The sequence below is a fragment of the Carassius carassius genome, chromosome 25 (assembly GCF_963082965.1).
Source record: "Carassius carassius chromosome 25, fCarCar2.1, whole genome shotgun sequence".
Lineage (NCBI taxonomy): Eukaryota > Metazoa > Chordata > Actinopteri > Cypriniformes > Cyprinidae > Carassius > Carassius carassius.
Window position 1 is genome coordinate 8838197 of NC_081779.1, and position 139120 is coordinate 8977316.

Here is a 139120-nt window from a genome sequence, read left to right on the forward strand (position 1 = left end):
ATGTAAAAGGTCTGCAAAGGTTTACAGATCAAATTGCATGACAAATAAATTTTTGTTTCGTAAAAGTAATAAAACCGATTCTGAACTACTGTGCTGAAATGAGTGTCAGAAACTCCAATCTCACTTTGTTACCAGTTACCTGTTAGGTTTGTTTGCATAATGCCAGCCTATGGACGTCATCGGCTGTCCTTCAAACGTCTACTACTCTAATCTGCCCTCAATCACTGTAGTTGTAGCTGAGGCCAAACAGAGTACAGTAGGCTGTAGCAAAATGGCAGGGTTTAAGGATGTATTGTGTGTCATTAAGAAATTTTCAATTTTGAGGGAGTTGAAATGTGATTTTTATGATTTTTCTAGTAATTATGTTTGCTTACATTGCTAAATTTCAGATGCTGGGCAGTGAGCTGTTCATATATGTAATGTTCCTGGTTTGCAAGTTTGCTCCACAAAAGAAATTGGTCAGGAAATATACAGTACAGACCAAATGTTTGGACACACCTTCTCATTCAAAGAGTTTTCTTTATTTTCATGACTATGAATGAAGATTGTAGATTCACACTGAAGGCATCAAAACTATGAATTAACACATGTGGAATTATATATGGAATTATATACATAACAAAAAAGTGTGAAACAACTGAAAATATGTCATATTCTAGGTTCTTCAAAGTAGCCACCTTTTGCTTTGATTACTGCTTTGCACACTCTTGGCATTCTCTTGATGAGCTTCAAGAGGTAGTCACCTGAAATGGTCTTCCAACAGTCTTGAAGGAGTTCCCCGAGAGATGCTTAGCACTTGTTGGCCCTTTTGCCTTCAGTCTGCGGTCCAGCTCATTCCCCAAACCATCTCGATTGGGTTCAGGTCCGGTGACTGTGGAGGCCAGGTCATCTGGCGCAGCACCCCATCACTCTCCTTCTTGGTCAAATAGCCCTTGATGCCTTCAGTGTGACTCTACAATTTTCATAGACATAAAAATAAAGAAAACTCTTTGAATGAGGTGTGTCCAAACTTTTGGTCTGTACTGTATGAAAATGAGGATGTTCATGATTCAATGTCCAAAACTAAAGACTTCAGGTAAAATAATGTTTTTATTTTTATATTTTTACTTATTTTTTCATAATCATCAGTGTAAATTGAAACCAGACTCTTTATGCATTTCAAATGCAGGAAGACGTTGCAAACACTTCTGGAGACTTTGAGAAACTGGCTTTGAGAAGATATCTTGCAAGGCGACCTAGGGCCTGGTTTAAAGGGAGCACGTTCAAACTACAGCAGTTTAATGATGCACCTACCTTTTGCAGCGAAATCTTCCTGTGTATTATCTTCCTGTGTATTGTACATGCATTTAAGTCACTGGATTTGTTTGTAATTGTAATTGTTTAAAAAAAGGAAAGAAGTCATAATTATACTTGATTATTTTATTGTAATATTAGACCTGTAAACTGATTATTTCCAATCAACATTTCATTTTGTTCTTACACAAATCATCTGTACAACAGACATTGATTGAAACAACATTTACAGCACAATATATATATATATATATATATATATATATATATATATATATATGAATATAAATAAAAAACAATTTGGTTATTTTTAGAATTACAGGGCTTAATTTCTCTGCAACAGCCTATGAGAACATTAAGTGGTTTCACATAGATTGACACCCGGAACTTTTGAAATCACATTTATGTATCACCAAGTCAACTCAGGACTTCTCTCACAATTCAGATGGCAATTGTTATTCATATGAACATATGGAAAGAATTATTTACATGACACCTCAGTGATAACTCATGGATTTGATGATTTATTCACAGTGGAGAAGATAGATGTGTGAACCTAGGAACGCACTGCAGACATGGCCAGTTGCATGGTTGTCTGCTCTAAATAAAATGTCATACTTTTGGAATAATAGATTTAAATGTAATAATATAATATAATATTTATTTAAATCTCTGGTTTAAAAGGAAAATAGTAGGGGTGTAACGATTCACTCGTTTTCTCGATGCATCGATTACAAAACCTGTCGATTCATATGCATCGATCTTGAAACATGATTTTTGAATCGTGAATCACCGATCTTGGACAGTAATCGATTCAAAATGCTAAGAATCGAATGAATCGCGATTTCTATAGCGATTCAATGCTTTCAAAATGTATACTCATTAAATTGCTACACGCACGAATTAATGGAGACCTTGAAGAGTGTTCGTGAATCATGCCTCTTATCTGTCCTTCACGCGCTCCACTGTTTACCGACTGACGGTCACAGGATTGCGCTCGCACTCCGTTCGTCTCTGACGCAGCTGACGTGTGATCTATAGGACTCGTGGCCAGTAATGCTAACGTGAAGTAGTTTTACTTTTCTATAGTTTGTCAATGGCTCTCTGCATCTTACCGAGTTACCGGAGCCGTCGACAGCTGTATTTATTGCATGGACGGAGCAGAAATGTAAGTGTCTAAATCATACGCACAGATCCATTGAATGATAAATGTTTTTAAACAATGCGGATGAACCGAATATACGAAGGAAACTTTTAAAATGAACCACAGCATTAACAAAGACCTTGAAATAAGAACGCGAGATTTATCTGATAATCAGATGCATGAAAGTAGCGTTTGTTTCATTAGCAAACAGACATCTGGCACGTTTTCTCTCAGAATCATTCGCTGATGGAGAGGAAAAGTTAAATAGAGATGAAGGCGTTTTCACACTGAAAGAGAAGCGATCTCGCTCTCATAGACGTGCCAGGCTATATCTGCAGCTAAACTGAATAAAAGCAGAATGAACTGATGAAACTAAAAAAAACCCACAAACAATTTATGAATGATGCAGTGCTAATTGACATTTATTACAGTACAGAAACTATAAAGTATATTTTCTACCTTATTCTGTGCAGAAAATTTAAATAATTGCTAATTAAATGTAGCCTAGTATATAAAACAATCATAAAATTGCCATTAGGAAAAAAATATCGATTACAAATGATTGATTATTGTCCAGCAGTGTATTTGATTTATTACAGCTAATTAAAAGTAATTAAAAAAAGAAGATAATTCCTTGTAAAAAAAAAAATAATAATAATAATTATTATTATTATATAGGCTACATACATAAAAATGATTGTATTTGACATTTCTGTCACTTCTGAAATTATGGCTACACCCCTAAAATGTTAGCTTATACATAATACTCTTTAAGCTCTTTTTTAAAAACTTGGCTTACATACATTTTTACGTATGCCATGTCGCATCATTAAACTAGCATTTAACAATTGACAAAAGGTTTTTTTTTTTTACCTATGGTTCTCTAACCATAAATGCTACTGTAATTTGCCCCCTGACTAAGCATTTAAAGAATTTAGTAGAAGCATTTAAATAATCCCGTGAATGCACTTAAAGAATGCAGAATCGAATCGAATCGAATTTAATTGTGAATCGAATCGAATTGAATCGTTCTAAATTTGCAAAAATCGTTCTTGAATCGAATCGAAAACCTATGAATCGTAATCGAATCGAAGCCTTGCCAAAGATTCACAGCCCTAGAAAATAGACAATATAACTGAAACGGTTTTCTTAAATTTTATCTCTCAAAATGATGGGTGTCATTAAAAATGTGGAGATTAGCATTAATAAGTAAATGCAACCTCTTATTTACACGAAGCAAACAAAGCTACTTGGTTTTCATTTTTAAGTATGTAATTGTAGGCCTATAAATATTGTGTTGCATACCTGTTAGTGCCATAATAATGACCCATTTCAAATGTTTATGTGCTTTTCTGGTCTTTTTGTTCTTAATAAGCATCCAATCACTGTGATGGAGCATTTCTGAAATAGTATTCTTGTAAACATTTTAGTATTTCATCATATATATATATATATATATATATATATATATATATTTATTTTTATTTTTTTTGTAATATGCATGCAAAGTACAACAGTTAGTATATGGTGTTAAACAGTGGTGAAAACGGTTTTAAATTGTTAATTTTGAAATGATTTAATCTCAGAGATGTGGATTTGGACAGCAATTAAATTAACACATGACCTTGGGATTCGGCCGGAGATTTTCATGGGGATTGTGGGAGAAAAAACAATGACATTCTGGATTCAGATGGCAATAAAATCACAGACTAATCCCTGTAAATGTTGATAATCGCTAACGTCCCCATGAGAACCAATTACCCTTCGAATACCCTTGGCTATTATGTGCTTTTATCACGTGGAACCAAACACACACCATTTTTCATTCATCTCCATTTTTGCACCATTTTGCACTCAGCAGCATCAGATGCCTTGTTAGTGTTAGTTCCTTTGATTTGTCCTGTTTTTGCCAGCTCCTCCAGGTAACTGGAAAACAAAATAAAAGATCATTAAATAATACAGAAATTGTCTATTGATTCATAAATGTAATGATTTAAAAAAAACTGATTACTCTTAAAAATATGAATATCACGTACTCCTGCCCTGAGAGCAGCTCATAGTTCAGTAAAAATAACAGTAGTATGAATATAGAGTACTCCTACGCTGAGAGCAGCTCATAGAACAGTAAAAATAACTAATATGAATATTGAGTACTCCTGCCTTGAGAGCAGTGCATCGTTTATTATAATAACAGTAATATGAATACTGAGTATTCCTGCCCTGAGAGCAGCACATAGATAAGTAACAATAACAGTAATATGAATATTGAGTACTCCTACCCTGAGAGCAGCATGTTACACTAAACATAACACTAATATGAATATTGAGTACTTCTGCCCTGAGAGCAGCACATAATACACTAAAAATAACAGTAATATGAATAGTGATTACTCCTGCCCTGAAAGCAGCACAGTTAATAAAATAATAGTAATATGAATATAGAGTACTCCTGCCCTGAGAGCAGCACATAGTTTAGTAAAATAACAGTAATATGAATATTGAGTACTTCTGCCCCAGAGCAGCATATAATGCACTAAAAATAACAGTAGTATGAATCTAGAGTACTCCTACGTGGAGAGCAGCTCATAGAACAGTAAAAATAACTGTAATATGAATATTGAGTACTCCTGCCCTGAGATCAGTAAAAATAACTGTAATATGAATATTGAGTACTCCTGCCCTGTGAGCAGTGGATCGTTTATTAAAATAACAGTAATATGAATACTGAGTATTCCTGCCCTGAGAGCAGCACATAGATCAGTAAAAATAACAGTAATATGAATATTGAGTACTCCTGCCATGAGATCAGTAAAAATAACTGTAATATGAATATTGAGTACTCCTGCCCTGTGAGCAGCGGATCGTTTATTAAAATAACAGTAATATGAATACTGAGTATTCTTGCCCTGAGAGCAGCACATAGAACAGTAAAAATAACAGTAATATGAATATTGAGTACTCCTACCCTGAGATCAGTAAAAATAACTGTAATATGAATATTGAGTACTCCTGCCCTGTGAGCAGCGGATCGTTTATTAAAATAACAGTAATATGAATACTGAGTATTCCTGCCCTGAGAGCAGCACATAGATCAGTAAAAATAACAGTAAAATTAATATTGAGTATTCCTACCCTGAGAGCAGTATGTTACACTAAACATAACAGTAATATGAATATTGTGTACTCGTGCCCTGAGAGCAGCACTTATTTTAGTAAAATAATAGTAATATGAATATTGAGTACTTCTGCCCAGAGAGCAGCACATAGTTTAGTAAAATAACAGTAATATGAATATTGAGTACTTCTGCCCTGAGAGCAGCACATAATACACTAAAAATAACAGTAATATGAATATTGAGTACTTCTGCCCTGAGAGCAGCACATAATGCACTAAAAATAACAGTAATATGAATACTGAGTATTCCTGACCTGAGAGCAGCACATAGATCAGTAAAAATAACAGTAAAATTAATAGAGTATTCCTACCCTGAGAGCAGTATGTTACACTAAACATAACAGTAATATGAATATTGTGTACTCGTGCCCTGAGAGCAGCACATATTTTAGTAAAATAATAGTAATATGAATATTGAGTACTTCTGCCCTGAGAGCAGCACATAATACACTAAAAATAACAGTAATATGAATATTGAGTACTCCTGCCCTGAAAGCAGCACATAGTTTAGTAAAATAACAGTAATATGAATATTGAGTACTCCTGCCCTGAAAGCAGCACATAGTTTAGTAAAATAATAGTAATATGAATATTGAGTACTCCTGCCCTGAAAGCAGCACATAGTTCATTAAAAATAACAGTTATATCGAGTACCCCTGCCCTGAGAACAGTGCTAATGCTTATGCTAACGTTAACTGACTGATGTAATGTCAAGGAGATATGAATGAGTACTTTTTCGCTCATTTCGGTTTCACAGACAGCGTGGAAACATTGGAAAAGCATGTTTTACTCCAGTTACCTCATAACCAGCTTTGCTGCAATTAACTTATGAAGCAGTCAAGTGAAAATGCATGATTATTTGTTCTGTGTATCTTTGTTCACTAATTATCTTTTATGTTAATAATGCTGTCTAATTATCTAAAATGTTAGAGATTTTCATTTTTTTCATGAGAATACATGGTAAATTAACTTACCTTGCAATAAATGCCTCCCACGAAGCGTCAGTAACGTAACTCTCTGAAGTATTCCTTCCACACGTTCAAATTTCCTGACTCCGCCTCTGCTTCAAATTCATTGGTTGAATCTGTAAACCAATCACTTTCCTTTCTGCCCTCAGAACATGTTTGAGTAAGTAAAACTCCCATCTGCATTTATTTTACCGTCTATGATTACTACTAGCAGAGCAGAACCTATAGAATATTGCGCATGCACGACTGAACGAATCACCTCCTGAGACATCTCGTTCTTCACTTAATGTCAGTCACATTAAAAATTCGTTCAAAATGAACGAATCGTTCAAGAACGACACATCACTAATTCACTGTCAGAGTCAATGGTTCGCGCTTGGTAATGATGGCTGCGGCTGCAGTAAACAAAATGTTCGCTGTCACTGTTCAAAGTCATATGGGTTCGGGCACCATAATACATCTAAAAAATTCATTAAAAAAAAGCTCGACACCGCTTTAATTTAGCACGAAGTTCTGGAAAAACTGTGCCCAGATCTTTTCCCATCCCTTCTCCCATCTAGTCTAAAACCGTGACCGTGTCGACTGTCACTTTATGTTCGAAAATCTATTGCACGGATCGACTGGACCAACCAACACAAGTTTCGAAAACGAAAATCGGAAATCGATTTTAACGGCCTTCTCTCCGAGCGCGTCCAGGTTACTTTTTTTTTTTTGGAACACGCGTCACACAGCAACTGCAGCTTCGGACACACACGCATAACAGCAAATAATAATTCTGCAGTGTTTTTCTTTTTACAACAGAAATGTAAATTCTGCCGGTATTCAGTCTCATGCATACGGATACAGATTCGGGCTAGAATCGGCTACGTATGCAATTTTTTGTTGTTGTTGAAATTTCTAATCGTAAACACAGCCTGCAGTAAATGTTTTGCATTGTTATGGCAGTCCACTCTGCTTATTATTTGTCGAGAATGTTGCACTCCTGTTTGTCATTGTGCATGTAACTTTGAGCCAATAAATCATCAGAAATATTGGTCTTTACCAATATATTGAATCTCTACATTCGTCCTGCCTGTTGTCCGTGGATTTACCTATATTTGGTGTTATTTGCTGTATAAAATACATCTAGACACGCAAAATCGATTTTACAATCGATTCAATGAACACTTGTCTCTCAAATCAAACAGGATTTTTTTCACAAAAGTGACAACCCAAGTAAGCGGTCTCTCATTTGTAGGTTGCATTGACACCTAGCGGTGGATGCAAGTAAAACAGTACCTCATTTTTTTTTTCTCACCTGAAATTCATGCAATAAACATGGTTTTGACAAAGATTTCAATTTGTTTGTGGTCTATATAGCCTGCATCAAAATGAGGTTTGCAATGATGCGCCCGAAGGCACGGGTTGAAGACCCAGTCAGTGACGTCACAAAATGCTAATTTGCTTAAATTCATACCTATGTAAATCACCATCACCAAAATTGTACTTTTTTTTTTTTTTTTTTTTTACAATGAAACTTGAAAAAATAATATAGACCTAACTACCGACCCTTTTTTTTTTATTATTTACTGTTACTGCAAACCAAAATATTTTTAAGGATGGCCTCATGTGTAATATTTTCATTATATTGTCAAAGATCCTACTGACATGCCAAGGTAAAACATGTTTCTAAGCAAAATAAAACTGTAAGGCTTCTGATCAGATGTTATGTTTTAATAGCAATAGGAAAAAAGCAGAAACCATTCAAATTACATATTTTGCATGGGTTTATCAAATATTTAATCAGTTATGCACAGAGCAGAAGGGGGGAAAGATCATTAGCAAGCTATGTGTGAATTTCTGAGGTACCACACAACATTGCTGTAATTTGGTAGTGAATGTCTCAGCAACTCCATATGCATCTAAAACTGCTTTTATAAGGACTTTTGATGGCCACTTTTTGAAGGAACTCATTTCCCATGTCTTCAAATCACAATCAGTCACAGAACACCTGAATTTATTTCTTCTTCTCATTATCTTTTTTCCTCTCTTGTTTGTTACCACTCTGAGATGAAATGGAGCCCATGGCATTGCGGATGGCCTCATTGTTGGGATCAACACCAGGTAGATTCTCCAGCACACTTTGGAGGAATTCTGGGTCCTGCATTACATCATAATCATCCTCTTCCTGTAGAATCAGTTAAAAAGTGCAAGAGAAAAGACAAGTCATCAGGGAGTATAAGGTGTTCTGCCACAAGGAAAAGACATAGGGGTATATACACATATATATATATAAAATGAAAAGAAAAAACAAATACCCTGCTCAGCAATTTGAAACGTACAAAATACAAACAAATTTGAAGTGTTGAAGCCCAACAGACAATATTTTTAATTACCTTAGTTTCCGCAGTGTCCATTGGAGCTGCTGTATCCATTGATTCTCCAAATTCTGACACAAGAGATATTGGTCAATATCGCATTCAGTGTCAAGTACAGAGCATATTCTAAGACTAAGAAGGTACGAGAGGGAGGCACAAACCTCCACCTGCCAGGGACATCTGCATGGCATAGGCTATCTGCTCCTCCTCTGACATGCTGCTGAAGTCCGGCAGTGCTGCCACACCAATCTCAGGCTGAGAGGTAGACATCTTTAGAAGAGCTTCCTCTGATTCTGAAGGGAAGAAGAAAAGTGGCACAGAAAATCAGGACTTTGTCTTGCAATGGGAATCAACTATAATGTTAAGAATCCAAAGTATGGAGATGAAGACTGAAAATCTATTTGAAAATTAAAAAGCAAGCATCAGTGCAATTTTACTACTTAAAAAATGAACAGGCTGCACAAAATGAATCAATAACTGAAAATGTTATTAAGAATTAGGACCATGTTGAAGTCACCATGGAAGGCTATAAAGGTGAAAGATGCTTGTTGCTGCCTGGTGGTGTAGTACCCGCATCTACCAGCAGGGGCTTTGGTACATTTTGAAACCTGCAATCTGCCCAGTAATAGCCCAGAGCCACTATGCCCACCATCCCTCACTATTTAAACATTCAAGCACATCATTACCGTCAACGGTTGAGGTGGGAATGCCAGCCTCAGCTGCTGATTGGGCAGCCACCCTACGAGCATCCTCTTCCTGCCTCTGCCTTTGTTCCTCCATAGACACACGCAGAGCCTGTGGATCAAGAGCAACTTAAATAAATGTCTTCCCTTTCAATGTCATAAGAATTGATCAAGTGAGACTGAACTAAAAATGCAAAAAAAATGTAGCTGAATTAATAAAGTTGCTGGTAAACAAAAAAAGTTAAAGCATCACAGAGCTTCAGTGTTCACACTTTGAGGGAATTAACCTATAAATGTTTTACTCATAGGTGTTTCTGCATAATAAACATATGTATAAGAAGTTTCTGTTATTTAAAAGTGAAACATTTCACCTGTAATGCTATGGATTCATTCTTCAGTTCAGTTATACAAGAGTTAAATTTGTATCTTACCAGGGCCAGTTCTGGGTCCGCACTGGGGTCCACTCCAAACTCAAAGTCACTTGCCCCCAGGCCCATCATGGAACCACCCTCACCAACCAGGATGGGAGAGGACAGCAGGGCATCAGCCAGGCTAGGCCCAGGGGGCACAGTGACCAGATGAGAACCTGTGCCCTCCTTTCCATTCAGAGTGTTCACAAATGCAGTTAGTTTCTCTGTGTTCACCTCCTGAACAGATTGATTAAAAGAGATCAAATGAAAAATCAAAACAAGAAAATCTGAAAGATTTTAAAGTGATCAAAAGAAAGGTGACAGTTACCTCTTCTCCAAAATTTATCACATCAACATTGACCTTTTCTTTTTTCAATCGCTTCGCCAACTTCACCAGCTTAAAAGTATTTAGTGAAAAAAAAATTACATAAAATATTCACTTTGACCAACAATGAAAGATGAAAAGCATTTTGTCATTCATTAATAAACAACAAAAAACATACATCTTTTTCGTTGTCCTCTACTGGGCTTCCCACAAAAGCAATAATCCTCATCTTGTGGTTCTTGCCTTGTCTATGCTTTAGTGCCAACTAGATGCGGATATACACAAATTAAAATACTACTTTCACTCTTTTAAAAAGATAATTGCCCAAAACTTATTTAATTTTTGAGAGAACTATCACTATAAGCATCTATGAATACATACGTGTGCCACTCGTATGCTGGTGCAGAATGAGATTATTCCAAGTGGCTGAATCGCATGGAGCTTTGAGAGAATGCGACCAGTGTCTGATGTTAAAGTGGTTAGGACTTCACAATTACTGAAGCGAACCAAAAGAGTTATTAAATGTAAACAGCACTACTGACAAATCATATATACATACAGTACAGACCAAAAGTTTGGACACAACTTCTCATTCAAAGAGTTTTCTTTATTTTCATGACTTTGAAAATTGTAGATTCACACTGAAGGCATCAAAACTATCAATTAACACATGTGGAATTATATACATAACAAAAAAAGTGTGAAACAACTGAAAATATGTCATATTCTAGGTTCTTCAAAGTAGCCACCTTTTGCTTTGATTACTGCTTTGCACACTCTTGGCATTCTTTTGATGAGCTTCAAGAGGTAGTCACCTGAAACAGTCTTGAAGGAGTTCCCCGAGAGATGCTTAGCACTTGTTGGCCCTTTTGCCTTCTGTCTGTGGTCCAGCTCACCCCTAAACCATCTCGATTGGGTTCAGGTCCGGTGACTGTGGAGGCCAGGTCCTCTGGTGCAGCACCCCATCACTCTCCTTCTTGGTCAAATAGCCCTTAAACAGCCTGGAGGTGTGTTTGGGGTCATTGTTGAAAAATAAATGATGGTCAAGCTAAACGCTAACCGGATGGAATAGCATGCGCTGCAAGATGCTGTGGTAACCAAGCTGGTTCAGTATGCCTTCAATTTTGAATAAATCCCCAACAGTGTCACCAGCAAAGCACCCCCACGTGAGCATGTGAGCCAGTTTCTTTGTAGCGCTTGATGGTTTTTGTGACTGCACTTGGGGACACTTTCAAAGTTTTCCCAATTTTTCGGACTGACTGACCTTCATTTCTTAAAGTAATGATGGCCACTCGTTTTCCTGTGCTTAGATGCTTTTTTCTTGCCATAATACAAATTCTAACAGTCTATTCAGTAGGACTATCAGCTGTGTATCAACCTGACTTCTGCACAACACAACTAATGGTCCCAACCCCATTTATAAGGCAAGAAATCACACTTATTAAACCTGACAGGGCACACCTGTGAAGTGAAAACCATTTCAGGTGACTACCTCTTGAAGCTCATCAAGAGAATGCCAAGAGTGTGCAAAGCAGTAATCAAAGCAAAAGGTGGCTACTTTGAAGAACCTACAATGTTACATATTTTCAGTTTCACACTTTTTTGTTATGTATATAATTCCACATGTGTTAATTCATAGTTTTGATGCCTTCAGTGTGAATCTACAGTTTTCATAGTCATGAAAATAAAGAAAACTCTTTGAATGAGAAGGTGTGTCCAAACTTTTGGTCTGTAGTGTATGTATATATATATATATATATATATATATATATATATATATATATATATATATATATATATATATATATATGAAATAAAATACAGCACTGACAGACTTACTTTGCCATTGTGATTAGGCCCACGTTGTTCTCTGGGTTACTACGGGTCTTTGTGTGACAGACAATGTTGACAGCATCCTGCTGAGCCTGTAATCTAGTGGGCAGGAAATCGCCATTCCTCATGTATTCACTGTTATCTACACTGTAACACATATGAATACATTCAGCTATTTTCATCCAACTTATACAAGTATGAGAGCATAAACTGAGTGCTGACATTTGCAAACGATAAAAAAAATCAAAAACTGGCACTTGGTGGTCCTGTTTTTATTTTTATTTTACATAGCATCCAAAGTAAGTAAATTGTATTCCAGCAGTGGAAACCCGCTTTAGAATAATATCTGTGATCAAGCTGAGCTGCCTATCTAGACATCTTTTGAGAGCGTTATATCAACAATTCATCTCACTACACACTAAACGGTCCAAAACACAACCAGTATCGCTTTATGACAATTCTAGTGTTTTTGTGTCAGTGGTCTGTTTCTTTATTGCAGAGCAAACGTTAAGTGCTGAATAATGACTCAGGAGAATGTCATTCTAAACAGAAACCGACTATTGAATTATCTTGTTCTTAACTAAGGGCTCAAAAGTGTGTCAGAAGGAAAACCCTATGTATTTACAATAAGTTTGAGGAGTATTAACTATGTAATAAGAGCAATTGTATCTACAACAAAGCGTTTGTTTATATCTTACCAGACCATAGTACTTTCGAGCACCATCTTGGAAGTCCGTTTCCCAAAGTCCGAGCGTCGCTGATTGGCTTACAGATGTAGAACAATGACGAGATCTGTAACAGCAAAGCTGATTGGCTGACAGTTCCGTGGCCCTTCTGAAACAGGACACGGTGCAGAAATATCCTGAGAAGTTCGTACTACTCAGTGTTGCCAGAAGTACGATAATTATCGTATTTGTACGATAATTTTTTACCTTTGTACGATCAATAATGAAAAAATCCCGTGATGTACGATAATTGCAAAATTTAATGAAAATTGAAATGATGGTAGTTGCAGTAATAGGGCTTCTTTACTCATACACGAAATCGGCTTATTACAGACACTTTAAATGCGTTTGTGTGCACCTCAGGATGTGTTAAGAATGCAGGAGAGTGCTCTACTTTAAAGCCAACGAGCACTAGTTGCGGTCCATGACAGCAAGAACCCCTTCAACATCTGGCAACACGCAGTCTTCCGATGACAGCGGCTCAGATGTTAACTGCACCTCTAATCTGGACGCCACAAAGCAAGTGTTAAAATAATTTTAATATGTTTTAATATGTGCCGCGATGCAGACAGTCACTGAAAATAATAGGATAGTATTTTGTCGCATTGCTTCCGTCCAACCATACGCCAACTTTTTTTTTTTTAATTAATGCTTAAAACAATACACAAGCAATAACAGATACCATTCGCCTACCTATTGTGGTAATTTGCAGGTCGTGTTAAAATGTAGTTGGTTTAGAATAGATAAATAAATCTTTTGACTCGTGTACGAGAATTTTCTTCCAAATACGATAATTTTGAACTTCTGGTACGATACTTGTACATTTCCAATCTGGCAACACTGTTCGTACGAGTTGACAAGTCGTAATTACGACGTCGGGTGCGTTCAAGCAGAGAATGTCTAATATGGTTCAAGTCAGTTTAGTCGGCAGAAGACTGCGGTGAACCTTCTTTTAATAAATTACAAGGAAATTCAACAGGGTTTGTCAACTATGCTTGTAGAAAATGAAGAGCAAAGAATCCGCATCAGGTGTGTTTTGCGTTAAATAATTTATGAAGCCACTTTAATCTGCATCGCATAAAAACTTATGACAGTGTCACTGCTTAATAATACATGTAAGTACAATCCTTGGGGCTTAAATCAAACACAAATTGATTTGATTTTGACGCTATATTTACACTGAAGCTCGAAGAGGGCTATGCTATGGCCATGACCATAGACTGTATGGGCCATGACATTTCCCAACCAGGAGCCTGTGGTGCCAATCACAACACACTGGCCCAGCTAACCAATCACAGCACATTTTGTATTTCAGAAGGCGCGCCTTCATTTGATAAAGGAACTATTCGAGTTAGACTGAGGAGAGAGCTGTTGTAATAATGTAAAATATGTAAAAATGTGTTTTTCCAACATCCTAGAATGAGAGCCTGTTCTAGTTCACACCCAAAACAAAATAAAGACTTTGTATAATAGAATAATAGGACCCCTTTAAGTGCAGATGTAAACCATGAAACACTGTGCCTTTAACATTAACATCGGTTAGTAAAACTTGACACAGGAAGTTCTACTTTTCAGTGTTTTTTATTTCATTCATTTGCATACAGCATGAAATGTTGCAATATTTTCCACTCCAAAAGTCTTAATATCCTCTGAAAGAGAGCAGAAATGAATGTCATTGTAAGAGTTAAGAATATTTTCATAAAGATACCACATATGACCATTCTCAGTTTGATAGACAACAAGAATGAAGGCAGCATTTTCAGAGTAAACCATAATTGCACAGGAATCCCCGATCGTAAGTGTACAGTAAAAAAAAAAAAAATCACCTTCCCAAACAAATGGCCACCGGGAATCAGACACTTAGGAAGTTGAGATAAAGAAATAAATTACATGCAAACATACAAATAAATATGACTTTTTACAGGAATGTTTCTTTTGTTTAGAAAAATTGTCACAGAAAAAGATCCAGCAACTTTCTCTTAGTCCAACCATACTCATCTTCATACCAATATATCTGTATTCAGACAGACTGATTAGCATGAACATATGTAATAATAATAATAATAAAAAAAAAAAGATTTGGTTTAGGATTAAGTTTAGTTTGATTTCAATTCTCTTCACAAAACCAAAGACCTTAAGAGAAGTTTCTATTCTACCCAGTTTATGTAGACATACAAAAATACTGAAGGATGTTCAGATACTATATATATATATTTTTATTTTACAGTAGTTAGTCTGCCAAATATGAAGTATTATTGTGTGCTAAAAAACAACCATTTTTAAAATGTGTCCCGCAAGCCAAAATATTGAATTTGGGCTTTTATATATATGGTATACAATATTTCTTCCATTGTTACAAAAGTGATCTTTTTACCCTGTTTCTCCTTAAATTTTTTCTTGCATGTTTTTCCTAACAATGTAAAGCAAAGAAAACTGGCCAAAGCATTTTCTTGGAAAGCTCCAAATATATATTTTAAAATAATTGTATTTTAACAATCAAACATGACCGACTGATTTTGTTTTTGCCACTCACATGCACAGTGAAAAGCTTCCTGTTTATGACAAGGCTAAATAACTTGTGATTAAGGCACATTTAAATATCCAATACAAGATCACAGTACTGCAATCAAATCGATTCATAAAACGATTTACAGATTATATCAATTCAGATTTGAAAAAGTGTCTTATGTGATTGTCCAGGCAACCTGAACTGGCTTGACTTATTCTACATTTGTTGTTGTTAATAATCAAGCCATATTCCTAAAATGTCTTTAAAATAGGCAATAAAAACAAAACAAAAAATCCACCAGACTTCTTTTCTTCCCTTAGAAATAACATGACCCCTGCAGATTGGTCTCCTTGGCAAATTTAAAAAAAGGTGCATGGTCAAATGAAGTCCACTAGAAAACTCTCACCAAGGTACTCAAAAGACCTGTTTGTTCCCCAGAAGTGGGTCATATGATGCAAAGTTTTCATCACTTTACTTCTGCTGTGAACATTCTCGGGTTCAAAAAGTTCTTGTAAATATGGCACTGTTTGAGAACAGTGATATCACACTGTTGAGGTACTACAGTGGCATCTTTCTTTTGGTTCCATTTCATAGCAGCAATATTGGACGCCATTCTGTTGACATCCCAAAAAAAATAAAAATACATAAAAAGGTGGGGGGGGGCATCTTTGTCTTTACGTCTTTACTGTTTTATGAACGTGCTCTTCTCTCTTTTGTTATCCAGATTCTCTGGTTTCCAGTTCTCCAGGTGTTACAGCAAGATAATCATACTTTAATGTTTTTCTTTTTCTTCCTGTACTGATGACCTTAAAAGAGAACAAATCATTGTCCTTGAGGGCTTTATTTTGTTCTGTTCATCCAAAGGCTTTCACTGCAACAGCAAGAGAAAACATAATTGACGCTACTGTAGAACAGAGTTGAATGACTAAGACAAAAAAAACAGCAATGCTTGCTTTGTAAAAAGCAGCTCTCATTTCATTTTGCAAAGAACACATTGCAAACAATGATCCGTAAATGTGCATGCACTCTGATGATAAAGAGAACCCTTCATTTCACAATCTGTTATGTTGGCACGATAGAGCAGAATTTCTCAAATTATTTCAGATTTTATTTTAGATATCAAGTGGTGACCCAATAAGGTAGCTAAACGCTAACAAAAATGTCTTCAAAACAAATATTAAAATGTATTCATATTACCATGCCTAGCCTGAACAATATGTAAATGTATTAATATGACAGGCTGAAAAAGACTAAACAATTTTGCAACAATTTCACAATTGTAGCCCACTAGTTTGGAACCATCTAAAACACTCCTAAAATATGAAGTGTAACTGTTTTTAGTCTGAAACAGATTGCAGCCCAGGACAAAATGTCTCTTACTTCTGATGTGCTTGATCTCACTGAGTGAAACTGGCTTCCACATACAAGATTTCCATGGATGATTGGGCAGCTATACTGCTATGACTGGGAATGAAATGAACTTGAATCAATAGACATGTCTGTATACATTTATTATGTGAGAAAAGAGTGAGAGTGCATCAGCGAATGATAGAATCAATGAATAGTATTATAAGTAGTTGACTAATCTTTGGTCAAGGTCATCCAAATCTTTTTAACCATCACATACCTCTGAGCTGGAGTGTTTGAGTGCTGAGAGCTTTCAGGGGAGGCTGCTGACAGAGTCGTATCAGCTGAGCTACTTGTGATCTCATCTTCATTAAGCTGTTGTGGGAGCAGGTCAGGACGAGTAATCTGCACACCTGAGGAGAGAAAAAAAGAGCAAATAAAGATTTAGTGGGGTTGATGGGGAAAGGGGAAAAATTGAACTACAAAACTGCTTTCGCCTCTAGATGATAATCAATAACAATCTATGGCTCTAAACTGTCAGATGATTCAAATGCATAAACCTCAGAGAGAACTGATGGTTTTATGAGAACAATGCTGACACTGTCCATGCATGTGCTGTAGGGGGCAGACATTTACAGCTTTTCTATCAGCACAAAAGTGTATCTGACTATTAATCTATACAAAGTTATCATGCAATCTCTGCTAGTATCGAAAACGTACTCGGCCATTGGTTCGTGCAGTGTTATTAAAACAAACCAGTGGTGCTGCACGAACCTATGGCAGCGAAGCCCGCCAAAGATCGCCAAAATGGGCAGGGAATCTGGCTATATATTTGCCGCTTCGCCACAGGAATTCAGGTTATTTCAACTGAAGCGACGACTGAGTCGTGCAGCCTTTTAGCATGGCAAGGAACGCAGTACTCGTTCCCGTATTTCAGGGAACCGAGGTTACGTTAGTAACAGAGTACGTTCCCTTTCAATACTTCCCTCGTACTGCGTCGAAGACGCTTATGGGAACCCAGTTCAATCACGCCATGCTAAGAAGGGGGGACGACCAACGCAATCATACTTGATCTGTGATACCAAGATATGACAATAGCAACTAGGAGCAGAATAAGCTCAATGAGGTTACGTCTGGCCTAGCCTGATCATCCCGTGTTCGTATCGCCTCAGTACCAAAGGGACCGAGTGCATACGAGCAGAGTTTGAGTCTTGGGCAAAGAATGGCCAAGACCATGCAAATGAGGAACAAAGCAGTGACCTTTACACAGAAAGTACCCTAGCATGAAGTGCCGGGACGTCTAGATTATAAAATCTAGCAAATGTGGACGACGAGTTCCAACCAGCCGCCGCACAAATTTCTGCGATAGTCACACCACTAGACCATGCCCAGAACGAAGACACTGCTCTCGTCGAATGGGCTCTTACTCCAATTGGGCTTTGCAGGCCCAAAGAAGAGTAGGCTAGCTGGATTGCATCCACAATCCACTTTGAAAGCCTTTGCTTTGAGACCGGTAACCCTCTGGCGCGGTTTTCAAAGCATATGAAGAGCTGCTCTGATCACCTTATTGGCGCAGAACGCTCTATGTAGACTTTTAGAGCCCTCACTGGGCAAAGCAGATTCAGCTCTCGATCATCCTCTGTGTTTTGTAATGCAGAGAGAGTGACCACTTGTGCTCTGAAAGGTGTGGAGAGCACCTTTGGTACATAGCCATGCCTTGGTTTCAGGACGACCTTCGAGTCGTTAGGCCCGAATTCTAGGCAATTAGGGCTTATTGAAAGTGCTTGCAAATCGCCCACACGCTTAACAGACGCTAGTGCCAACAGCAGAGCGGTCTTTAGCAAAAGGGCCTTAAGGCCTATGGACTGTAGCGGTTCAAAGGGGGCCCCCTTTAGGGCTCTCAGTACCGAGGGCAGGTCCCATGAACGGACAGTGGGAGGGCAAGGCGGATGAAGCCTTCTGGCACCTCTCATAAATCGGACGACTAAGTCGTTTCTGCCCACCGACTGGCCTGCTATAAGGGCGTATGACGCCGCTATAGTCGCTACGTAGACCTTGAGCGTGGAGGGGGATCGTCCCTTCTCCAAGAGCTCTTGTAAAAATGACAGTATCACTGATACGTCACAAGAGGTCGGGTTTTCACCATGGTCTGAGCACCATGTGGAGAACACAGACCATTTGGAGGCATAAAGGCGTCGTGTAGACGGAGCTCTAGCCTGTGAAATTGTGTCTAGCACACGCTCAGGGAGTCCCGTGGGTTCCCGTCAAGAGACCAAAGGTGCAGAGACCACATCTCTGGGTGCAGATGCCAAATCATTCCGTCCGCCTGAGAAAGGAGGTCCTGTCTCAGAGGAACGGGCCATGGGCCCGCAGTCAGCATCTGTGACAGGTCGGCTATCCAGTGCTGATTTTCCCAGAGTGGGGCTACAAGAAGAACCCTGCATCTCTGGTCCCTGACACGCCTGATTGCTTGGGGAATCAGAGGAACCGGAGGACAAGTGTAAAGAAGACGGCTGGGCCAGTCCTGGGACAATGCGTCCTCGATCTTGGAAAAATATGTTGGGCAATGAGAGTTGTCTTTTGAGGCAAAGAGGTCTATTTCCGCTTTGCCAAAGACGTCCCATATCTTCTGAACTGTCTGTGGGTGGAGCCTCCACTCTTCTGAGGAGACTCCGCTTCTTGACAGCATATCCGCGCCCTTGTTCAGTTTGCCCGGTAGATGCACTGCTCTCAGGGACCCCAAGTTGCTCTGGGTCCATTCCAGTAGTCGTGACGTTAGTCTGAAGAGACGCGTCGATGACAGCCCCCTTGGTGATTTATGTAAGAGACTGACCAGCACGTGGTGGCTCCTTAGGTCTGACAGGAAGCTCTGGCAGGCTCATTGAATTGCAATCATCTCGCGGCAGCTGATGTGAAGCGTGCTCTCTTCTTTCGGCCGAAAGCGGGTTTCCCTTCACACAGCGCACCCCAACCTTTGTTGGACGCGTCTGTGGAGATCACTTTCCTTCTGCAAACCATACCAAGCGGAGCACCCCGTTCCATCCATTGCATATTCCTCCAAGGGGTCAGGGCCGAAATGCAGTCCTGACTCACCTTGATATTCAGGTGGAACACGCGGTTTCAGCCAATATTGGAGGGGGCGCATACATAGCAGCCCGAGCTCCAGCACCGGCGATGCTGCTGCCATAAGACCCAGCAACTTCTGGAATGTTTTTAGGGGTCGAGAAGCACCTATTTTGAAAGAGGCCGCGAGTTGCTGTAGAGCCGCGGCGCGCTCCTTCACCATTGTTGCCCTCATCGTAACTGAGTCTAACACTGTTCCCAGAAACGATATCCGTTGGCTGGGGGACAGCGAACTCTTGGCAAAATTCACCCTGAGCCCCAGGCATTCCAGATGGCTGAGGAGCAAAGTTCTGTAACCCAATGCCTCCCCCTCTGACTGAGCTAGAACTAGCCAGTTGTCGAGGTAATTGAGAATGCGGATTCCCTTTTGCCTGAGAGGGGAGAGAGCCACATCCATGCACTTTGTAAACGTGCGAGGCGCCAGAAACAGCCCAAAGGGTAGGACCTTGTATTAGTAAGCCACACCCTCGAAGGCAAATCTCAAGAACGGCCTGTGACGGGGGGCTATCTGGATGTGAAAGTAAGCGTCTTTCAGATCCAGCGAAAAGAACCAATCCCCCTGAGCGTATTTGTGAGAGGTTTTGTTTCAACGTGATCATTCTGAAGCGCCGTCTCATGAGGGCACGGTTCAGATGTCTTCTGTTCTGACGTCGTGCAAACTGAAGGGAATAGCCGACGAGCGCCGACGTCATACGGCAGGGTTTGGACGGATGGTTGGCCTTGGCTTTCCATCCAATAGCCGTGGGCGGGCAGAGATGCACGGCCACAGACTAGATCAGCAGCAGCAATCGCTTGTATCCTCTCTCTTCAGCGCCGTCAATTGAGGTGAGCGTGGATGAAGATGAAGTACGCAAGCGCGCCGAGTAGGGGGCGTGCCACGATTTTGTAAGCTCGTCGTGGACCTCCGGGAAGAACGGGGCGGTTCGCTGACGAGGGGCTTGCTGGCGCCCCGGCAGAAACCATTCATCCAGACGGCTACGGGCTGGTTCCTCTGGAGGAGACCATTCCAGACCAAGCTCATCCATTGCCCTGGAGAGAACGCGGATAAGTTCGGCGTCCATCCTGAGTTTCAGGCAGCTGGGTTCAGATAACACCGAGGGGGCGGGGTCCGGTGAGCCCGACAGCTCCTCAGCATCTGAAGCAGCTAGAGACATGCTGTCCTCTAGCAGTTCTTCCTCAGTCCCTCCAAACAAGACCAGATCACTCGCGGCAGCAGAGGGACATTGGTCTGGCTGAATAAAGAGCTCGCTTTCATCCTGTTGCTTTAATCCTCAACCCCGCCTTTTCTTCCTTGCCGGCTTGTGGGAGGAAGGAAAGAGAGGCTCTGCACGAACTGCAATGACAAGACGGCATTTGAAACAACGCCGTAGAAAAGGCTCTTTTAGAGAAATTAGCTCTTTCAATCTCTATCTTGCCGGATGGCTGCGGGGAAGCGATGTATCTGCAGCGTGGACCGACAGTTGCGTTCCAGTGCGAGGCGTGTCAACGGCGAGCAGTTCAGCAGAGATCAGCGAAGCGATGTGACGTCGTCGCTGAAGGAGAAGAAATCTGAATTCCTGTGGCGAAGCGGCCAATATATAGACAGATTCCCCGCCCATTTTGCCGGGCTTTGGCGGGCTTCGCTGCCAATGGCCGTGCAGTTTCACTGCGTGATTGAATAAGGCTTCAGTTCAGGAGAAAAAAGGAGTTTTTCCCATAAGCGTCTTCGACGCAGTACAGGGGAAGTAATGAAAGGGAACAAAGCATAGCATGAACAATGCTTTCCATACTGTCAAGGACAAGTTAAGCCATACAGTTGAGACCATCAAGTAGCTTGAATGCTAAAAACCTAAGCTTTGCATAGAGGAAATGGTCATTCAAACAATTTATTCTAAATGACAACAGATCAGATAGTTTATACGTCTACCAAAATAGCAAAGAATTAAAGATGTACAATACACCAGTGTCACATTATTTAGGGCAATATTGGACATATTCTATCAATATATCAATATCAGTTGCTATTCAACTTTAAAATGAAATGCAAAGGACCTTTTATTCCATGTTTGGACATATCGGAGTGTAAAAAAAATAAATAAAAAAAAATTATAAAAATGGGGTAGGGCATATTATGATGTTTTGATATATATATTTATTTATTTTTTCATCCTGTTCATAAATTGTTTGATACCTAAACTCACTTGGATAATTTAAAATGGTCCAGTTTTCAGTGTTTGAGTTTTTGATGTTTTATTTTGAATCTACTCAGAAAACACCATAGAATTTTTGTATTTACACCCCAACTCTGAACCACCAAGGAAACACAACAAAGAAGATTTCCTTGAGCAATATCAACCAGACTAGAAACATGGCTAATGATTGACATTTAAGACATTTAGAAGACATTCTTATCACGAGAGAATGATACTGGAAACCACAAGCATTTAAAGCCTCATTTTACTGCTATCTTGTCCGTCTATCCTTCCCATTTTCTCCTATCTCTCAATGTTTTCTCATACCTCTGTCTCCTTGAGTGTCTGGGCTGAGGGACACAGCTCCACTGCTGGACAGCTGCGTTGTAGTCTGTTGTGGCTGCGTTTGTTCTGCTGCTACAGGAAGGGATTGTTGTGATTGTCCAGATACTGCAATGTTTGACTTCTTCCCACAAGACGCAGTTCCTCCTCGACTTTTCTTTGTGGTTGGCATTTTCACTAACAGAAGAATTGAAATAGACTTTAATGTATTAGCCTTTTAATGCATCCATTGCAGATATTTCAATGTGACTATCAAACTTACAAGGAGGTTTTTTGAAGACTGTACTGCACATAAATTTCTGGAAACGATCTGCGTAAAAACTCGGCCGATGAACAGATACAGTGTCCTGCAGAGGAAAACATCAAAAAAACAAAATAAATACACAAAATACATCTGTAAAATAAGTCTTCATACAATGTTTGACGTGAAGTATGAGACATACCCCATCATGCAGGAAAGCCTTCCACGAGTGCTCCAACTTCTTTACAAGCCTACCATACACAGTTATTAGCAAATTATAGGAATGTGTTATGGAGAAAATGCAAAAATATGGAAATATAGTTTACCTATAAGACTGAAGGATATCAATGATGCCGATGAAAACCAGTAATCTTTCTCCTTTCGAATTAAATGCTGGAATTCCTCCCATGCTGCAAATAAAGAACAAATATCGCACATTAACAACTGTGTTGGCACAAGTAATCATTTCACAGTAATAATATTAAGAGAAAAATTGCAGTTCTAAATAAAGTATGGCACAATACTTTAAAATTCACTGTAAAAAGGTTCTATAGCTTTACACATTTAGTCTCAAGATGCCAGCCAAAGGTGGATCACTAACCTTTCGTAGGGCTGTGGTGAAGTATTGCCCTTGGACTCCCCTTGAATAGACTCAATGGCTGTACAGTACAGGGGCTTCTGGCCTGGTGCCTTTTTCTGGGTATCAGGCACTGCAGATGATGCCTCTTCACCGGCCCGGTCCAAGTTGTGGATACCCACCAGCAGACTATAGTCCATGATTTTAAAACTTTGTAGTACCTAAACAGGAATACAGAGAGGCACATGTAGCAGATGCAAACTGCAGAGTGATTCAATCAAACCGTTATTTTAAAAGAATGGATTAAGCTACCATGAATATGCATTTATTGCATATGTATTTACAACCAAGCATCTCGAGTGCAGAAAATATAGCTGGCAAAGGCAAAGATGTATCCTAAAGCTATACTAAGTCCAGTTCTGGGATACCACCGTTCTGATTATTTTCTATGTCTCTGTTATTTAACGCACCTGATTCAGAACCAAGAGCATCAGATAAAAGAGACATACAAAATTTGCAGAGCAGTGGTAACCCAGGACGGGAATTGAAAACCACTGACTTAGACAATTAAACTTTTGTTGCACCATTTTGTTGCAACATTCTTCCTTACATTTCTTTCCTCTTGCAATGTCAACTTCTGTCTCCAACACACACACACACTCTCTCTCTCACCCGACAGACACACACACACACACACACACTCTCTCTCTCACCCGACAGTCCCTCTGAATGGTCTTGCAGAGGGCACTGTAGTGGTCACTCTCCAGTAATATGCCCTCAGGCATGTCCTGCATGAAATCTAGGTCTTTGCACGTGGGCAAATCCTTGGCTTTCTCTTTCGGCGAAGCACGCCGCTTGCACGTTGAGCCCTTCAGGTCAAATTTAAGGTGCATGGGTACAGCGCGTGGCAGCAGGTTGTTCATCACTACAATTCGGATGTTCTTCCCCTCAGCCTGAACACAGTAGAGGCCGTAGAACTTGGGAAGCAGCGTACGCATGTTCTGGTTCAGATTCTAGAAGATGTAAGGTCAATTATATGGAGGAAATAACATATCATATAATAATGAAATAATTATCAAATAATAATAAAATGAACAAGATATGTTGAGATAAATAATACAGACATAAACGCTTACCATGAAGTAACCTGGCAGGAGTGTTTGCAAGAATTCTGCCTCTTTGTGTTGTACCGTCTTGATGATAAATTCATCATCACCAGAAACGTAGAAGAGAGACCCGCTCGCTCCAGGATTAGACAGCTCAATAAGGGGTTCATTGCAAAGAGAGTACTGCAGAAAACACACAGACACACACACACAGCATTTACTATAGGACTGGAGTGTTGCAGGTGTCTGTTTAATTAAATGCAATGTCACTGAGAAGCACTTTTGTTCAAGTCATAAAAGGAAGGCATAAGGCAAAAAAAGAATCTGGATGGAACAAACCAAAAACAGAGATGCAATATGAACATGAATCAATTACTTTCCATAACTTTTCATGGCTTTTCCAGTTATTACTTTGATTCAGAATTGTGTGACAATGAATCATTTGAACCACTTTGTAAACCTCTTTGATAAATTCACTGAAAAAGACCTATCGCAAGTAAGTTTAAATCTACAGTACTCAAGCTCTATTCAACAGCAATTTCTAGTTGATTAAAATATTTTAGACCAGTCAAAAAAATTTATATTCACAAAGACTTCCCTAAAAGATTGCCATGACTTTTCCAGAACTACAAACAATTATAAAGCTCCCTGATATTTCCAGGAAACTGTGGTAATGCGGTTTTAGTGAACAAACAGGATAGTACCAGATAGTCATCGGGTCGGATCCCAAACATCTCTCTGAAGTAGCGGAAAGCAATGGGAGCATAAGTTTTAAACTTGAAGTCACCATGGTGATGACCTGGAGTTGAGTTACTGCCTTGACTGTGAGTGAGAAAAAACAAACAAAACAAGCACTTTTAAGTACACAAAATGACCACTTATGAAAAAGGTTCTTTGTGGTTACTTCCACCCAGACACACACAAAAACCTACCTGGGAAAGAAGAGGCTTTCTACCACTTCAAAGTCCTGCATGAGCACGTCTCTCTCTGGCTTCTGGCTCAAGCTTCCCACACTGTGTGTGATGCCCAGCTGAATGGCACCTTTCAGAGCAGATGATGTTGTCTGAAGAAGGGTTCCAGTGGAGGGCACACGATGACCAGAATAACAACATGATGTGCCAATCAGAAAAATAGCAAGAAAATTCTTCTGGAACTACTCCAGGCTAATTTTAACAGTAAATATAACACTGATACATGCATCTTGTTTGAAGGCCTACAAAAGACATGCGATTTAATAAGGCTATAAGGGAGAAGCAATAACTCAAGACCTGCTAGTCTTATCTGTATGCACCTGCCCATACCATTTAATGGGCTTTATCTCCTTCATGGTGCCACACAAAGAACAGATAACACAACAATAATCTAAGAGTTGTAAGCAGATCCGACAGATTCAGGAATGTGCATCATGACACTGAGATTTGAAATTGAACTGCCGATAAGTTTGATCTGCTCCCATCTCTAGCAAATTTCTATTTTTAAATATTTACACTGTTAGCAGTACACAAAATGAGGACATAAAATCTGTATATAAACAGCTCGCACCTTTTTATATGTGGTTTCCCCAGTGGGGTCAATTCCTCGGTGGCCCATGGTTTTTTTGTTAGTCTGGGATGAACCAGAGATGCTAAGGAGCTGAAATAGATATGATTGCTCAGTAAACATATCAGGCAGGTATTTAAGCCATTCATAATGCATTTATGACAAAGAAACATTTTCAGCAAATGTGAATTAATTATACGCTGTTGCCTAATACATTTAAGCATCACTGATTTCACTAGGGGATTTTTCTGTACAATGCTGAGAGACATGAAGTCTTAATATTTAAAAAAAATGTATTGATAATTGTGATTTTATTCAAGCCCCCCCCCCCAAAAAAAACCTTAACCTCAAAAATACAGTAACACAATTAGTGCAGATGTTATACAGGTTATATGGTAAACGCATTAATGGATGTAAATCAAGAGCTGTGCCGATTCACAAGAAATAAATGGAAAAAGAAGGGGGAAGAGAGTCCCATTCACATTATAGACAAAGGTGAGACATCTGCTAGCACTGTTTAGAAAGAAAAAAAGCACCAGTATGGAGTCGATATGATATAAAAAGTGAATGTGAAAGTATTATTAAAGTAGAAGTGACAATAATAACCTCTGAAGAAGCCATCTTTCGATTTCCATGAGTACCTATGGAGTACAAAAAACAAAAAGATAAATGTTTCAACCAAATGTTAGAAATTCATGAAAATTAATTGTGGAAAAAGCCATTAGGATTTATGGTGCCCTGTGATTTATTTATGGATTGTAGCTAGCTTTATTACAATGAAGTAAAAGATTAAAAACACCACAACAATCCACAAGTAATCCACATACCTCCAGTGTAAATGTTAATCCCCTGTCCTCTGACATCAAAATCCAAGTTAAAAATGTCTGGATGGATTTGTTTATTACAAACATGCAGCTTTTAATTTCACAAGACATTAATTGATGGACTGGACTCATGTTGTCGATTATTGTGATGTTTTTATCAGCTGTTTGAATTCTGATGGCACAAATTCATTAGAGAGGATCCACTGGTGAGCAAGTTACATCTTTGATGGCTTAAGGGTGTGTACATTTTCAGCATTTTTTCATGTTTGGGTGAACTAACCATTTATTGTTTTCACATATTCTATCTTTCCAGTGCACACTGAAACAAAACCTGACAGTGAAGTGAGCGTAACTTGCTTGTGGAAGAAAAACTATACCACAAATAAAATGCTACTACAAAAGAAAGCAGTTCACACTGAGATGAGATATGTCGTTAACCTCAACTGTGTGTAAAGGCAATATACTCAAAATAATAAAGAAGAGCACAAGCCAGGCAGTGACAGGCCTACTACAGACAGTATACAACACTGACATTCAAATCAAGATCATATGAAAACACAGGCACACATGTGCTTACGTGCATATACCTTTCTGCCGGAATAACCTCCAAAATAAAGACATCTGAAGAGTGACAACAGTGATTAAAAAAAGATTTTTTTTTTTTAATATCCCATGGCAGAAACAGGCTCCCATACTAATGACATACTTAAAGTAAAAACCTTTATTTGATCCACTTTTATATGTTATTTTGTTAGAAAGCAAACATCACCTGTCTGAGCATTATAATAATGTTACACCCAGCGTCACTACCCCCTCCTACCCTTGCGAAATTCGTGCCCTGGCCCCGTTGCTTAAAACAAATCAATAGAGTAAAATATTGCGCTGCACTGGAATGGCTTGTGGAAAAGCTTGTGGGCGATTCCCGTTCACATCTTAAAGCAGATGTACAAACTCAAAGTTGGACTCAAAGATGTACAAAGTCCGAACACCACTGGCCACGAGCTTTGGGCTTTGCTCTCACAGAGCATATTTATTTATACAGCATATTTTATTTTAGATCAACTAGAAACAATGGTTTAATTTATAGTTTTATTTTAATATTTAAATCAATAACAATTGGCTGTAGTAGAGCCAATGGTAAAAAAAAATTGCCCCGCCTCATTTTGGAGGTTCTGCCCAATTTTTTTTTTTAAGTGTATGCCACATTTTGGAGATCTCCGGTCTGCAGTTATACCGACTTGCCCCAGAAAGTCCCTGGTCGTGAGGTAGGACTTTTTCAACGGTCCAGAACTATTGGGGGAAGAACTTCGGCGTCAAACATGCTGATTAGTTGAGTTCATGCAGCATTGTATTTCAATCACCATTTATTTGCATTTGCACTTTTTGTATCATGAAATGTAGTTTCAGGCGAGAATATAGTTGTTTAAAACGAAATCTAACAGCTAATCTTTGCTCTTTATTCTATTAATCTATTAAAAGGCACAATATGTAAGATTTGTTTTATTAAAATATCCAAAACTACTGGAACGGTGTTATATAATTTGCTGACTTGTGTACTTTATCCCAAATGTTTCGAAGAATGTTTAAATCCAGAGAAATAAGCCATTTTAACTAGTGACATGAACCGTGTCCATAGTGTCATTGTGTCGCCTGCCAATGACATCACATCCCCTCAATTTCTGGTGTTTTTTTGTATAAAACATGGAAACACCAAAGATGCTTTAATACGTTGTGGCTATTAATATGTTTAAATGAAAACGAAAGGCTGCAGTGGTGTTTGAAATCATATTTCATCTTATTGTAAATACATAGAGGGAAACTGCAGAAGCCAAGGCTGCAGAATTACCGGACTTGTGTCGTCCTGTCCGCGGAGTTCACACTCCCGAGTCGAATTCGCGAAGTCCAGACTACCGAGGATGCAAGTCAGAAACTTCCGTATTACGTATAACGTACTACTACCTACGTTGCCTAATCTTCCCGGCACTTGAGACCGCGATGGAAGAGCAGACAGCAACATGACTGGGGTGAAAAGTTCCTTGGACAAATTGTCCCAGGTAGTTTCGGTGGAAGAGCGGCTTATGAGTAACATCATAATGAATTACGTCCTACCAGCAAACTTCAAAATCTCCACTAAGTGAACAATAAAATAAATTGCTCTGTGTACTATTGTGACTGTTTCCACATGGCCTCATTAAGCAGCTATTTATCTATTCATTCATTTCTTACTGTAAAACACAAGATTTATTTGCATGAGATTAATTTTTTGAAGCCAGAGAACAATAACTTTATTCACCTTATACTAACGTGTCATAAACACCAAGTGGAAATGAAAAGATCTCTTACTGGAGCTCGCTCCATCCGTGGAAACTGCTGCCGGCGTAGCCATTTTCTGACGGAAGTTTCATATGGTCCTGCTTGTTTTCACTTGTGGTTTATGCCCCACAGCCCTGGAAGACGGACAAGTCCAAATAAAGTCTGTTTTAGGGAACTTACTGATGGACGATTGCAAAAGTTATTTAACTTAGTGTGGCAAGTCTTCGTTGACTTGTAACGTTACTAGAGAAGCGGGGTAGTAAGTTTCACACTACTTTAACCTGTCGTACTTTTACTTTCTCAAAACAACTGCAAAATATAAAAACGGTTAGCTTGCTTGCTTGCATACCAATGGGTTAATGGCTAGAGACCCACTATACAAGTAAAAGCGCTTGCCTCAAATTATTCACTTCGCTTTTTACTCAAAGTTCAAAAACAGTGTCTGTTTACGCTCACAGAAAGACTCGATACCTCGTGCGAAACTTTGAAGTACGCAAAATTGTATTACTTTACCGGGTCCATCCGAAGTAAACAATCAGCTGAAACGCACGGAAGCGTCCTCGTTCCTCAAACCTCCCAAACAAGCGGAAGTGACGTTGTTGCGCCACACTGTCCTGCTGGGTGCGGTGGTCGTTGAGCTCAAACCAGTATGTTAGAATAATGGTTTATTTCCTGGACAAACTGGATTTCTACTCGACCGATACAGAATAGTCCAAATTTAACTATTGAATGTTTCGTTTAAATCGTTTTATTTTTTTTCCTTCGGCTCAATGAAGACATTGCTCATTCATAAACTTAAACCGTAGGAGTTAAATTGAAGCGATTAATCACGAGATACCTGTAACACAACCTCTTTTTTTTATTTTTTTTATTTCATGAAACGGTGACAACAGCTAGCTTGTTATAAAAGACATGAATGGTCAATAAATAACTAAACATAACTATACACAAATAATATTAGGATACATTAATATCATAAGAATATAGCTCGTTAAGAATTCAGATCATTAACCGAAACTTTTACCAAACAACATGAAATTGTTGGCATATTAATATGGAATCATTTGTGCCTCAGCCAGTCTGATTTTAGAGCCAAAACTAGGAACTAGAACTGATCTTAGATATTCTATCGAAAATATACACGATGAACCATTTAAAAGTGTCTTGTGATGCAGCTGCTAATTATTTTAAGTAAACCTAAACAAAATCACATCCAGCATCAATCTTAGGTAACTACTGAGCTGAAAATACATCTGCGTGCAAACAATGTGACATGAGATCTTAGTTGCAAATGTTATTTTCTCAAAGTAAAAATCTAATGTTCCTAGAATGCACACATATCTATAAGATGTCTGTTAAAGATCACTTCATATGGAAAGCATCCGCTGTGTGCAAAGATCTGATAGATGTTTGTAAGATATCAGTTTTATATACATTCTAAATCATAAACATCTTAAAGATGTCTATTTGTGATCGTGATCCTTGGATCAGACTCGGCAAGGTGTGTCAGCAGTATAACAAATCTACCCAGATATTTGGATCTTTGAGAACATATCGGTGCACAGAAAAAATCAATGGCAACAAGAAAAGCAGCCGAGATGGAAGAGATAAAGGCTTCCTTAAAGTTTATGGCAGATGAGATCAGCAAAGTTGCTACTCAACAACAAAGCATCCTGGCCCTCATGGAGGAAATACGTAACATAAGAGAAATGTTAAATTTGAGAGACATAAAGATTGACAAACCTGAACAAAGGATTGACGCATTGGAACAACAAACTTGAGACAAAGCTTCGCAGATATGCTAGAGCAGCAGCTGGAGCAAATGAAGGCGAGGATGCCCCATCAGAAGAATTGCAGACATTGGAAAAACAGATTTTGCTGTACCTAAGCAGTAAACACAACGATCTGGACGAGATATCTCTTTGCTGCTATGCAATCCCAAACAAGGATCGCAAAGAGAAGCCATCCATAGTTCGTTTCACAAAAGCACAAGATTGCGCTACTGCGACAGACCAGAAAATTAAAAGTTACTGGAGTCTACTTAAACGAGCATTTAACAACAACAAAAAAAAATGCTGAAATAGCAAAATGGATACTCAGGAAGCAAGACAAAATACAAGCAACATGAACAAGGAATTGGAAAATTGTAAAAGTGAAAAAGTGAAAGTGAAGTGACATTCAGCCAAGTATGGTGACCCATACTCAGAATTTGTGCTCTGCATTTAACCCATCCGAAGTGCACACACACAGAGCAGTGAACACACACACACACACTGTGAGCACACACCCGGAGCAGTGGGCAGCCATTTATGCTGCGGCGCCCGGGGAGCAGTTGGGGGTTCGATGCCTTGCTCAAGGGCACCTAAGTCATGGTATTGAGGGTGGAGAGAGAACTGTACATGCACTCCCCCCACCACAATTCCTGCCGGCCCGAGACTCGAACTCACAACCATTCGATTGTGAGTCCGATTCGCTAACCACTAGGCCACAACTTCCCCGAAAAAATGTTTCATTCAGCATAGACAATGTTCTGGACTGTGTAACAGTGGAAATTGAAGTAGAACGTTTCAGAAATATAATTATTAGCTGTGTACAGACCACCAGAAACAAGTTTATCAATATTTAATGAAATTTTTGCTTAACAACATGAGTACTGACAAAGTACAAATTGTGAGACTTCAACATTGATATACTTAATCAACATGTCCTCAAAGGTACTTCTGAGTTTATAAATATAATGTTTAGCAATCATTTATGTCCACTCATTGACAAGCCAAGTAGAATTACAACAGAAACCCTAATATATCATATTTTTACCAATAGATTTGAGGAAAAAGTTGTTGGGGGCTTATTTACTAGGGATGTTAGTGATCATTTGCCAGTGTTTGCAATATTTCCAAATTTTTACACAAGTAAACAAGTCTCAAACCATTAATAAATTCATAAGAAGCTGCACGGCAAAAAATATTGAAGATTTCAAAAAAGAGCTTAAAGTAACCAAAACTGGGGCGATGTTTACACCGAAAGTGATGCAAATGTGGCTTATGATACTTTCCTGTATAGATTTACTGAGCTGTATAATATCAATTGTCCCATGAAGGCATTGAAAATGCATGCAAAAAGAAGAATACACTGTATGCGAAATTTGTACAAAACAGGACTGAGTTGGAAGAAAAAATAAATAAATAAATAAATTAGAAATAGTAAAAAGCAGTATGGTCTTAGGGGCCGTGCTTACTCATGGTTAGAAAGCTATCTTGACAGTAGATACCAGTATGTACATTTTAATGATCATCAATCAGAAATGCGTGAATTAACTTGTGGGGTGCCCCAGGGTTCTTTGATTGGTCCTAAGTTGTTTATTTAAATATTAGTGACATCTGTAAGGTATCCGATTTGTTAAATTGTGTTTTATTTGCAGATGACAACACTGTATTTATCTGGGGATAATCTTCATCATCTAATTACTGATGTGACCAGAGAACTATCCAGAATCAAGCAATGGTTTGGCCGAAATAAACTATCTTTTAACCTAAGTAAAACTAAATATATTATATTCAGTAATCGACAAATTAAAACCAACATGAGCTTAAAGATTGATGATGTGGTACTAGAAAGGGTGAATGAAAACAAATTTCTTGGAATAATATTAGACCATAAATTATCCTGGAAACCACACATTGCTCATGTTCAATCAAAACTGTCCAAAACAATAGCTATATTACATAAAACCAAATATTTTTTAAATACATCCTCTCTGTATATTCTGTATCGTTCTCTTATTGTTCCATACATTTCTTATTGTGTTGAAATATGGGGGCATGCCTACACCACAAACACAAAACCCATTTTTATTTTACAAAAAAAAGCCATAAGGATAGTCAATCATTCACTGTATAATAAACTGACAAACTCAATATTATGCAAATTTAAAGCAATAACATTTTCCGATCTAGTCAGTCTGAATACCGGTGTCTTTATGTTCAAAGTCAATAGGAAATTATTGCCTGAAAATATATTATATTTGTTTGAAAACAGGGAACAGAAATATAACCTGAGAGGAGAGAACATGTTTAAAAAACAAATGGTCAGAACAAACTTTAAAATGAACTCCATTTCGGTAAAAGGGGTCGACTTGTGGAATGGTCTCACCGATGATCTTAAGAGGAGCAATTCCATTTATTATTTTAAAAAACAGTTTAAAATCCAATTTTTTGACAAATACATGGATGCCAAAGAAAAATTGTCTAAGATAAGTTTATGTATAATTGTTGTGCATAAATTGAAACAACACAAGCAACAAACAAACATTATATATGTATATGAGTGTATATACAGTATGTATATACATGTATGTGTGTATGTATATGTGTATATGTTTATACATGTATATTGTTTATGTTTAATTTCTGATGGGTAGATTTTTTGTAAATAAGGTAGGCGTAATAAGCCATCGGCTTCAGCCTACACTTTTTCAGTTACCCTCTTTGTTTGTATTGTAGTTGCTGTACATAAATTTTGTCCTAAGTTTTGTAACGGGATAAACCTTCATTCATTCATTCATTTGACATCTGATGGGAAACATCTTATAAAAGTATTGTAGATAAGCAGACACCCTAAAAAATACATCTTGCCGATGTAAAAACGTCAAATAAACAATCTAAAAAATTCTTTAAATCCTTTTGCCACTTTGGAAATAAACTGAGACTTTACTCTGAACTTCAAATGCTATGAGCACATTTTATTTTGCATATTTTTTTAAGGCATGAAATAATACAAGTGAAAATACATGTATTGATAGACAGGGATATATTCCAGTTCTTATAGTACACTGAGAATGTTTAATTTACATGAAAAGCATGCTACATTATGCTTGTGATTCACATTTGATTAACTGATACAGGTTGTGTGCTGCTAAATGAAATACAAAACATATCGCAGTAAGACATTTAACAGGTGTTGGGGTCCCAGGTGAAAATCCTGTCAGGTGGGGCAGTGTAACCACACATGGGTTGGTAGGAAGGGTTAGGAGCCTGCCTGTCAAAGCAGTTCCACCGTTCTTCTCCCTTCTTCTCACAGCACTCATGGACCAAGGTCTTGATGGAGTATTCCTCAATACAGAAATAGGTCAAGGTGTTTTTCCACTGCAAACACAAACAAAAGACATCATTATATTTCGGTTCAGCAGTGCTACAGTAAAATAACTTCTGTTTGGGCATGTTTCTCAATCTGTGTACGCACCGCCTGTTCCGCACAGCAAGGGATCTGTCCATTACCATGGGACAAACCTCCATAGCAGCACTGATCAAACCAGGACTCCAGCCTGTTGACTGCCTTTACAGCCCGACGAGCGTAAGCGTGACTGGAGGGAGGGAAATAGCTGGCAGGATATCTGGGACGACCATTGCCATAAAGACAGATCGCATTGATATTGGTTAACGAAGGTCTGGCTGGAGGAAAGCATGATTTCAGCATTACATCAGGGTCGATGCTCTGTCCCCCTAATTGGAATAAATACATGGAAAAAAATTATACCTTATTATACCAAAATATTACTACAAGAAAGTTAGAGAATAAAACACAAACATGAATGCAATGCGCGAGTACCACAATAGACATTATTAGAGAAATATATCCATTTATGTTTACATTTATTCATTTAAAAAAGATGCTCCAAAATTAATAGACAATAAAAAGAATAAAGTTTTGTAAATAAAGCACATACCTTCAAATGAAATTAGATGAAGAATCAAAGTAGTTAGAAGTGTGCTTTTCCAAACCATGACTGCCTATTTTTCGAAGTTAAAGAAGAGGTACTTCTTTCCTTTTTGCAAACTGGCTCTCTTTTCTTCAGTCTTGATGGGTGCTTTAAAATACTGCAAGGCCGTGTCTGTATTTAAAGGGATGGAAGGGGAATGAGAGGAGGGGTCAAAGCTTGTGGGTCAAGTAGAACTTGAAGATTGGAGATAAGGGCCTAATGTTATCTGTCTTTATTTTATATAAACTCCCCCATGATACTAATTCAAATGTCAAAACAGAAGATAGTCAAAACAGGAATGGCTATGTCAACAAAGTTTACTAAAGTTACATTGAACGGAATAAACAGTGATATCAATGTCATGCCACACATTTTCTCAGAAATGTCGATTGCTTCATTGTACAAAGGGGTATCTATTACAAATATAAAAAGGAAATGTGTCCGAGATTTGAATAGCATCGCAAGCAATGCTGAACATGGTTCCTTGGTTAGATTTGAACCAGATTAGATCTGATAATATGGAAAAACTAATGTGGTTATGCAGTTTAAAAGTCCTTCTCTGACATTTTGCCAGGATTCATCATGTTTCCCAAATGGGTGAGGTGTTTAGGGAGGATATGAGGCTGACAAAGTGAAGCGTAGCTTAAAGATGTGTGCGGTTAAGCTGTGCACAGCACAGAAAGGTATCATATCAGCTATGAGAAACCTATTATTCTGACCATTTTGTTCATAGCAATTTGTGGCCAAGAAATACGTAAACAGATCATGATTCACAGAACACAAATTGTGCTTATCTTCAACCCGATTCCAAAACATTGTGCTTATTCACACATTTTTATCTAATTAAAATGGCTTGCTCAAGCGCGAGAGAGAAATACTCCCATGGCGTCTTGTAAACCAGCCAGTTGTGCTGAAAATAAGGTGATGTGTTATGCTTGAGGAACTGCATTGAGAAAAGCATAAAATATCTTCACATCCCACTGTTGGCAGGTAAACAAAGCAAGACAAATTTCAGTGTCAGCATGGAGTTCTGAGAAATTCTTTGAAGTGTATGGTATCAAAACTACTAAACTCCCTCCAGTGCAGACTTACCAGCTGCCTACCAGTTTGTGAAATCCCATTTGGTTATTTCCCAATAATGCAATTGTGAACAATCAAGCTATGAAAGAAATACCCAATAATCTGTTTTTCTTTCTTTCTTTCTTTCTTTCTTTCTTTCTTTTTCTTTACATTTCAGATATTTGACTATACTATATAGTGGGCAATATTTAAATTGGTATGTAGAAGCAATTTTAGTTATTATAAATTGATTTGAAATAAATAACTTTTTAAATTATATATAGTAATCTCATTGAAGTTTATCATTAATATACTGTATATTTGGTCGTATTTAAAAAAAATTCAACGCTATATGGAAAATTCCAAATAAAAATTCAACTATATAGAAGCAATTCTAATTATTATAAATTCATTTTAAAATAAATACAACATTTTATAATTATACATAGTAATTGCATTACAGTTAAACATTAATATATATTTGTTCTTATTAAAAAATACAAATTCAAGCCCCGATGCAACAAAAGTCATTACACCTTTCATAACTGAGATTCAAGTCTTTTATTTTTTTATCTTGTCATTATATCATACTTGATGGTATATCAACAGGGATTCATGCTGCCATCTATAAATGTAAGCAAGGGGAATAGAGTGCTGGTTATTCACTTCCCCACCAACAATTCATGCTGGACCTGAGACTCAAACCCTCAGCCTTCGGGTTACAAGTTCGACTCTCTAACCATTAGGCCACAACTGCCCCACTATTATTTAAAATGTAAGTAAATAAGAAACAATACATTAATACATTTATCAAACATCTTAAAAGTAAAATGAACAGAAAAGAAATTTATAGTGTTACAAAAGATTTATAATTCAAATACATGCTGTTCTTTTGAACTTTCTATTCATTAAAGAATTCTGAAAAAAAAGTATCATAATTTTCACAAAAATATTAGGCAACATAAACATCAAACTGAGCATCAATAATATATTATTATAACCAAGCAACAATTCAGCATAGCATATTAGAATGATTTCTGAAGGATCATGTGACACTGAAGACTGGAGTAATGATGCTGAAAATACAGCTTTGCCATTAAAAGGAAAAAAAAAACTACATTTTTAAATATATTAAAATAGAAACTGTTCTTTTAAATTTTAATAATATTTCACAATTTGTTTTTGTTGTTTTTGATTAAATACATTCAGCCTTAGTGACCAAAAGAGACTTCTCTAAAAGCATTTAAAACATCTAAATCATTCCAAATCTTAAATTTCACTAATGCTTCTCTTTGAAACCTAGTTGTTTGAGTATATGGTAAATTTTGTCATGTTTTTGTTGGTGATTGTCTGATGTATGGTAGGCTACATCTTACACACGTACGCATAATATAATCAGATTTCACTTTCTCAGCATAATTATTATTAAGATTCTTCAACAAGTTACAATAATTACATCACACAAAGAACTGTATGTTCAAGTGTGTGAACAAAGTGTTGAGTTACTATGAAGATGATATGTGCTTAACCTAGTCAGCACTAGATCAAAAACATTGTTAAGATATACTGATCACAGAAATTAACCATATCAGCTCTAGGAAACTTTTTTTTTTTTTCTTGTAGAAAACCCAACAAAATCCATTAACAGATCAGGGTTATCTTCGGTGATACACGCATATTCCAAAACATAGTGCTTGCTCATAAATGATATTTTTTAAAAATGCTGAATACTGGGAAAATATAGATTTAAAAATGTCTTGTCACATAATCCATGGCCTGCTTGTGCATCAAAGAAATAAATATATCTATATTGACAGTTTTTTTCCAGCCTAGGTTAATAAGAATATAAGATGTTCACTTGCTTAAGTCTTACATGTTTTGAAAATATTTAATTAAACTGTATTATTTATAGTATTGAAATAGCATTCTTATTTATTAAGTGGAAAAACTACAGAACATGCATGCATTTTTAAACTAGACTTTGTAGCTTCTTGAATAGATGGATGGATGGATTGATTGGTGGGTTAGGGTAACTTGCTTTGGTTGGTGTGATTCATGTGTCCTCTAGTGGTGCAATATTGTGCTGGTAATTTTTAGGTTGGGTTGCAACCAGACAATAAGAGCATTCACTTTAGTATTTGTAATCTGTGGCTCAATTCATTTCTGTGTTGCATAGCTTGGTTTAATACAGATGTGCTAGGCTATAACATTAAATAATACTTAATGCTATACATTGCCAGAACAAATTTAACAGTATTTTCTTAAAAGGTCCTGTTCACACATTATTTTCCCTGAGCATGTCTTAGCTGCTGTTGGGGCAGCTGTGGCCTAATGGTTAGAGAATTGGACTTGTAACCCAAAGGTCACAGATTTGAGTCTAAGTGCCATGGCTGACATGCCCTTGAGCAAGGCACTGAACCCCCAATTGCTCCCTGGGTGCTGGAACAAATAGTTGCCCACTGCTGTGTGTGTGTAACTTGGATGGTTTAAATGCAGAGCACCAATTCCAAGTATGGGTTACCATATTTGTCAAATGTCAAGACTTTCATTTGAATATATAGCTTGGAAGACCAGAATAGTACAAGTGACATCAGATACCTGTTTTCCACTCCCCCTTGCATACACACAGCCACAGTTGTTCTCACTATGTAAATATTTGCCACTGCAGTTTGAGGAAGAACAAGGGTTTTCACAACAGCTTGCATTCATCAGTTCAAAAGACTTTAATAGTACAAAAAGGCTGGGAATAAACTGTTCTAGGGAGCAAAAATCAATCATAGGACATGATGAATCTCCGTTAGACCCTGCAAAATTAAAAATATTATTATTAATAATAATGATCATACATAGCAATAAAAAAGTAAAAGAAAAAAACAGCAAGCCATGGTTATGGTCAGTCGTCTTTCCTGATGGCAGTGATAATTGTTTCATGACGCCTGCGATTAGATAGGGAAGGATAATTTGTAGTTTTGGTATTTTGGGGGGGATTTTTTGCCAGGAAGGTCTCATTCAATGTTATATATGATTATTACCAGTCCACTGGTGCATGTTATATGTTTGTGAGTCTCTCTGTGTGTGTAAACAGGGGGTAGGAGGACAGGTTTTTGTTACCTTTCTATGCCTTTTTTATATAATGTATGTTGACAACAGTTATGCTTGAGCAGTACTGATGGCACTTATTGGATGATCTTTGATGTGCATTTATTTATTGGTATTTAATTGATACTGATGGATACTTACATTTCTGATATGTACTGAATTTGTGCATGTTAGGTGGTCGCATTAACTCATTTTAAATATATATATATATTTTTATATATTATATATATATTGAAATTAGTTAATGTGACCACCCAACATGCAGGTTAACATATTCAGCACAGGGTCAGCTGTGGCCTAATGCTTAGAGAGCCAGACTAGTTACCAGAATGTTGCTGGTTTGAGTCTCGGTGCTGGCAGGAGTTGTAGGTGGGAGGGAGTTAATGAACAGCGCTCTCTTCCACCCTCAATACCCATAGCTGAAGTGCCCTTAGGCAAGGCATTGAACCCCCAGTTGCTCCCCGGGTGCTGGAAATATAGCTGCCCACTGCTCTGGGTGTGTGTTCACTTCTCACTGCTGTGTGTGTGCACTTAGATGGGTTCAATGCAGAGCACCAATTCAGAGTATGGGTAACCATACTTGAGTGTTTTTGTCAAGTATAGAGAACATCAACTTTTCTTTTAATCCTACATGATTTTATGTGTGTATATATATATATATATATATATATATATATATATATATATATATATATATATATATACAATTAAATTACATTTATTTATTTAGCATTCAGGCTATCAATTTCTACCTATCATGTGTTCCCGGGGAATCGAACCCCCACAACCTTGCGCTTGATAATACAATGCTCTACCAATTGAGCTACAGGAACACTATATATACATACCTCTTTTAATGGGTATATCAATTAGCCTATCATTGGAATGAGAACGTAAAAAAAACAATGTAACAATAGAACAACAGAAGCAAAACTTCTTGTTTAACTGGTCAGACTGGTCATATGTGAAAGGCTGAGAAGGAAAAGAAACGATTACGGAAGTAGGCTATGAGAGCATTTTGGTCTGTTTGCTATTATGCTTCTTATGCGATACTGTGTGCAGTGGCAGTTTTAATATTTATCCACTCCGAACCAACCCTTATTTGTGATAGCAAAGATACTCTCGGCCCCTGGCAGAGGTGAGTTTTATTATTTTAGCATAGTCATCTGAATTTAATAGCCTATGCTTTTTTATATTTCGTGCTGAAATTTGTAAGAAGCCTCTGCTATGTTGATATATTTGTCAACAATAGCGTGCACAGACGGGCAAGGAAAGGAAATCGCGTTCACTCGTTTAGGAGACTCCATCGTGAAATCGGGTTTGGATTGAAGGGGCACTTCAATAAGACATATAGGACAGCGATTAAATATCTATAGCCTATAATATACATATATTTTATTTTACAATGTTATGTTATATTGCTAAAACAAAAAGATCGGTTTCTTAAGAATTCTACCCCATTCCGTAATTTGTGTAAAATATAGGCCTAACATTAAAAATAATTTATTTGATGGATTGCAATTGCACCATAACTGAAAAAAATATTTCTAAATATTAATTCTTAATCTTATTTAGTTCTGGCCAGAAGTAGTCTTTCAAATGACTTCATGACCAAATACATGAGAGATATATTTTCACTCGCTGAACACTAACTGAGCGCTTCAGAGGTTCGCTCTCCATCAAGCGATGTGTACTTTTTCAATTAATCTCAATGGACGCACAGCGCACCTGTTTTTGACGCTCTGTGAACTCTGTGAAGCACGACTCACCGTCGCTTTGCTGATAGCGCTGTTTCCTCACACATGCAAAGACAGAGAGCGAGAGTCTTACAACGCTGAATCGACGCGCTACATGTAAACTATATTCTTTGTTGTATTTTCCTGTCAAAATAATGGAGTTCATTTAGAATTATTATTTTTTTTAGAACAAGCAGAAGATATGCAGGTTTCTCCTTTAGTGGGCGGAGCTAATGCGCAAATGGCAGTTTCATTGGCTGGTGCTCATCTATTAACGTCCCTGTTTTGATTTCAGCAAATCAATTCGACCGAACGCAGACAACGTGATCAATATTCATGAACCCACCAGCTCATCAATCAGTAGTGCATAGTATATTGTTAGTATGGTAGTAGAATTAATAGTAGTATTATCTTTTATTACAAAGTAATATGATCTATTACTATTACTTTTTTTTTTACAGAAACCCTGAATGACCAACAATTTCTTAAGCATCACCACCAGTATTAAGTTCAGTTAAAATGACAAATATGCATTCATACATGGTTACCAAGTTTTAATCACTAAAGTAAAATTAAATAGTGCTTAATACCATAATATAATGCTTGACTGATTAAGAATCTAAGATTTAAGAAGCTGTGCCATTTTACAAAGATAAGCTGATTGGAATCATGTGTGTGTGTGTGTGTGTGTGTGTGTGTGTGTGTGTGTGTGTGTGTGTGTAAACTGAAAAATTTACTATCCAGTGGCGATTATATTGCCAAGGTGTGCACTTGCACTCTTTTTATGTTTAATAACGCAATACTGCTAATATTTGTCAAAAACATCCTTTATTGCTGTAAAAATACCATGAGTTGCATACAAAACACATACAGAAAATATATCATCATAATTATGTCTATTTACTTTCATATTTCATGTGTAGAAAAGAGTGAACCCACTTTGACTCTTACCCGGGATAGCTACTCTTCTTCTGTGATTGTTTACACTGGTTTCCAAACAGCACCACCACTCTTGCCTTTTTGTGCAACAGCAGCTGATGCTGTCACGTAATCTTACATTTACATTCATGCATTTAGCAGATGCTTTTATCCAAAGCGACTTACAGTGCATTCTAGACTTCTGTTTTCTGAAGATCTGATTGGTATGTGTAATGTGTGGGGTGTGAGACTGGGCTTTTCAAACCATCAGTAAAATGTTGTTTAACAGTCGGTTGTTAATTCTCCACAGACTGTGGGGGTGCTATCATGTACTTGATCTTCCTCAGACCAGTCTCTACTGACACTGGGTTGTTGGCTGAAAATCTGGTTTTTCAGCTTTTCAGAGTAGTTTTTTTGCCACTCTGATCTCCTTTGTTAGGGTCAGGATCATGGACTTTTAGTTTGTTTTGTTTCCCTCATGTTTCACTTGACCTAGTTTCTGTCATCCTTTGATTAGTTCATATAGTTCACCTGTGTTAGTTAATTAACCTCATTTGGTCTGTGAATTTAAGTTCATCTGTTACTCCTTTAGTATGTCCAGTATTGATGTTGTTTTTCTGTGTTCCCGTTATGGATTATCTTCTTCTTGGATTCTTTTAAACTCTTGTGTAGATGACCGTTGTCTTTGTGTGCCTTTCCTCTTCACGTTGTGTGACAGTTGGTCTGTTTCTGGCCTGGTTATCCAAGATTTTATTCTCACCTCTGTAAGCATCCTTCTTGGCATGACAAAGCTGCTTATGAGTTTCCCAGTAAACCGTGTTTTATGATTATTGAATGATAGGAATATCCTGGTTGGAATGCACATATCCTCACAGAAACTGATTTATGAAGTTACAGTCTCTGTGAGCTCATCCAGATTGGGGGCAGCAGCTTCAAAAACACTCCAATCATTGCAGTTAAAGCAGGCTCGTAAATCCAGCTCTGCTTCATTAATGCATCTCTTTACAGTCCTTATTACAGGTTTAGCTGATTTCATTTTCTGCCTTTAGGTCAGTATGAGATGAACTAGACAGGGCCCCAAAGATGCCCTTGGGACAGAGGTATGACATGTTAGTTAACGAATGACTAAACAAAGAACAAACAAACAACAAAAAGCAAAAGAATGGGAGAGCTCCACGCCTGTCTTCTGGAATGCAGCATAAAATCCAGACTTTAATTTGATTGCAACTTTGTTTTGATTGCATGCAAAAGCAGAACAAAGTGTGCTGCAGATCATCACCTAGTAATGAGAGTTCTTGAACGAGTTAAGGCCACAAGCTGTAGGGATAAAGAATGTGGTGTGTTTCATATTACAAAACGACAAAAGATCTGTTTTTGGTTCCAATTGCAACTACAAAGCATTTATGTATGAACCATTACTGTGGGACGGCATGTTACAATAGCCCTCAGCACTGCAAACATATAGTAGTGGTAAGAATATAGGGTTAATATCGCTGCAAATGACACTAGTCTAGTTCAAATATCTCTGTGTGGGTGCAAATTTAGTTGCTCTCTGAACGAACTGTACATTTCCACCGAGCTAAGTTAAATCATTCCGGCGCAACAGAAAGAAATTCTCATTTATTAATTTTTTTTTTTAAACTACCTTTACAAATACGCCATTGTCAGCTATTGATAGAACAAACAGATAAAGCCACAAGCCACTGGGCGAGTCATTGTCGTGGTGTAGGAGTTGATCAGATCAATGATAACACTGTACTATTGTGGAAAGATTTAGAAAGCTATATCAGTAACAGAAAATTTGTGTATTTGATCAGCTTTTTTCAGATTTCAGAATGACATTTTGGAAGTAAAACAATAGGCCTATATTATGCAACTATTTAATTAGGGAAATATAAATAAGAAGCAAATAAATATTAATAATAATAATAATAAACAAACAGGGTAATTTGTCTCTGATTATGTGCTTTATCAGGTTTTAAATCTCCACAGACTTGTGGATTGACCTGAATGTCTACACTGAGAGTGAGCTGTGGTCTGTGACCTGTAAATGGCAGACCTGAGGTCCATTAGTGCAATTTCCTTGAAGGTCTTGAAAGAATGTTCCTTGAAAATTCCTTAGTTGCTGTTCAAGGTATTAAAGTCCTGAAGACCAGAATAGCACAGGTGGCTTGCGTGCCAACCGTTCACTCCCGCTTGTGTACACACAGCCACAGTTGTTTTCACTATGTAAATATTAGACTCTGCAGGCCTCATTTCAGTTCAAGGAAGGACAAAGCTTTTCACAGCCAGCTTACATTCATCAATTCAAGACTTCAAGAGTACAATAAGGCTGAGAAAGTAAAGTTCAATCAAGACCTGAACAACATAGGTAATCATGCACAGAAAAAAAAAAAGAAAAGCATAAAAAAACAGCAGACTGTTATGTATTCTTGATGGTGACAGGCTAATCCAACATGATTTGCTTTTAATCGGCCACTAGCCTATCACTGGAAAAACGGAAGTGAAACTTCTTGCTTAACTGGTCAGACCAGTCTTCTGTGAATGAATGAGAAGGAAATGTAACGGCTATTACACAAAAAAAGACACAAGGGGACAATTATTTTACTTTTGGTATTTTTTGTTGTTTTATGCTGCTTCTGTGATATTTTGTTCACTGAGTGGCATTTTTAATATTTATTCACTCCAAAGCAACCCTTGTATGTGGTAACAAAGATAATCGTGCGCGTACGGCTCCTAGCAGAGGTCAGTTTTATTATTGTAACCTACTCATCTGAATGACATATTAATGCTCTTGTAACTGTAGTGCTAAAATTTGTAACAAGACTCTGCTATGTTGAGGGAGTCTCTCTCAGGTGAAATCGCGTTTGGATCGGAGGGGCACTTCAATAAGACACATTACAGTTAGACAGCAGGATGTTTTGCATTTCAACATTGTACACAAACGTGTATGGAAAGTCGCTACAGATGACAAGGCAACATCTTAAACTAGCTTTAAGTAGTTTACTAGTCTTAGCTGGGTTCCCTGCCTGGTCTATTTTCTGGTTTTAAAGATGTTTGAGCCCTTTAAGACCAGATTGAGCTAAGAACAGTTAAACGAGGCTGTGGATGGTCTAGCTCCAACTTGCCTCAACATACCTGCTGGGAAGTTTCTAGTATGCCTAGTAAGAGCTTGATTAGCTGGTTCAGGTGTGTCTAAAGGAGATGGAGCTACATTCCGCAGGAAAACTAAATTCCAGAACCGAGTTCGGGCACCTCTGGTCTAAACCATTTAAGACCAGCAAAAAAAAATGCTTAGGGTGGTTTATTTTAGGCAGGTTTTTTTTTTTTTTTTAACTGGAATGTAAAAGAAATATAGGCTATAAGGTATGAAAAGAGCCTGTGACTGAAGCCATTTATAATAATTTAAATAATTAAACTGAATATATTAAAAAAGAAAATTGTATGACTATAAATGAAATGTTTTTTGACAGCAAATTAATTGTTTTTCACCTCGTTCTTCTGTTTGTATTTTCTTCTAGAGACCAAACACTTATTCATCATTTACGTATATCACTTTCTCAAAACAGATAAAGGACTATACTAAAAAACCTCACTGATATATAAAACACTTATTGGAATTTTGAGAATAAAACCAATTTATAAGCTGATTAAAAAAAGTACTTTGGACATCATAGCCATGGAGAGGAAGTCATGCTCGCCCCTGCTTCTGTGTTTACTAATACTTGTGATCATGGGCTTGGTGGGATATATACACTTTAAAAAGGAATTGGTGAACAAACTAACAAATAAAGTAGAGTTCTCAGAAGCAGGGGTGAGAGAAAAAGATCTGGATGCAAATGACTACGGTTTAGCAGTTGAACACACACAGAAGGAATTTGACAACGCAGACAAGGAGGTCAAGGAACTTCAGGATGAGGTCGGGAAACTGAACTCTGCTAAGGAGGAGAAGGACAAAGAAGTTAAAGCATGCCAGGATTCAGTGGTGAGTGAAAAAAAAAACGGGTGCATAAAAAATTAGCAAAATTGCATGTAATTTATATGACAATATGGTGCAGTGTTTTAAAGTATTTTCATATGGTTTGACATGGGCTGTGCAAAGCAATGGGAGTCCAACAATTGTAAACCCAGCACCACTACCAGCCAATACAAACAGTGGTTAAAGGGAATAATTAAATCATTGGACACGAGCAGTTTTATATAAGTAATAATTTATTTGGTTTTGTTTTTCTGTATCTGCTTTGGCTAATTCTAAAGAAACACGGCATGCTAAGACTAGAGGCGGTGTTTTATGGAACAAATGCTGCAGTTTAGCTCTATTCTAATTTCTTACCATCTGCCTCTGTGTGTGTTTCATAGGCGGGGTTGAATAATGATGTCGCAGCCATGGAGAAGGAGAAGAGTGACACTGATGGTATATTTAACTGTGTTTCGCAAGGAAGCCCCAAATTATGATATTAACTGAAAATTAAGCCAGCTAAATATCTTCATGTATAGAGACCTACTTATACTGTGTGAAAAAAAAAAATTCTACAAAATTAAACAACTACTGTTATGTGATAGTTAGATATTATCATGTTGACTTCTTGAGCATCAGTAAATGTAAAACTTTAGTATACTTTAGGTTTAGGTTATAAAAAAAACTACCCATGAAAAGGAAGCAAACAAAGACCAACAAAGAAAAGAGATGCTTATAGTTCTCTCTCTTGATGTTTTGAGGTAAAAAGACAAAATGGAATGAAGATATTAATAGCCTGAAGCAGAAGCTCCAGGACCAGAGTCCAGTCTGTGCCTATTTCAAAATCTCTGAAGAAGTCCTCAAGAAAGATCCTACCATAAAGTGAGTTTTCAAAGAATGTCTTTCTTCTGATTAGATATAAATGTATTCATGATTAATCTTGAGCTCACAGTTTGAATTCAATTTAATGTCTGTATTTTCTTTGTTTGTTACAGGGAACTTTGTCCTCAAATTCATACTGTAGTACAATGATAACGGAAAGAAAAGCAGCAGTCTGAATTCAAGACAGCATTCTATAACAGGACTAAAAAGATGATCTAATTGAAAAAGTCTTTTCTCAAGGAAAAGTCTAATCAGATTAATGTAATTTGTAACTGGTTAGCAACCATTCCACAGCTTTGAAAGTGTGGATTTCTACATTTCCTCAAGGAAGTGGACCATCTGCATCTCTACACTAACACCTTATGATGTAACCTTAAGAATGGTTTTATAAATAAACGTATCGATCCTGTATTATAAATTGTTAACCGCTTTGGTAAAAGTATAGAGAATCTCCACAGAAATCTGAAGACCACATTGTTTTGTAGTCAGTTTTAATGTGGGTCTTAAAAACATTGGATGTAAAATGAAAGCATGCATACATTTTTATTAAACATGATAGTTGGATCAATATCAATTTTGTAGGTTTGCATCTTCATCATTGCTTTGGGATATAGATTTTTGAAGATAAAAAAAAAACATTGATCACTGGATGCCATGATAGGGTTTATACTGTTATATACTTTACATCACAATATGTTGCTTTATTGCACTATGGTATTACTTATTCCCTAAACCAAAACCATTTTCCCTGTCTGTGTAAAGTGTAACATTACAAATGATTTATATCATAGATTATAATCGAAAACAAATCAAAATAATATAAAAATATTGCAAATATTCGTTTTAGTTGGATTCTGATGCAGTAATCTAGGATAGCTTCACACAAGTGCAGGTGATGAACTGAGAGACACATGGAGAAGCTGTAATTAAGAGTTACAACTTGGTAACAGAATATTTTCGGTGTGCTTTGGGTTAGGCCAAAATGCAACATGATGTTTCATGCCAAAGGGTGTTGGAGAGATTCTTTTTTACATCACTTGAATAAAAGAAGTCCGCATCTGACTGGTTTTAGAGATATTAGAGGCTAATAACTTGCTTAACTTAGCTTAATAGGCCTATATTCACTCCAATTACCAAATTAAATATAACTTGTTACGTATTTTCTAACTAAATGTTTTATATGCTGATGTTTGCATCTCTATCACTCATTTTAACCACCTACTATTTGCTGCCATCTAATGTACAAGAACGAGAAAAGCCAGTGCATTTTCACTGTGATGTGACAAACCACACCTGAGAATCAACAAACGGAACAAATATGTGATTGTTTCCTTTGGATGATTTTCTTAATCTCTGTCAGAAGGTTCCTTTTGTTGTTTCTGATGTTCAATCCAGCTTTCTCCAGCAGTTCCTCGATCAGCTCACCGGAGTACGGACCTTGAAAGGTCGTATACTTATGCTTCATACGTTTAATTCCAGCTATTAAAACAGACATTTTAGAACATTTGTGAGCTTTCGTGTTTGGCTTTTATGCATGGTATGATTTTAAAATTCTTAATCCTGACTCTATTGATATATATTACTGTATATTAATTTAAACATTATTAGATATAGAAATTATTATTTTTAAACAATGAACAATCATTAAGCAACAGCTGGACATTACCTTTATCATCACAATTCACAATATTGAAAAGAGGAATATGAATCACAGCTGGTGCATTGTGGCCTTCAAACACATAAAAGTCCTTTGGAGCAGATTTCTCTTCTTTTGACATTTTAGGAACTTCAGGGAAGTCAATGTGTAGTCTTTTGCACGCTTTAGCAGTTTCTGTTAGTGACTATGAATTTAAACAGCATTATTGGAAGGAATATTATTAGTAAATATGCCCTATGCAGGTTAATAAGAAAAAACAGACCTCAAATGGGTCATTTTCACTGAAATCGAGTGAAACGATGAGGTCAATGTGTCTCTCTCTCCTCAGCAATGGTAAAAAAGGTGAGTTGATGGCAATCCCAGCATCAACAAATTTCCTTATTGTATCTCGACAGACAGAAGGAGAAACCCCTGCCGCTGGGATGATGATAAAATGCTTTAAAATTCTTTTTCATTTAATTCAGTTACGATATAAGAGATAAAACTTCCACTCTAAACCTTAAATCTATTAGTACAGTAAGTTTATGGCCATTTAGATATGTGATGCCAGTATTAGAAAACTCAATGTGCACTCAAATTTGGAATTAGATTTAGAATATACTGTTTTTATTTATTAAAGAATTATTTTACTCACCTGTCATGTTGTGCAGAAAATTGTATGTTGTGCCCCAGATCCAGCAAACTACTAACTCGATGCATTTAGCAATGATTTCCCATATCCTATTGCCTATATTAAGAGAATGATTCCAAAACATAATGGGTCCCTTTCTTCTTATCAGCATAAGATAATAATTAATTAAGCTGGCTTTTCTTACTCCTCTGATCACAATATCAATTATACAATTAAAGGACAGAATAGATTAGAAGTAAAGTGGGTTTTGAGTCCCAGACTATACATAAAAGAAAAACTCACATGTCAGATTCCAGGATGTGTGCAGGTCACATATATATAGTGTGTATTCCTTAACGTTCTTCTTGTTGATTTCTTTTGACATGGTGAACAAGTTCTCAAGTTCATCTTGCGGCAGATTTACTGAAACATAAAACATAATTAGATCATGCATTGAATAGCACACATCACCTGCAATCTACAATCAGGTAACAAAATGCATCCTTCAAAGCAGCCTGTTATTACACTGTAAAAAAAATTAATGAGCTAATTACTTAAATAAAATCAAGGTTAAAATATGACACATAATATTTTTAGTAGTTTTTCAGGCTTGGTTTTTTTAATGGAATCTACCTGAATAAATCATGTGAAATCTCCTAAATTAATCTATGACACAATGAATTTAATATAATTAGGGAAATGTGCTCATTTATTTTAGGTTGATTCTCAAAAGTCTGTGATTTTGAGTCAGGTCTGCTTGTATATTGTTATTTTATACATTTACAAGACTGTATACAGCCAAACAGCTCAAGTAGGAAAATACTTGAGATATACTGGAAAGTACTGCACTAGCGCTAACAAAGCTACTGCTCATTAAACAAGGCTTAATGCCTTAGAAGAGTAGTATCCAAAACCACAAGCTCTATACTCTTCTGCACAATGGTAACGATTGCACTGTGCAATGAAACTTCAGTGTAACAGAAACTCGAAACTCTTACAAATATCAAATATAACTGAACATTAAACAATACTAGATGCTTCCCTTCACTCAAAAACATAAAATAGCATTTAATTTCAAAGTTTACTCTCCATATCCAGCCATATGCAAAGCATGCTGGGAACTAACAATCACCTCTAAAATAAAACTGCAAAATTGAGCTAATTCTCTTAAAATAAATAGGCAGCCTTGTTTCCTTAATTATTTTAGTTTAATCAGTTCCCCATTTCAAGCACCAAGTCTCCTTAAAAAAAAATGAAGAAAACACATCTCTTGGTTTTATTAGTAAAAAAGTCCTCAACATTTTCTATACAACACTGAATCACAATTTCTTTAATGAAATCCACACATTATTTTTAATTATCACCTTAATTTTTTAAATTAAAATTACAAGACTCGTTATTCATTTTTTTTTACAGTGTACTCTTCATGTTTAGCTTAGATATATCAGGAATGTGATGGATACCTCTCATTAAGCCGCTCAAGATTGTAATATTGGTTGAAGGATCCTCCTCTCTTAAAACCAGACGATTCACTTCCACAAGATTCAAAAGCACTTGGCCAGCCTCGTCACCATGTGGAGCGCTGAGGGAGCCAATGTCTGTTTGTTTTATGCCTGAAGACGCATAGTCACCCATCGTGTCTAACTCACCTGAAATTAATTCTAAAAAGAACAGGTATCTTTATATTTTGGACATTACAGCATTAAATTATGCTTTAAAGTATATTAAAATAGAATATTGATTTTTGATCAAATAATTTATAGTTTTTAATATGCATACTGTATTTCTGATTAAATAATAAAGACAAACTTACCTTTGATTAAAGTGATCAGTTCCTCTAGTATTTTCTCAATGCTAGCAAGACCACTACCACAGAGACCTGCAAAAATAAAAAATAAAAGAAATTCAGCAACCGACAAAATAGCCTGAAAAGCAGGAGATGAAGTAAAAGACGTGTTGTTTCAGTTCACCTTGCAGGAACATCATGTCCATCTCGGGCTGGTCTTTTATTTGAACCCCTTCGTCAAACTGACTTCCGAAACTGGAAGGCCCCGGTGATGGAGTAGCCAGTCTCATGTGGCGTGATCTCAACAAACGTATCTATGACAGAACTCTGTAAGTCACAGGCACAGTATACACACATACAACACACAACCATACTGATATTACCAGCATCTAGTTTATCCTTATGGCTCTGCTTATCAATCACAGTGAAGATGGGATAAGGATCTTTTGTGCTCTGTTTGCTTCTCAGATCAGAGAAAGTTTGCTCATCTATCTGTAGAAAATAATTAGTTCAAATACTTAATATAGTGTGTGTGTGTGTGTGTGTATATAAATATATACATTCAGTGAGGACACATTACATTTATCGAAAGTGACGGAAAATATATTTACATTGTTACCAAATAAATTCTATTTATTTGTAATAAATGCTGTTCTTTTGAACTTCATATTCATCAAAAAATCCTGAAACAAATCCACACTGATAATAAGAAATGTTTCTTGAGCAGCAAATCAGCATATTTGTATGATTTAGGATCATGTGACACTTAAGACTGGAGCAATGTCTACTGAAAATTCAGCTTTGCTATCACAGGAATGAATTACATTAAAGTAATTACCAGTTATTGGAAATTGTAAGAAAATTCCACAAAATTTTTGTTTTTATTGTATATTTGATCAAATAAATGCAGCTTCAGTGAGCTATATATTATTTATACAGTATAATATATAATGCTCATTTGTGATGTGTCTTGTAATGATGCAAAGTCTGAAGCTAACTAACACTGATTTTAATTTAATCTGGATGAAATGTAAATGAAAATCCACAGAACAATACAGTGTCAGCACAGTGCTCCACTTATGCTAATATTTGACATACAAGTATTAATCATGTTGATTTCCCTAAAAACATAAACACAAACTATATAACGCCATACACAGGTGGCAGTTACTCTACTGTGTATCATACATAAAACACCATTTAGCTTTGGCTCTTTTTAATATAACATTAAATCACAGCATTTCATGCCGTAGTGCTTAAATTATGCAAACAAGATTACTGCTCTCACCTCTTTCACAATCACGGTTATAACTAGCGCTGCCCAGAAGTCTGTCAGACTGAAGTTGTCTTTTTCTCTGTAGTATTTTTTGAGTTTTTTCAATTTTTCCTTCAAACGGATTCTTCCACCAAGTTTATTTTTAATGTCTTCTTTCACTTTTTCCAGCTTGCTGGACCAATTAGGCTCTTTGTATAAAGACACCATGCACCTTATGAAGAAAAAAAAGGTTCAGCATTTGTTTATATTCAGCTGCATCTGATTGCATATGATTGTTTACTAACCAGGTCGATCCAGAGAGTCCAGCAAGATACAGCACGCAGTCCAACAGATCATCTTGAAATAGTGCAAGCAGTGATCCCAGCAAACCCACCATCGCTCTTTCACTTCCTCCTGAAGCCACCAGCGCGATGTTGGGCATCTCTTCCTGTAAAGAGTAAACACTAGAACTATATTAAAATTGCCCCCTCTTCTGTGAGGAGATCAGTCATCAAAGAATGAATTTGGCTTTTGTCAAGATAACCTGCCCAAACCCTTCCAAGAAAGGCAATTCCCACTTCAATTTCACTTGATTGTCAGGGTTTCAACATTATTTAATCATGTTTTATCATGAAATAAAGGATGAAATAAAACACTCATTTATCACTTTTTTATTAACAATAAAATGAGTTTGAATGGCTTACAAACTGCAGAATGAATTAGTCTGGGAACAGCTGGAATACATTTACCAGGCTACAGTGTATCTCATGTCTTTTAAGACACTCCAGAGCTGATTCTCTCCTGCTGGTCACATGGTGCTTCTCAGCCTCGTTCAGTGAATGTCCGATTCTCACTTTAATGCTGCAGAAAATCAACCAGGGACAGAAAAGACTGTTCACAACATGTTCCAAACAACTCCATCATATAATACATTAAACTTATATAAATTATAATGCACGTCTTGTGACACTGCATGATCAAAAAGGAGCAAAAATGATTTCACTGGTATCTAAAATATAAGAAATATTACCATCCACTTTGATTTTCTTCCGACGTCTGTAAAAATGACATTGTATAAATGTTATGAATATTCAGAAATAGTTTTGATTTGTTCGGAACTGTATGTTGACTTTTTGCCAGCATCGCTTAAGTATGTTTTTCTAGTCTCAAAGCAAGAAATCTTCCAAATGCAACATTTTTGTGAAAAAAGGTAACACTTTAGAAGGTTCCATTAATGTATTAATTAACATGAACAAACAATAAACAGATTTAGTACAGTATTTATTTATCTTTGTTAATGTTAATGTTTCATTTAGTAATAAAAATACAGTTATTCATTGTTAGTTCATGCTAATTCAGTGTATTAACTAATGTTAAAAAACACAACAAATGATTTGAATAATGCATTAGTAAATGTTGTAATTAACATTAACTAAGATTAATAAATGCTGTAGAAGGATTGTTCTTACTTAGTTCATGTTAACTAAAGTAGTTAACTAACATTAGCTAATAGAACCTTATTCTAAAGTGTTACCAAAATAAATAAATAAACATATTTAGAAACCAAACTGAAAGTGATTTTTCTTTAAAAAGGCACTCACCATTGCTGCCAGCTGTCGAGGTTTACAAACCAAGCTTGAAACTCTTTATCGAGGAAAAAGGGAACAGGAGATATAAGACCAAGCAGAACAGGACTGACTTCTTAAAACAATGTGGTTTTCAAATCTACACAAGACTTGTACTGAGTAAAACCGAACGGAATAGAAAATTCTGAACAGATTTTTAAAATAATTCGTCGTGTAGTTTTATGTGAAAGGATTCATATTTTGTACTTGGGACTTCTTTCAAAAACGTTAGATACATTTTACTGAGCCAACGCTTTTGAATGGTAGTGTACTTTATTAAAAGTTCCAAAAGTTCCACACTTGTCTAAAACTGTTATATGTTATGCTTCTAATTAGCATAAAGAGTTTGTAGCAAGAAAGGTTAGTATGAATGTGTGTGAACAACAATATACTGTGCAGCAGGCGTGCTTGCATTTGCAGCACTGTAAAGATTGAGACAATAAAAAAACAATTGAACACACACAATCTTGTCTTCCCAAACATCTCTTTACACTCGGGTTATCTGAAGCCCCTGAACTAATACGTTTATCCACAGCTAACTGCCATATCAGTAAACATCCAAAGAATGTAACAGATTTTCATATACACTAATGAATGACAAAGAAATACATTGAGTCAGACACAGAGGTTGCAAGAGCGATCAATGACGTCAAATACTCTGCAGGCATGTTTGCATGTGTGTGCATGTGTATGGAACACACAACAGCATGTTATCTGTGTGCATGCAGACAATACCGTGTGTACAGACGCTGTTTAACACACACATGCAGACTCAGACAGTGACGTCAACCCTGTCCAGTGAGTGACCTCTCCCATATCAAGTCAAATATCATCAGCATCTAAATTATAATGTGACCTCTGACCTCTACCTCTGAAAAGGCAATGTATGAGGTACTGTAAGTATAAACCAGATGCAGAAACCTTTGTTACAATTATGTAACCACTGAAAAAGCCATATCTAAATGAAGAAAAGACATTTAACTTGTGCAGTCTTGTAATAAGGCTTATATATGTACAAATATGTGTTGCTGAAGCTGATGTAGTTTTAATATGATAAAATAGAATATAAAAAGTTACATGAATACAAATATGCAATGTTTTGGAGTTCTTGAAGACAATTTACTCAATTTGTCAATTAAGGTTGCAAAAATACATAAAATAATTATAATATAATATAGAAAACTTAGTAATTTATGCAATTTAGGTTCACTCATCTTATCAGCAGTAAAACATTCTGTGTGCACAGAAAGAAAGAAAAGAGAGAAAGAATAGAGTGAGGATAAAGATAAATGACAGAGTGGGGGAGTGGTGAAGATGCGATGAGAGAAATGCAGGTATATAAAGCTGCTGTATGACAGAGCATCAGGGAGAACACATGAACAAGAAACGAGGGAAAAAGGAAGAACCCTGAAAGGTAAGAAACAGATTTTTTTTCCTTTTTATATTATCTCTTTAACAATGTGATGCTAAAATGATAACCAACTTTTAAAAGAATTATATTAAGAGCATAATATGTGAAACAATATTAATAATAATAAACTTTATTTGTATAGCACCTTTAATACACTCTCAGAAAAAAAGGTAAAATTTTTACTTCTATGGGTACAACAGCTTGTCACTGCGGCAGAACCCCCAAAGAACAACCCTTTTTATGTTTCATAATAGCACCATAAAAGTACATATTACTACCTTAAGGGTACTTATTACTACTCTAAGGTACTAATACACTCCGTTTAGGAATCAAGAAGGTACTGCCCCAGTGACAAGCTGTTGTACTGGTACACTTTTTTCTGACAGTGTACAAGGAGTGCAGTAGAAAGTGCTTTACAATAATAATAATAATATTAATAAAAATAGTCAAGAAACATAACACATGGAAACAAATAAAAATACCAAAATCTAAGTTTAAAACTGAAACTCACTTTATAAGGATAATAAAAGATTAACATAAAATTTGAAGTTAATAGCTATGTTTTATACAATATCTGGCTTCCATAACATCTATTGGTGATGTATTCCAAAGACATAGCTATAAGCTACATTACACTAAATAATGCAATATTGAATAAAATCACTCCTAATTGTAAATATCCTATCATCTGGTGAAATCAAATGGCTTATAATTATTTTGATGCAATTAAAAACACAAAAAGATCACTGGTGGCTCACAGCAACTGAACCCGATAATTCAAACAACCGAGAATAAATCTATAGGTGACCTCTATTTTATTTCTAGACATTCAGACAAACGAAATGAAGGTTTTACAGGCTGTGTTTTGCGTGGTTAGCGTCCTTCAGCTGTGTCATGGAGTATCCAGTAGTGGAGAATGCTACTTCAACGCAAAAGGTAAAGTGGACTACACAATACAATATAGTTTGTTGGGCTAAACTTGATGTGTGACTAAAAGTGTTAATGAGCACCGTTTTGCCTCAGCCAGCTGTGAGCACAATGGCCGTGTATTTGACATCGGGGAGGCCTGGATAAATGACGAATGTTTCCAGTGTGTGTGTTTCGAGCCTTTTGGAGTGGGCTGCTGTGAACAGTGAGTTTCAGAGACACATACTACATGACTATAAGCACTTTATATGCAGCTGATGTTGAAGCTTATTGCTCTTTACTGTTATCTAGTGGAAAGCAGCCAGTCGATTTCCCGCCCTGGTGCGAGGCCATTAGAAAACCAGATTCCTGCACAGTTTCTGTAGTGATGAAGGCCAACCATAAACTTCCCTGTCTGTTTGGGGGGAAAACCCGCCTGTGGAAATCAGAGAACGACCCACTCTTCTAGACTGCACTACTGAATTTACTTATGCAAAACACTATTCAAATACACAGCATATTCACCATGTTTCACAATGTACATGTAGGTACACACTGTTCGAAAGTTTGGGGACAGGAAGATATTTTACTGTTTTTTGAAAAGGTTTTTTTTTAATAATAATTTTAAATAACTGTATTCTGTTGGAATATATTTAGAAAATGTTATTGCGGTGATAGCAAAGCTGAATTTTCAGCAGCCTTCACTCCAGTCTTCAGTGTCACATGATCCTTCAGATTTTAGTTGTGCTGCTTAATAGTTTTGACCCAAACATTTGAAGAGTAATATTATTTAAAACGACTGAATCTGAAGTACAGCAGGTTCTTTATTATCTAATAATCCGAACCTCTTCAGAAAGTTTCTCAGCATTTCAAGATTCAAAAAATGTCATTTTAAATAATTTAAATCACTTGTATGTATATCATGACTTAAAACTAAAAGTTGACATTAGATTTTTTTCCAACAATGAACAAACCGTACTGATGCCCATCTCAAAACTGTTTTTTTTGTCTCTAAATAAATATCAGTGACCGTTGAAAAGTACATTTTTTCGGTTTCTAGTAACCACACTACAGATAATTTTTTAATAAAATGGCAATAACCATCTGAATGTGCAAGAAAACCAGAAGAGACTTAGATTCTGAGAAACACTGGTTCAGTGACAGTAAAAATCATGGTCTTTATTTAAAAAAAAAAAAAAAAAAAAAAGAGAAGAAATTTAAGTATCATTATACAAGAAACAGACAGTAACAAGTGATTACACATCATTGTGGGCTTTTTCCAGTTAAAACTATGTGTTCACCCCTTTTAATCTGTATACTATTAAGTGTTACATTTCACTCCCATTTACTGTGTTCATAATACAGATTTAGATCTGCACGGCTTTTGGACCTTTCGAATCTGGCAGTGCCACTGCTTTGAACTCGCAAAAAAAAAAAAAAAAAATTATATCTTCAACCTTTCTTCCTTGGATAGAATATGGCTCTTTAAAGCAATTAAAACTAACTGAAAATAACAAACCATGCCACCTGAAGAAACCATGACTTGGGCTCCTCTGCCACCATAAGCCCATAGCAGTGCAGGATTTCAAATAGTGGTTTGCAAAAGAAAAGTTTTGTGTTAAAATGCGGGGGATTAAACCCATCAAAGAATACATATATTACTCAAAAACTCCAAATGGAAGCAAATGCTTTTAATAATAAAAAAAAAAAAAAAAGTTCCTCGCATGGTTGTGCATACTGTTACAGACCACATGATGTGGTTTTGGTCCCAAAACCTGTGACACCGACAAACAAGCAGCAGAAACTTGTGCAGGAAGAAGAGTGTGAAGAGGAGCAGTGGATCAGGCATCAACAAGACCAGCAAAAACATCCTGTCACATGACCAACAGGAAAAAAAGGATTCTAAAGCCAAGCTGATACTGGATACTGATACAAAATGTTAAGTAAATCAGCTTTCAGTAAAATGAAAAATCATTATTGAGAGTTTTGGCTGATGGTCAAAAGACCAAAGTGCTACCATATGGCTAGCATTTAACATTTGACACTTTAGGAATACCATAGTAGATTGTTCCTGAAACCACTTGGGATTTTCTGAGGAGATGAGCAGTGAAGCTTAAGTGCTCCAGAAAGATTGAAGTACTTTTGAACCACCAAGAGGCACCGCATTTTTACTGGTTGGCTTGGTGAACCCATCCTCCAGCAGATAAAGAAAGAAAGAAAAGGGATCAGAAAAACAGAAGAATCAGGTGTGCAGAGACAAAGAAACCAAAATGAGATGAGGGTGTCAGGAAGGGAAGAGGACGTTTTTTTTCCTGCTCCAGGTCTTCCTTAGAAACTATTGAGCTCGCTCAGGGTCTGGTCCAGAGTGGCATGGATCTTGATGTTCTCCTCTTTAGCACTTCTCAGTTTCTCTGCAATGAAGAAAAAAAAAAATCCCCGAAGGACAGCAAAAAATTCAATAAACCTCAAGATTATATTGCAATTCAACACTGTATGTGGTTTTTATTATAATATAGACTTTTGATTTGGCTACAAGGTCTAAAGTTAAGACTTCCTAGGTTCCTTGAAGAACCAGTATAGATGGTTTTCCAAAGCAACCATATTAGGTTGTAAACTCCTTTTTGAAAATCCTTTGGAGACTAAAATGCACCTGGATACATTCTGATACAATGTTAAGCTACCACTACAAATCCTCTGTATCAGCATTATATTTGCATTACAATTCAGCTTTAATAAATATTACTCGTGAAACCACTCAAATTTATGGGTGACAGATACTGTAGATAACATTCAATTCAAATATGTTGGCTTTGTATCCCCCAATATTAAAATTACGCAACAATGACATGTCAGTGCTTTGCTTTAACCACAGCACTGGGGTAAAAATAACTAAAACCAATTTTCAGAGAGCTTGCAGCCGAACTACACTTTTAATTTTGTTCTATGGCATCAGGCAATCTGTTGAGACTTTAGAAAGACAAGGACTTGAAAAGGCCGCTGTTTTAGTGAATAGCTAAGATCTTCCTTAAACATTTATTCATTACATACCCCAATAAAACAATCACATTGCAGTTGCTCAGCTGATGAACTTCTCACATTTTGGCAACAAGCTTCCATTTCGAAATGGAAACGTTCCTTTTTGGAAAAGCGAAACAGATTTGAGTGGCCAGTAAGAATCAATGTTTCTAGCCTAAAGAAAAGTCGCCTGCCCCCTACCATCTATAATCTATAACAACCCCTAGATCTACCCAACTACATCTGCTTTCCAAGCCTGCCTTTAGTTTTATTTTAAAAAGGGGGACAGCCTTTCAAAGGAACATGAATTTCTGATTTTTACAACTTCAACAGCTGATTGTATTTAACACTACTTTGTGTAAAACCTTATTAGGTCTTAAATAAGGGAAACCATCACTATAAAGTGTTAAGTATAAAAAATAAAGCATAACTGTTTTAAGATTTAGTTAAACTTTCCTCTAGTTGGCCAAGATATTTTGACCTTTGGTAAGCATTAAAATCATAACTTTTTGAGGCATTTGTTTTTCATTTCAGCCATATACACAAGTGATAATCTTAGCCAAAGCTTGAACTCGTGATTAATTACAATTAGTGATGGAGAACATAGCCAAGCTTTTATCTTTCAAACACAAGATATTCATGTGTACTCAAATTGGTAAATGCCTGGTTACCCAACACCAGCCCACTGTAATAAAGAGAGACGAGCAGACATTCAAAAAGAGTAGAGCTTTTTTCCTTCAATAAACATGGACACAAAGCATGAAAAATACATCAAAGGTCACAACAGAGACTAAAACAAAGGGATAAACGAAGAACAAGTCTCTGAATACACTCTGATCCAGATAAGAGGAAGATTGTTGGGGCAGATAATGAACATCTAAAAGAAGAGAAATTCAAAGAAAGCAGAAACAGAACAGGGCTTAAATAGAGAAACTGAAACTACAGACACAAGCACATAGAAAAATACACAAAAAGGGGATCAAACAAGAAGCAAGCAGCAAATATGGACAGTCAGAGAAGATGAAGAAGAATTTCTTGAAGTCAGCCGCAGAACAGTCCAGAAACTCTTTATCTGTAAATAGACACCAATGGTAAACACCGACAAAATGGAATCATTTCAGAATGAGCTAAACGAACATGCAAGCGTTAAACATGCATGCAAGAACAAACGTTAAGCTAAAAAAGAACCCCTGAAAACACCATTTTAGGTTAAAATTCCTTACTATTATTAACATGAACCTTAAAAAAGGACATATGGAAAACAGGGTTTCTTCCTTCGTTTAATTCTTCCACAACCCAGAACGCCTATTCATAGAAAGCAAGCTATAAAATGGGCCATTCTTAATGGTTAGGAGGTCAGAACTATTAGTGCAATTAACATACAACCACCCACATTTGCATATCCACACTATTCTATATTTAGAAACATGGTAGGAATTGGTACTGCTTCTCTTAAACTCGTATGGCACTGCAAAATCAGATCAGCCTGTTAATAAAGGGGAAAAAAATGTCCCCTTTATCTGTAGGCAAATAAGAAACCATTTAATGCTGTTAGCATATTAGTTACTTGACAGGTGCATATAAGTTAGAATCACACTACAGTAATTGCCCAAGTCATGACATCATTCACACAGACGCAAAGCAGTTAAAAAATAAAAATAAAACTGAAACGACAGCTCCTGTCAACTATTAACTTAACGACTGAGCTTTATACTGTATAGCAAAAGTATACAATCAGAGGTTATGAAGCTCAAGGTTAGATAACCAATTCAGTCACGAGACTCAAAATCCACCATAGCCGCAAATCTCAGCTGACCTAGCAACAGCAAACCGTAAGTAGAGCTTCACACACATGCACAAGCCTGTATTTACATAGAGGTCATGTCGTTGAGGGCATGATCCAGCTCCTCACTAATGGCCTTATACTTGAGTTTCTGAGAGTAAAGCTCATCTGTTCACACACAAGGAAAAAAAGACAAAGCATAGAGGAAGGAAAAAGTCAGATAAGGGAGAGAGTATGAAGGAAAGATAAAAGGATATAGGAAGAAAAACAGCAAATAAAGAATAAAATGTCAAAGCAGACAGGAATAGGACAGGAAAATAATGCTATGAATAGAATGTGGAAGCTAATGGAAAGAAAACGTGTTAAAGAGAATGACAATCATACCTTCCAAATCATCAATGGTTTTCTCCAGTTTGGCCACAGACCTCTCAGCAAACTCAGCACGGGTCTCAGCCTAGAGGAGGAAGACATGTGATCAAACTCTGCATAATAAATTCAAATAAACCTGAAAAGGTTACTCAACATTAATAAAAATAATTGAAATCAATTTGTAAATCACAATAAACCTAATGATATGTAAATTAACTGATCTAAAATTTCAAAAGGTAAAATGATACATTTCATAATGGAGAGCAGTGGCTAAATTGGTTATAACATTACACTTAGTTTAATCTAGGTCAAATAAACCTGGAATTGTATATTACAAATATTGTTAGCTCCTTTGGATCTGCTAACTGCCTAACTGTAAATGGAACAGATGTTTTCAATCTAAGTGACTTCAACATGAGGAAGTCCTAGTAACTGATTTCTCCTTTTACTGATACACGATTATGTTGTGTGTGCAGACTGTGCACTGCACGTGGAAATCTGTGCTGGAGCATATAAAAAGGTTTCAACTAGTCTCACCAGTCACTGAACAGAATGAGGACAAATGGAAGAAACTATATACATTTAAATGCACAAGTTAACGTTAACATCAACATTGGCAGCCCTAACGTGAAATCATCTCACCTCCTTCAGCTTATCAGTGAGGATCTTGATTTCTTCCTCATACTTGTCTTCCTTCTGGGAATACTGTAGGGAAAATAAGTTGGGGTGGGGTCTTATGAGAATCTTACAACTCAGCACTCACAAACATACACGGTCTGCGAGTTTGACACCCTTCAAACAGACAACCGATTTCACTTCGATGACACTTTAATGCGGACATGTTTTTACAACAGCTCTTGATGTGAAAAGTAGCGCAGCTGTCTATGTTTTGACATCATAATGAGGCATGTCTTCCCCCTCTTTTTCTCAGTTTTATGCAGGCTGGCCGAGTCCTGGCCTGCTGCTGTTGTGCAAGGCTTGTGTCACGATGGCTAAGATTGCTGCTGCGTGCTGCCAGAACTTTAAACAGATCGGGACATGTGTGCAGGAATGCAGCTGCAACAGCAACAAAACACCAGGCAAAATAGAAAGGGAAAAACAGACAGATTATTGTAATATTTTGTATAATTTTTTTGTGATATTTAAAGCTATGGCTGATACCTCAAATGCCTGTTATTTTATATCTATACTATTTAGGCAATAGTATGTTACAAGTGAATCAGGCTTTACAAAATTATATTTTAGAGTATAAAAATGCCTAAAAATTCACTTTGAAATCTGCTATTGGAACAGAATTGGGGGGGATAGTAGTACACTTTCTACAGGCTGTGGATTTCTAGTTAAACCAAAAACAATACTTATGCAAACCATAAAGTGCAACGAACAATAGATTTGATTAGGAAAATAAATGAGATCCAATAATAGAATTCCATCAAAATAAATCTATTGTACTGTAACACACACACAGCATGCCACAGAATCACATGCAAATGAATGGGTGTTTCTGTCAAAAGCTAGTCACATGCAACACTGCATTCATTAGAGTCACTTCTGCTTTATTAGTCTAAAGGCTTCCGAGACCGGTTGCGCTTGATTCTGTAAGGGACCAAAATGGTGGCACTTCATTCATTTCATTACGCAACAGTGCTTCAGGCATGCTGGATAACAGCTCGTCTAATGGTGATATGGACATGGAAAATGAGAGGGGGTCTTGTCTTCACTGTATCCCTGAGGCCAATTACAGCTTTTTATTGATGTAATGGTCTACCACTGTAATCTGGGCTGACATATGTGGCCTTTTGTTTTGGATGATGATATACAGTTGTACACAAGGAAAAGGGCACATGTAAATGATCACTGGTTTGGTAATTAGGAAGCCTATATTTGATTGCCTGGAAGGCAATTTGTGGGGATTGAATCAGAGTTCCTTTGAGGGTTAAAAAAAGGGATGAACACTGGAACCAATCAGAGATCGTGCAGAAGGAAACACAAACACACACACACACACACACACACACACACGCTCCCTACCTTCTCAGCCTGGGCCTCCAAACTCTTAAGATTGTTGGTGACATTTTTCAGCTCCTCCTCCAGCTCAGCACATTTGCTATATACAGAGCAGCCGTTTTGATTTTAGAGGAAGCAGAAAAGAAAGGGGCACAGGGCAAAGGAAAGACATGAAGACAAGCCAGCAGCAGTGGCAGAGTAATAGAGATGATGTTGAACACATGAACAGTAGAATGATCGTTTTGTGAGGGACAGTTCCCTCAAAAATAAAAACGGACATTTACTCGACCTCATGTCATTTAAAACCAATATCACTTTCTTCTGAAAACACACATACAAAATATAGTGCACATTGTATTCAACACTTTAGTGGTATTTTGCCATTTTTGGACCTAGTCATCATTTAATGTCTATATAAAAAAAACAAGAAAATCAGCTAAATATCTATGGAGTTTCACAGAGGAAATAAAATCATAAGAGTTTCAAACAACATGAGTAAATTGACATTTTTGGAAGAACTATAAAAGTAGTGTATTTATGTTGTCGTTGCATGCCAAAAGTGCTTTGTTTTGAGCCTACCGCCTATTGCACATAGGGAACATCTAGAACCCTCTGTAGCAGATATTAAGCGTCAAGAAAGCAAAACTAGTGTGATTCTAAAATTGCATGCACATGTACGCTTTGGCTTTAAGCAGACGAGACACAAAAATGCATTACACAAACATGCACATCATGCCACTTTCAAGTAAACACGACTCATGCGGTTTACGAAAGGATGATATCTGGAAGCAGATGGTTGGATGAATGGAAGGAAGGTGGAAAGATGAAGGGATAGGGTGGAAAGATAAACCAGGTAGATTAAAAACGACCAGTGCTGGAAGGAGGAGTCCTGTTTTATGCTCTTTTTTTTTCCTTGCCCATTCACTTGCTCACTTTCACTCAAGTATCCAAAATCCAGATCCAGCTAGAAAACGGCATTCTCCCAATTGTTTGTCTGTACATCCCACATCTCCAACAAACACATAACGTCCGACATATAGACAGAACTACTTTTGCAACCAGCATATATACCTTGTCTTCTGAGGCCTGCAGACTCTTCAGTGACTGATCAAAACCTCTCAGCTCTTCCTCCAACCGCTTGGCATTGCTGTTAGTTTGAGTGGGGAGGGGAAGGTATGTCAGGTTAAAGGTCACATGCCCAAACACAAATGAGAAGCGAGGGGACATATGAATTTAAGATTGAGTCAAGCCCATGAAATCACTCACACACACACTCTCTCTCTCTCTATCTCTCTCTCTCACACACACACAAAGGAGGATTATGGTTATGATAGAGCATGCAAAATGTGCCATTTCCTCACACAGAGAGAACAATGAATTTGAGTTTTAATAAGACTAAATGGACACGCTAAGAAAAAAATGAGCTAAAGAGGACAATATGTGTGGTCTGTACTCAAAGTAAATGTGTTTGATTAAGTGTATGTATATTTTGAATTAACCTCTCAGCAAGCTCTGCTCTTTCCTCTGTGCGCTCCAACTCTCCCTCAACAATCACCAGCTTACGTGCCACCTGTAACACACATCAATACTTCCCAGTCATGACATCATTTTACATTTTATTGAACGATCTGTACTTAGCAAACATGTTAATACAACATGAGATCAAGCTTTGTGCAAAATGGTGTGGTTAAAATGACTGCTATTGTTAATTAAAGGTACAACCATTAAAAAAAAAAAAAAAAATTCTGGAACTGATATGAAACTTAAACATAATTATTAGATTATTAGATTTTGAGCAATACAAAATACAATAATAAAAGCTTATTTCAAAATAAAGATAAATATTACAATACTATATAAATAATACTGAAATAACGCTGGTTAAATTACCTCCTCATATTTGCGGTCGGCCTCCTCAGCAATGTGCTTGGCCTCCTTGAGTTGGATCTCCTGGAGCTCCATCTTCTCCTCATCCTTCAGAGCCCTGTTCTCAATCACCTTCATCCCTCTATTCCACAGAGAGATTGAATTAAACAGAAGTAGGGCAAGTTAGGGTGGGATGAATGAGCATCTCTCTGAACACGTATCCCTGTCTGACTAGGCGAACAAACCTCTCGCTCTCATCTGCGGCCTTCTCAGCTTCCTCCAGCTTCTGCAGGGCTGTGGCCAGTCTCTCCTGAGCACGATCCAACTCTTCCTCAACGAGCTGGATACGCCTGTTCAGAGAGGCCACCTCTGCTTCAGCCTACAAGGCAAACATGAAAAAAAAATAACAGGAGATTAGTGCCGATACAATATTCCACTGAATTTCAAGGGAGCATGAAGTGATGAGATAAGAAACATGAAGCTGGTAAAACACTGATAATTTTGAAAAGCCAAGACGACAAACATGGAGTCAAAACTGGAAACTGAAACCAAAAAGACAATGGAAAAACTTCAAGTGGTGGAGTCATTTGGGAACTTCTGCTCAAGCAGAGTGGCACCACTATGTTTGCAATGGGCAATTACTTTTTAATGAGTGAGTGTACACAGTGACTAATTTTTTTAGAAAGGCATTAGTATTAATAATGCTCTGACTAAGGAAAGGGATTATTCAAATCATTGTTCAAAACCAAATTTCAGCATGGAACATGTCACACTCTTTGAGTTATGGACATTGATGATGCCTCAAATGTTGCCTACTGAAGAAAGGCGTGCTGTGACTTTCTGATGTTCACCCAGTTGACGAAAAAAAAAACAGGCAAAAATCCCTCAGACATAAAGGAAATTGATATCTCTGGATCACAATATTGTAAAGACTTAGTAGTGGGATTTTTTTTTGACTCCAATAGCAGGCAGTCATTCACAACACCGTAAAAACTTCCTAGCCACGCCCTAGCAACCAGATACTACACCCTAGCAACCATATAACAACCAAAAACAACATAGGAATGGGCTCTTGGGGCCCTAGCCTTATCTAGTTAATATGTACCTAAACTCTTTCAAACAGATGTCAGAATCTTTCAAGATTCTTTAATTATTTCAAGAGGAATCACAAGATTTTCATTCTAAAAGCGATGTCTAAAATAACTTATTGTGTCAGAAGCTACAAATCCTGAGGTAGTTTTTGCGATCGTGCCTTTCATTCATTAGTACAACTGAATAAGGAGGGGCACATCTGCAAGTTTATTGAAATAAAAAAAGTCAAATTTTTAACAATACTGAAGATTTACGTGGGTAATATAGTAACAACAATTGTCTAAGACCACTGACAAGTTTTACTTGGTGGGCATGAAGCGTAAAAACAGGTTAACACCCGCGCGGCCCGCGCCCAGTCAGTTGAGAAACAGCGCTCGTGCACGGCTTCCGGATGTGACGACACCGCTAACCAACATTGGAGTTTCGCTCCTAATAAGGACTGAGGAATCTAAAGTCTGCGGGGTGAGTTCATCTCACGCAATGCCAATGAGACGACGGAAGGCATGGTTGAGTGATAAGACTTAAAGCAAAAAAAAAAAAAAACACCCAGACGAGTGTCTAACTCAGTTAAAATTCACGAAAGTTGCCAAAGGTTATTATAGGCTGCTAAAAGCCCAAGTGACATGCGTGACAAGCTCAAAGTACCGAATGAGCACCTGATGACCCAGATGTTATCGTGCTCGAACGATAACGAACCAATGGCGCTTAAATCACTACCTATTTGAGCACAAAATTACACAAATGAAAGATTCTCTAAAGATATAATCAAGAATGAGTTATTCAGCGGAATCTATTTTGTAACTTCCTTTAGGCCTCACTCGCAAAAAAATCCAGCAACAATGTGAGACTAGGAGGATGAGCTAAAACCCATCTTGAGGTTAGCACTTTAAGCACACAAAGTAACATGCCATCGACTGGTTTCTGTATCTATATACGCCAATATATCTCGCTCTGGGTCTTGGGTTTCTTTTATGAACTATGCACACGGGTTCAAATGAAAATCTTAAATGAAGATGAGCCAGTGTGCGCATTAGCTTCTAGGTTTTGCAATAACCACCTAACAGTAAAAACGCACGACCTCCATAGGAATGCATATGATACAACCTATCGACTGTATCGAGAAATGAGACGGTTTTGCGTGAATACAAGTATCGCTGTGGATACATTGATACACTTACCTGCTCCCTGGCACGCTTCTCCTCTTCGACTTGTCTCTGCAAAATCTCGGCTCTTTCTTCTGCCTCATCTGCCTGCTGTTGTAAAACTTTGATCTTTCTCTTCACTGCATCGATGCTGTTGGATCCGGCCATTTTAATGTGTTGGTTTAGGAGTAGTGTGATCGAATAAATCAGATTCCTCTCGAGCAGCGTAGTGGACCGAGCCGCGAAGGACAGAAGGAGAGAAGAGGAAAAAAAAAGTCCAAGGCACCAACGCCCCGCCAACAAGTCAAACCCCGAGCGAGTGAAGTAACGCGAGGATCAGATGTTTCACGCGCCTGTCTCTTTGATTGGACCGATGCTTCCTTAAATTTTATTAGATACAAATAATAGTTTCTGTTAAAAGAAAAACTCGGCCAGGAGGTTTTGAAAGTTGAATCAAGCGCGAGCAAGGACGTGGAAAAGTGTTTTATGTTCGAGCAGGCGTTCGGTCTCTCATTCGAATTAATGAATGAGTTTTAATGTCATGAAGTCTTTCTTCCCCTCCCCTTGCTTTCTCTAACCCCAATTTGCTCAGTTGACTAAACTCTTTCTTTTTTTTTCGGCTCACTTCCGGATACCCCACCCAGTCCCCAACGATTACAGAAGCGAGAATGTGGTTAACTGATCCCGGATCAGCGGCAGCGCAGAGTCAAGTCCCAACAGAACGCGTTCACGGTTGATCTCCGGTCAGTAGATTTTTTTTTGTACGACCTGCTTGATTCTTACCACCCTTGTTTTACACGTGTCCTGTCCAGGTAGATGACGTAGAACAAATAAATCATTGGCATTCCAAGCCACTCCTTAAAATCCAGGAATGTGCTCGTAGATTAGTGGGAAACTTTTAGGCTATTGTGATCGTTAGGATGATAGGAATTTTGAGTTCAGTTCATGGGATCCATGACATTTTTTTTTTCTTTTTTTTCTTTTTTTTGTACAAGTATACCTTATCATAATATAGTAAATAATTATCTTTTTCTTTATAGCATATATTTTCAAATAATCTTATCGATCCATAATTTTGCCATGATTGTTTTGTTCTTATTCACAGAGGGCCGGGCCCACTAGGGTGACCACTTAACATGATTTAAATTCTATTACAATGCTTTATCTCTTTAAAAATATAAAATAAATTTACATATTAAAATACACTTGAAAAACGACAGTGTCATTATTCACTCAACTTGATTCAGTTGAGTTCAGTAACTGTGTAGTTGTCTATACCATCAAATCTGTGATTACTGAATATTACATATCTTTTAAATCCATCTAAGCAAGCCAAAATGGCCACAACAGCAAATTAATGTTAACACAATCAGGTGGTATGCATATCATTATTAAATTATACATTATTACATGCTTTGATGCTTTTTAAAAATGAAAATGCGTCATTTGTAATCCTTCAGAACCACCATCTACTGAATTAAGTCTGGCATATTCAGGCTGCAAATTAGAACAAGGAGTGTCACAAATCCTTTACTTGTCTTTACGTGTAATTCCATTGATGGTGTCACAGTAAGTTCCTGTGCTTTTGAGCAAACAAACCCTGATTCAGTTTCTTATTGCAGTCTGAGTAATGACAAAAACACAGTCATATATTTTCATGTTTCAACTTTTGTGTAAGAAGGCCACAACATAAATATACAAAAATAATCACTATTGGTAGTAAAAATGTTTGTCGATCTCTAGTCTGCCATAGTTATTCTTTATAGATTATGTTATGTTATGTTATGTTATGTTGAATTGTGTTGAGTTGTGTTATAACTAAAATGATTTCATTTTTTAAATAACCTTCAAGGAACACCTATGAAATTGAGAGATTTAAACAATGTGTAATTGTATATTTCCTTTAAATGAAATAGTCTGACATTGTGATTTGGATTTAAGTCTACTGAGAGATTCTATTATATCATTTACCCACAGGATTACATGAGGTCATAAAACAAGCTGAATTCACAGGCCTGGGCAAAACCGAACAAGACTATAGTAATGCTGTCTGTGCAATCTTTCTAGTATCCTTACACTATGTCCTGAACACTGTTCAAAGAAAACCCAAGGCTATGGTTTTATATGTTCAATTTGTAATTCTTTCTACTTAGGCTTTTAATATTGACGGACCTTAACGGTTTAGCCTCAGAACAATGTTAAAGGTAAAGGAATGTTGACTGATCCTGAATCATTCTGTTGTAGACGAGCACTGCAAAATCATGTTGCATCATCATTTCCTGTTTCACCCTCCCTTCACTACTGTGGAACAATTTTCAGACTCCATTTGTAACTTTGGACTTACATCATACGTTGCCACCATCTCACCAGATGATGGCGCCAGGTGATCTAGTTTGTCACAACATAACGCACCACTTATAAAATAATTTTCTACTTTTTCAGCTTGCTTTTCATTTTCTGTATATATATATATATATATATATATATATATATATATATATATATATATATATACAGGTCCTTCTCAAAAAATTAGCATATTGTGATAAAAGTTCATTATTTTCCATAATGTAATGATAAAAATTAAACTTTCATATATTTTAGATTCATTGCACACCAACTGAAATATTTCAGGTCTTTTATTGTTTTAATACTGATGATTTTGGCATACAGCTCATGAAAACCCAAAATTCCTATCTCAAAAAATTAGCATATCATGAAAAGGTTCTCTAAACGAGCTATTAACCTAATCATCTGAATCAACTAATTAACTCTAAACACCTGCAAAAGATTCCTGAGGCTTTTAAAAACTCCCAGCCTGGTTCATTACTCAAAACCGCAATCATGGGTAAGAATGCCGACCTGCGAGAGGGTAAGACACAGAAAGAAATTTCTGAACGAACAGGCTGTTCCCAGAGTGCTGTATCAAGGCACCTCAGTGGGAAGTCTGTGGGAAGGAAAAAGTGTGGCAAAAAACGCTGCACAACGAGAAGAGGTGACCGGACCCTGAGGAAGATTGTGGAGAAGGACTGATTCCAGACCTTGGGGGACCTGCGGAAGCAGTGGACTGAGTCTGGAGTAGAAACATCCAGAGCCACCGTGCACAGGCGTGTGCAGGAAATGGGCTGTAGAGAAGCAGCACTGGACTGTTGCTCAGTGGTCCAAAGTACTTTTTTCGGATGAAAGTAAATTTTGCATGTCATTCGGAAATCAAGGTGCCAGAGTCTGGAGGAAGACTGGGGAGAAGGAAATGCCAAAATGCCTGAAGTCCAGTGTCAAGTACCCACAGTCAGTGATGGTCTGGGGTGCCATGTCAGCTGCTGGTGTTGGTCCACTGTGTTTTATCAAGGGCAGGGTCAATGCAGCTAGTTATCAGGAGATTTTGGAGCACTTCATGCTTCCATCTGCTGAAAAGCTTTATGGAGATGAAGATTTCGTTTTTCAGCACGACCTGGCACCTGCTCACAGTGCCAAAAACACTGGTAAATGGTTTACTGACCATGGTATTACTGTGCTCAATTGATCTGCCAACTCTTCTGACCTGAACCCCATAGAGAATCTGTGGGATATTGTGAAGAGAAAGTTGAGAGACGCAAAAGACCCAACACTCTGGATGAGCTTAAGGCCGCTATCGAAGCATCCTTGGCCTCCATAACACCTCAGCAGTGCCACAGGCTGATTGCCTCCATGCCACGCCGCATTGAAGCAGTCATTTCTGCAAAAGGATTCTCGACCAAGTATTGAGTGCATAACTGAACATAATTATTTGAAGGTTGACTTTTTTTGTATTAAAAACACTTTTCTTTTATTGGTCGGATGAAATATGCTAATTTTTTGAGATAGGAATTTTGAGTTTTCATGAGCTGTATGCCAAAATCATCAGTATTAAAACAATAAAAGACCTGAAATATTTCAGTTGGTGTGCAATGAATCTAAAATATATGAAAGTTAAATTTTTATCATTACATTATGGAAAATAATGAACTTTTATCACAATATGCTAATTTTTGAGAAGGACCTGTATGTATGTCTGTATGTATAAAATCTAACTATGATAAGAGACAAGAAGTAACAGAGACTAAACTGAGCATTTTAACTCTTTTTGACAGCAGAGATCTGAGCTGATGAAAAACTAAAGCTTATGTCTCTAATGGCCTGTTGATGCTTTAGGTCATAGGTGACGAGATTCATGGTTTGACATTCTGACCTCAAGACACTCTCACATAAACGCATGCTCACTTACATCAACATGGTAAGACCCCCTCACCCTCCCGCAGCAGCTGTACACATATTTCATCAAGCATTTGAAAACTCAAGGAACTATGACAGTGTTCATACTATTTTTACATTTATGGATGTACTGTATGTATACATTTATGAGCAAAGGTTGTATCTATCCTCAACCTCTCACATTTTCACTATGACTTCTCTTGACACTGTTAGGCCGCTTGCTCAGAGCTCTATTTAAAGAATCCGCCCCCGGGATTCAAACCAGATCACTGTGTCTGGTCGGTCTGTCTATCAAGTTTGCACTGTAGGATGATGACTAATTGTACTCTAAATCCTACTCTTTTTAACTGTGTGGGGTAGCAAGGTAAGTAATAGCTTGGTGCTGAAGTTTTGACTCAAGGTTCGGATGAAAATAGATTTCGAAATGACAGTTTGAAGCTACTGTTCTCATGCTGCTTGTCTGATTATGGGTTGCCAGATTCAAAACAATAAATCCCCCTCACATTACAAAGTTATATTACAATGTGTCTCCCTACAGTACTGTCTCCCTATCTCTGTAATGTCAGAGTTGATCTCACAGCTGTTAAGCTGGTGTTCAGCTGGCCTAGAAACTAAAACCTAAAATGCCATCAGACTAATTTAGGTTCATTTAAGACAGACAAACACACACATACACACACACACACACACTTCAAAGCCTATGGTATTTAGTCTATCTGAATGTCGAACTTTATGACAACAGGTGTGCCTGCTATATCTGGAGCCCAGAACAAAGGGACAACGACAGGCAACAGACAGACATGGTGTAACAGAGTTGAGCGTTGAAAGTCAAGTCTTTTTCAATGGCGATTAACAATGAAATGTCTTTTGCCTATTTGAAATGGATCAGTTCTTGAGTTGCATAAGAGATGTATATGAAAGCATTAGCAAATAGTTGTCGATTTTAAAGTCCATGTTGAAAAATGTTGTCTGTCCAGTCAACAATGTTGCCAGAAATTGTGTCCCCAACTAAGCAAACCAAAGGAGTCAGTGTTGAGGAACCAATTAAACCCCATCAGTGACATTACTGGAGAAAAAACCTTGGGAGAAACCAGACGAAACCAGCATGGTGTGGTTTAATTCCAGACCGCAATGCACGTCAGCACTACAAGTGTAGTCCGATTCTTAAACAAATGACTCTTTCAATCTGACTCTTTTTAGTGAATCGACAGCACGTAGGCCAACCAGTGTGGTCTGACTCAAACGAATGACTCTAATGTGTTGATTATTTTTAGTGAATCAAACACATAAAGCCTTACTGTGAAACTTAAACGTGATTGCTCATACTGTACGACAAAAGATACACATTATTTATATATTTAGGTTAATTATTACACTGCATTTATTCTGCCTCTAAAAAGATTGTGGAAATGTTGAAAAAATTTTTTACAAGGCATTTTAGATGACAGTATGGAAACATTTAAGGGCAGAAATTAGTTAGTGGCTTGTGGACATCACAGTCAGGGGGCTGTGACAGTGTCAGCTGTGGAGGAGTGAATGGAGAGAATGAGAGGAATGGAGGGGTGGGACCAACAAGAATTCGGGGATTAAGTATTAAGAGTTGCATTTGTGTTTGTGTGTTTTGATGCTTTGTGATTGTCAATCACTCACATCTGCAGCTTTCTTCTCAGCTATCTCCAGTTTCTCCTGGGCGTCCTTCAGGGCCTCCGAGTATTTATCCAACTCATCTTCAGTTCCCTTCAGTTTCTTCTGCATCTGAATCAGCTCATCCTCGTGCTGGGAGAAAGAAAGAAAGAAAGAAAGAAAGAAAAAGGAAATATGAGAGTGGAGGAGATAAAAAGGGAGGGGGTAGAGAAATGTTATCGGAATGAAATCATCCACTATAATACATCTTCAGGTCAATTGGACCTGAAACTGTTTGTTCGAAAGAAAGTCAAACATGTTTGGAACAACACGAGGGTAGAAAATAATGACGCAATTTAAATTTTTGGGTGGACTGTGCCTTTTAACAAATGTACAAATGTATAAATGTATTGCAAAATCACTTAGATCTTGTATCATATTCAGATCCGTTTTGGTCCACAATTAAAAAAAGTTTAAGCATTCAAACCACATCTTAAATGATTAAACATTTGGTCCCCCAAATTAAAAACTCTTCCTAAACAGCACTGAAATAAAGCTTTTCCAACTCCCAAGTCAATATCAGTTTTATTTTTCACAACCTTTGACCTTTCGACCTCCGCCTCACCTGTTTGCTTCTATCCTCTGCTGCTTTCCTGTCGGTCTCTGCTTGTTCTGCCTGATCCAGAGCATTCTCCTTATCCAGCTTGAGCATCAACATCTTCTTCTTGACAGCCTCCATCTTGGTGTCGGTGAGTAGGGCTCACGGTACGAGAAACAGAAAGTGGCAGTGCGGAAGGTGAGAGCTAGTGGTTCAGGAACAGGAGCTGGTCAAGCAAGGACCGTGGACAGAGAAAGAGAGAGAGGGAGTAAAGTGGAGAGAGACCAAACTCAGCTAGGGATAGTGGGAGAGCAGTTATATCTGGGGGCATCAGACCATGCCCAGTTTCTAATAAACTCCGCCCACTTACTCATTATCGCTCCCCTAATACAGTCATAAGTCCTGTTTGGTGTCCGATGTAGTGATGTAAAGTTAATTTTCAGGACTTTATCATGATTAAAATTCTGTGTACATCTTTTGTTTTCATCCTTCTGTTACTAGATCATTCTGTTGGGAAAGAATGAGCTGGAAGATATGACAAAGACAAGAATGGACGCAAATGGACAGAGCTGAGGTTTGGCTATAATAAGACAAGGCCGCTGTGTTTGTGACAGGCACAGGTGTGTGTGTGTGTCTGTGTGTGTGTTACATTGCTTGCATCCTCAGCTGCACTGTTCCCTTTATGGCTCGTCAGTCTCCACAATGATCACGTAACAGCTTTTTTTTTCTATTGTGAGACACTGTTCTATCATTAACTTGCCTGACCATGTATAATAACAAGGCTTTGGGGAACCACACTCGATGTAGTAAGATTGTCACCAATGCATTGGAATGCAAGAATCCCAAACACACTGCCATCTAGATATCTTATCTTTATAATATATCTTTCTCTATATATTTATTCATAGAGCAAATGGCTTTTTTTATTAGTAACCACAAGTAAGTATAAGGTTTATTAGTAAAATGTAATAGTATACATTTTAATTGTATTATTATTTTCATAATTTCTGATCTGATGTTTTATTGATATTTTCTAAATACATTTTCCCACTATTCTAAATCCAATATTGTACAATATACACATTTTACACATTTTAATGATTTTACACATTTTAAACTTAGCATTATTTTATAGCATCCTAAACAAATGATATTTTATCAACCACTTTTTATTTAGATTTCATATTTTTTTATGTAAAGTAAAAAAAACAAATACATGATAAATACAATAATAAAACAATACAAATAATTAAATACATTTAGGGTTTGGGATTTTTTTTTTTATAAAATGTGTATTTGTCTACTAAACCTGCATTTAGGAATGAATCTTATTATTACATCATGCATCCATCTTGATTTTTAAGTGAAAAAACATACCGGAATAATTGATATTTGTAAACTAAGCTTGCATTTAGGAATGAACCTTATTATCAAAATCATATATTTAGTCTTGTCTAAATTCTTAACTAGTATACGAAGGGTCTTTTCCTCTAGCACCGATTGTTTTACTAGCTTTAGACGTATCTTTAGATGAATGATATGTGTATGTGAAAGCACAGTTTTATAATAGTGATTAGTCATTCCATGTGCGTCTTTAACTGTAAGTTCCACTAAGCTCTTGCTGAAGTAAAGGGACAATGATGGTATCAGGTTATGGGTGAGCAGACTATTTTCAGCCAGGGGGGCAGGGTATGGTTAAAACAAAATATGAACAACACAGATAGGTTAGCTGTATTTAGATTTACTTATATAATGTATTCAGAAAGGAAGAAACTATGTTTTGTACTATGCAGAAAAGGAAAAAGTTTGCGTAAGTCAATGCTTTATAATAAATTTCTGATAAATAATGCATCACTTCATTCTTCTAGTAAAGGAGGGGAAAGTGTTGCACTGAAATTCAGGACCAATCAGTGGACACTCTTTTTTAAGTGCTCTGTTTTGTTTAATAGATTTACTCATTCTTTCAACACAAACTTTAGTTTAGGAAAGTGAAGTGATGGATGAGTTAGTATATATAAGTCTGTGCATGTGTGTGTGTGTGTGTGTGTGTGTGCGCGCACGTCTCCACTGTTGGTTAGTTTAGGAGTAGATCCTAAGGTCCACATTTTTTTCAGAAAATTTTATGATTTTATACAAATGGAAACATTAGATACATACAAATTCGCCACCAGTTACCACAACATAAAATAGTTTTTTCATGAGATCAGTTTGTAGTGAGAATGACTGGAGGTGAGTGCACCTAAAAATGTACATTGTTCTTTCTTCTGTTGAATGTAAAAGAAGATATTTTCAAGAATGTTGATAACCAAACAGTTGCCACTGGTACCCATTGACTTCCAGAGCATGACAAATACTCTAGAGGTCAATGGCTACCAGCAACTATTTAGGTATCCACATTATTCAAAATGTCTTATTTTATTTTTAACAGATTTGGGACAACATGAGGTTGAGTGAATGATTTTCAATTGTCCCATTAATAGTACAAATTTTATCATTTCATTTTTCACATTGATTTACTCACACACAAATGAAAGACAACAAACCAATCCCAGTGATGTTGTATATCAACAGTTTTAATTCTTCAACTGTATCCTATATCCACTTCAGTATATCTGAAACACCGTATGAACATTTCAACAATGTTCCTGTCATGTTCCATATTAACATTTTGATGCGACTTCAGTAATTCCTATGTTTCTTATAGTTACTTCAAAACATGAAGAATATCATCTTACAATAATTTCTAAGACATTGCTTCCTGAAATGTTGAACTGACTAAAATAAAAGCATAATATATCTTAGCAATATTCAGCCAAGCGAATTTTGGCACACAGGCAAGTAACTGCAAAAACAATTCTTAAAATTAAGACATAAGCAAAACTGTAGTAAGACACATCAAATGTTGTTGGTAAATTCTGGAGATGGGATTTATTTTAGTCAATAAATCTTCTTCTATTTACAAAGTATTGCCCATTAACACAGACTGTGGGCTGAGGAACCATTTAAAATATCATAATACTCAATCATAATGACCTTCCTGGGTTTATTAAGTTCTTTGCTATGGATGTAAATATATTTCTATATATTGCTATAAACGGCAATATAATTCCTTCATAAAAAGCTCTCAAGTCTCTGAGAATAGTTTTTTTTTTGTTATTTAGCCAGTAGTTTTGGTCCCAGTCTATTATGTTGGTTCATTTCAAGTTATGGCTTCATTCTAACTACTCCAACATGCTCAAAAAACAATTTAACGTTCCATTTAAAATGAAGAAAATAAATAAATCCAAAATAAAGCACAAAAAAGAGACATTTCTTTACAATGACCTCTCACAAAAACAAGTTTCACTTAAAAAAGAAGCTCTGTTCTGGTTTGGCTCCAGCACGTGCAGAATCTGTACAAAACACTGTGCTGAGTTTCTCACATACACAGTACATCAATCGAACTGCTTTCTCCCAGTACCCTTGAGCTGGATCACTTCTGTTTGGTTACTTTGGTTAATCTTAAGATTCTTAAAGAATGTTTCCCATTTCAAGCCGCTATAAAGTGCAAAGTCCCATTATTTGCATGACTCCATCTCCATCACAATGCTTTGGCCTGTACTTATTGGTCCGTGGATGTCAAAAGCCATATGATTGGATTCCAATGAGAAGACATGTTGAATATTAACATGTCATAAACGGCCACACAAGCTATAAGCAAAATTACTGGATACAACTCAATACTGTATGTATATAATGAAATTAATATTCATAAACTGAGTAAGAATCCTCCCTGTTCGGAGGAAGGCCTGCTCATGGAGTCTATAGTCTGTTCCATCGGATGACAGGCAAGTCTAGGGTTGAGAAATATTAGCAGTGCGAGACCTCACGGTCCCGGGGTTCTGTAGCAGATTCAGTCTCTTCAGGAATGTCCTGCAGATCTGTAGAAGACGAAGAAAAGAAAAAAAAAATTAAGTAAAAGAATTTTCCCAAATGATCTAGATCAAATGAACTGCTTCTTGAGAATATAATTTATATCTGGAAAGTGTAAGATAAACACTTGATAAGCCAAATATGAGTTAAAATCGCCTTTGGAAAGTAAATCGTCTTACTGGAACGCTGGCCTGTAAACTTCACAAACTGCAACTTTAATAATACACGGTTTAAATCATTTAATTCAGATCTTCAGTGAAAATATGTCATGGAAAAACAGCTAGGTAATTCATTTTCATTTATATTTTTTTATTTTAAAAATAAAAAGGTTTGGTGCAAAATATTTATGACCAATACATTTTCCCAGCGTAATCCAGTGCACATGCTTGAACACGACACTTTGTAAGCTTGGCAACATATTTACCTAGACACTTTCATCATCATTCATACATACAGGGGATCATTAAAAAATAAATTAATTAAATTAAAACTTCTACTACCACTCAAAGGATAAGGGTTAGTAAGATCAAAAATACAGCTAAAACAATAATATTGTGATTTATTTTTTAGAATTCTATTTAAATATATTTTAAAACTGTAATTTATTCCTGTGATGGAAAGCTGAATTTTCAGCATCATTAATCTGCTTGATATTTTTCGGAAACTGTGATACATTTTTTAGGATTCTTTAATGAATATAAAATTTAAAATACAGCATTTATTTGAAATATTTTGTAATATTATAAATGTCTTTAAATAGTCACTTTTGAACAATTTAATGCATCCATGCTGAATAAAAGTATACATTATTGTTATTATATTACTACTGTATTATTATACTGCATGCTAAACCCTTTCACATGCAGCATGAGCAGTATGCCATTTCGAACACATCTAGATACTAAAGTTATTTAATCTCAAGGGGCTTTAAAAGTCAAGCCTTCTGTGTATATAAGTGTACGTACAATAGCTACATGACCTACAATGACCTGCTAAAGTTCTGGTTGCGTTTATTGGGACCTACAATTTATTACGATTATCCTCCTATAACACACATACAAATAATACACATAAATTTACATTATTTCAGTTTAGTCCAAGAAGGTTCTCCTGTCTGACAGAGTTTAGTGTGTGTTTGTGAGTGCACACTTGTCTGTGTGGGGGTGAGTGAGTGTGGAAAGTTTGTGATAGATTCAATGTGTGTGTGTGTTGTGCACATTGGTTGCATAATAATGTGTGTAGGCTGCTGTCAGTATTACAAAGGGCCAAAGTTTACAGTGTTCTTAATGAAGAACATCTATACAGACCGTCAGATAAATATATAATCATTTCATATATTAAAAAAAAACTACTTCCAGCAAACAGTTGCTAGTCTCTTGTATCCCACTGCCTTTTCTTTTTTCAATATTTACTATGTATTTATATACTGCTAATTATTATTTTATATATATATATATTAGGGGTGTAACGGTATGTGTATTCGTACCGGACCATTTCGGTACAGGGCTTTCGGTACGGTGCACGTATGTACCAAATGATGGAATGCAATATTTTGTGTGCGGAACATGGGTAAATTTTCGTGTTTCCAAACGAACATATTAAGTGCCGGAAGTCTCCGCGTTCAGCGCAAATCCTGCCCTGCAGCTGATTCTAAGGCCGGTGACACACTGGCTGCGTGGCGTTTCTGCTGCGTGTCAGTTGTGTGACGGCTGCTTCGTGTTTTCTGTGTCTTTACACACCAGAATCGTGCCTGACGCGGCGCTGGCGCGCTGCTGCTCCTTTTGTAGGTGACTTAGAGGGAGACAGACCAGGATCTTTTATTTTAAATATGAGGTGGCCTACAAGCTGGGATTGGTAATGCTGCACTGTAATCATAGTTATTTATTTATATTTTTCATTATATTTTATTATATGATATTGGTTTGAGACTGAGAGTATTTTATTTAGTGTTGAACTTTGCAGCAGTATTTTGTTTCTTATTCTTTTTTTATTTTATATATATTTATTAAAAAGTATTTTAAAAAAGTGTAAACAAATTGTAAAAAAAAAGTTTATAGTAATAAACAACCTGCAGTTTAATGTTTGCATTTCTTTCCCTTACTGTACCGAAAATGAACCGAACCGTGACTTTAAAACCGAGGTACGTACCGAACCGTGATTTTTGCGTACCGTTACACCCCTAATATATATATATATATATATATATATATAAATTATTTTTGCTTTTGAAAAACGATTAGATTAATTTATTTACATATTTATATATAAATGTATTTATACTTTTATATATATATACTTATATATATATATGGTATATATTAATTATAAATATTTTATTTCTATATCATATTTTTTATTGGTGTATATGTATTTATATATCGGTTCTGTGTCAATCTATAGACCTCTGGGACTTTCTGAACGGGGAGACACCCTCGAATCCACCTCGTCGTCATCATCATCATCATCATCAGATATCACATCCCCTTCCACATCACTGCATCCCTGCAGGCCATCTGATTGGTCCATCGACTCCTGGCAAGCCAATGGGGTGTCAGTATTAGGGTCGGTACCGCTCTCTCTGCGAGTTGCTGGGGCCTTGAAAAGAGGAAATCAGAAGCGAATGAGATTTGGGAGATACTACATTGTGTCTCTTACATACTTTTGTATGTGTCATGTGGTGTTTACTTCAAGAGCACTGATCCTTCTTGTTAAACTTTGCCTTTGAGTGCAAAAATGAATTTAAATTCTGCTTTAGACTAAAAACGTACTAAATGAACTCACCTGTGAGCCTGTATTTCCAGCTCCATTCCCTAGAGTGGCGCTATTAGTCTTAAGATCCCTGAGCTGTTTCTCCAGCTGGGCTTTGGCTTTCTCGCTGTGCCTGAGTTTGCCCTCGGCTCCCCTGAGGCGTACGAGCTCCTCCTGCAGCAGACTGTGCTGCCGTTGAAGCAGGGCCAGCTCTCCCAGCGAGCCAAAGTCACTTGCACCATCCCTGGACAGGGAGCGAACTGTACGAGCCTTTGCGGTGGCCGGGAAGACCGAGCTCTCTCGTAGGTAGAGCTCTAGGATGGAGTCCTGTCGTATCACCACACCCTGGCAGAGTATGAGTTTTTGGTCTCGTTGAGTTCATTTCGGATCCCGATGGTACAACAGTGCTTTTAAGAAAATCTGATAAATTTATTTTGGAGTGCACACATACCTGTAAACCGTGTAGCTGAGCACCGAGATTCACCAGCCTCTGTGACACCTCCTGAAACACAAAAAAGACATTCAGGTGCAAAACATTACAAAACAATAGTAACATAATGTATAAATATATAAAACACACACTAGTCTAAATAAGCCTGGAAATTTTGGTGTCCCTGAAATATTTAGTGATGCACAGTATTGTGGAGGGCGATATTTGTTGCATATAACTCGTAAAATTGAAAAACTAATTCATGCCAATAATGGAGTTGCAGTTGATTATTTCACCTAATCATGTGTTATGGACTATCAGCTTGTTTTTATGTGCACTTTTTGTTACATAAGACATAATCATAGTCTCATTCATCACTAGGAGAAGATCCTCGGCCCATGTTGAATTGGTTTGCATTGGTTTATTGAAATAATTGTTTTAATACATTTTAAAATATAATTTATTCATGTGAAGACAAAGCTAAATTTTCAACAGCCATTACTCCAGGCGTTACTCCAAATAATCATTCTAATGCTGCGCAAGAAACATTTCTTATTATCAATGTTAAAAGTATTCAGGACTCATCGATGAATACAAAAAAAAAAAAAAAACTGCATTTATTTGAAACCGAAATCTTTTGTAACATTATAAATGTCTTTACTGTCACTTTGATAAACTTAATGCATTCTTGGTGAATAAAAGTATTACTTTAATAATAATAAGTCACTAAACCCAATATCCAGTGAATTAAAAAGCAGAAGTTAGGAGTTTTCCACATTGTCTATATGTATTTCAAAATTCAGATTCTAAGCTTTTAATCACCAGTTATTTTGTGTGTTATAGTGTTTGTTATTATACATTTTCTAGTCATTCCAATTAAAAGGATTCTAATGCAAAAAGTAAAATAATCAGTTATATATATTTATAATCAGCACACATTAAGCCTAAAATGTCAGTACCTCACTTGGTGTCTTGTCCTCCATTTGATTCCCATTACCATCCTGAAGAGAACAGAGAAGTTTTTGCATTATTCACACAATCAAAATTCTGAACCAGCAAATTAATTCAAAAAGCTTTCATTTGTCAGCACTATGTGTCGATGAAAAGGGAGATGAAGCGCAGCTTTCAAGCACCAGTGCCGAGTCGTGATGGAGAGTTTTTGGTAGATTCAGGTTGCTATGGAAACCTGCAAGTTTCAGATGGGCTCGGAAAATGACTAATTTTTTTTTTTCAGGATTACATAAAAACTCAGCAATACCATCGAACCCTCTATGTGCATAATTATTGCATTTTCTAAAGCATATTTGACGCAGGCGAATGTGGATGCCAGAGAAGTGTGATAATGAACAACTCAACATAGATCAAAATAATACGCTTATTTTCTGACAAAACTGTTAGTTTTGTGTACCTGAGTAGCTTGGTTCTCCTGAGAGCCATTGACTAATACCTCTTCTCCATCTAGAAGAATGGAGGAAGCACATTGGTCAGATAAAAAGGTGTATTTAGCCAATCAGACACACTAAAAGCACACTCATTTACATGTTGTGTGTTGTGTATTTGACACTTACTGATTACTAGCGCTCCAGTGTGATTGTGATGGCCGTTGGAACTGCAGGGCAGAGGAACATCAACACTGGATCCTAATAACAGCTCTGTCAATCTGTCCACTGCAGAGAGCGAGAGAAAGATACATCATGACATTTTACAAGATATTATTGAAGATCTGAGCATGAGCTCAGAAGATTTAGCTAAAATGTTCTGTGAACTTTCCATAATATAATTTTTTTTATTAATGACAATTTCTCAATTGCTCAGATGTTGAAACTTCAAAGCTTTTATTTAAATATCTGTACATTCTTACATTTACATAAAATCCGAATTGAAGGATTTACTGTTGTGCTTTTTGCAAAAACACCTTAAATGGCAAAACATACTCTCATGGTGTGAATACTGTAACCTATTAACATGGGCGGTGAAATAAATATGCACTAGAGGGTGAAACAAGCCTCATACAGGTGGAAGGCCCTGTTTCATCCTGTCTGTCTTACCCTCAGTTATGGCCTGTGTGAGCAGCTGTTCCCCGCGAGGTGCCTGAGGAGACTCGGCTCTGAACAGGTTTCTGGAACAGGACGGTAGCATGACCTCATAACCTCCCATGACCTCCGCCAAGTCAGAGAACAGGGTGACCCGCTCCTGAAGGAGCTCTAACACCTCCCTATCCTTCTGCTGGATGTCAGCTGAAACAGAGAGCACGAGGAACAAAGTGCTGTTTGAATAAAAAATCTACGTCAGCTTCTTTACACTCAAGATATAGTGGCTTTGTTCTGCCTTCAAATGCAGTGTAAAAATGTCAAGACGCATAGAAATCAGTATATGTCGAGACAAGTTTTTTTTTTTGTAGCTAGCTTGTTTGTTTTGAGAAAATGCCTTGAGATCGGTAACCAACTGATCTGACAGATGGGTGAGAGCTCTTTTGAGCTTTTCAGAACAACTTTATGCTTCTTTCAGTCCTTAACCCACTGTAGTGATTCATCTTTTGAAAAAAAAAAATGTGTGTGAATGTGTGTGCGTTAGTGATTGAAGCAAACCTCTGAGTCTTCGCAGAAGGGCCTTGTCCTCTGTTTCTATGAGAGGGAATTCTTCTCTTGATGGACAGCTGTGTGACAAAACCATGAAGGTAAATGAGAATGACCATTAGAAATGGTAGTTTAGTGCCTTTTAGTGGATGTCCATTAGCACTGCAGTCATATACACTAGTGTCCCTGCGTTTAACAAGTATACAAATTTAAAATGGACAGTCTTTCTCTTCTGGGAAAATGGACCAAAAGTATTAGTCACTTTATATAGTTCTTGAATGAAACTGAAAATTTACTTATGCTTGTCCTTTCTTTGCTAATTATTTTTTTTCTGAAGGAAGTGGTAAGAATGTCTTCATTTTGAAAGTGCCAAGTGTATAGAGGGGGTTTTAAATCTGCAGTCTGGGGACTCCCGGGGGCAAGAGGGTATTAACATGGAAAAAAGGTTGAGTAAAAACAGAATAATTAAAAAGATTAATATCACAAATATTATTATATTTTGTTAATAATTATATAAATAATATAATCACAATTAATGATTATTCTTATTATTATGAATAACAATTACTAATATTAAATTATTAATTATAATTATAAATATTAATAATATTAAAACAAGTACTACTAACTAAATCAATATTTACCATATTTGACATTATTCCTTCTGTAATGTTACTCTTACAATTTTTTTCTGCATAGTATAAATGATATATTTTCTTAGATGTCTTTATATTTTTGAAAAGGTGTCCCTTGCAAGCTGTCAAGTTTGATTTTGCTGAGCTGTAACATAAACAAAGGCTATTGGCAAGTCAAGCTTCCCACAGAACTGACATATCCCTTTGAAATGTCCCACTCCAACGTCCTGATTCAAAAGGAAATACAAAGGAACAATACAGAAAAGTGCTTTCATGGGATTTTCCATTCAATTGTGAAAAGAGATGCTTGAAGAAGTCAAATGGCAGCTGTGTGGACTGTTAAGAGCGTGTTTTTGCATGCATTTACCTGCTGATTGTTTGCTGTAAGAGCCGTATCCAGGTCTTTCTGTCATCTTTAGATGCAGCGTAAAGCTCGTACATCTCAGGTGGGCTGGACTCACTGCTGATCAGGAACAAACCTCGCTCCTGATTGGCTATGTCTCGGACCAAGAGACTCTGCAGTGAGACCACGGCAGACTTATCCTACAGAGAGTATGAGAAGAAAAAATCCTCTTCATAAAACCTCACAATTCGAGGTATCACAGCATGCAAAAGTTTAACACTTTATTGCAAAGTAACTTACCAAACTTGCAAAGATGTACCGTTGATCTTTATCTTGCAAGAATACTAGAATATCAGTCATCAACAGAACCTGTACATCTAGAACACAAAGAAAACGGGACATTCTGTACATTAAAACACGTCCACTAATATAGTAACAAGTGTGTCTCTCTTCCTCTCACACAGACACATATCACAAAACACTTCCTCATAAACAGCCACGGTCTCTGCTACCTTTGAGGCGAGAGCTGGGCGTTTTCCAGAGCAGCGTGCCTTCGTGTATCAGCTGCCTGCGGAGCAGTTCGGCTGGTCTGAACAGGGCACCAGAGCGAAGTTTGGCCTCGGCCCGCGGGTCGACCCGGGACCGGATCTCCTGCAGCCGCTGTGTCCTTTCAAGCTCCAACACCTGCTGGTCCACCGAACAGAGCAGCTCTCGTATACAAGACAGTGACTGAGACAGACCTGCAGCTTCCTCTGGATTGTCTGCATTGTTACACACAAAAGTCAGTCTAAAAAGTCCATAACCAGGGGCTTTTTATGACATATGTATATAATACACATTTTTCTAATTTAAAATGATTTTTAAATCATACATATTAAAGGGATACTGAAAAGTTTATAGACTGTGGAAGGAAGGCCGGAGGTGAGCAGCTATTTGAATACAGTTAAATATTGACACTGGCAACATTTATACCCCTGTGTCTTACCTTTGGTGTTGTCATAGATGCGCTGCACCAGAACGGGGTATTTAGTGATGCGCTGAGTGACCAAAAGGATGCACTCCTGGAACCCGTGACGACGCAGTAGAGGATGCCGACTCACTCTCTGAGAGAGACAAAGACAATGATGAATGGACTGGTAACTAAACACACTTTAAGGATTTAAGGTCAGCCAGATTTGTGTATGAAGGCACTTAAAGAAACTGGTTTTGGACAGGCATCATAACATCATGTCTAATAAGCTAGAACTTGCCAAGCAAATATTTAATGACTAAAACACTCATTTATAAATAGAAGTCTGACTGTAATAAAAGTACTTGAAAACTTTCCCTCAAACGGTGCATTCTAATGTTGTGATGCCCAAATTCACTCGTAGCATTTAAAACAAATGTACATTTATTTGTGTTTATTTTATATTTAGTAATAACAATAACAACTATATAATATAGTATACATTTTCATTTTGGCCAGTATTTTTTGTTTTAAAATACTTTCAGTTTTGCAATGAAAATAGCTTTTGATCCTGACATGGGAATAGAGGATATGTTATACTACTACTACTAATAAAATTAGTTACCATTATTATCAAAATACATTTATTTATTAATTTAATATCATTAAATATATAATATAGTAAATATATAAACAATGTATAAAAGTAAATTTCCCAGTCAGAATCTTCTTTAAAATACTTTGATTTTGCCACAAAAAAAGACTTTTGATGCTGATACAAACAAACAAATAATAAGCAAACAAACAAATAAATATTATTGTTGTTGTTTTTATTAACTATTCATATAATTTATTAACAATATCAGATATTTACCAGAGATTTACCAGAAGTTTACTGCTGGCACATCCCTAACTTGTTAATATTTATATTAATATTTACAAGGTTTGTTGGTTTTTAGTCTTTATTAAAATAGGGAAGCAGAGATTTGACAAGAAAGTTGACAGACAAACATGGGTCTCACCATGGGCCCAACACTTTCCACAACACTCTCCTGACAATATTAAACTTTTTAAATAAAAGGACTGCTTTCATTAGCATAGAAGTTCCTGCTGTGGCATCAATGATTGTGACATGTTACCAGTTTTTATCGTGACAGCCCCACACTAAGCTATTACAAACATAAGAGCCGAACATGTCTGATGATTCACACACCTATGAGAGTTTGCAGGCATTTAATCCATTAATGCACCCACCCACCATCATTCATCACTCAGTACCACTCTGTCCTCCCACTAGCAACACACAGACAACACCTGACCCGGTTATTCAAACACGAAACTCTACCGGACAGTAAACACCCTCGTCTGTCACTCTTGTTCTTACCCGTATAAAGAGCTGCAGTCTCTTGTCTCTGGCCAGCAGCTCTTTGTAGAGTTTGACAGCCTTCATATGTCGACTGCAGAACTCAGAATACGCCTTCAGCATCTCGTCCCCGCACTGACCTGAGAACTGACGTACACACAAAGACAGTGCACTATGAACATTTTTCTCCTTGAAACCTCAAAGCTTTCAGCCTCCCACTCTCATACATTTAGAGAGAATGAAGTTTCAATTGCAATTTCCATTTGTCACTTTTTTCTTTATTTTTGACTTTTCAACTCCCTCTACAAAATGTTTTTTTCATACAATATCGTCCATTTGCAACAATGCAACAAATGTATGATATCTTTTAAGATGCTGTGTAGTTTTGCAAACCTTTTAAAACACATTCCCAGACCGACTTGTTGCACTGTTGCATAAATAACCCTGTTTATTTTTATTTTACATTAATGCATTAAATTGAAAGCTCTCATGTATATGTCACACTTTTAACTGGCAATTAAAACTGATACATTCATCTAAAATCACATAAAGCAGGCCAAATGTAACCAAATGCATTTTTACCTCGTTCCGCCCACGTAAACCAACAATTGCCCTCCTACCTGTTGTTTTAGCAAATCGCTGATCTGATTGATGGTGAAATTGTTTGTGCTGTCAGGTTGCAGGCTTTGAGTGCGCCGGGTGAGGAGCTGCGTGAGGAAGTGCATGTGAATTGTCAGCAGGCGCTCCAGGCAGGGGAACAGCGCATGCACGACCCCCGGCTCCAGCTGCACCTCCTCCAGCATACCCCGCCTTAATACCCCATCCATGATCCGCAGGGTCCGAACGTGATGGAGCTCCGTCTGGATCAGCTCTGAAATGATATCGGAGAGGTTGTTAAGGTTAATGGGCCTTTGTTGGACATGTAACCCAAACGAATGTCCTTAATTATAAGGGTAGATACCATATTATATTCGAATTGAAGGAAAGCAAGGTAGTGAGGCACAGAAATAAAGTTCATTCCATCTGTGTACTTTGGTGTAGATTGTTCAGCCAACAAAACAATTTTGCAAGCTCATTTATTTTCTTTTTCTTTTCAGTCATCTAAAACTCCCTTAAAGTTAATATTTAATAATAATGTAATATCATGGTTAAATGTAATCTTAAATTAAATTAAATTAAAATTAAATGTATGCATTTAGCAGACGCTTTTATCCAAAGCGACTTCCAGTGCATTCAGGCTATCAATTTTTACCTATCATGTGTTCCCGGGGAATCGAACCCCCAACCTTGCGCTTGATAATGCAATGCTCTACCACTTGAGCTACAGGAGCACAATCCAATAATCTTAAGCAAATCTCAATGTGAATATCCACTTCATAATTTTGTGACACATGAGTTTACTTTTTTTTCAACAAATTCGTATGGAATTTTAATATATATTTAATAGAAGACATTAAAAGTGTACTTGAACAGACATCTATCCATCAATGGCTCATTTTCATTCTCAGAAATGTAAAAACAGCATATGGAAAGGCATTGCTGTTTATGTGGAACTATTAATAGCATTTTTATGGAGTCAACGGCCCATTTATAGTTATGAACATATTTTGATTTTAGACTTATATCTGCACTCTTTTCTAACCATAGATGACGTCCTGTCTCTTGATAACATCTTTCCGGTGGGTCTGTAAGTATGTGGAATCTACTGCCATGCTCCAGGAATCTGCTTCAAACTCCTGGCTTTCAACCTCCAGATCTTCCAGCAGAGAGGTGAAGTAGCCCTCTCCTAGAAGCAAAAGGAAGGATAACAATAACCATTTCTGTATTATAAGGCAAACAAGTCAGGTTGGTCATGGAATTTTGGAATTGGTCAACAGCCAATCACACCAATCAAAAATGCAGCTCTAAATTTCTAAAAAAAATAAGATTTTCTTCATAATGATTAAATTCTTTATAACAAACATTATCATTAAAAGTCTGCAGTCAGTAAGATTTAATGTTTTTGAACAAAGTCTCTTATGGTCACCGAGGGCTTTATTTGAATCAAAAACACAGTAAAAATTGTGAATATTATAGCCATTTAAATATAACAGTTTTCTGTTGTAATATATTTTAAAATGTTATTTATTCCTGAATTTTCAGCAGCCATTATTCCAGTTTTCAGTGTCACATGATCCTCCAGAAATCATTCTAATAACAGTCTAATAACATTTCTAATTATTATCAATGTTGAAAACAGTTATGGACGTTAGAAGAGTCTTTATTTTAATACAATGATGGATATGCTAAAAATGATTTAATGCTGGTTAAGTATTCATTTCTTTAATAAAATCTTGCTTATTTCAACCTTTTATGTATATCTTAATGTATATCTACTGTGTTTGAATGCTTGTGTGTCGTCATGTGTGGTGTGTGTCTCACCCTCATCATTGAGAGACTCCATGGACATGGTTCTGCTCCTGAAGTTGAGTGAGTCTGAGGATTGAGACAAGATCCTGCGCAGCCCCAGAGAGTCATCATTCAGAGTCCTACACGCACACGCACATGCACACACACACACACACACACCATGTGCATGCATACAAACAGATGTACACGTATGCATGCAATCCCATGCAAAAGACACAGAAAAAAAGTACACAAAACAAAATATGACAAAATGAGAAGCAGGCATCATAATCCACACAGAAAAATAAAATAAAATATTTAAAAGATTGAAAGAATAATGACTGAAGTATAACATTCAAACAAAACTGCTTACATTAAACTACAATAGCCACAAACACACACACAAAATCACAAAAAGATAAAAATTACAGTGATGAGAACTGTCTCTCTATATATACTGTAGATATTTCACAACAACAAAAAAATGTGATTTAAACGGCATTTTTACAGTATTTATAAACTAGGGACTTGTTCATTTTAGTGCTGCAATGACGCGTCGACGTCATCGATTACGTCGACTACAAAAATACGTTGACGTGCATGAAATGCGTCGACGCGTCACACTGTTTACATCTCGCGTAATGGCATACTGGGAATGGAGAAAGTTGCATTCTATCACAAAAACAGAGACCACTGTTATCAAAAGTATGGGAATTCTTTAAACAGAGGCCAAATAAAATGGCCCTTTGTTCCCTTTGCAAAACCGATATGGTGTACCACGGCAGCACAAATGCGATGCACAAGCATCTCAGAGGAAAACATCCTGGCGCTCTCCGGTGTTACGGTTTAACTGGCTACCGTGTGACCAACTTCCTGATTCAGGTCTCTGCTGCAGATGCGATGGAACGACCGCAGCAGATTCGGCGATTCTAAAAGCACAAACTGATGTGATATTATTAAGTGTCTAATAAACGCAGACTTGCTCATTGCATGATTCTGATATTCTTGTAAAGATTACAAGTTATTGGTATGATCACCCGTAGCGGCTGAAGTAAGATAAAATAAAAAATAAAGTAAGTCTGTATTGGCGCGAGTTTCGAACACGCGTTAGGGGCGTTCAAATATCGTGCCTAAAAATGCGTGGAAAACGCCCCTGGGGCGTCTGCCGTTGCTAAGCAACCATGACGTGCTCTCTCCATGAAGACGCGGAAATTCCAGCAAAGGATAAATGGATTTGCAGCACTAAAAAACTTAGCTGAGCTTTCAACGTTGTTACGGGAAAGGATGAAGTTGATTAGTTAGTTCTTGTCACATGACCCGCGGTGCACTTGCGGCATTCTGAAAAGTTGAGATGTTTTTAACTCGATGCGGTGCCTGTTTTCGCGTGCGAGTCGCGGCCGCTTCACTCCCGTTATGAGCGCGAATACCGCGTGCTTACATTAAAAATAACGAACTTGTGAATATGTGAACAGCCCCAGCGCGCCGCGAGGCAACAGTCACAAACCACCGAGCTACCCCGAATCAGCTCCAGATCTCTGGAAACCATGCTAAACCATAGCAGAACCCTGACTACATTTTATGGTTTGTGATGCTAAAGAACATTTCATGATGTCTCAGACAACTGTAAATTTGTGGCCACTGTGGTTTAATTATAAACGCTATCGTAAACTCATATTTACCATAATAAAATAATTTTCTTTGCCTCTTTATTTTTGTATACTGTAAAAACTTCAACCACATTGGTTGAAAATGAATAAAGGTTGAAATATTATATTAGAAGTTGTATTTTTTTTGTAAAGTTATCCAAAGGATTCATTAGCTAATCAAAAAAGAACATTAGCTACATTTTCTGTCACTAACCCTGCAATGTTATTGGTGGAGACGCTCTTTGAAAGTAAGAGGGAAGACCGTCCGCGACGGGACCCGAGAAGTGACTGGCGAAGACTGTCTGATGGGTAGATGGCAGAGCTCGGCCGTTCCTTTAAATGGGCTTCAGGATGGCACAAAAAAAGAGAGAAATGTCATGTTAAGACCTGGTTTTACTCAATTTTGGTCAGTCATATTCAAATGATTGTCTCTGATATCTAATCACAGCTGCCACTTATTCTAATCACATGCCACTTATTAACATGTTAATGTCAGATATAACTATCAGATGTAAACAGTGTACTTGTTTCCATCACATGCTCACCTTTATTCCTCAGCGTCACATTCTGATAGGCTGAATTGTTCCTCATCAGGGCCAGTTTCTGTTGCTATTGTGACACATACAGACAGATAAAATGTATGACATATTTAGACTAAATCTTTTTCATAAAACATATCATGGAAACGGACCCAATTTAGATACATTTCTTCGACATCATACCATGAATCAAAGCCAGTGTCTGCAAGTCTGTGCTCCAAGTAACCCAATTGAGAAGTGCGTGCACTAATATCCCACCTTTTGTTTCATTTTGACACAGTTTGGTAGTGTGTCCCGGCAGCGGTTGTGGATGGTGACATTACAGGCTGGGAAAAAAAGAGCAGACAGCAAAACCACTGTTATTTTACTTCATCATCGGACGGTATAATCTTCACACTCTTTTCTTCAGCAAAACCACACACTCACACTCTCTTCATGTGTTTGGAAATGTGATTAATGATGACTGTGATGTTCTCATGGTCACGTAACTCTTAATTTGATTTCTGCTTGGTCTAAATTAGTCATTAGCTGGCTGAATTACCACTGTGTGCAAAAAAACTATCTTGACTATGTTAGACTGATAAGTTGCTAGTTTATAGTTGGTCTAAGATGATCTATGAGCTTAAACCAGTGAGAAACCAACCACTGGGTTTTCAAAAAAAGCTAGTGGCTTACAATGGATTTTCCAGTAAGGAAATACCTAAAATTCTCTCTAACCTTTACTCTAACTTTCTATCCTCTCCAACATTACAGCACATAATTAAATGATTCTCAGATGTACCATATCCATTTTTGCCTCTCTTTCTCTCCCTCTAATCTCTGTCTATGTCTGCGTTAAAATGCTTGTTCTAGATCTTCTTACTGGCATGCTACTAGTCACTGAATGTTTTCTCTGGTTACGCCGTATTGCTTTTGTCTCTGAACTACTATTGTTTCAGAACGGCTTTGCTTCCTGTTTTGAGTATTGCTGGGAAGGAAGAGGGACAGGGGCTCTGCCGGAGTTTCCCTGGCCTAAATATCCCACAACATACACCTTCACGACTCCAAATAACCACCCAAAGAGCAGCAGAGCATCTCAAAAATGAAGCACCGTAGAGGAACATTTTATTTCAAGAATAGACATAAATTACTTTATTGTTAATTACTGTATAAAGTTCTGCACCATACTGAAGCAGGTCTCAATTTGTTCCTCATTTAGGGTGCTTTCACACTAGCACTTTTGGTGTGCACCCGGGTTCGACTGACGCCAGAATTTGGTTTGTTTGGATGATGTCAAACTTGGGTTCGGGTCAGGCAAGTGAACCGAGTGTGAAAGCAACCTAAATCTCACTGATCTCTAAGATAATTAAATAGATATTCACTTTGCTATATACTGTATATATTCATCATTTAAACTTTTGGGGTTGGTAAGCAATTTCTTATACTAACCAAGGCTGCAATGATTTTATTACAAATGCAGTAAAAACAATAATCTTACAAATTTGTATTTATTCCAGCCATTAATTTAATCTTCAGTGTCACGAGATCCTTCAGAAATCTTCCTAATATGCTGATTCGGTGCTTAAGTAACATTTCCTATTATTATTATCAATTCTGAAAACATGTGTGCTGCTTAATATTTTTGTGAAAACCGAGATACATTTGTTTCAATGTATATAATTTCAATATAATTTTGAATATAAAGAACAGCTTTTATTTGAAGTAGAAAATATTTGTCACATTCTAAAAGTCACTTTTTTTCTCAATTGAATGTATCAATAAAAATTGTATTGACCCGAAAACCTTTAAATGGTAGTGTATATTTTTATCTGACAAGACTCTTCATAAAATGAAATACATGCCCTTTCAAGCTCCACCGCTACAACCTTACACATGCAAACAGATGTCTTTTGCAGTTGCACTGTGACTCATTTTAGCAGTGTTTTGCTTTTATAAGGCGTATCAAGCTAAAAATATTTTAAAACACACAGTGACTGTGTTCTGGTCCATTCCATTGTGTTTTGCCCAGCTGTTTTTGATCACAATAATCATCGATGAAACCAGCCCTTTATCCAGTGCTTCCTTAAAACCAATTAGCAAGTCATTGCTTACCCACTAGGTTCATTTTAAAAATATGTAGTTTTTTCACATCCTTATTCCCTTTTCCTTTTACGAAAAATGAAATAAAACAGCATCTTTATGCATATAAGGTACATTTATCTAATTCTCTTTAAGATCTGATCCCACTCAAAGGTGTTGGTTCAAATGACCTTTGCTCTCTCTCTTGCTGTGTACAGAGGCACAAACTACATGTTCCAACACCCACACAGGCTCTCAGTGCAATCAATACCCAGACCAGAGCAGCCGAGCATAGAGCAGCTCATCAGTGAGTTGCTGTCTGATCTCGATGACAAAATAAGGAAGAAGCTAAAAGCAATAGTCAAACAGAGAACAAGAAATGAGAGACGAGCACAGTGAAACAGGAAAGGGTGTGATAGTGCACCAGCTGTTCAGGTTAAATGCAAGTTAAGTTTGAAGCGTAATCATTTTAACTTGTTTCACATCATACATATATATTATTAGACATAGCAACATGAGACTAATGTGATAAAACACAATTAACCCTGTCTGTGCAAAAGTTAATTTCAATACTACCATGACAACAAAAAGTCAAGAAGCTAAAATACAGCTAAAATAACCTTTGAACGCTTTTAAACTCTTTTAAAACCTGGTAATCGACATTACGCCACAAATGCATCCTTTGAGAATGAACGTTTTTATGCATTTTATCATGTAATCATTTATACATACATATATATATATGTTTGTGTGTGTGTGTGAAAATGCTTGCCATTGCAGGGCTGGGCCTGCATAAAGATGTGTGAGAATTTGTGTGTGTGTGTGTGTGTGTTATTTTGGCATGCCGGTGCGGTAGACCAGCCACTAAAAGTACTCCACATACTCTCCATTCACCACATTATAAGACACAAGAAAGCAGTTCAGGGCTGCAACACATGCATGTAATGTGAAATAGAGAAAACGGGTAGACAGGTGTTGCTTCTAAGTAATAAAGAGGCTTATGTTCGTCTCAAGCTAAAAGTACAGGAGACAATCATGGAAAGAAAGCAAGGGAGTTGGAATGGGGGAAGAAAGCCGGAAATAATCATTGGAAGGAGTGAGGTAAGTGGCCTTTGCGATGTGATTGGCAGGATCGCAAACAAGCTCCTCGTATGGTTTCTTCAGGAGCATTTCATCAACAGAGGATGTAAGCAAACATTAATCAAGAACGGTAATGCTATTATACTTTACATATAATCAGTGTCTAATCACAATTACTACTGCTCACACTTATCATTAAGGTTGTGTTCAGATCCTCAACCATAAGTATTAAACATCAGCACAAAGTTAAATATTTATTCATGAGTTCTACATAAATGATACGTCCAATCAGTTGGCTTATTTAGGAGAGGTATGCTGTCACCTTTCAAGCATGTATTAGGCATACTATGAAAATAGGGAAGAAAATCAGACGGGGGAAAGAAGCTAGAATATCCTATAGTCTTGGGAATCAGCTTTTTAGACGTATACCAGGCCAAGGCTTGTAGACTTATATCAACACCCTAGCAACCACATAGCCATTCAGAACACCCAAGTACATAGCAACATGCTAAAACTACCCAGAACCTTAGCAAACGCATGGCAACAAACATCCACAACATCCTATCATGAATGATGAACAAATATCGACTTGTTTGGTAGAGGTATGCTATTACTTCTGTAATTTTTTTATCAGTGATAAAAAGGGGTAACAAAAACCATAATATCATAGAGACCTGAGGACTCACTACTTATGGGTATGTTTACCCAACAACAATTGTACTTTTAAATGTTTGCTTTTGCAACGTTTCGCATACAGATGACATAATTGTCAAAAATGATCCCTGAATACACAAATCCGCAAAAAAGCAACAAAAAATGCTGTATAATGCATGCCAGGCCAGTAGTTGGCGATGTCACTTTGTAAAGAAACACTACATGCCTGCGCACATACACATTATACTAGCATCACCAATTTAAAAAAATCACGTTTTTTTGTAGTTTACACTGACATTATAATAGTATAACTTTCAAAATGTTGTACAGTTTTCAAAACTTGTGTTTTCAGACCCCCAAAACGCAATTCCAGTGTAAACAAACAGCCAAAATGTGTAAAAAGTTTGCTAAAAGTGGTGTCATGTAAATGCTTTCTAGACTTGTGCCAGACCTGGCAAAAGCCTAGCAACTTTTTAACTGCAATACATTATTTGCTTAAATAAGCTTGGCAGATAGGATTACTGGTGCACTTTGTGGGTTTTGACTAGGGGTGGGCAATATAGGTAAAATATCATATCACAATTATTTTCAGGAAAAACGCAATTCACAATTTTATCACAATTCTTCGTCATGTTGCTTTTATTATTTAGCAAGTATTCAATGCTGTTCCGTTGCTTTGTTACAATCTATACTGTTAAAAGTGGTATAAAAATAAAGGTGACTTGACTATTTAGCAGCAGCATTCAAGAAATTGAATGAACAAATATGAAAATAAAACACTATATATACACTTCACTGTATAAATTGTACATTGATTCTTATTAAATAAACTGTATTAAAGTTCTTCAGTCAAGAGCATTGTTGTTTTATTAACATTAAAGGGAAAGTTGACCCAAAAAGGACAATTCTGTCATTATTTACTCACTCAAGTTGTTTTAAACCTGAATGAGTTTCTTTCTTCTGTTGGACATAAAAGTTATTTTGGAGAATATGGGAAACCAAACAATTGCTGGTCCCCTGTGACTTCCATAGTATTTTCACCCCCTATTATGAAGTCAATGGTTGACCAGGAACTGTTTGGTTACCCATATTCTTCAAAATATCTTTTGTGTTCAGCTCAAATAAGAAAGAAATGAATACAGGTTTGGGACAACATGAGAGTGAGTAAATAATGACAGAATAAAAATGTTTTGGTCAACTATCCCTTTAATGAAAAGTGGCAGCATGATTAGTACTATTAGTGTAGCGTCGCTTTAAGAGCTGCACACATACAGACAGCCATTTTTCTGTTTACTTTCTCTTTAGACATAACCAACTGTTTTTATATGTAAACCTTGTGTGTGTTTGGCAGTATTATCGCAATCAGATGCGAAAGATAACTTAGTCCAGTAATCAGGCGCTGCTTGACAGGCGTTTAGTGTGTGTGTGTTGCATGTGTGCACGCTCAGAAAAAGCACACGAATTAAATGCTTAACCGTCAAGCCTTTTTAAAGCACATGCAAATGATGTTATTTTGTAATTGCGAATAAGTGCAGTGTCCCGTGAGTTTAACTCTACCGCTGAGTTAGCATTTGATGTGAATATATGTCTCATTGTATAGTATACTGAGACGGAGGTGCCAGAACTGCAGCTGATAGGATGTGTGCTGTAGCACGATACTACGATATTTCTTCAAAAGCAGATCATAGAGACATTTTGTCCACGATCAAAAATTGTGATACCACACACCCTTAGTTTTGAGTGTGATGTACTGTGTATGTGTGTGTGTGTGTGTGTGTGTGTGTGTCTGTGTGACTCACTAGGGCAACTGAGAGCCTCCTTAGCAGTGATGCTCTTGTTGCAGGCCGAGCAGAGCGTGGTTCCAGAAACGGTGAGAGAGTTGAAGAGGTGGCCATTACTGTAGCGTGCCTCGCGCTCCCTGGCTTCTCTCTCCCGATCCCTCATGCGCTCCTTCTCTTTATTCTAATCAAAACACAAAAACTCATAAAATTAACTCAAATTAATAAATCACGCATAGCATCTTTATATATGTATACATATAAATCATCTTTACCAGGGTAAAATTAGCCTAGTATCATTATTTTAAAAAACGAACAAACTTTGAGCTGGTCAAAGTACAATCGACACTCACACAAACAGATAATGATGACACTATTGCATCTCAGTTTCTTTTGTGTTAACCATTAATTTGCCGAACTGGTACAGGCAACACCGTTGTGGAGAAGCACATACTTCCAACAATGGCCATACTGAATGTCTAGAAGGTTGTATACATTGGTAAAAGATTTAATCATGAAACATATCTCACATTCATGCTCGTGAACTGTTTTTATTTGGAAACGCTAATCTTTGCTTATCAGCCTTTCAAGGAAAGACAAATGAACCCTATCAGCCACTATAAAAAGTCACTCATGTAGTTGATGCAAACAATGGCTCTCATTTCTATGACTAACGTCATCTATTTGTGTCTCTTTTTTGTGTACATGCCTGGTTTGATAAATTTGTTTCTATTTTTTTCTGCATTTGCCCTCTCTTTCAACCTGTGAGGGTCTTTGTGGACAGTCTGATAAAAAACCAATTGCTGTGCATTTGCATTTAATGGAGACAGGTATTTATTAGTATTGTGAGTTCAATTTTAAGTTTTAGATTAAGTTTCAGTAATTTTATGTAGTTTTTTATATTAGTTTTTTTTTTAAACAAATATTTAGATTTAGCTTTTTTTTATTTTAGTCTTAGTAATGTTAGTACAGCTTATTTTAGTGTAAACTTACTTATTTTTCAGCTACCATAGCAACCTTTTTATTTCCATTTTCAGTGTTTCTAATATTTATATTTTATATCAGCTTTATTTCAAATAACGAAAATTATTTTGACATAGTTTCAGTTTTAGCTTGCACCCTGCCATCTTTTCTCACTGGTACAGTGTAGAAAGGTTTTTTTTGAGCAAACCACCTGAGCTGTTTTACATTTTGAGTGGCCACTAGCTAAACATCCTCTATAATATAATGAAATATTCCACATATATATGTTCCTGTCTGCTGCCTTTGACGTCGCAGCTCATATGCCGACAGGATATTTGCTCGAGTTCTTGTGGTGCCATCAGCCAATCTGCATTGTCATGAAATAATTTTCCAGTGGCTCCAGAGTAATTATGGCTTTTACAGCTCAACACAAACACACTCGTGCTTTAAATTAGGTAAACTGAATAAGTCCAGGTATTCATTTTGCTCAATTAACAGTGCAACTCTGTAAACTCTACTCAGTCCAAGCTGACCATCTTCCTCTTTTATGTATGTTTTACAAGGAGTTAATTTGTTAAAATGAAGGACAGAGAAGGATAAATGTCTAGACAAACAATCCTTTGAAATGTCAACTGAATTTTTACGATAAGATGTCTCATATTTTTTAATATCTGAGGGCACCAGACCCTGTTTTGGGATCACCTATTCTGAAAATTGGCCATGCTTTTGACATGCAAAGGAGGAAGTAATGAGAGAGCACTTCCTCTTTCTAAACTGCACGAGGCATGAGTAAAGGTTGCCAGAGGAACACAAACATGTGTTGGAAGTAAGCAACAGAAAATATATAAAAAACCGGTTAGTGTGTTCATCTGTAGCAGACTACTACCTGCAGGATATTGCAATCTAATTACTAAATCTAAATTGACCTAGTTTGTTCAAAAGCAGACCTTCCAGGATGTTTCTGAATTGTTTGGTACAGTATGTGTGTGTGCGATCATCATGCAGATTTGGGAAGTCGCAATAGTTCATGCTAAATCGGAGAACAAACAATGTGGTCTGTGTAGATAAAGTGACACTTTTTTGTAACTAAACTTGAGTATGACTGTATATAACAAACCACAGAGGCACAAAATAGGAACAGTTAACTTTTCTGCGTTTATAAAAATAATGTCAGGCTAATTAAATTTATTTGAGCATGCAAACCCCAAAAAACCCTCTGTGGTCGTAGTTCACAAAGCTGACACTGAATAAAACTTTCTTTACAAAAGCTTGAGGACTATGTGCCCTCAGAATATTGTTGTCTGGGTTCAGCGAGCTTGTCAAAATTTTGGTGTCATCTGCCATCAAGGAAATGGGCTGAGATTGGCAGGATTTAATGTCAGTGGTCTAGTTTGAATAGTCCCAGCTCCAGATTTAGTACAGCCTGCTTTGGCCCGTTGGCCTGGATATAGCTGGTCTATGGGGAACCAGGACTGATTAGTTGACATTGACATTCTTCGCAAACACTCTCACACAAAAGCAAATTACAATACAGCAGTCAACTGACATGGATTCGAAGCCAATGTCGACATAACTACTCGAGAGACTGGGGCTAGTTGTCACAGAGAGTGTATATCAACTCTAAAGTTGGGTTCAATTACAGAGAGACACAATGAACATTTCTGAATTGTTATATTTCGCAAATAACATCAGAGAGTGCTTGGTAATGTAAAATTTGACAAAGATTGGCAGATTACATCGGTTTATCTCTGCAGGACAGGGTAGATAAATGCAAAACAAGCCTTGGCCACAGCTGGGTAAATTTAAAATGCCCAGACTGATGTTGACATCAGTTTGACCTTTGACATCACCACTTAGAAGAAGATGTGGTGAGATGGTGTGCGTGTATGTGTGAGCAAAATCACATCTCACTGTTAAAAAAATCTTGCCTTCGGACCTAAACCTGGAATTGATGCTTTAACTGAGCGCTATTTCTATGGCAACCTCTCTTTTGGCTCTCTTGCTCTTGAATCTTTTTCTATGCACACACACATTCTGTTGTTCAACATTCCCACTCAGTAACACCCACACAACTCAAACTCATACTGACGCTAATAATTGGACAAAAAGGTGCACATTCAGTGCCAAAAGCAAGCATAAAACCACTTACTCAAGGTGTCTTTACACAAAGGGTTAAAGCTGCTCTGAGCAGGCTCTGTCCTTGGCTACAAATGTTATGTAAAGACGAAATGCTACATAAAAGCTTTAATAAAGTTCTAAACCACCTCAACTTCTACTATCAGAAGTGGATCTGATGCTGCTTTGCTTCTGTTCAAATGCAGCATCTAAGCAGACTGAAAGGGTTAGTTCACCCAAATAGAAAAATTATGTCATTAATAACTCACCCTCATGTTGTTCCAAACCAGTAAGACCTCCGTTTATCTTAGGAACACAGTTTAAGATATTTTAGATTTAGTCCGAGAGCTCTCAGTCCCTCCATTGAAGCTGTGTGTACGGTATACGGTCCATGTCCAGAAAGGTAAGAAAAACATCATCAAAGTGGTCCATGTGACATCAGAGGGTCAGTTAGAATATTTTGAAGCATCTAAAATACATTTTGGTCCAAAAATAGCAAAAACGACAACTTTATTCATCATTGTCTTCTCTTCCGGGTCTGCTGTGAGAGAGAGTTCAAAACAAAGCAGTTTGTGATATCCGGTTCGCGAACGAATCATTCGATGTAACCGGATCTTTTTGAACCAGTTCACCAAATCGAACTGAATAAACCGGTTGAAGAAAACGGTTTGCCGGTTCTTTTGCGCTCGACGTAATGGCGTCATTGGCGATGATTGCCCTTGATTCAAGCCTTAGGTTTACCCGCGCTCATAACATTAGCACAGAATCAGTTCAGAATCAATCACCAAAAGAATCAGTTCGGTTCAGACGCTCTGTGTGTCAGTCTGCTTCACGCTGAATCACACATGCGCAGTATCATCAGTTCATCGGTTCTCGAATCAGACGCATCTGACAGAAACGGTTCTTGACTCGAGAAAGAGTCAGTCTGTTGTTCGTTATCTGGCTCGGCGTTCATCTTCAGCTTTCTCTTCACATCAGTTCAGTCAGTGTACTGTTTTGAGTACATGCATTACTCCGGGATATTGGTTTGTTTTAACTCAGAGGGAGTGTCAGCCACTTTAAAAAAGTTAACAGCCTAAGTAATTTGTGGATTAATGCGTATTGGAGACGCGAACCGTTTAAAACGATTCAGTTCGATTTGGTGAACTCGTTCAAAAAGATCCGGTTACATCGAATGATTCGTTTGCGAACCGGATATCACAAACTGCTTTGTTTTGAACTCTTTCACAACAGACACGGAAGAGAAGACAATGCTGAATAAAGTCATAGTTTTTGCTATTTTTGGACCAAAATGTATTTTCGATGCTTCAAAAAATTCTAACTGACCCTCTGATGTCACATGGACCACTTTGATGATGTTTTTCTTACCTTTCTGGACATGGACAGTATACCGTACACACAGCTTCAATGGAGGGACTGAGAGCTCTCGGACTAAATCTAAAATATCTTAAACTGTGTTCCAAAGATAAACGGAGGTCTTACTGGTTTGGAGCAACAAGAGGGTAAGTTATTAATGACATAATTTTGCTATTTGGGTGAACTAACCCTTTAAACTTTGTTGTCATGACATCTTTATATTCACATTTCTATACAAGTCATATTAAAACATATTTATTCAATGACATCTATTTCAGTAACTGTTCCTGTGTAGACGAGTTTACATGCTTATACAGAAGCAGTTTCTGTGCTGGCTTTCCATCATACCAAAGATGACATCATATTACCTACGTTTATACAACCACTAGGTTAATAGCAGATGTAATTTTAATCACAAAACACACTCAGTGGTTTTCTGAAGCAGTGTTACGACTTCAGAAAACTGACAACATACTTTTCAAAACCAAATATTTTTATTGACAATATTATAATCTATATAAGCGCCAGAATCCCGTACGAACCATGACAACCCTTTATTAAAGTGGATATTTCAAACAGAACGTCCAAATTGTTTTAATTCTAGGTAAAACACGAATGCTCGAGCTCGCATCGTCGCACTTACCCGCTGATTGATCTCTCTTATTCTTTCCTGGCGAAGTTTCGACAAATCCGCGACTCGAGACATTGCGATATTCTAGTCGTCTTTAGTACAACGAAAAACGAATCCTCTCACGGCAAAACCATACGTATATCCCAATAATTAAGATAAAAGTTCCTCTTTGACCCCGCGTATGTCTAATAGCAGCGTTTTTAAAAGGCAGGAGACATTCACAGAACAGCACAGTGCGGTAACTTTGAGGGAAATAATCTCTCTCTCTCTCTCTCTCTCTCTCTCTCTCTCTCACTCTCTCTCTCAGGAAGCACAAGATGACTGTATCCCAACCCGCTTAGATAACAGTCGGCTATATAATAATTGTATATGGTTCAATTAAAACGAGTGCCATTTTGTCCTCTTAACTTTATGAATGACTGATGCCATATTGTAAATATTTTTAAATCAAGAAGTAAACGTCTTTTCTTTAATGTTTTATATTTAGCCAGAAAAAGACATTAAATAGTAAATCACCTTGACCACATGCGGTGTAATGTTAAATTAAACTTTAAAACTGACATGTTACCTTTCTGAAGGTATTATTATATCACTACATATGTATAAATTGTTTACATTTTAATAAACCTTATATTATTTATCAGCTATGATGTGTAAAATAATAATAATAATAATAATAATAATACATTAAAAAATAATATACACTTCTAAATAAAGAAATACCATGATAAGTTTCTGTGAGAGTTATCCCCATAGAATTATTATTAATATCTATGGTTATACTAGTCAGTTTTAGTCTTTGCAAGCAAAAAAAAACAAACAAACAAAAAAATGTATTCTGCATTTTATTATTAGTCATGTAACATTTTTATATGATGAAAACATATGTGGTTTAAAATACATTATTCAGATGCCATCATTTGTCATGATGTAATGATGGTTTTAGAGCAACAACAGCAGTGTCGACTCTCAAACCCAGTGCTGAACACCTTCAAACAAACAATGACGTCTTTAGCACCAACTTTAACGCCAACACATTCAGCATTTCTCAGAGAGGGCTGTACGCCCTAAAAGGAACTAAGACTAATGAGCGGAAAGACTGTGGTCTGCATGAACAAGAAAAAAGCACCCTTGAGTGAAATCAGACTACCTTAAATGAAAATGAAACAATGGATAATTCATTTATTATGCAAATCAACATTTTATAATAAAGATATTTAGTTACAACATATAACGTCATCTTAGATCGGTAGGCATGCATCTAGTGTTTCTAAATGCTGCAGTATTGGAGTGGGTCTGCACACACCTCTGCAGATTACCTCCGTGTACCGGGAAAGGCAGAAAATGGTGGATGTTTTCTTTTGGGAAAAGAGCCGAAGGGAGAGGAGGGGAGATTATTTTCCCGCTTTGGCCACATCTGTCACCATGCCAACAGTGCACTTAGACCTTGGCTGGGTTATGAGGGGATCCTGGAAAGTTTACAGTGGGTGGTAAAGTTTGGGGTTTTTATACAGTACGGGCACATTCATAGAAGCATGCAAAAGACTGAATACTTTTTCTTTCTTTTTTTTAAATATGTTGCATGGTTTAAAGGTAGTCAAATCTCTCAGCAGATTAAAGAAAGATTAAAGCAGGTCAAATCTTTCAACAGCTGTACTGTCCCATCTAGTCATTTTGGATTCATTAAACAATACTGACTGTAGCTCAGATGACATAATCTGGTTGTGGAACAGATAAAGAGTTAGACGACCAGATTGAGAGTTGAAGAATAAAATTAAAAGCTCAGTGGGGGAAAAGTATACACACACACACACACACACACACACATTTATAATATTTGTGTATATATATGTGTGTGTGTGACAATTTATTTAAATCACATCCTATATTATAAAAAATATTTATAAATGTGTTATTTAAAATTCATATTGCTAAAAAAATGACAAAATTATACATATATATGAATAAACTTAAAACTATATCTGTAATATAAAATTTACTTATGTTTACATTGCTTGTAATTGAATACTATGAATATGAACTATTTGTTATACATAAAAAAAGTTCTGACTGTTACACCAAAGTCAGCTTGTGTTGGTATTAAGAGGTTTGATTAAATGACTTTATGTGAGTTAAAACAAATTCTCAAAATAAATAGTAAGACTCAAACAAAATCCTTGTTGCGCTATGTCTGTATGTGGACGTAGTAAAAAAGTCTGTTGCATCACTGTTCGCTCTCAAAAAGCCATCCCTCCACCCAGCTCCATCCCTATTCTGGTAGAAAATTAGTATATGACATCTCTTTCTGTGAAATCCACCAGCTCTTCAACTTTAAATTATGATGCATCATTCTCTCTCTCCGTCTTTCTCTCTTGTGCACTCTTTTGCTCACTGTCTCTGAGGAAGGACAGATGCACTGTGGGTGGACTTCCACACAAGTGTTTCAACACTTGTTCACCCTCTCCCGCTTACTCAAGATTTTTTTAATTTCATGCACACAAGCTTTCTTCCTTGTGTTCATAATAACAAATCTGTGGCATAGGACCAGCTATGTTGTTTATTAGCAATCAGATTTCAGCCTCTGCAGCACTCCTGACCGAATCAATAATGATGTATACTCTGTCTTCAGTGAGTACTGGAGAGCTGCCTCTGTACTCGGATAATGCTGAAGTTACTGAAGCGGTCTGCTGCAAGCTATGCTAACAAATGCTAATAAGCGAGATGCCACTTCATAATCAGTGATGGTTCAACAAGTACACTGACTGCAGATCTAATTATTCATCATTCATTTGACCTCAGAAAAAAAAACTAAGTAAGCAAGTAAATAAATAATCTAATCCATTTTCACTTAAAAAAAATTATATATCACTTTCTTTCTTCCTCTTTTCACCTTTTTAAATTATCTCAAAATTTTGCTGTTTTTTGATTTTTCATAATTACCTTCAAAGTATTTGAAAAACAAAAATTAAATGTAGCTGTTTTTGACATGACTTTAACAAAGACTTTAAATGTTGAAAAATATAAAGAAAAAAATTCTTCCTTTTGATATTTTCCTTTTTTTTCCTTTTTACATTTTATTACCTCTAACTTGTGCAGTTTTTGCCTTTTCACAATTACTTTCAATGTTTTTTGAAAAAATACAATAGGTTAATACATAAAAATAAATAAAAAAATGAATAAATGATTAATAATAATAATAATAATAATAATAATAATATAAGCTCAGAAATATCAGAAGCAATTTTTTTATGCAAGACAAATATTTGGGTTAATCTGTTTATTCAATAGAACATAATACAATATTATTATTATTATTTTTTTTTTGTTAATGCTTCCAGAATTAGATTTAAATGGAGAACAAACTGAAAACTTGTCTTCTGCTATGCTTATCAGCTCTTGGTCCTGAGTAAAAGGTCAAGGTATCAAATTGTGCTCAAACGACACCAAAGTCTGCAATAAAAAGTTTCAATATGAACTCAAATATTTCTCATCAAATTTCATTGAAGTTAAATTATAGCAACCATGTTATGCATTTCAATATAATTCAAGCATTTGATTTTAAGAGAAACATGTAAGACGAAACATCAAAGTTGATCATCAAACAAAACATAGCTGAGATCACCAAGTCTCCTGATCTAAGAGCAAACAGGTTCCTATTTGATTTTACATAGCTGTAGATTAAATGATCTAACAAACAGAGCTCATTTATGTGTTGTGTTTGCATTACAGTGAAGCTGGTGGTTACAATGATAGTGGGTGTTAGCTGTGGCCATGACTCTACACTAAAATAGATGGACAGAAAGAGATAGAATCAAAGAGAAAGAGAGAGGGAGCGTTGCTGTGGGTTACCACTCTATAGAGGAGGCACTCTTCAGAGCTGCTTTCTGCGGCAGACGGGAAAATGTGTTTTTTTGTGTGTGTTTATGACTGTAGGAGTTACAGTGAGGACTGTGTGTGTGTGTGTGTGTGTGTGCAGAGATAATGACCAGGTTCTGGAGGCTGAATCCCACGAGGTCTGTGTCACACAACACAATGTGATGCCTTAAGGTGAATGTATGTGTGTGTGTGAGTGCACATTTGTATTTCTAATTCTGGCTAAGATGCAGCATCAGTCATAGAAGTTAAGGAGACGTTAAATTTTGCACTTGTTGCACTGTTTAAAGAAAAAAAAATTTTTTTTACCCATGTGTGTATGCAATAAATATTTTTTTAATAAATAGACAAAATATATATTTTTTATTTCATATATTATATATTGTAATTATATATATATGTATATATATATATATATATATTTTTTTTTTTTTCAACATTAAAAAATTTCAATTAAATCAAAAAATGAAAAAAAAAACTAATAATAATAAATAGTGACAACTTTATCTAATAATTGCACACCCTTATTTTAACATCTCATTCACCTTTCCATTTCAAACTAGTCCAGATCCCAGTCTGTCAGCAGGGGTGTGGGAGAAGCTCCCTCTGACAAGTTTCACAGATGTTTGCTCTTGTGGTGGGATTGCCAAATCAGTGCTTTAAAATCTCAAAAAAGCTCCCGTGCTCCACCCTACGGAGTCTCCCAACAGCTTGGAGGAAGCAGTGCAGCAAATGGCCAAAAGTGAGAGGAGACACATTTGTGAAAAAATGACTGCCAGTAAAAAATCCTGACAGTGATATTTCAAGAGCAGTTGGCCGTCTCCATTCGCAGGGTATTTCCTACTTTATGAAATGCATTTTATGGCACTGTGGTAAGAAAGGAAGTTTGTAATGTGTAATGCTTAATGCTTATCTGTTAAGACATAAATGTAAAGGGGCACAGAAAAGAGAATGTGTGTGAGTTTATAAACAGTGGGAAAGAAAGAGCAACTGAAGGATACAATGAAAACAGAGGGGATGCCTGAGAGCTTAAGATAAAGGGAGAAGGAAATGGATCATATGATGAGATGACTCTGCCAGACCATTTACTTTGCGGCTATTACACATACACAACCCTGTACTGTGGTGGCACCACTAATAAGAAATAACTTTACTATGCATCATATTTATATTTGCTGGACAGCTTTGGCTACAAAAAAATAGTTAAAGTTTGATATTGGCTTGATGAAGCCTTGGCTAAAAGTTTCGATTCACTTTTAAAAGCTAAAAAGATTGTAAAGTACAATTAAAAAAAGCTCCCTCTCAATGGTAAAGACTCAATTCTTAAAAGCTGACCGAGTTAAAAACAATCCCGGTCATGCTGCTTTGAGTTTGTGCCTGTGGTCTGTCCTTTCACAAACTCTTTCCTTGTGTGTTTATGGGGTCAGATCAGGCTTCAGACAGCTGACTGGACCTGTGTGTGATTGTTTGTGTGTGGGTACATGCGTGCAAGTGTCTGCAAAGAGAAAGAGAGAGAGAAGCAGAAAGCGCTTCCAAGGAAGTCTAGTCACATGAACTCATGAGTCTGTGCTTCCCAGTTGATCATATGGTTGTGATCTATCAAAGGGTAAAAAATGCATGACCATATAACATTTTAAACAAAACCTCAGACAGCATTGTGTCCATTAATGCTCTAATAAAACATATTTGCTGAAAACTGTAGACTATACTGCAAATCTGACAACGTGGATAAAAAAAAGCTATTTAAAACCAAGATGAGACTATTTAAGTGAATGATCCAGCTTGCTTGATAAAGAGAGTGGCTGTCTCGTAAAACTCCTCCCATCTTTTGCTGGGCTGTTTGTGTTGGAGCCTGCGGGCCTGGCATGAAATTCTTATTCCCTAAAGTGGACGACTAATCACGAGTGCCAATTCTGTCGACGCTCCCTTAAGATCTACACAGAAAGCGTGTGTGTGATTTTTAGTTGCATGATGTCATGGAAAGACCTGCAATTCAAACAGACCTTTAGCTGTGATGTTAAGAGAATGAGTTTATATAATAACTTCATGAATGTGGCGAGTCTTGGCCTCATAAGTTTATATTGGTTTGAACTGACACATGGGAAAGTTAATATGAAAGCCCATTTCTGTGACGGGGAAAAAATGAATAATAAAAAAGGTCATTCCTTACACAACTGTGACCTTAATTTCTTATAATTGCAAATATAAAATATTACTATTATTATTATTATTATGTCTTAATGGTTTTCAACTGTGATAATAAGAAATGTTTCTTGAACAGCTAATCAGCATTTTTGTATTATGTGACACTGAAGACTGGAGTAATGGCTGCTGAAAATTCAGCTTTGCCGTCATAGAAATAAATGAAATTATAATTGAATTGAATTGAAATTTTATATATATAAAAAAATCATTTCAAATCATAATAATATTCTAAATATTACTGTCATAACTATATTTTTGTGTAAATAAATGCATTTAAAGAAACAAAATAAAAATAACTGACCCCAAACTTTTTAATGGTAATATAGTTCAAAACAAATTCAAATCTCATTGTAAATTCTCACTGTAAGCATTCTCATAATTCCCTTTTTATTTTATTCTTACTCTGAAACAGACTTCTGTAGAACTGACAGTCCATTTACATGACTAACACTAATGTCAGTAAACGAAGACTTTGTTTCACAAGCACTAACAATGTCCTCTTCAGACCTGTCATCACTCAACCATAAAATCCTGCTTTCTCATGTGTCATAGTAGTGAACTGGGTCAAAAATAATATTTTGACCGCTGCCCATCCTTAAAACAACTCCAAAAGATTAATTTTGATTTCCAATAATATGATATCTCACTACTGTCACGATCATGTGAACTAATATTGTACATTACTTGGTACATACTTGGTTCAATGTCTGGTTCTTTAACAAGCCCATAGATCTCTTGAATTAACTGAAGCTTAAAGGGATAGTTCACCCAAAAATGAAAATCCAGTCATCATTTTCTAACTCTCATGTTGTTCCTGTTCACACCAAGGACGATAACTATAAAGATACCGATAGAGATATATTCTCAATATTATAGAACAGCAGAGTCCACACCTCAGCTATAACGATAAAGGCACAGAGAGACAATATCGTTGGAATCACTTTCAGAATTATTGTTTCCAGCTGATGAACGATAAAAACATCCAATCAGAAACAGTTCTGCTATAATTAGCTTAAGAATTTAAAGAAGTAAGACGAGCATGCACTTAGAATAAACAGACGAAATCATCCACTGGTGTGGACACTAATATGGTTATCTTTATAGTTACCGTTCTTGGTGTGAATGGGCCTCAACACTATATTTCTTTTGTGGAACATAAAAGAAGATATTTTGAGAAATGTCTCTCCTTTTCTGTCAATACAATGGAAGTCAAAGGTAACCCAAACTGTTACCAACATTCTTCAAAATATCGTTGTGTTACACAGAAGAAAGGCTGTCTTTTAAACACAAAAAAGGCATGAAGCTGCTGAAACTTTTTTGAATTTAATCAAATAAATGATTGTGGCTTTGATAAAAGGTCAAGCCTCTAGACTCTGTGGCACTTTCTGAGACATTTTGGGGCTGAATGCTAAGTTAACAACAGTGAGTCAGTGATCAATAGGTTCCTATGATTAATGACAAGCTGGAGTCTGATTCAGAACACAAACCAAGCTGTTGAAATTCATCTGGGAGTTTAATGAAAGTACAGAGCTAATTTTATTAGCTTGAGAACTAAAAACTAATTTTACAGGAGGAATACGCATGGGTTTTTCAGAATTATCCAGTTGTCTGTTCAGCAGGACAGTTTCACTCTGCCCTCTGCTGGACTGGAATGACACTACTGTCCAGTTTCACTACACTTCCTCCTCCTTCCTTAGCTAAAATGAGCAATATGCCTCATGCAACTGGTAGCACTTCACTACTGATGACCGATTAAAATAACAACTCACCAGAAATGACACTTGTCCCCAATGTCGGTTTGTCTTTAGACACTATAAACACAAGAGTGGACAGGAAGCTGGGCCCCTACCTTTCGGTTAGCAGTCATCTTGCGCAGGAAGCTCAGAGTTCGCTCCAGGCGATTTCCTGACACGTCCTTTTTGTTTTTGAGCCTCTCTGCCTTTATTTGCCCTTTATCTATGTCCCAGCCCGGAGCGGCAGACTCACTGTCTATACTGTATAAAAAAAAAGTGAAACATAGCATTAAAAGTATGGATATTTACAATCAAATACGTTAGGCTATTTATGATTAAAACAAGAGAGGATTGAGACATACCTGAGAGATGAACCTCCAGCCTGTTGGTACGAAACACTCTCTAGATCACACCGAACAAGACAAGAAAAATGTTCTCATTGATTTGAGGAAATAGAAGTTTGATTCAAACAAGCACATGACGTAGTGCTGAATGTCAGTTTCAGTTTCAGAGCAAGGAAGAAATCTCACAAAGAAGTCAAAAACTTAAGTGGACGTAAAATTTTTGAATGCTTTTAACAACACTTTTGAGTGGAAAATTCTATAATATAAAGATAACATTAAAAACACAATCATAAAAGTGAGGGAAAGAACCACATTGCAAATATAAATGAATTTGTGAATGAGCTGGAAACACATTCAGCTGACCAGGGCAGTAGGAGCGCGGGCGAGGGGCAGAGCTCTTAGGCATCTGCTGCATCATACACAGGCTGGGGGCGGAGCTACTGCAGTCATGCATCTGATTGGACTGCTCCTGAGGGAGACATTTACAAAGCATTTATCTATAAAATATTTCATATACAGTACTCCTCAAAAGTTTGGGTTTGTGTTTCTTCAATGTCAATCCTTCAGAAATCATTCTAATATGATAGTTTGGTGGGAGGTTTTTTGGCCGTGAACAACATTTATTTGAAATAATAAATACTTCTACATTTTGCCACTTTTCATCAATTTAATGCATCCTTGTTCAATAATTCATAGCTGAAACTCTTCAATTTGTTTTTGTTTTTCATCTTTTCCAACACATGTTCAGTGAAATAACTTGCTAACCTGAAACAATTTAAATAACATGAGTGGTTCTATTTTCTATTTATTTTTTAATGTAGTTTGAATTTTTTTTCCCCACCCTGCTGGCTTAGAAGGTGGCTAACTTCTGTAAGGTATATAGTTCACAGCAATAGAGCTCACAGAGGCCCTGTGTGTGTGTGTTCTAACCTCCAGCGCTGATCGATGATGTTCCTGATGCTCTGCTCCAACTTCCTCCTCAGTAAGTGACGTCAGGGAGGCTTGAGTGACAGACCTGAGGGCTTCACGAGCTCTTTTTGACCTCAATGCTCCGTTTAGTACTAAGGACATCTCATCCGGGTCCAGATCTTCAAGACTCACACTAAAAAAAAAAGAGAGATTCAGAATGAACACTAAATTCACATATGTTGTTGTTGCATGATATGATACATCAAGGTAAGTAATTGAAGGTCAGGCTTGTTTTTGTTCTGTTGTCTGAGGACTATCGTTAAAAATCACGACAAATTATACGTTCCACAGGACATCTGCAATAATATTAACAAACCAACACATATGTAAACACACACACATATATATATACACATTCATAACATTAAATTTTTTTAAAATTCAAGCTTACACTTTCCTCCTTTGGTTGATTTTAAGTCGGCATCTCTAACGCAAACTTGAAAATGACCCACACTGCAGTGTAATGTTAGATCCTTACTGGAGAGACCTATGTATGTTTGTGTGTGTGTTCTTAGTTAAGCGTGTGAGCGTCTCTGTCTCCTCACTGAGTACATTGGCACTGGCTGGTGGTGATCTGACAACAATAGTCCACAGAGTGACACAGTAGATGCCCTATATCAGCAGAGCCATGGACCAATGTGTGTGAGAGAGCGAAAGAGTAATACGGCACAATATGGAATAAGAATAAAAATAACTACAAGGAAGCCTATATGTAAATAAAGTGTACATTTTTTGTAAATTAAATTGATCCAATAGGTCATTTATGTCTGTGCATCCCAAAAGACTACTTCAACAAATGGATTAATATATAATCTTATATAATATATAATATTATGTTGTAAGAATCATATTCCGCGGGGTTAACCATTAATTTCAGTCAGTACAAGTACATAATTTAGGTTGTATGGGTTGGCTGACAAAAACAGTAGGTTGTATTATGCATTTTAAACGCTTGGGGTCACTAAGATTTTGTTTTTGAAGGAATTAATACTTTAACTTAGCAAGGATGCATTAAACTGTTAAAAAATTGTAAAGACATTCATAATTTTACAAAAGATTTGTATTTCAAATAAATGTTCTATTCATTAAAGAATTCTGAAAAATGCATCACATGTTCCACAAAAATATCAAGCAGCACAACTGTTTTTAACATCGATAATAATGAGAAATGTTACTTGAGCACCAAATCAGCATATTGGAATGATTTCTGAAGGATCATGTGGCATGGAATATTGTGAGCATGGAACATTGGAATATTGTGAGAGTAATGACTGCTGAAAATTCAGCTTTGCCAACACAAGAAAAAATTGAAAAAAGTAAAAAAAAAAGTACTAAAAAAAAAAAGTTTTAAATAGAAAACAGTTACTAATAAAATAAAGTACATTTTAATATTAAGTAACTATTAAAATGTAATAAAATTACAATTTTGAATTATATAATACTTCAAAAATTACATACAAATTTATATTATAATGTTTAGCCATCATGATAATACATGTCAGTATAGATAAAGCCAAATTAGACACAATTTCCAATTTCACAATTTTTAAATAAAAAAATGAATTAGGGGAGAGAGCACTTGGACAAAAGTGTCACAGAGGTAAATGTGTTTTTCACCTGCGTGAGTCATTGGGTAGATATCCCTGTGCCACAGCACCAGGTTCCCAGCTGTGTCTCCTCCAGGGGTCGAGCTGAGTCAGGTGACGAGTGGCAGGGGAGCGTAAGGTCACGACCGGAGGACCAGAGGAGATCGGTGGAGAGCATTGAGGAGGTGAGAATGAGAAACATACAGGACGAGGACAGGGAGGAGGAGTGCTTGGCATCTGGGTGTAATGAGTGAGGAAACAAACACTAATGGGTTTGTGTCGTAAGAGTGCAAGAGGTCAATACATACACAATTATTGCCATGTAAACATACACAGTTCTTTCCTCACACAGAAACACATATGCACAAATTCATACCGTGTCCATAAGGTCAGACAGCTCCTCAGGGCCCATACTCAGATAATAGCTTCACTGCTTCCCCTACAGATCAAAATATTACATTACTATTCCTAAAGAATGTGCTTTGGTGAAACAGTTCAATAAATTAAAAACATCTATTACATATCCAAATCACCACTAAACCATCAAGTCAAAAAAAGAATCATTTGTATAGTGCTTTTCACAATACACATTGTTTCAAAGCGCTATACAAATAATTATTGTTTATATTAACTAATGTTTATATATAATGTTTATATTTTAGTAGCTTCATGCCTTATTTTTTTTTACCTTTAGCAGATTAGAGTTGGGCGATGACAGTTTGTTTTGCAATCAATCAGCTCAGATTTGCTACATATAATATAATCACTTTATGTTAGTAGACTGCATGTATAAAGATGGATATACTATACAATTTTATATATCATAAGTGACAGTGGAATCCATTCAGATGAGAAAAAAATAATAATAATCAAAAATCTGGATCTGGTTGGTTGATTATGCCATTGGATAGTTTATTTTTTAATTTCTAAAAAATACATTGCTCCATTACTTTATTGTATGACTTTTATTGTTTGTATTGTAGTTTATAGTATAATTAACATTTTCAAAACTGCAGCTTGACTACTTTAAATTATGAATAACCTTTCAGTTTCACAGTAGCTTCCCCAGCACTTATATAAATCACCTGTGATGTACACGTACGGTAAATCAAATAAATGATACTATTTTCACACTGAATGTGATTAGTACAGTAGAGCCTAGCACAATGGAATGAATGGTTACAATACCAGCACATTATATGGTGTCTAAGGTTTGCTTAATGTTTTACCACAGTGTTATCCAGTTGCTAAGCTGTGGTTGATACCAGGTAGCTGCTTTCAAGCAAAAAGTCAAATAAGCCCACCTTTAAGTCTCTAGATATCACTCAGGTCTCTTCTACAATGTAATTCTATGCAGCTTAATCAGGTGTGCATGGTTTATCATCTGCAAGATTAAAATCTTAAATCCGTTCTTACCTTAAGGTGTTTATTCTACCTAATGTGACCCTTAAGAATTACACTTATTCGTGTAAGAGGTTATTCGGTCATATAAAATATTTTTGACTTTCATAAAAACCAGTTAGTCAGCCTAGATGTTACCAGTATTTCTAACAGCTTTTTAATCTGATATCATATCAAAAGTGCAGCATATGAGAGAATTAATTCAGTCATAAAAGCACATTTAATAAAAAAATACTTGCAACCTCGTTAACAGTGTTAAATTCTAATTAAAGGGAGTTTCTGGAAAATAAGTGATGAGCTGGGAACAGCTCTGGTGTATGTTTTCACTCCAAGAGTCTGTTTATGGCTTGTTTTACCTCCCTCTTCCTTTCTTCCCCTCGGTCTCTATGGTTATCGCTTATTACATAACACGGTTTTGAAATCATTTGTAGTGGTTCCGCTTCCATCCGTTTCTTTATTCCCATTCTAACAGGAATGCATTGTGAAGCACTCATATAAAACCATTTCCTGTAGAGTGAAAAACTGTCAAAACAAAACTGTCATTGCACTGTATATAAAGCTTATCAAACATGCATCTTTGTTCTTAAATACAGTCATTTTTTTTAAGTCATCCTGTCATTTACTCAAACTCATGTTGTTATAAATCATGGGGAAAAAGAACTTTACGTACCAAACCTCAAAAAGGAAACAAAAAGCACCATAAAAGAATCTTAAAAATCAAATAAATTTGATTCATGAATGAATCATACATTTTTTGTGAAATTGATCAACTGATTCATTCAGTGTGATCTGATTCAAAATATCTAATTCAAGACAACAGAAGAAAATATTAATGGAAAATCTGGTTTATCTAGGATGCTAAAAGTTTTTTTCTTCCCCTTAAGAACTTGAGTCACAAATATGCAAAGACAAAATCACTAAATAATTACATTTGTCATTGGAACAAATACATACATTTTAATAATACAACATTCTGTTTTATGGCTGATATTTTGGCTGCTAAATTTTCACCTTTGGCAGTTGGACTCTGTGTACATTTGCTCAACAAAGATGTCATAGCATTTAAAAATTCCACAAGATCATCACAAGATTACTGATAATACCATATTCACATTATGTCACCACGAAGGCAGCCAGTGCTTTTTTTCCTCCAGGCACACAAAAACAGCTAATTTTTATAAAGTCTTTTATACTCCCTTCTTTTTCCTCTCACTGATACGTGTATACTTTTGCCCCTCTTCCACCTTCTCTCTTTATATGCACCCTGACATCAGAGTCTAGCCCCAAACAATGGACAGATCAAATAACTGCCCGATTCATTGTTCAACAAAGGTGTGGAAATGGACAGTGGATTGAACATATCTGATGTCTTTAAAAGTGAAGTGTGTGCAGAGGACCAATTCTGAGTATGGGTTACCATCCTTGGCAAATGTCAAGACTTTCACTTCAATTTCAAAATAGCACTGAATAGTCTTCACTGTAAAAATATATTCTGTATATAATATACAGTCAAACCAAAATTTATTCAGACACCTTCAACATTTCTCACATTATTACACAGTTAAACTGTGTCAGAACAAATTCATCTTGATAATGTCAGCTAACTTGACAGAAAGGTATTTAATGAATTACAACCAACCAAACATTCAGATATGTAATTCAGAGTATAATATGTCACACTTTACTTTGCTATAAACACTTACATAAATTAATTATAGTGTCCTGCACCCGCTATTAAAAAAACATAAAAATAATCTGGTGTCTGAATAATTTTTGGTTTGACTGTGGATTAAATTGTTAAAACTACAAGGTAATTCAAGAGCAGTGAGTGATTTTCTTTCTTTCATTTTCTTGGATTAACTTTACAGCAGCTAATAAATTAGGCGAGGTCACTTTAAGAGACAATGTATCCATTATAATGATATATATCAAATTTTCTCCAAATTACATTTTTACTTTGGACGTAACCAACAGTTTTTTTTCCTCGAGGATACTCTCCAAGACGGGTATTTTGACATAATTTTATATATATTTGGCGGTACAAGAGCAAGAAGAGGCAAATTCGGTGTTCAAGTCCTTTGAGATGCATCTCTATGTGTCTCTCTTTCACATCTTTTTCTGTTTGCATGTTTAAACTGTGATTTGTATTTATTCTTTCAGGTGCAGGAGAACGTGCTGGAGAGCTCGGTTTGGTGTTGCTGTCCGTGAGACGTGACTGTCTGTGTGTGCAACTAACATGGCACGCGAGTACTCAGTTCAGTTTTTCCGTGTCTTTTGTTTGAATGCTTTAAGATCTTTAGAATGTTTAAATGGGCAAGGCTTAAAAACATGTGCAAACGATAAGCTTTCGTGACGATGAGTAGCATGTCAAATGTCCTGAGCGTCTGTTTAGACTGGCCTCAGCAAGTCGGTTGAGATCACTCTCATAATCGTCACCACCTTTCATTCCTCTAGTCATTCCTCTGTCATTTCTCCACTGGCCTGTCTAAATGATAAAGGAATAAAAAGCTCAAAACGCTTGTATTGTTCATTACTCTCTATGAATCATGCATCATTTTGTTTTGATGGTTAAAGGCAACAACTTTCTTTCCAAGCTCTCTTTTAAATGTCCAGAGAATTTCTTAGAGCCTATGTTTTGATATTCCCCTCCCTTCTTTTATAATCCACTGATGTCATGTTCGCACTGGGTCCTTCTCCCAAAGAGCAAACAAGCCGGACCGGAGAAAGGATGTGTACAGTGAGTCAGGGTGAACTACAGGTCACCAGCTGTGTGCAAGTGTGTATACATATGTATGTGTTTGTGTGTGTGAAATCAGAGTTGATTGCAGGTGCATCACTGGCACACTGCATTTAGCACATGACTCAACCCAAATTTGTCACCTTTAGCAACTGGATTAGCATCCAAAACCGAGGCAACTGCACTGTTGACATTTCAATGGAGCCTTTGAACAGAAATCGAATCTGATGACCACACATGCAACCGAATCAAATCGACACGCTCACTCACTCACTCAGTCTGCAGAACTCATTATATGATCTGGGCCACCAAAGAAACCAAACCAATTTATGTCATCATTTATTCAACCTCATGTCATTGCAAACCTCAATTTTTTATATTAAAAATAAAGTATAATTAAGAGGGATAGTCCACTCAGAAATGAAAATTCTAACCCTCATGTCATTCCAAACCCGTATGACTTCCTTTCTTCTGTGGAACACAAGAGATATGTCGAAGAATGTTGGTAAACAAGCAGTGTAAGGTTTCATTTTATTTTTGTCAATGGGATCCAAAGCTGTTTGGTCACCAGCATTCTTAAAAAGATCTTCTTTTGTGTCCCACAAAAGAAATAATGACATACAATTTTGGAAAGACATGAGGCTGAGCAAATAACAGAATTTGCATTTCTTGGGTGGACTATACTTTTAAATACACACTTTATACCCTCTTCCTTTTCTTATTCAATGTGAAGATGGCCACGTGTATTCTCAGAGGGGGGATCTTACTAATACAGAACTCTTTAGCATGCTGAATATAATGACTAGATCCCTGTTTGCAGACGTTAAGGGGTTTCCTCTTACACCCGACTTTGATCAACTGAAAAGATTAGCCGATGAAAAGCACTTCAAGTTCTCAAATATATACAGTAGATCATATTCAAATAATCTGAAGAATCATTGTAATGTCGTTAGACCAAGAAACTCTAAAAGGTCAACAGATCAAAAGCACTGACACTTGAATGCAGGGAATGAACTCACTTCAAAAGATTATTCAGTCGATGCATTTACAACGAGTTCAAATGTTCCTGAGAATCACAGATATGATCTTTAAGTTAGCAAAATGAAATGGAACTGATTTAAAGTTACCGAGAAAGCATTCCTGTCATATTTGCAGCAATAATGAGAGATTCCTTGTTAAGATAAACCTCTGACCTATTTTCAATGTATTCCTATATTCTTATCGCCATATATAACATTACATTGTTCCAGTCACCAAAGACAGATTCGCAAATAACCTGCCTGATCTATCTCAACTGCTATTTGTACCCAAAAATACACATGAATTAGACGAAATGACTGACAACATGGGCACTATTTTCTCTAATACATTAGAAGCCCATCAAATTGAAAAAGGTTAGAGAAAAACGTACTGTGCCATGGTATAACAGTAATACTCACTCTCTCAAGAAAGTAACTCGTAGTCTTGAACACAAATGGAGAAAAACTAACTTGGAAGTTTTTAAAATTGCATGGAAATACAGTATGTCCAGCTATAGACAGGCTCTAAAAACTGCTAGGGCAGAGCATATCCACAAACTTATAGAAAATAACCAAAACAATCCAAGGTTTTTATTTAGCACAGTGGCTAAATTAACAAATTACCAGACGCCACCTGATTCAAATATTCCACCAACGTTAAATAGTAATGACTTTATGAATTTCTTCACTGATAAAATAGATAACATTAGAAATACAATAGCGAATGTAGATTCTACAGCGTCTAACACTTCAGTTTCATCCATCGCATCCAAAGATAAACTGCAGTGCTTTACAAATATAAGACAGGAAGAGCTAAATAAACTTATCACTGTATCTAAACCAACAACATGTTTATTAGATCCTGTACCCACTAAATTACTGAAAGAGTTGTTACCTGTAGCCGAAGAACCACTTCTCAATATCATTAACTCGTCGTTATCTTTAGGTCACGTCACAAAACCATTCAAGCTGGAGGTTATTACGCCTCTTATTAAGAAACCAAAACTAGATCCTAGTGAACTGGCAAATTATAGGCATATTTCAAATCTTCCATTTATGTCTAAAATTTTAGAAAAAGTTGTGTCTGCTCAATTGAGCACCTTCCTGTACAAAAATGATCTGTATGAAGAATTTCAGTCAGGTTTCAGGCCCCACCATAGCACAGAAACTGCACTTGTTAAAATTACAAATGACCTGCTTCTTGCGTCATATAAAGGCTGCATCTCATTTCTAGTTTTACTTGATCTTAGTGCTGCATTCGACACCATAGATCATGACATGCTCATAGATCGATTACAAAACTATACAGGTATTCAAGGGCAGGCTCTAAGATGGTTTAGATCCTACCTGTCCGATCGCTACCATTTTGTTTACTTAAATGGGGAGTCATCTCATTTATCATCAGTAAAATATGGAGTGCCACAAGGATCCGTCCTAGGTCCCCTTCTATTTTCAATATACATTTTGCCCCTTGGTAATATTATTAGCAAATACAGAATTAGCTTCCACTGTTATGCTGATGATACTCAGCTATATATCTCAACGAGACCAGATGAAACCTCTAAATTATCTAAGCTAACAGAGTGTGTTAAAAATGTAAAAGATTGGATGACCAATAATTTTCTCCAATTAAATTCGGATAAGACAGAGATATTAATTATTGGACCAAAAAACACTACACAGAATCTTGTAGATTACAATCTGCAACTAGACAGATGTACTGTTACTTCTTCTACAGTCAAAAATCTGGGTGTTATATTAGACAGCAACTTGTCTTTTGAAAATCATATTTCCCATGTTACAAAAACCGTATCAGTTACAAATTATCATTACTTACCTATAAGGCCCTAAATGGTTTAGCTCCTGCGTACCTAACTAGCCTTCTACCATGCTACAATCCATCACGCTCCCTAAGGTCACAAAACACTGGACTTTTGGTAGTTCATAGCATAGCAAAGTCCACTAAAGGAGGTAGAGCTTTTTCACATTTGGCTCCCAAACTCTGGAATAGCCTTCCTGATAATGTTCGGGGTTCAGACACACTCTCTGTTTAAATCTAGATTAAAAACGCATCTCTTTCGCCTAGCATTTGAATAATGTATCTTAAATTGTGAGTATAGTTGTATCTGATCAAATGTGTTCTTATTCTTTAGCTTGGGTTAAACTAATTAATTTTACTTTGTTGGAACAGCAGCTATGCTAATGATGTCTCTATTTGTTTCTATGTTTTGCCACGGTAACTAGGATTTACACAAGCTCCAGTCTGGATCCAGAACACCTGAGAAGAGATGATGCTGACCCTCAGAGGACCCCAGATGATGCTAACCCTGAATCAACAACAGAACTAACAAATATTGCTACAAGTGTGACTGCATCATATAATAATTATTAATTATTAATAATATTAATAATGTTCATCATCTGGCTGACTACGACTTGTATAAATTTTTCTACAAATCCTGTCATACGTGCACAAACTGACAGTCACCACTTATAAGCTATTACTAAATATTGTAGAAACATAATTTTCTGTAAAGTTGCTTTGTAACGATTTGTATAGTAAAAAGCGCTATACAAATAAACTTGAATTGAATTGAATTTATAGGTCAATATAAATAATTGATTTTTTTAATTTATTAAAAATAAATAATAATAACTGTAAAAAAATTAATAAACAATGTAAATAAATAGCCTACAAATATTAAAATGAAGTAGTGTAATATAAATAATATTTATCTAAAAATAATTTTGTATATTTATATGAACACTCATTTAAGAGCATTGCCTATGTATTCTCTAAGGCTATCTATTAACTGCCCAGTGTTTTTTCTCTTTTATATATGTTACACATCCATCTGTCACTTTACCTCATCTTCTGTTAGTATGATCTTTTCTGTGTGAGTTTCACCCCTAACCTCGGTTTTCTCTGGTTCAATCCACTTTGCTCATTCTTTCTTCCTTTTTTTTCTCTCCATGAAATCATGCTTTTAAACAGCATAGGTAAGTAAACCAGCAGGCCCTCAGAAAGGTCTCAGGTAACACAGGGGCCCCATTCTGAACATTTAAAAAGCACTTCCTTCTCCTAATCCTTTACTTCACTCTTAACTGCTGTCATTGTTTACATAATGAATACAGAACCGGTAACGCGCACTCGCACAATTCAGGATGATGAAACATTTTAATACTTTGATTCTTTGGATGATTCTTTGAACTGACCAAAAAAAAAAAAAAAAGTGTAATGCAGGAAATAGCATTTTAGTTAACGTTTATTGATCTTAAGTAATGGCACTTGTTAAAAGATTTAAGAAGTCCTTTTTACATTATTTCATGCCCCAAAGAGTATCAATGAGTGTTCCCACTAGATAAAAACAGGTCATAATAACTTTTAGTAACTTGCCTGTCCGCTGTGATGCTCTGTTTATAGTCTGTCCTGACGTCTTTCTGTCAGTTTCATCCAGACACACGCTCCTCGGTGGTTAGGCTACTTTCTCGTTAGAGACTTTCTTGATGTGTTCATGTCCTCTAAGCGGCGTAGACCAGATGGTTTCCGAAAGGGTGTCAGTCAAGACATTTCCGGACACACTCCGGTGAAGTACATCATCCTCGGCTCGTTCGCCGGGAGCTGCGCGCTCTCTCGCGGCCACGCCCACATCCGTGACGACAACACAGTTCTAGTACTACACTAATGGACATTTAATTTAGACAACACATTCCACATGTATGTGTGTGTGTGTGTGTGTGTGTGTGTGTGAGTGTGTTTAAATGACAATTCGTCTTTGCCAACGTGGTCAAGGAATAATTAATAAAGAAAGACTAGCTATCTATTAATCGGTCAGTCATTGAGTAGGTACTGCACATGTCAAGGTTCGCTGTTTGACTAACTGATCTACATGACTTTTTCAAACATTTGTGGTGCTAGATGATTTTCTTGCCCTGGAAAATCACACCTTTGAAATTCCCTGATATTCCAAGCTTTCTGTGATGTGTTAAAATTTGAACAGACAACATTAAAGGAAAAAACTGCTTTTAATTTACACTAAGCAGTATCAAACAAACCAAGGACACACATTAAAATGAACAAACTGTATAGGAAAAACCACATGCACCAAATTGCTATATTTATACATAACAATGAAAATAGTATCAAATTATATAAAAAAAAAAAAAAAAACAGACACACACTAAATCATTATTTACAAATAGCAAACGAGACACCCAAATACTGCATAAGAAAATTTGATAAGGCAATGACTTATCCAGAAGAAAAACCACTCACTAATCTGACATGCTCCATTTAAAAATATAAATAATAAAAAATGTAAATATCATAAAAAATGGTACTAATACATAAATGCATAAATTTAAAGTTAACAGTGGCCTGATATTACATAATAGATATTACAGGAATTACAACCCTCAGGCAAACGTTACATAACAGAAGACACAGTAACATTCTTGCAAGTCAGGTATAGTATACAATATATATCATGGCAACAATATATAATATTAATTTCACATTACTAGTTCTATAGGCAAGAGGTTAAAATGTTGCTATGTCTGGATAATGGAAGACTTCTCAAACTGAACAGTGATTTTATATATACAAGGAAGACCAGTATTCTTTGAAAAAGACTTATTTAACTCAATAGAGTTTCTTGAGACTCTGACATTAAAGCCAACCATTAGTGTCTAGAATAATTCTAGCAGCATTTCATTAAGCTCAACACTGCACGGCACCATTCAAATACATTTAAAGGCTCTTCACATGAAATCTGTTGCTCAAACTCGATGGGGAAAGCCAATAAGTTGTAAAACTGTTACCCGCTTTACATGTTAAACATGATTTATAACAGCTGTATATATCTGTTCATGTCATAAATGAACACCATCGCTGCTCAGAGATGATCGTACTGAAGATGCATACTAGAACTACTATCAATTCAGCCGTACAGAAAAAAGGCAACTGGTTGAATCTCACAATGTTGTTATAAATAAAGGGAATACGGTTTGGCCTCTGGTAGTTTAATACAGGACAGAACATGTATTAGTCTAGAGCAGGTTTTTGAGAAGATATATATTTTAAGGCACTCAGCCCAAAAGTCCTTTATAATTCTGAAAGCACATTAACCTTTGACCCCGTTTACACCTGGTTTTAAGATCAGTCTAAATTGATTCAATCACATGTTGTTCAGTTCTAAATGAGGTTCAAAATGTTTCATGATTGGTTTACTCAAACCACATTCAGAGGTAGTCAGAAATGCATGTGACCATGTTGCATTTGTAGTGTAAACGTAAAAATGTCTGCCTACTCAGTATATTTCTAAATGATCTTTTGTGCTTTTTAATGTTATTCATTTTAAATTTGAAAATGTTCAAGTGATGTATATCTCAGAGACCTTCCTTTGAACTCCTAATGCAAGCTGCTAACATGTATTTGTGCTAGAGGTTAGTACCAGGTATAAATGGGGCTTTAATATATTAGCATATATGCTATTAAACACTACCATTCAAAAAAGTTTTTAGGGTCAGTAAGATTTTTATCTCCCTAATCTTTCAGCATCCACTCCTCCGGTCTTCAGTGTCACATGATCCTTCAGAAATCATTTGAATATGATGATTTGCTGCTAAGTAAACATCGAACACTGAAAACAGTTATGTGCTTTTTTTGTAAAAAGCATAATGCATTTTTTTTGGATAAATAGAATGTTAAAAAGAATAGAATTTATTCTAAATATATATACATATTTTTTGTAACAATATAAATATCTTTACTGTCACTTTTGATCAATGTAATGCATCCTTGCTGAATAAAAACTATTCCTTTCTTTGAAAGAAAAACATCCCCAAATGTTTGAACAGTAGTGTATATAGCATACATATATCCCACTGAAATAAATCTGAAAATAAAAACACTCTTAGCTTAAGGAAAACGCCTAATCCTCCTCTCCTCAGTAATTCAGGTAGAACACACTCAGTCTGTCAGAGGTAGAACTCTTTGAACATGCTTGCATATTACCATAGAAAAGCACAATGATTGCATGGCCCCATCTTTCTTTCAGATGTAGTCATCCACTGTAACTGGATATGCAGCTGGTGATTGGGCAATTGCATGCACCGAGGTTCAAGGTCTTCGGATGGATGAAGAGATCCTGTTGATTGCGGTCCGTGTCTCCTCCTGTTGGCAGTACGAAGTACTATTGGTCGAATGAGCGCTGCAGTCTCGTTATAGGGAGATACTTGTTTTTTTTGACTCCCTCAACCGGTGAGATTTATGAACTGCTACTAAGACGTCTGCGTAAGAGAGAGGCAGGTTTTGTGCCTGTGTCCTCCTGATCGCTCTCACAGTCTCTCTGATTGAAAAAAACACACCAGAACAAGTAAAGAAGCATTGCATTATTTATAGCAATTAAGCACATTTGCCCTGTAGGCTACTTCTCATTACAGTAATGAGAAAAAATCTTTGCAACAATTAACACGCTTTTAAAATTGTATTTTTCATGAGATTCTTACCAGTTCTTGTTGCTCAGTACCGCTGGTCTTACACAGTAATTGCAGTCGACAAAACCGATTACATGCTGAAACCATGTTAAAGGACATCTGTGTGGTTAGAAAATCAACTAGTTAGTTCATTTTTAATAAATATCACAGCCTACCTGTGCAAAATATTTGTCACAATCCAGACAGAAGGAGAGCAACAAAAAGGCATCATGACAGAGTAATGACTCAGTGTTTCTACTGAACAGCAGGTGTCTCTCTTTTACTCATAGGTCTGTTAGTTTAGAGAAGGGAGTCATCTAAGCCAGCTAAGGTAGTGTTAACAGCCTGTTCAGACACTTAAAGGAACATTTTAATCATTTCTGTTGCTTTTTGTAGAGCCCCTGGTCACTCACAACTAACATTTATGTGAACTTTCCCTTTAAGAGACATGCTACCACTCGCATCACAGCGAATGAAATGCATGCATCATCAAATTATATAAAAACAGCTGTTGATACAATATAAAAAGGTATTGAATGCAGAAACTGATATGACTGATTGACTCATATGACAAATAAAAGCAAAACTAGATTCTGTTCATTAATACTTCAGGAGGGACAGAGAATGACTGAGAGACATGAAAGACAAAGCATGCACGGAGACACACAGGTTGTGACAGAAAAAAGTTGGTCTGTGAGTATCGACACAGTAATCTACACACTCCAGCCAATAGTGAGTTTCTCTGACATTGTTAACAAAACCCACAGCAGTGACACGAACACCAACCTTCCATTTCCTCCTCGCGTTGAACTTCTTAAAGTTCTTCATGTTGATGGAGGAGCGGTTCCTCTTGGCTATTTGAGTTCTATTGAGAGGCTGAAATAGAAATGGATGCGGAAAACAGTGACTAAAATGATCCTGAAGGGAAGGTAAAATGAATCAGAAAATATAATATGAGGAAGCGGGCAAGTTTATGCATTTCACCTTAATCCAGGGGTGAATGAGACACTCTTCTGCTGTCATCCTTTCACTAAATATAAGTGCACAAAAGCAGAATTAAAATATTTAACCCCATAAAATATTCAGATTAGACAGTTAAAGATTAAATTATTCCATTATTATAATATAATAAATACGATTCTTGTCACCTCTGGTCTTTAACTAGCAGTTTCTGGATGAAGTCTTTGGCCATGTTGCTGGTTTGGCTGAAGTGGTGAGGCTCAAACTCGTACTTCATTCCCACAATGTTCCTCAGGGTCTCTTCGTCCGTCTCACCTTGGAACGGTGACAGGCCGCTCAAACTGATGGCATAAATACACATTTTAATGTAGTAAAAAAGTACAAGAAGTAAAAATTGATTATGGCAAACAGAGTTTCCATCAAAATACAACAGTTTCTACAGGTATTATCCCTGAAATATCTCTCTACAATAATCTGGGATGATAGAAAATTCATGACATCATTCTGACATCACTCATCTCAACCCACGGGACCTGACCTATAAACTTAAAAAAGCACATTGCTTGTCAAAGGGAGGCTTTATTTCAGAGGTAATTTATGTCCCAGTTAAAATCTGAATATTTGGAACAGCACTTTGGTTTGCAGACCGATTCTTAAAGGGTTTGACCGTCAGGAGTGTTATAGTATGATTAACAATGGAAAATTACTTACAAAATGTAGGTAATGACACCAATGCTCCTGAAAAACATCACAAGAACATGATTAAACATCATTAATTGACTCTTAAAACCAATGTATAGAGTTCTAAGACATTTAACATGCAATTTTTAATATCATATGAGTATAAACTATAATTCCTCAGGACTACATATTGATATAGAAACTTTATTTATTTAATATATTACTTTATCCAAAGTGAATTTTCACATTTTATCAGTGTTCTCTGGAAATCAAACCCATGACCTTGGCTTCGTTTGTGCCGTGCTGTACTAGCTGGGCTTCAGGAACAAATGAGATGTAAACCGAACAAGCATTATGCTAACATTATGCTAACTAGACTTGAGTTGCTTTCTTTGGCGCAGCAGATGATAGCTACTGCGTTATGTCAAAAGCCAAAATAGTTTGCCTTCTGACAATGTTTCGCACATGACATCCATTTTCAGATGCATATTATGAAGTACAAATACATATACATGCTGAGACAAATGCACTTTAACGAGCACCTGGGGATGTTAAAGGAAGACAAATCAAGTCTGAGCATGACCGAAAACTCCCTTAAGCACTCTAAGACTATATTTCCATGTATGTATGAGTGTTTGTGTTGCTAATTTAATCAGGTAGGACTTACCACATATCTGCTGCTGTACCGAGAGGCTCGAAGTTGATAATCTCAGGGGCTGAAACAGATGGAGAGACACAAATGCTTTATAAAAGTAAAATTGAAAATCTCCAACTCTTCTGTCGGCTCTCATAAATTCTTCAGCATTTTTATCAGCAATTTTATTGCATTAATCAAACGTTTCAAAGAGCTTTGGCCGGACAGTAGCTGACTAACAAACAAACTAGGCATGAAGGCATCACCTGTTAATCTCTAGTTGTTTTGTGACTGAAAACAACTTGTAGGAATAGTAAAAAAAAAAAAAACTTTCATCACTTATTCACCCACATGACTTTTGAACACAAACTGCTTGGTACAACATGAGAGAGAGTACACCAGGAAATGTAAATTTTTCTTTAAAGTGGACAAACCTGTTCAAATGAAAATGCATTTGAAATAACAAAGTGGTGGTGATAGTTTCATTACTGAGGATTTCGGCAGCTAAAACTGGTTCAGCCATAAGTAGGCGTGACTCTGAGTGTTACTGAGATCATCATATGTGATTAGAAAAACACTTAACCTCTAGTTCTTCACAAAGGATGTCCTCATGATAAGTAAAGTGCTAGTCACTTTGAACAAAGGGGTCTGCTAAATATCAAGTAGCATACCGCTTCTGCCTCATGTAGAAATAATACTTGGTTTGTACTGTACCAATATTCACACTTTTCTATGTACAATTACATTTATTCAGCATTTATAGGAAATAAAATGTATTTTTTCAATTATGTAAAGACTATTTATCTCACAACAACTAATAACATTATTATTTTATATTAATTATTATTATCATTTACTATTATGTTATTAAACTATGTATTTATCTAATACATTATTTATTATTTAATATTCATATTATGCATTAAGACTATTTACATCTTACAAAATCTAGTAAAATTATTATTATTGGTATTATTATTATTATTATTTAATAATATATTTACATTTATTTATTTAATACATTGGTTTTAGTTTATAATTCATATTTATTTATATTATGTATATTTTTAATGATTCGACTATTTGTTATTGTGTCCAAAATCAGAATTAAAACTAATTCTGTTTTGCATTTCAGTATTAAAAGTATCCTAGTTGGTATTGGTTGTTAGAAAATAATGCAGTCTCTCTCTAGTCTAGTGAAGTTCACAGTTTCAGGCCACACGGACAAAATATGTGTGCATCTGCATTCTGTAAGAGCTCTGATAAGTGTAGCAGGCCAACCAGATAGTGTGTGTGTGTGTGTGTGTGTGAGTGTGTGAGTGTGTGTGTGTGTGTGTGTCTGTCCCATTTCAGTATTTTTCCTTTAGGTTACTCAGTGATGTATGACTCAAAGACATTTCTGCTGTACATCAGCAGTGACATCACATATTTGATCTAACAGTAGTTATTTCTGTTCCTGTCCACTCAATTTTCAGCTGAACTTAAAGAGCTCTGCCATGTCATTTGAACTCAGTCTCCATGGAGACCGCTAGAAATAAAAATTGTGCATATTGCTAAAGGTAGGAACATAATGCATGCAGAGACTAAAGCATGTGTAGAGTCAAACACACACTGGAGCAGATGCAAACTCAATATGTGCACACGCTTCACAAAACCTACAGGTACATAAATGCAAACACACACACTCAGCTGTTGACACATGTATTGTTAGCTGCTTAAATAATAACAAAACCAGTTTAACAGCACAGAAATCTCTATCACCCCCTTAAGTACAGAGGTTTGTTACCACCACATATTAATGTTAAGAATACAATACCTTCAGTAAGATTTAAAAAAATTTAAGAAATTATTACTTTTATTCAGCAAGGATGCATAATCATATGTGACCTGTGCTGGCAAAATGAGTCAAAATGAGCTAATTTTATGTTCACATTCTCCATTAAAATGCCTTCAGAGTGATGTATGATTTGTTGGAATCAGACAAAAAAAGACTGAGCTACACCCGTTTGTTGTCAATGGAGTCATCAAGTCAATTTTAAGAAAAATCTAGTTAAATAGGTTTTCTGAAGGTTCCAAAGCAAAATCACCCGCAACGTTACATCCTTTCCTCCAGTTCTTTTCTTAATAATAATTACTATATAAATAATCACAATATGCCTATTTTTTATGTTATCTTTGTTATTATAAATAACAACAGATGCCAAAAAACAACAATAGAGCAAATATAAGAAAGAAACAAATAATGCATTACCTTTTTGATTTTACATATAAGCATTCAAGTTAGAAAAACAAATAATCAAATGTAAAAATCCCTTTAGTCTGTCTAGTACAAATAACTTGATTATTCAAACTACAAAAGCAGTTTACTCAAGAGCAACAAGTGATTCCCTTTCCTTATATTGTTCGATTAACATTAAAGAGACAGAGGCCTATATATGAAGACCTACTGTAATGCATGGATCGAATATAATGTTACACATCAGATGTTTTTCCCCAACGGTTCCCCAAATGTTCACTTAAGACATAACAGTTTATGTTTGCATGAATACTTAAAGACTGTAATTCTGTGTACTGTATATTTATCGGGATCGCGCGCAATCGGAGGCGTCTTTGTGCGCACGCTTCGGTTGACAGTTGTGAAAACCTCAAAATCGACATATTTCACTTTTGCCTGTAGCTCATAAAATTAGCCCGTGTGCATTATGACTCGGCACAAGTCACATAGTCACAAAACTATATGAAATACATGCTGTTCTTTTGAACTTTTTACTCATCTTAGAATCCTGAAAAAAATGTGTCACAGTTTACACAAAAAAATATAGAGCAGCACAACTGTTTCTAACATTGTTAATAAAAAATAAAATAAAATCTTGAGCAGCAAATAAACATATTATAATGATTTCTAAAGGAACATGTGACACTAAAGAGTAATTATGCTGAAAATTCAGTGTGGCCATCACAGGAATAATATCCTTTTATTTATTATATTATAATATATTTAAATAGAAATACTTTAAAATGCAATAATATTTCACAATATTACAGATTTTACTGTATTTTGGATCAAATAAATGTAGCCTTGGTTGAGCAAAAAAAACTAAAAAGTTTTTCTTTTTAAATTCCGACCTCAACAGTAGTGCATATCTCATGCTTGTGGTATTGGACAAGCATTCAGGTCTGCACAGTGTAGGTTTATGGCCTTTTCACTTGAACCCAAACCACATAGACTGAACCACTCACCGATATACTGAGGGGTTCCACCTAAACTCTTATACTCTTCTCCTGGAGTAAAGCGATAAGCCATGCCGAAATCAATGATCTTGATGTCTGGATGGGGAGCGTGTTTGTCAGACAACATGATATTTTCTGGCTGAAGAACAAGAAGGAAGAAAAGAACATGTCTTTTGCCATATACACAAGAAGGTTACTGATTTTTATTGTAAATTATACGTTTAGTTTATTGGGTTGTACATTTTTTAAACTCATGTTGAAATTCATCCAACCCAAACCAAGTTCTTTTTAAAATATAGTGGATTTAGAGCATTTCCACAAAGTGAACACAATCAAGATATTTGTCCTTTTTTCTGAATAAATACTGTTGTGTTCGAAGTGTAAAATTCATTTTGGTCCGAGGTGACAGCTTGGGTGAGAAAGGTACACCCAAAGGTCTGCTTCCTCACTCAAATCTTTATAGGAAGTGACATGCTTGCTACAAAGAGTTAAAATTAACTTTCGAAGGTCATTTGAAACTGTTCATGTGGTTAATTGGTTTGCTGTTCTGACTTATTTAGATGGAGGCTAGCAGAAAGATGGGCTTCCTTCCTACCTTCAGGTCGAAATGGGCAACATTTTTTTGGTGCATGTAGCGGACACCTTCCAGAATCTGCTTCATGAACTCAATGGCTTCCGTCTCTGTGAGGTTCTCTTTCTCAGCGATGAAATCAAAGAGTTCGCCACCCTTTATGCTAGATAAGATCAACAAGAAAGAAGAATGAATCAAAGAACAAAGAAATACTATTATTCTCATGTAATGCAAACATTTGTATTATTATTAAATATAGTATTTAAATTGTAAAGTGCAACTGTAATTCAGTTTAATTTTCAGTTCAACTTTCCATATTTCTTTCTGCATTATGATGATGTGAATTTGTGGGAGACGTGGTTCATTTTCATGAAATAAAGGTTCATAAAAAAGAGGCCCTAAAATATATATTTTATTCATGCAGATTTTTTTTACTTTTTATTTTTAGGTGATATTAAATCATAACTTTCTGTTGTTTTCTATATAGAATCTTCCTCCTCTCTCTATCTATCACCTTCATTCAGGTGTGTTTCCTCCAAGGTTTTTTTTTTAATCTCAAAAAAACAAACACATACTTACAGCTCAACGATGAGAACCACCTCTGACCTGCTCTCGAAAACATCTTTGAGAGCCAGGATGTTTTGATGCTGAAGGCTCTGTAGGACCTCCACCTCCTTCTCCACACTCTTCCTCTCCAGGCCCAACCTGCTTCCTGCACCTTTCTTCAGCTTCAGGAATTTCCCTGCCCACAGAACACCAGTGGCCCGTTCACGCACCTCACACACCTGTCCAAAGTGACCACTAGAACGACAACAGACAGAATAAATAGAGATAAGAACTCTCTTATGCTAAGCTAATCTGATTAAAAAATACAATAAAAATGTGAAATTATTACAATGTAAAACTTGTATTTTATCTTTTTTTAAGTATATATTTTAAAATGTAATTTATTATGTATTATGTAATTATTTACAGCATCATTACTGACACATGATCCTTTAGAAATCATTCTTATATGCTGATTTGTTTCTCAATAAATATTTTATTATGATCAATCTTGAAAACAACTTTGCTGCTTTTCTTCCAGGATTCTTCACTGAACCGAAAGTTCAAAAGAACGATATTTATTTGAAAGACATTTTTCTGTTAATGGATCAATGCTGAATAAAAGTATACATTTCTTTTTTTATTATTCTTAATTACTTTTGAACAGTAGTACATACCATGGTACCTTCATCTGATCAATTTTTTTTCTCCAGGAAAGATAATAAAAGAGAAATTAAATAGATGTGCATCTCTTTACCTTCCCAAAACGCTTCCAATCTCATAAAGATCTTCAACATTATCCAGCTTGAAGACAGCCATGCTGCTGTCTCTCTCTCTGTCTCTTCGGTGTCCTCTGTCCGTAAATGTTCAAAGGAAAGCTATGGGCTACTGTATAGTGCTCATACTGGGGTAAGTATTAGGTCCACACCTAAAAACCACAGGAAGTTGTAAGTGGCCTATTTCAGTTGAACAGAACTCCAAACAAACAGAAAGCATTTCTATAAGAAGTTAACTAAACTTGCACAATCATTTATTAAGTAAGCATTTTATGACTTTAACTGCTCTGGCAGCCTTTAAAGGTGTGACAGCACAACCATACTAGCTGGGAACAGAAAGAAGAGATATAAGGAAATAATTTACGAGACCCCAGAGGGTCTGATAAACCAGAATTACACACAAGAAAAAATGTTGGACTAAATGCTTTAGCAATTCGAACATACGTAAACAAGACAGTCCTTTAAACTTCAGCCAAGTGTGGACAAACCAATAGGCCACAATGTGCAGCACAGAGCATGAACACAGTGCTGCCAAGACCTCAGTTACCCTTCCATGATTATATTAATGCATTATTAAATAAAGAGCCAATTCCCCACATTGAGTTGTGGTGTAATTGGATTTCAGTGGCTAACACAATTTGTCACCAGGGGATGAAGAAATGAGACATTGAATGAGGAGGTGTTGGGAGGAAAAAGATTATTTGTGGAGTGACAAAACAAACAAGGTCTTGTTTTAGCATGTCTATCCATCTGCCTGTCTACCAATATAATCGATCATTTATCCATTTCAGAGGAGAACATTTGAGCTATAAGTATAAATGGTGTGATACTGGAGGTGGATTATTTCACAATACATTGCAATTGATATAAATAATGTAAAATTGCTGTGAATGTGGAAAATATGGCATTGAGAGCAACTGCAAATGGCAGTTCTAATTTGAAAGCCGGACAAATCTGTTGCATTTGAAGGTGAACCGACACTAATTCTAACACTTAAGTGCACAAGTAGACTCTCTCTCAAAGACTGCTGAGAGAAGCAAGGCTATTATTATTTATTATATATATATAAAAAACCTCCAGATCTGAAGCAAACTTCACTTTTGACAACCAACCAGATCACACTAGCAACAAAAATCCTAGAAATGCCCTAACAAGCCAGAAAACCCTTGTTATCGTAAAGCAAAGCCCTGGCAACAGCAATCAAGAACATTCTAACAATGCCCTAGCAACCAGATGGAAAACCCTGGCAATCACCTAGCAATGTCCTAGCAATCAGAACATCCTAGCAATCACCCATAAATGCCCTTGCAAACACACACTACATTACAACCACCCAGAATACCCTAGCAATGATATAACCACACCAGCAAGAGGCTGTCTAGCATTGTGGCTGTTAGTTTCACACAGAAACAAACCAAACACATTTTCTTTTTAGAAAAAGTACTTAAAAGTATTAAAGTGTTTGATCAAAGTCTAACGGTGTCTGGAACACCCAGTCAGCCAATCAGAGCTCAGTGCTAGAAGCTGAAAGAGCAAAAAAAACAAGCAAGAGAGTGTCTTTGGAAAGAAAACGTTATTTTACATAACACACATCTAGAAGACAAGCGCTATAGACAGATGCAATCACACTACACAATGTTCTTAAATCCATCTGCATTGCTCTGTGATGATAAAGGCAACAGCCTATATTTCAGTGTGCCAAACTGAAGTTTAAAGGGCACACTGGACATTCAAAGTGTTTGTACATCAGTTGCGTTGTTTAAAGTGCACATCAGCTGTGTTTAGGGGAACGGAATAGCTTTTCCAAAATATTACACCACCCATCTCACTTCAGCTTCCTACAGTAAAATACCAGGAAAAAAGCCAAAGAGCAGAACAATAGCCTTCATTGCACAACAAATACTCCTCTTTTGCTTCATTGGAGCAACACTCACTCGGCTGTGTCAAATTACTCACTCATTTCCAGTAAAACTGTGCTCATAAATTAGTCTCAGCTCGTGTTGTCATTTTTCCATCATTACTGCATTTAGCAACATTTTAGCTTAAAAGGTACATACACTATAAGGATAGAGCTTATCTTCCATCACATTATGTTAGCTACTTTATTTTGTCAAATGTGTGCTTACGCCTGCATGTTCAAGTGAGTGGATTCTGAGATTTGAGCATGAACTTGCTTTCATTCCCTTCTATACAAGATCAAAGAAAGAACTTGAAGAGCAATTCCAAAGCCTGAAAACTTCCTGCTGTATCGAAGATCACATCTGCAACCATAAAATGCCCAAAATAATGACCACATCCTTGATTTTGGTCTTAGAGCTACAAATATTTGTATGACATTATTTTTTCTAGTTCAAGCTTCCAAGCAACCCACCACAAGCAAATATAACTTTGAACCCAAAATAACTTTAAGTTAGGATGACTGAGTCATGTTAAAATACAGTTTTGACTTGTGTGAAAGCAGTTAACTAGATGTTATCATATGAATCACACAGGATACCTGACATTTTATCTTACAATCGGACAAAATTATGCAATCAGTAATGCCTTTCAGCTTTCATTTCTTTCTTTTTTTTTTTTTTGAAAAACCCTAAATCCAGAAGAAATATCCGGTGTAAATGTAGAAGTCGTGGCCTAGTCGTTAGAGAGTTTGACTCCTAACCCTAGGGTTGTGGGTTCGAATCTCTGGCCGGCAATACCACGACTTCGGTGCCCTTGAGCAAGGCATCGAACCCCCAACTGCTCCCCGGTGCTGCAGCATAAATGGCTGCCCACTGCTCTGCAGCATAAATGGCTGCCCACTGCTCTGTGTGTGTGCACTTTGGATGGGTTAAATGCGGAGCACGAATTCTGAGTATGAATGTCACGTAATTTTTGTGGTTTGTTAGCCAGACCCAGGTAGTAAGTTAGATCTAGGTAATAACCACTTATATTTGACTAACTATCTATAACCTAATTATGCAACAATCTGTATTACTTGGTTAATTTATTTTAAACAACGTAATAAAGTCATTGGCAGTTTTGAAACTCACACAGGGTTTTCAACAGTCTTGACAAATCTTGAAAGATAATGTCAATGGAAGAAAAATAACGTTTAAACTGCAGCTTTTGGTTCTGACAATGACAGAAAATCCCGCATGCGATGAAACGAAATCACATAATTATGTGATATACCCAAATCAAACATCTCCCATCGGATTTGCGCAGAACACGTCAAGGAGACCTGCGTGTGGAAACTTGTTGGTGTTTCATTCTCGCGCGTCGTGTCTGTTCTAGATTCCACTGCAAGTGTTTCGTAGCTACGCACCTAGGAAGCCCCAAAGCGTCACGATCGCGATGCAACCATTCCCTTGTATTAGTAACTTATTTTAGTAACATGCACTGCTACATATGTTCAAGTTTTATTATCACGTATCTCCCTGCTTTCATATAGAAGAGCCTGTTCAGTGTCAAATCCCCTGTAACCTGAAGAATCGGTTGAATTATGGGACGTACCTGGCATAGATCAGTCAAGAAGCCGTTTCGTGTCTGTCTGACGGACAGTATTTCCTCCGTAGATCCTCTTGCTGCGGACGCGCTAGTACAGAAATGAGGAAACGCTCATGTTGACCATGTCAGTGCAGTGCATGTGGCAAGCCGTTTTAACACTACGCCTCTATACACCAGTGGTTTTCAAACCGGTTCTACAAGCACCCCTAGCACCTCACATTTCGTTTGTCTCACTAGGCTATATCTGACACACCCATTTCAGGTCTTGCAGTCTCCAGCCGATGAGTGAATAGGGTGTGATAGATGAGGGTGACGCAGAAACTGTGCATGGGGGTGCTTGAAGGACTGGTTTGAAAACCACAGATCTACACTAACACTTTTTGTAACTTCTTAAAATTTCTAGTAAGCAATCCATCCTACTAAAACAACTACTACTATATAGCTATTCCAATCATATGTGGAACTCAGATACCAACTAATCACATTTATGTCACAGCATTATGTATTTTGATTGCAGCTGGCACTTATTCCAATTAAACTAGTAGTAACTATACATTAAGTAGTAGCTAGAGCAGTTGGGAAAGATATGTGTGTCTATAAAGTACCAGTATGCTACTCAATAAACCTGAATAGATGATGGTAAATATTTAGTTATACTAAATAATAATTTGTAGTAATTAATACTAGTAAAAACTGGAATGGCTTTCAGAAATTGAAATAGTCTATATACTAGTTGCACAAGAATATCTGAACCACAGTGCTTCCATTTAAAGGAGTCTTATAATGCGATTTCCATTTTTCCTTTCTCTTTGGAGTGTTACAAGCTTTTGGTGCATAAAGAAGATCTGTAAAGTTGCAAAGACTTAAGCGTAGAATCCAACGAGAGACCCTGCATCTCAGTGTTCATACTATCCATACTAAATAAGTGTGTCCCAAAGCATAGTATGCTGAAAAGAGTATGCCAAAAGTTCCCACATGGTCTACTATTTCAAGTTGATTTTTGAAGTGTGGATCTGTGCACACTCTAAAGGCTAAAATTGCCCACAATCCATTGCGCTTTGGCGAAGGATTCGGTCCAGAACTACAAACACAAATAAAATGCGTTAGAAAAACTACAAATGTGGCGGATGCGCGCGATCGACGGTTAGGTAGAGAGGTTTACAAAAAGTTTTTGAAAAAAAAGGGTTTGAGTTACTAATAATCAACATTTAACCTGGTAAAAATATTTATTGTTATCCATGTTATATTTCATTTGCAACAGCAATGTGAACTTTTATAAACATCCATTTGGTCGTTAACTTTTAAATGCATCGTTATGCAGAAAATATAAGCAGAGTTCTCTGCATTAAAGACCTGCGACTGGCAGATCAGAGTGACAGAGTGGTCGTTTAAAGATGCAATTGTGTGACGTGATAGTATGTCCCAAATCTTGCCTACTCTTCTTCTACACACTCAAAAGTGTGTACATTTTTATCACCAAAAGAGTACATACTTTAAGGGCCTAGTATAAGTATGAACATTGAGATGCAGTGATATTCTATATGAAAACGGTAAGAGTCAACAACTCCTACCAGAAATGGCTCGTCACAATATGATGTTTTATTAACAAGTTTCGGGAGGAGCACAACCAGATAATCAGTCTGGCCCAGCTGGAGCTCGTCAGGTAATCACCTTAACAAGCACAATAGGGGTATATATACAGGCAATTTACCTCTCTTCCATGACAGTTTTCCAGCATCCTGCCTCCACCACAACACCCCACCTTTTAATCTAATTTCATCCCATTCTTTGGATGGGGCTTCTCTGGGTTTGGGCTCTATCCTGAGCTCGGAGACCTCCCTCCAGACAGCACGCCAAATATGCTACTAATTGCTCTACCATATTATATGTTAATGCTAACTCGTGAAGTGGAAAGATTTGCATAACACCGCCCAAATGTTCACACAAAGAAAGAAGGCGTGACTTTCATTCTTGCTATTTCCATGTTGTGGAGACTCTGTGTGTATCCTTATGAAAGCGAAGCTACTTTGTTTGGCCGTCCAAAAGAGGACCCAACTAGAAATCAGTGGTTAAGTTGTATTTACAACACTGTTCCAGAACAAATATTCAGATGTGTGCAGTGCATTTCATGGAGGATAAGGACTGTTGCCTGAACCAATCCTATACAATGCTTCCGTGCAGGGCTGGCCCAGGCTCTGTTAATTTCAGATTTTAGACCCCCATAACATAACATATAACATAACATAACATAACATAACATAACATAACATAACATAACATAACATAACATAACATAACATAACATAACATAACATAACTACTGATAAGTATTAACATAAATAAGTAGTAAATAATTTGTGATAATAAATAAATGGAGATGTGGAAGCTCCTTGTTGGTATCTTATGAGTGAATCTGTTAAAATAGCCTATTAAAGAGACCAGATTCAAGCTGTTCCTACAATTTGTGTAACAGGTGAAATGAGTGGGACTCAAACCCAGGTCCCCAGCATGGGAGGCGGACGCACGAACAAGAAGGCTAAAGTCACTTGTGCGTTCTTTGAAATCGGGGAGTAAGGTTTACCTGTACAGCACCTACACACTGGCCTCCGTTACATATGCGTCACCATGATTTTGCCAAGTAAAACATGTTCCTGGATCAACATTATTGTACAATAATATAGACTTAACCCAATCCCTACCCCTAAACCTAACTATACCCATAATTTATTCCTAGAATCAGTGGGAAATGATAGCTGATTAACAAGGGTGTAGAAGCACCTAACCCTGATTGTAAGCCTAAAACAGATATTTCCTGAAAAGTTATGTCTCTATTCTGATTGGTTGATTGGAATGTTGTTCCAGGATCAACAAGGATGTTGATCCAGGAACGTGTTGTACTTGGTGAAATCACGCTCACCGCCTACAGTGAGAGAAATATCAGCGATATGAAATGCCTAAAAAAAATGACATACTTAAACTGAATTATTTAATTTTATGAATGCTAGATTATGGAAATTTAGACACTTTTGGTGAATTAAAAGCAAGCAGTAATGTAACTGAAATTATAAAACATTACAGAAGCTTACATTTATTGTAAAAAAAAATAATAATAATAAAGTAAAATTAAATAAGTAGTTAACTCAAGCAAAAATGTTCCACTGTATCAGTGTTGGCAGTTAAGATGTTCTAAAAAGGCAATTTCAAAATATTACATAAACATCACAGGCTTGTGATTTTAACCTCTATATTGATTTTTTTTCCTGCTCCTTTTCTTTACGTCGCTTCCTGCCTTACATCATGAGGCAGAAAGTGTTTAAATTAGTCCAACATGACATATTGTCAAATCTTATTTTTCATTGATGTCATTTTTATTTTATTCAAAAATTATTGTAATCAGTTCGATGATCGAGCAGTACTAAAATTATGTTAACTGTCAGAAATTACTTTGCTAAATATATTTGTGTAGGAGCGCACAATGGTCACAAAACTTCCGAAAAACAAACAAAAAAAACTTTCCTTTCCTGGCACGCCCCAGTCATTTTGCACCCTGGGCAACTGTTTATGTTGCCTTTGCCACGGACCAGCACCTCTTCTGTGACACAAAGGCTTTTTCTATAAAGTGGGGCTGTTCCAACTATGCAAGGACAGTCTGGCGCTTCTGACTCACAGCCCTCACAGCCTGTATGTATATTTTTTATAAAGCAAGGTTTGAACAGTGTAAAGTAGGCCTGCTGTTGTTTCTCCGATCACAAATGCAGACATGGTTTTATGTTTATGCAGTGCGATACACAACACGGAAAAACACAGTATAAGTCATTATAATCAGTAATTATGTCCCGTGGATGCAACAAATGCCTTGTTTGTAATGGGTTTTATTGGTTTGGTCTAATCTAGTTATGTCCGGATAGTGTATGAATCGTTCTATTTAACCTGATCTTCTTAGTAAACCAGTTGAACCAGTTCACCAAACTGAACTGAATTATTTCAAATGGTTCATGTCTCCAGTACGCACTTATCCACAGATTACTTATGTTATTTGGTTTATAAACGTGCCTGACACTCCCTCTGACGTGTAATAAACCAATATCCCGAGTTATTCACTTACTCCTACATTGACTGAACTGCTAAAAGAGAACCGCTGATGGGATGTGGATGAGCAGAGCAGCTGGAGTACCTGGACTGATGCTTGAGGCATTCTGCCAATCACAACGCACTGGATAGCTGGCGAATCAGAGCACACCTCGCTTTTTTATAATGATGAGCTTTTTCTGAAAAATTAAACATTTCAGAAAGTTGGGGCATAGAGAAGAAACAATAATGTACATTATACGGACCAC

The 139120-nt window shown here is 36.7% G+C and overlaps 9 protein-coding genes across 18 annotated transcripts; 2 read left to right on the forward strand and 7 right to left on the reverse strand.

Annotated features, from left to right (window-relative positions):
• Window positions 1-8272: 8272 nt before the first annotated feature.
• On the reverse strand, window positions 8273-13034 carry LOC132104658 (26S proteasome non-ATPase regulatory subunit 4-like). Of its 2 annotated transcripts, XM_059510222.1 has the most exons (10): window positions 12887-13034; window positions 12195-12335; window positions 10737-10851; window positions 10534-10620; window positions 10359-10427; window positions 10052-10267; window positions 9624-9732; window positions 9099-9230; window positions 8956-9008; window positions 8273-8747 (listed from the first exon to the last, which is right to left on the reverse strand). In XM_059510222.1, the coding sequence occupies exons 1-10, from the start codon at window positions 12910-12912 to the stop codon at window positions 8577-8579; spliced, it is 1119 nt and encodes a 372-aa protein (XP_059366205.1). In that variant the 5' UTR covers window positions 12913-13034; the 3' UTR covers window positions 8273-8576. The 2 variants fall into 2 exon arrangements, with proteins under 2 accessions (XP_059366205.1, XP_059366206.1); XM_059510223.1 differs by lacking the exon at window positions 12195-12335 and having other exon boundaries at window positions 12887-12938.
• Window positions 13035-15943: 2909 nt separating this feature from the next.
• On the reverse strand, window positions 15944-29173 carry LOC132104100 (phosphatidylinositol 4-phosphate 5-kinase type-1 alpha-like). Of its 2 annotated transcripts, none has more exons than XM_059509320.1 (15): window positions 29036-29173; window positions 26475-26509; window positions 25872-25961; window positions 25262-25392; window positions 25034-25151; window positions 24360-24512; window positions 23937-24236; window positions 23248-23444; window positions 22973-23056; window positions 22849-22897; window positions 22668-22752; window positions 22391-22582; window positions 17050-17182; window positions 16803-16886; window positions 15944-16293 (listed from the first exon to the last, which is right to left on the reverse strand). In XM_059509320.1, exons 1-14 carry the CDS (start codon window positions 29076-29078, stop codon window positions 16820-16822), a joined length of 1677 nt encoding a protein of 558 aa, XP_059365303.1. In that variant the 5' UTR covers window positions 29079-29173; the 3' UTR covers window positions 15944-16293; window positions 16803-16819. The 2 variants fall into 2 exon arrangements, with proteins under 2 accessions (XP_059365303.1, XP_059365304.1); XM_059509321.1 differs by lacking the exon at window positions 29036-29173 and adding an exon at window positions 27280-27308.
• Window positions 29174-33725: 4552 nt separating this feature from the next.
• Window positions 33726-34888, reverse strand: LOC132104659 (extracellular matrix protein 1-like). The gene is made up of 3 exons (XM_059510225.1): window positions 34731-34888; window positions 34247-34506; window positions 33726-34149 (listed from the first exon to the last, which is right to left on the reverse strand). The coding sequence occupies exons 1-3, from the start codon at window positions 34786-34788 to the stop codon at window positions 33955-33957; spliced, it is 513 nt and encodes a 170-aa protein (XP_059366208.1). The 5' UTR covers window positions 34789-34888; the 3' UTR covers window positions 33726-33954.
• A 5059-nt stretch (window positions 34889-39947) lies between these two features.
• Window positions 39948-47196, forward strand: LOC132104103 (myosin-3-like). The gene is made up of 5 exons (XM_059509323.1): window positions 39948-40059; window positions 45097-45560; window positions 45935-45989; window positions 46295-46415; window positions 46529-47196. Exons 2-5 carry the CDS (start codon window positions 45255-45257, stop codon window positions 46563-46565), a joined length of 519 nt encoding a protein of 172 aa, XP_059365306.1. The 5' UTR covers window positions 39948-40059; window positions 45097-45254; the 3' UTR covers window positions 46566-47196.
• Window positions 47197-47232: 36 nt separating this feature from the next.
• LOC132104102 (cytosolic phospholipase A2 zeta) lies at window positions 47233-53455 on the reverse strand. The gene is given in 15 exon segments (XM_059509322.1): window positions 47233-47894; window positions 48082-48256; window positions 48335-48489; window positions 48707-48799; window positions 48986-49105; window positions 50146-50343; window positions 50496-50561; window positions 50653-50726; window positions 50728-50782; window positions 50852-50960; window positions 51757-51955; window positions 52029-52171; window positions 52473-52584; window positions 52754-52779; window positions 53325-53455. Coding segments are annotated over 15 exon segments (1707 nt in total). The 5' UTR covers window positions 53328-53455; the 3' UTR covers window positions 47233-47715.
• Window positions 53456-54230: 775 nt separating this feature from the next.
• Window positions 54231-56228, forward strand: msmp2 (microseminoprotein, prostate associated 2). Its single transcript, XM_059510390.1, has 5 exons — window positions 54231-54244; window positions 54707-54762; window positions 55585-55695; window positions 55783-55891; window positions 55978-56228. The coding sequence occupies exons 1-5, from the start codon at window positions 54231-54233 to the stop codon at window positions 56132-56134; spliced, it is 447 nt and encodes a 148-aa protein (XP_059366373.1). The 3' UTR covers window positions 56135-56228.
• Window positions 56229-56868: 640 nt separating this feature from the next.
• On the reverse strand, window positions 56869-73687 carry LOC132104104 (tropomyosin alpha-3 chain-like). Of its 8 annotated transcripts, none has more exons than XM_059509328.1 (10): window positions 73418-73687; window positions 72820-72945; window positions 64951-65084; window positions 64730-64847; window positions 64339-64409; window positions 62864-62939; window positions 61475-61537; window positions 60848-60917; window positions 60553-60631; window positions 59392-59752 (listed from the first exon to the last, which is right to left on the reverse strand). In XM_059509328.1, the coding sequence occupies exons 1-10, from the start codon at window positions 73529-73531 to the stop codon at window positions 59749-59751; spliced, it is 855 nt and encodes a 284-aa protein (XP_059365311.1). In that variant the 5' UTR covers window positions 73532-73687; the 3' UTR covers window positions 59392-59748. The 8 variants fall into 8 exon arrangements, with proteins under 8 accessions (XP_059365310.1, XP_059365308.1, XP_059365314.1 ...); XM_059509326.1 differs by lacking the exon at window positions 62864-62939 and adding an exon at window positions 63911-63986 and having other exon boundaries at window positions 73418-73686; XM_059509327.1 differs by lacking the exons at window positions 59392-59752; window positions 60553-60631 and adding an exon at window positions 56869-58076 and having other exon boundaries at window positions 73418-73686.
• A 2255-nt stretch (window positions 73688-75942) lies between these two features.
• Window positions 75943-101809, reverse strand: LOC132104105 (rho guanine nucleotide exchange factor 2-like). Its single transcript, XM_059509333.1, has 22 exons — window positions 101567-101809; window positions 96511-96673; window positions 91178-91245; window positions 90926-90989; window positions 90595-90724; window positions 88768-88874; window positions 87989-88132; window positions 86967-87217; window positions 86368-86493; window positions 85020-85137; window positions 84547-84795; window positions 84335-84411; window positions 84059-84234; window positions 83069-83136; window positions 82529-82717; window positions 82049-82147; window positions 81889-81938; window positions 81440-81481; window positions 80502-80552; window positions 80084-80395; window positions 79705-79897; window positions 75943-77310 (listed from the first exon to the last, which is right to left on the reverse strand). The coding sequence occupies exons 1-22, from the start codon at window positions 101627-101629 to the stop codon at window positions 77240-77242; spliced, it is 2811 nt and encodes a 936-aa protein (XP_059365316.1). The 5' UTR covers window positions 101630-101809; the 3' UTR covers window positions 75943-77239.
• Window positions 101810-123353: 21544 nt separating this feature from the next.
• Window positions 123354-134985, reverse strand: LOC132104107 (death-associated protein kinase 2-like). Its single transcript, XM_059509334.1, has 12 exons — window positions 134790-134985; window positions 131279-131449; window positions 130555-130776; window positions 130000-130138; window positions 129414-129543; window positions 126207-126255; window positions 125570-125596; window positions 125047-125199; window positions 124883-124928; window positions 124685-124774; window positions 123932-124018; window positions 123354-123771 (listed from the first exon to the last, which is right to left on the reverse strand). The coding sequence occupies exons 2-12, from the start codon at window positions 131338-131340 to the stop codon at window positions 123691-123693; spliced, it is 1086 nt and encodes a 361-aa protein (XP_059365317.1). The 5' UTR covers window positions 131341-131449; window positions 134790-134985; the 3' UTR covers window positions 123354-123690.
• Between the last annotated feature and the right edge of the window lie 4135 nt (window positions 134986-139120).

Coding starts and splice junctions, on each gene's coding strand:
- LOC132104659 (XM_059510225.1), bottom strand. CDS start 34,788: ATGGTTTGGAAAAGCACACTTCTAACTACTTTGATTCTTCATCTAATT. Junction 34,507..34,730: donor TCATCTAATTTCATTTGAAG/GTATGTGCTTTA, acceptor TATTCCAATTAG/GGGGACAGAGCATCGACCCT. Junction 34,150..34,246: donor CTTGCTGTGCGGAACAGGCG/GTGCGTACACAG, acceptor TTGTGTTTGCAG/TGGAAAAACACCTTGACCTA.
- msmp2 (XM_059510390.1), top strand. Junction 55,696..55,782: donor ATGCTACTTCAACGCAAAAG/GTAAAGTGGACT, acceptor GTTTTGCCTCAG/CCAGCTGTGAGCACAATGGC. Junction 55,892..55,977: donor GGAGTGGGCTGCTGTGAACA/GTGAGTTTCAGA, acceptor ACTGTTATCTAG/TGGAAAGCAGCCAGTCGATT.
- LOC132104107 (XM_059509334.1), bottom strand. CDS start 131,340: ATGGCTGTCTTCAAGCTGGATAATGTTGAAGATCTTTATGAGATTGGA. Junction 126,256..129,413: donor TGGAACCCCTCAGTATATCG/GTGAGTGGTTCA, acceptor CATCTGTTTCAG/CCCCTGAGATTATCAACTTC. Junction 124,775..124,882: donor TCATTCACCCCTGGATTAAG/GTGAAATGCATA, acceptor TTTCTATTTCAG/CCTCTCAATAGAACTCAAAT.
- LOC132104104 (XM_059509327.1), bottom strand. CDS start 73,531: ATGGAGGCTGTCAAGAAGAAGATGTTGATGCTCAAGCTGGATAAGGAG. Junction 64,410..64,729: donor CCGACCGCAAATATGAGGAG/GTAATTTAACCA, acceptor TGTGTGTTACAG/GTGGCACGTAAGCTGGTGAT. Junction 62,940..64,338: donor AGAGCAGAGCTTGCTGAGAG/GTTAATTCAAAA, acceptor CTCTGTATATAG/CAAATGTGCTGAGCTGGAGG.
- LOC132104103 (XM_059509323.1), top strand. CDS start 45,255: ATGGAGAGGAAGTCATGCTCGCCCCTGCTTCTGTGTTTACTAATACTT. Junction 45,990..46,294: donor GGAGAAGAGTGACACTGATG/GTATATTTAACT, acceptor TGATGTTTTGAG/GTAAAAAGACAAAATGGAAT. Junction 46,416..46,528: donor AAGAAAGATCCTACCATAAA/GTGAGTTTTCAA, acceptor TGTTTGTTACAG/GGAACTTTGTCCTCAAATTC.
- LOC132104100 (XM_059509320.1), bottom strand. CDS start 29,078: ATGGCTACGCCGGCAGCAGTTTCCACGGATGGAGCGAGCTCCA. Junction 24,513..25,033: donor TCCGACCCGATGACTATCTG/GTACTATCCTGT, acceptor TGTTTTCTGCAG/TACTCTCTTTGCAATGAACC. Junction 23,445..23,936: donor CCATTCAGAGGGACTGTCGG/GTGAGAGAGAGA, acceptor ATTCCTGTTTAG/GTACTACAAAGTTTTAAAAT.
- LOC132104105 (XM_059509333.1), bottom strand. CDS start 101,629: ATGTCTCGAGTCGCGGATTTGTCGAAACTTCGCCAGGAAAGAATAAGA. Junction 84,235..84,334: donor GGTACATCTTTGCAAGTTTG/GTAAGTTACTTT, acceptor TACTCTCTGTAG/GATAAGTCTGCCGTGGTCTC. Junction 77,311..79,704: donor CCGTTCAGAAAGTCCCAGAG/GTCTATAGATTG, acceptor CGTCTTCTACAG/ATCTGCAGGACATTCCTGAA.
- LOC132104658 (XM_059510222.1), bottom strand. CDS start 12,912: ATGGTGCTCGAAAGTACTATGGTCTG. Junction 10,428..10,533: donor TAGAGGACAACGAAAAAGAT/GTATGTTTTTTG, acceptor AATACTTTTAAG/CTGGTGAAGTTGGCGAAGCG. Junction 9,009..9,098: donor GATGTCCCTGGCAGGTGGAG/GTTTGTGCCTCC, acceptor CTCTTGTGTCAG/AATTTGGAGAATCAATGGAT.